Consider the following 144,179-nt stretch of genomic DNA (forward strand, 5'->3'; position numbering starts at 1 on the left):
AAGGTGCAAACTTGAATGTTTTAACTGGAAAAATGATGTACCAGCTGTTGGTAAAGATGGTGAACAAAGCCAAGTTGGGGGGGCGTACTGACACACCATGGAGGTCTCACCTGGGTCTGAGTGCTGAGGTGAGGCCTCAATGGAGAGCACTTTATAAAACCCCGTTAACCAGGAAGGTGGGAGACTTACAGTGGAGGGTTTTACATGGCGTCCTGCCTGTAAATGCTTTTATTTCTGTTTTAAATCCAAGTGTTTCTGAGTGTTGTCCTTTCTGTCCTCAGAGAGAAACTGTTTTTCACTGTTTTTTGGAATGTGTGAGGTTAACTCCTCTGTTTCTGTTCTTGGAGAGGCTCTTTGGTGAGTTTGGGGAATTTTTCTCCAAACAGGTTTTCATCCTGGGTTATAAATATTCGAGGAGGACTCGCGACAAGTGCCAGTTGTTCAACTTTCTGTTGGGCCAAGCTAAGATGGCCATTTATATCAGCAGAAAGAACAAGATAAATGGTTCTTTTGCTTTTGATGTTATCACCGTACTGATCAGAATGATAACCAGCAGACTAAAAATTGATCACAACTATTACAGGTTGATGAATGATCTGGACTGTTTTGTTTCTGTGTGGTGTTATAAAAATGTTCTGTGCTCCATTGATGAGGAGGAGCTCTGCTTTGGACACATGCTGGGCTGAATCTGTTGTTGTTTTTTAATGCTTGTTGATCTGACGACTAGATAAATAAAGGTGTTTTAAAAATTCAATTCTCTCTCTCTCTCTGTCTCTCTCTCTCTCTCTCTATGTCTCTCTATGTCTCTCTCTATGTCTCTCTATGTCTCTCTCTCTATGTCTCTCTCTCTCTATGTCTCTCTCTCTCTGTCTCTCTATGTCTCTCTATGTCTCTCTCTCTATGTCTCTCTCTATGTCTCTCTCTATGTCTCTCTATGTCTCTCTATGTCTCTCTCTATGTCTCTCTATGTCTCTCTCTATGTCTCTCTCTATGTCTCTCTATGTCTCTCTATGTCTCTCTCTATGTCTCTCTCTATGTCTCTCTATGTCTCTCTATGTCTCTCTCTATGTCTCTCTATGTCTCTCTATGTCTCTCTCTATGTCTCTCTATGTCTCTCTATCTCTCTCTCTCTCTCTATGTCTCTCTCTCTATGTCTCTCTATGTCTCTCTCTATGTCTCTCTATGTCTCTCTCTATGTCTCTCTCTATGTCTCTCTATGTCTCTCTATGTCTCTCTCTATGTCTCTCTATGTCTCTCTATCTCTCTCTCTCTCTCTATGTCTCTCTCTCTCTATGTCTCTCTATGTCTCTCTATGTCTCTCTCTCTATGTCTCTCTATGTCTCTCTATGTCTCTCTCTCTATGTCTCTCTCTATGTCTCTCTATGTCTCTCTATGTCTCTCTCTCTATGTCTCTCTATGTCTCTCTCTATGTCTCTCTCTATGTCTCTCTATGTCTCTCTCTATGTCTCTCTATGTCTCTCTCTATGTCTCTCTATGTCTCTCTCTATGTCTCTCTATGTCTCTCTCTATGTCTCTCTATGTCTCTCTATCTCTCTCTCTCTCTCTATGTCTCTCTCTCTCTGTCTCTCTCTCTCTATGTCTCTCTATGTCTCTCTCTATGTCTCTCTATGTCTCTCTCTATGTCTCTCTATGTCTCTCTCTATGTCTCTCTCTATGTCTCTCTATGTCTCTCTATGTCTCTCTCTATGTCTCTCTCTATGTCTCTCTATGTCTCTCTATGTCTCTCTATCTCTCTCTCTCTCTCTATGTCTCTCTCTCTCTGTCTCTCTCTCTCTATGTCTCTCTATGTCTCTCTATGTCTCTCTCTCTATGTCTCTCTCTCTATGTCTCTCTATGTCTCTCTCTATGTCTCTCTCTATGTCTCTCTATGTCTCTCTCTATGTCTCTCTATGTCTCTCTCTATGTCTCTCTCTATGTCTCTCTATGTCTCTCTCTATGTCTCTCTATGTCTCTCTATGTCTCTCTCTCTATGTCTCTCTCTCTATGTCTCTCTCTATGTCTCTCTATGTCTCTCTCTCTATGTCTCTCTCTCTATGTCTCTCTATGTCTCTCTCTCTATGTCTCTCTCTCTATGTCTCTCTATGTCTCTCTATGTCTCTCTCTATGTCTCTCTATGTCTCTCTATGTCTCTCTCTATGTCTCTCTATGTCTCTCTATGTCTCTCTCTCTATGTCTCTCTCTCTATGTCTCTCTCTCTATGTCTCTCTATGTCTCTCTCTCTATGTCTCTCTCTCTCTCTCTATGTCTCTCTCTATGTCTCTCTATGTCTCTCTATGTCTCTCTCTCTATGTCTCTCTCTCTATGTCTCTCTATGTCTCTCTATGTCTCTCTCTCTATGTCTCTCTATGTCTCTCTCTATGTCTCTCTCTATGTCTCTCTATGTCTCTCTCTCTATGTCTCTCTATGTCTCTCTATGTCTCTCTCTCTATGTCTCTCTATGTCTCTCTCTATGTCTCTCTCTATGTCTCTCTCTCTATGTCTCTCTCTATGTCTCTCTCTCTATGTCTCTCTATGTCTCTCTATGTCTCTCTCTATGTCTCTCTATGTCTCTCTATGTCTCTCTATGTCTCTCTCTCTCTCTCTCTCTATGTCTCTCTCTATGTCTCTCTATGTCTCTCTATGTCTCTCTCTATGTCTCTCTATGTCTCTCTCTCTCTCTCTCTCTATGTCTCTCTCTCTCTGTCTCTCTCTCTCTATGTCTCTCTATGTCTCTCTATCTCTCTCTCTATGTCTCTCTATGTCTCTCTCTGTCTCTCTCTCTATGTCTCTCTCTCTCTCTCTCTCTCTCTCTCTGAGTGAATGGCGGAGTGAGTGGTGCGGAGAGCTGCAGATTGTGTTTCAGTGTGAGTGAAGTTTCTACCTTTATTTGCTGTTTTATGTGTCTATATTTCTTTATTTTCTTTTTTCATACAGTTGCTGGCAGGTGTATCTGACTGTTGTTCAGGTGTAGTTTGTGGTAGCGTGGCTACCGGCTCGGTTGTGGTGGAGGGTGGTGCGGAGTTTGAGAAGCTGACACGCCGTCATGCAGTCAAACTTGTGCCGGCAGTGAACTGTTCAGTGGAGGAGGCCACCTTAGCGGTGGGAGAGGTGGTGGGTTGCGGCAGCGTGAAGTCTGCCTCCCGCATGAATGGAGCTATTGTTATCTTCCTTGATAGCACAGCCAAAGTTAGCGATGTGGTGGAAACAGGTGTAGTCATTCAAGACACCTTCACTCCTGTTCTCCCGCTGGTTAGTCCAGCTAGAAAGATAACCATCTCTAATGCTCCCCCGTTCATTAAAAACGAAATGTTAGCTAAAGAACTGGCACGGTACGGACAACTAGTCTCCCCGATAAAGATGGTTTCTCTGGGCTGCAGATCCCCGCTGCTCAAACATGTAGTGTGTCACCGTAGGCAGGTTTTCATTGTCCTGAAAGATAAAACTGACGATCTTAATCTGTCCTTTAACTTTAAAGTAGACGGGTTCAACTACATGGTTTTCACCACGTCGGAGACCATGAAGTGTTTTGGTTGTGGTGTGGAGGGGCATTTAATCCGCTCCTGCCCGGAGAGAATGGGGGAGCAGCGGCGGGCTGCTGCCGGGGAGCCGGCTCCGGTCCCTGCACACACACACACACACACACACACACACACACACACACACACTCACACACACTCACACACATCCATACATGCCTACACTACTGATTACTGACTTCCACATTTTTCCGTTTTCATTTGTTATTTTTGTGAATAAATATACAGAGCTGCCTGAAAGTTTGTGAACGCTTTAGAATTTTCTGTATTTCTGCATAAATATGACCTAAAACATGATCAGATATTTACACAAGTCCTAAAACTAGATAAATTGAACCCAATTAAACACATGAGAAAAAAAATGTTTTCATCTTTTTCTTTTAATGTCACATATTTTTGTGTGGCAAAAGTATGTGAACCTCAAGGATTATCATTTCATTTGAAGGGGAAATTAGAGTCGGGTGTTTCAATCAATGGGATGACAATCCAGTGTGAGTCTGGGAGGCCCTGCCTTATTTAAAGAAGAGAAATCTGGGTCTTCACTGTCAAACTCTGAGCTTCACAACACAGGTTTGTGGAAGTGTGTCATGGCTTAAACAAAGGAGATTTCTGAGGACCTTAGAAGAAGAGTTGTTGATGCTCACCAGGCTGGAAAGGGTTACAAAACCATTTCTAAAGAGTTTGGACTCCACCAGTCGACTGTCAGGCAGATCGTATATAAATTGAAGACATCCAACACCACTGTTTCCCTCCCCAGGAGTGGTAAACCAACAAAGATCACACCAAGAGCAGGCGTGTAATAGTCCAGGAGGCCATAAGGGACCCCAGGGTAACGTCTAGGAAACTAAAGGTCTCTCTTGCAGTGGCTACAGTCGATGTTAATGAGTCCACCATCAGGAGAACATTGAACATCAGTGGTGTTCATGGAGTTGTAAGGAGAAACCCACTACTCTCCAAACAGAACATTGCTGCCGTCTACGGTTCACTGAAGACCACGTGGAGCCAGAAGGTGATTAGAACAATGTTCTGTGGATGGATGAGACCAAAATCAAACTTTTCAGCTTGAATGAGAAGCGTTCTGTTTGGTGATGAGCAAACACTGCGTTCCAGCATAAGAACCTGAACCCATCTGTGAAACATGGTGGTGGTGGTATCATGGTTTCGGCTGCTTTGCTGCCTCTGAACCAGGACAGCTTGCAATCATTGATGGAGCTGTGAGTTCTGAGTCGTACCAGCAAATTCTGCAGGAAAATGTCAAGATATCCGTCTGTGAACTGAAACTCAACAGAAAGTGAGTCATGCAGTAAGACAACAACCCTAAACACACCAGTCGTTCTACCAAAGAATAGTTAAAACAGAAGAAAGATAATGTTTTGGAACAGCTGAGTCAAAGTTCTGACCTTAATCCTAAAGAAATGCTGTGGAAGGACCTGAAGCAGGCAGTTCATGGTGAGAAGCCCACCAACATCCCTGAGTTGAGACTGTTCTGTGAGGAGGAACGAGCTAAAATTCCTCCAAGCTGATGTGCAGAGCTGATAAACAGTTACTGGAAACGTTTGGTTGAAGTTATTGCTGTAAAAGGGGGTCACACCAGTTACTGAAAGCAAGGCTTCACATACTTTTGCCTCCCACACATATGTTAGATTGGATAATTTTCCTCAATAAATAAATGAAAAAGATGAACAAATGTTGTTTTTTTTGTCCTATTTGTTTAATTGGGTTCACTTTATCTAGTTTTAGGACTTGTGTAAATATCTGATCATGTTTTAGGTCATATTTATGCAGAAATACAGAAAATTCTAAAGCGTTCACAAACTTTCAAGCAGCTCTGTACTCGGCCTAACTGGTAAAACTCGTCTGGTCTCCATGTTTGTCGCAGCCTGTGACACTAAACTTGTTTGTCAGAAGGTGTAACAGTTTGTGGAAGTGTCCATTTAGGGACCAGACTGTTTTTAGCTTTGCTTCTGGAGAGGTATAAAGCTGTCTAGTTTAGGTTCACAATCTTTAGGGAAAGGGCCGGCTGAACAACATGCTTTCTCTCCAAAAATACAAGATGATTGTATTTTTGTTTGTGTTTGAACATTTGTATAATTGTTACTGATGGTGTGATGGATTGTACAGCGTCTACAACTGCTTCAACTAGTGACAATGTTTAATGCTTTCTTTATGTCTCTGTGCCTCTTTCCAATGAGGAAAATTTCCACCATCTGATGAGGATTTATACAGTCTGTCAATGTTTGACTTTAGCTGTTCCAGGTTCTTTATTCCAAAGGTCAGCGCTGTGCTGGGATCATATTTCTTTAAAGTCACTTCTGGTTAAAGATGAATTCAGAGTTGAGACTGTTTGTGAAGCAACTGACATTTGAAATCTTCCTGCTGTGAGTTACATGTTTGTTCTTCCTACGTTTGGTTTCCTGGTTGAAGCTGCTGATTAATTTCACCTTCACTCATCAGCTTGATGAAAATGATTTTCAGCATCTAAAGGTAACGTAAGCAACAGGTTTCATCATGTTTGTGTCAGCGGGGGTTAAAATGATGTGACACCAGTAGAGATGGTGCTAGTAGTGATTTATTATGTTGCTTTGTTGAATACTGGTGGAAGGTTTGAAACCTCGTTAATCCTCTTTGACTCTAATTAGCTTTGCTAACAAGATGCTGTTTAGACAACAGAAACATCAGAGGAAACTCTGGAAAAGCTTCATTAGTCAAAATTCAGCCTGTTGACACACTAAGTGACCAGAAAAATAGAAACACCTGAATAATACAATGAAATACAACAGTGATGCAATAAGTGTTAAGTTTTGTTGAGGTTCATTGGTTCTGTGGTTGTTGTTTTGGACTTAATTACTTTGAAAGATGTTTCTGATATTTAGTCGAGCTCATTTTCATATATAGAGGAGAGAAACTTATTACAGACACCTGGACAATATAAGACAATCCAGTACAGTTGTTAAACAGGCCAGCAACACTTGGACTATTCTGCCCCCCCCCCCCCCCCCCCCCCCTCTCAGAGTGGTATGTTCCATCTCTGCAGCTCATAAACATGTTCAGGACAGTTTTTATTTTCAATTAAGGTCAAAATTGTGTGTTACTGTCTTTGGTTTGGACTGTTGTGTGCGTCCATCACATTGTGAATAATCTGAGTCAAATATTAATGTAGTTACACGTATATTTATCCTTCCCTACGATAATTATTTTATTAATATTATTCATTAATTGTAATTAATTATGATTATATTATAATTGTTTTGTTGGCTGCTACTGCTGGTCGTGCTAATTAGGATCAATCAGATCAAATGAGTGTCTGCAGTGTCAGCAGCTTCCTGTGCTGAGCCTTTACTAAATATTACTGCATTCATCCTGCATTTTTCCATCATTTCTCAGTGGAAATCTTGTTGTATTGTTGAGTTTACATTAAATCAAGCATCAGACTAGTAGTTTCCACCAGTTAATGTGAATATCTGTTAATCATTAACCTGATATAATGAGCAGGTTTAATGGTCATGTGAGGACACACAGACACACCTGTATTATACAACCTGTTGACTCACCTTTAACGTTATAAAGTTTTATCAACTGGAACTTTTGGACTATTTATGATCTGATCAGTCATGTCAGAGGTGGTCTGTGATTTCCAGGAAGCCAAGTGTGTGAGAGAAGCTGCTGTTCTCTTTCTTTTAACTGTTCTTCTGTCCTCACTAAGTGTTTAGTTACACAACACACTTCCAGTAAAGGTTGAAGACAGCAGTTTGCCTTTGGAGCTTTAATGGAGGAAAAATGTGAAATCAATATTAAACAAATCCAATAATAGTATAAATCAGAAAAAGATGAGATACAATAAACAAGAGTGAGAACAAAGGTGTTTGTCAGTAGTTAATATAGAAGACAGATACCACAAGATTAAAATTATAAAGATCAAAATACATAACAGTTAACCCAACAGTAAAAATGATTCAGAGGGTTTTATTAGCAGCTCATTAGCCTCAGACAGCTCGTATGCTGCTAGCTTGGAAAGCATCTATGATGTAAAGAGAATCTACAGATGATGCAGCAACAAGAACATTTAGAGGGAGAATAAAAGATGCCTGTCAGTGTTTGCTCTGCTCAGTTTGAATGAAATGCTGGATGTTAGCATGTCAGTTAAACTAGCTGCTATAGAACTGTGTCAGCGTGGGTCGCTGCTAACACACAACACCCAACTGAGACCATGTGCTGGCTGAAGAATAGTGACATCACAAACCTCACAAATTACCTTCAATCAGCTTGTTTCAACAACTGTTGTATTTGACTGCAGTTGAGTTTCCTCCATCACTGGGTGTATTTCACAGCATCAGAGACAATAATGCAGGTCTTAATGAATGTTACCCCTGTGCCACACATTGTTCCACGTCTGCACTATTTTAACACTAATTCCAACAGTCAACCTTTCACTGTCTGTTGTTACTCTGAAAAATTACCTGCATATAACATGTAATATGTGTATCAATAATAATAAATGAGACTCAAATAAATACACAGCTGACACTGAGTGTTAAAGGCTCAATGTATGATGCTGCTGCTTTTCATAAATGAATGAAATAGATTATTAATAATATGCTGTTTAGTTGTGTTTAATGTTGAGCAGTAAAAGTAAACCATGTTTTAATAGATGTTCTGCAGTGAATTTATTGTTCATCAAACAGTAAAATGTGCTGCAGTTATATTAGGAACACTGTCACTAGCTAGCAAGTCAACAACAGCTCACCAACCTGACAGATACACATTTTATCAGCTTTCAACACGTCACTAACTGCACTTAAACACAGTCATGTGATTATGTTCTGACAGTCTGACATCAAATGAACTCAAACGGTTTCAAACAGTCTTGAGTTTGTTTGTGTAAAACATTTTATTAATTGTCAGAGAAGTTTAGTGTCAGTATGAAGGGTCGCCCCATTCAGTCACCTTTAAACTGGTGCATGTTTTAATAACCAGTATCATGCTGGTAGTGAGGGAGACTTTGTTTCACAGGTGGTATGGTTAGTGATTAACAGCTAATAAAAGTCATTAAATAATATTCTCTGGAATCTTTCTAAACTATATCACAGACAAACTGTTGAAAACATCTTTTCATTGATGATATTCAGTATTTTAACCAAGCTAAGAGCTGCAGCAATAGAAACTAAAGTTTATGTTGCTGCTAAACCTTCATTCAGTATCTTTATACTATATCAATGTAAAATCAATGTCACATTATATAAACTACAAAGTGAATCACTGTCATCAAAACACAGTAAACTCTGTTTGTGGAATAATGACGCAGTTTAAACTACAATGTGATGCCTCATCACAGGAAGATCTTTGTTCTGCTGTACAGAGCTGCATTTAGTGTTGAGTCAGACAGATTGTTCTCTCTTATTCTGCCTGTTTTAATCTTTACTGTACATGATGATGATGATGATGATGATGATGATGATGCTCCATTAATTCAACCATAAATCATGGAAACGTCTGTACTTTGATCCTTATAATCTAACACTGATTGACAGACAACATTCCCACAAGATCAAATAGAATATAACACAGCTGTAGCAACTATAACAGAACCATAAATAAAGATGAATGTAAATAAAAATATGATGCATTGATGCTCTGAAATACAAACATTCATGTGATCTTGTGGCTCCTTCTAATTTCCTCGGGGATAAAAGAGAGAGAACACGTTTAGTGTCTGACAAACTTCACAAGTTTTGTCTCCACTGATATTTGTGAAAATTGTTGCATCAGTATCTTTATGTATATTCACTAAATCATCAGTTGAAATACATGTCAGGCCTCTGAGTGTGATATGCTGCTTAACTGTTATTAATCAATAAAGTGTCATTCAGTACAATCTCTAATTAAAACAGCAAGAAGTACAAATGACTCCATAGAAAACCAGAGTCCTCAGACTGATGATGAAGGACTGATGAAGGAGAATCAGCAGCAGTTTCTCTCTCTGTGTTTCCTCTGCAGGTGAAGCTACAAAGACTCTGTGACTGGATGTGGATCTGAATTCACCTGGTGAGTATTTTTATTTCTTCTGCCACACAGCTGACTCCACCAGCAGCTCATCTCCATTAAATGTGCTCTATAGTGGTAAATGAAAAGCCAACAGAGAACTGGAACCTTCTGAAAGTAAAACATTAAACATTAAACCTCAGTGGAAATGAAGAATAATGTCTTACTTTGATGCCATCTGGTGGTTGAATCAAGAATGACGCCGTTGTAACTGCAGTGCTGGTGTGATGTGCAGCTTGTTGTAATGAATGAGCTTGTTGTTGTGTTTGTGTGAAGGTGTTTCTCTGCTATGGATCAGTGTGAGGACAGAGAGGAGGGAGTCCCTCCCTCTAAAAGCTCTCTGTGTGGGGAACATGACAGCCAGACCAAAGCTCAGAGGTGAGATGAGGATCTCTAACTGTCCATCACTGTTCTCCACTCACATCACTCCACCATCATTATTCACACTCAAAGCTCTGTGTGTGTTGTGTTGAAGAACAAAGAAGCAGCACAGACCAGACTCTGCTGGACCTGGACCTGGACCTGGACCTGGACCCAGCTGTGTGTCCATGAAGAGTGACTGGTCCATGGATAAAGATATATATTTTAAACCTGAACAACCTGCTGATGGAAGGTCAGAATGTAAAGCTGCAAAGACTGAACAGACTTTTCATTTCTATCCAACATGCACATTTATCAGAGCTGTTGTTGTTTCAGGATCCAGCAGCAGAGACCAGACTCTCCTGGACCTGAACCCAGCTGTCTGTCCTTTAAGAGCGACTGGTCGAAGGAGGATTTCCTTAATTTTAAAGGAGGACGTCCATCTGCTGATCAGATGTAAGCTGTAACTGACAGTAAATGTCGGGTTATGCTAGAAAAGAACTGGTTTGTACGACGTGTTGTCCGACCACGTCAGTGAAAAGCCGGCCGTCATAGAGAGGGAGGAGACGGGATAATCATTTAAATATGGAGATAACAGATCACATGTTCAGACAGTCTCTCCTGGAAGACATTCATGGTGTTGCACTCGCTTGTTCATATGAAAAGTGACATGATATGATTTATTTATACATTACAGACATAAAAAACATGTTAAAGTGAAAACACTTATTTCCAACATGGACCCAAGATGTTAAAAGACAAAACACAAGACATACAACATAAAACTGAATCACCACAAATTAAATAAAATAATAAACGCCCACATCAAAACACAAAGTACAACAAAGACAATTTGATGGCTGAAGTAAAAATGGAATTGCAGATTTCATTATAAACCTGTGACCATGTTCCATAAATAAGTCCTGACCTGACTTCTATAAGCTCCTCTCATTTTTAACAGCTGGATGTGTAACAGGAGGCTGTTCCACAACACGGCAGCAGCTTAAAAAAGGAACTTCTGGCTACATTATTCACTGGAGGGACTTTATATGAACACACACTGGCCCTGGTGTTATAGCCATGCTGAGTATGTTCCATTGTTATCTGTGAAGTATTGAGGAGCAAACCCATTGATAATGTTGAACATATGATGCAGCTTCTGTTGTTCTACTCTGAGCTGTACTGGCAGCAGTCCTACACTTCTGAATTCATCACCAACATGAGTTAAACAGGATACATTTAATAAATACTGAATAATATTATTTTGCATCATCTGCAGTTTGTTCCTAAATGTAGATGTCAAACCACTGAACCAATCAGAACAGGCAGAATCAAACTGACGCTGTACCAATGAGGACATGAGAAGTTTCTCAACAGAAAAGTCAAAAAGAGTCTTAGTCTGTGAAACAGGAACTGAAGTTTGCTGCCACTCTTAGATAATATTTTATCAACAACAGATTCACAGGACAGTGACTGGTCCAATATTATTCCTCAATACGAGACAAAATATTATAAAATTTCAGTTCCATTACAAAAGATTTTCAGTGTATTTGTTCTTGACGTCTTTGTTCCAAACAGGATTGACTGGGTTTTACCCAAATGTATTGAAAGCTTGTTATCTATGAGCCACTCTCTCACACTTTCTGATTCATTACTAAGAGTTGTGAATTTCACTGACATCATTCCCAGATAGCAGTAATGCAGAATCATCAGCATACAGCAGCAGCTTGCATGTCACAGCAGCTGTCGTATCATTTATATACATAAGAAATAAAAGAGGCCCTAAAATAGAACCGTGCAGCACCACACATGTAATATCCTGAGGTTCTGATAGAACCACTTCAACATCACAGACTTGAGTTCTTCCTGTAATGTAAGAAATAAACCATTTCACAGCATTATGTCCAAACACCATGCACTGTAACTTTGACAACAGTACAGAATGATTCACTGTGCCAACGGCTTTCTACAAGTCAGCATAATTTCCTCCATCAAGGTTTTGTCTAATAAAATCAAACAAATGAATAAGACAGGTGTCAGTAGAGTCTGCTGCTGTAAAGCCAGACTGAAGCTCATACAACATATTGTATCTGACTAAATACTCCTCAACCTGCTCAAACACAAGACGTCCAAAAACCTCAGACATGACACCTGCCGACTTTCTCACTTTCTCACCTGAATGTCATTTTCATACTGGGAGCTGCCCAGTTCAACCAGTCTGATACAAGCAGACACTGAGCAGCTCCACTGGAGCAGCTGGAGGTTGTAGCTGCCTTGCTCAAGGGCACTTCAGCAGTGTACAGTGAGGGAGGGAGAGCTGTATGGAGGGTTGTTCAGAGCTGTTGGTACTAAACCAAACTGACTGATGAAGCAAAACACTGAGCTGAAATCTACAAACAGACTGAGCTGTTGATTCTCAGTGGGATCAGCAGGACTAGTAAAGCTTTACCACTACAGGGAGTCATCTGATTCTCTGTTCACATCCAAATATCACTTGATGGACCTTTAGCTTGTGTTTGTCTCTGTGTGGACAGACATAATGTGAGCTCATTCTTCATGATTCCTCCACAGAGTGGACCAGGAGAGCTCAGAGGTTCCCAGTGGTCAGTCTGCCCAGCAGCATCAAACACACCTGGACTCCATATTTATGGTCTGTACATGTACAACAACTACTTTTACATCTATTCTGTTCACAATCATCTCCATGCTGCACTTTGTAGACCAGTGGATTGTCAGTCTGTCCAACATGGATCTGATGTTTGCTTGATGATGTTAGTTTGATTGTGTGATTCATATAGTATTCTGTTCCAGCTGCTGGAGGAGAACATCTTCACCTTTGTGAAGAACGAGCTGAAGAAGATGCAGAAGGTTCTGAGTCCAGATTACCCAGAATGCTTAGAGAGTCAGAGGGAGGATGAGGAGGTGTTGGACGGTGAGGAGGAAGAGCAGAGGAGGAGCAGCAGAGAGGCATTTCTGAAGATCACACTGCACTTCCTGAGGAGAATGAAGCAGAAGGAGCTGGCTGACCGTCTGCAGAGCAGTAAGAGGATTTCTATAAAGATTTAACATGATGGGTAAATGAGACATTTACTGATGTCCCAAGAGATGGAGGAAAATACATTTTATATACTCATTCTTTGATGGCAATTAAATGTTTAAATCTTTGCTTCATACTTCATTCATTGATCCTGTTTCCTATGTGTTCATTCAGGGACTCCTGCTGGAAGGTGTCAACGTAAACTCAAGTCTAACCTGAAGAAGAGGTTCCAGTGTGTGTTTGAGGGGATTGCTAAAGCAGGAAACCCAACCCTTCTGAATCAGATCTACACAGAGCTCTACATCACAGAGGGAGGGGCTGCAGAGGTCAATGATGAACATGAGGTCAGACAGATTGAAACAGCATCCAGGAAACCAGACAGACCAGAAACAACCATCAGACAAGAAGACATCTTTAAAGCCTCACCTGAAAGAGATGAACCAATCAGAACAGTGATGACAAAGGGAGTGGCTGGCATTGGGAAAACAGTCTTATCACAGAAGTTCACTCTGGACTGGGCTGAAGACAAAGCCAACAAGGACATACAGTTCACATTTCCCTTAACTTTCAGAGAGCTGAATGTGCTGAAAGAGAAAAAGTACAGCTTGGTGGAACTTGTTCATCACTTCTTTACTGAAACCAAAGAAGCAGGAATCTGCAGGTTTGAAGAGTTCCAGGTTGTGTTCATCTTTGACGGTCTGGATGAGTGTCGACTTCCTCTGGACTTCCACAACAATAAGATCCTGACTGATGTTACAAAGTCCACCTCAGTGGATGTGCTGCTGACAAACCTCATCAGGGGGAAACTACTTCCCTCTGCTCGCCTTTGGATAACCACACGACCTGCAGCAGCCAATCAGATCCCTCCTTGGTGTGTTGACATGGTGACAGAGGTCAGAGGGTTCACTGACTCACAGAAGGAGGAGTACTTCAGGAAAAGATTCAGAGATGAGAAGCAGGCCAGCACCATCATCTCCCACATCAAAACATCACGAAGTCTCCACATCATGTGCCACATCCCAGTCTTCTGCTGGATCGCTGCTACAGTTCTGGAGGATGTGTTGAAAAGCAGAGATGGAGGAGTGCTGCCCAAGACCCTGACTGAGATGTACATCCACTTCCTGGTGGTTCAGTCCAAGCTGAAGAATGTCAAGTATGATGGAGGAGCTGAGACAGATCCACACTGGAGTCCAGACAACAGGAAGATGATTGAGTCTCTGGGAAAACTGGCTTTTGAGCAGCTGCAGAAAGGCAACCTGATCTTCTATGAATCAGACCTGACAGAGTGTGGCATCGATATCAGAGCAGCCTCAGTGTACTCAGGAGTGTTCACACAGGTCTTTAAAGAGGAGAGAGGGCTGTACCAGGACAAGGTGTTCTGTTTCGTCCATCTGAGTGTTCAGGAGTTTCTGGCTGCTCTTCATGTCCATCTGACATTCATCAAGTCTGGAGTCAATCTGCTGGCAGAAGACAGAACAACATCCCAGAAGTCTGAAACTAAACAAAAATATACAGAGCCACATTTCTACCAGAGTGCTGTGGACGAGACCTTAAAGAGTCCAAATGGGCACCTGGACTTGTTCCTCCGCTTCCTCCTGGGTCTTTCACTGCAGACCAATCAGACTCTCCTACGAGGTCTGCTGACACAGACAGGAAGTAGCTCACTGACCAGTCAGGAAACAGTCAAGTACATCAAGAAGAAGATCAGTGAGGATCTCTCTGCAGAGAGAAGCATCAATCTGTTCCATTGTCTGAATGAACTGAATGATCATTCTCTAGTGGAGGAGATCCAACAGTTCCTGAGATCAGGAAGTCTCTCCACAGATAAACTGTCTCCTGCTCAGTGGTCAGCTCTGGTCTTCATCTTACTGTCATCAGAAAAAGATCTGGACGTGTTTGACCTGAAGAAATACTCTGCTTCAGAGGAGGCTCTTCTGAGGCTGCTGCCAGTGGTCAAAGCCTCCAACAAAGCTCTGTAAGTACACAGATAGTTATTTATTGATTGATTTATTGATTTATTGAAAAGATATAAAGAAGATATTATAAAGAAATATATCCAAGATGGGAGAAAAATACATTTTTAAGTATGTTTCCACATTTGTTCTCCAGACTAAGTGGTTGTAACCTCTCAGAGAGAAGCTGTGCAGCTCTGTCCTCAGTTCTCAGCTCCCAGTCCTCCAGTCTGAAAGAGCTAGACATGAGTAACAACAACCTGCAGAGTTCAGGAGTGAAGCAGCTGTCTGCTGGACTGGAGAGTCCACATTGTGCACTGGAAACTCTCAGGTCAGAATTCATCAACCTGCACAACTGATCACCATTTAAACTGTGATTTATATGACTTGATAAACACCTGGACATTTTCTCTACTCAAATTATTTCCAGACCAGTTATGTGTTTAGACCCTGTGAATAACTTTCTATTTCTATATTTTCATTAATTTTTTTCTGTCTCCTGAAATACCAGAGAGGAGTTTTAGATTCAAAAACTGAATGAAGAACTGTGTAATTGGCCCAAAGTAACACACATGCAGACAGTAATTCAGTTAACAGTGTTTTGGTAACAGTTATAGTTTCTTTTAATTTCAGAGCAGTATCTGTGCTGGGATGATAGTGATTTTTAGGCACAATGGTGATATGACAGTGCACACCAGCTGTTATGTGGTTAACTACCATTTGATTCTTCATACAACCTTTAAACTCTGGATGATTCCTGAAACTGTGTGAAGTATAGTCAGTGAGTATGAGTGAAGGAGTCAGAAATGTTTTCTTACTGTTCCACAACCTTCAGTCCTTATATGCCACATTAGTTGGGATTCCTGTTCTTTATTCAACTGTGAGCATCTGAGATGGAGTCATTTACCTCTGTGACATGTTGGAGGTTTGAAGTTTTGTACAAACTGTAGTCAGATCTGTCACCTGCAGCTCTTCATCTTAGCAGCTCATTGTGGCTGCTTCTTCTTTCACTATTCTTTATTTAGACTTATTTTTAGCAGTGAAGAGTTAGCAGACGCTAACATCATGTTGACTAAGGTTACAAAAAGCTGGAACTGCCTCACAATACAAACCTTACTGTGGTTGGCCATTTGAATTTAGAAGTAGTGACTGGAAGTATTAAGTTTAACTTTAAAGATTAAAGAAACATATTGGTGATAATCGTAATAAACACACTACCTTCCAGTCCTGCAGTGATCTTAGATCATGTGACATATATGTTGTTTTGTGTGTCTGCAGGCTGTCAGGATGTCTGATCACAGAGGAAGGCTGTGCTTCTCTGGCCTCAGCTCTGAGCTCCAACCCCTCCCATTTGAGAGAGCTTGATATGAGCTACAATCATCCAGGAGACTCAGGAGAGAAGCTGCTGTCTGCTGGACTGGAGGATCCACACTGGAGACTGGAGACTCTCAGGTATGGATAGACAGGTGGACTCTCTCAGGTATGGACCAACTCAGTCTCACAGCAATTCGTGAAATAGTCATGTAATTTAATCTATCTATTTGTGTACATTGACACGATTTTTCCATTTATTTCGTGACAGTCAGCACAACTTTCAAACTAATGTATTTCAATTGGAAGCAGGTTTTGTTCCTGCAGCAGGTTTTTTTGGGACTCAGTTGGGACTCGGGAGCTCAGAGGCTGTATTGTTTGTTCTCGTATGCTATTCATCTTTAAACTATAACTGCTACATCACTCAACATTTAATCACAAGATTTTATCCTTGTTTTTATTTTTTTACTCTAATATTACCAGTCTGGTGGGACCGGGGTATTTTCCTCACTGTCGATTTTAATATCTTTAACATTTCTCAACATTAAACATGAAGGTGTCCTTGATAACTCAACAATATGAAAGGTTATGACCTTTCATAATTATTTCAGCTTTGATTGTGAGAAATCAAGTTTTCTTGTCAGTTTTGGACGATAGTGGAAGCAGTTACGTTAGCCTACCCATGATCCTCAGCGACCGTTACTATGGTGAAGACGCCAGCTAAAGCCGTGACATAAATTATATTCAGTATAACATTATACAGTACTGAAGATTGGTGGTTACAATCAGGAACAACATACTGTACTGTACATTGAAATGTAAAGAATATATTTGAATTTGAAGCTTTGTGATTGGCTGATTTCATGAGGCAATGCAGTTTGGGACTCGTTGTTGACTAAAGCTTTATCATGTAGCTACACAGCCCTCTAGAGTTTTTATTTCAACGCAGTTGTTATTTGTTTGTACCGATGAACTGATCAGCTGGGAGAGTTTCAGGCCCATTAACTGTTGGAAATGTTTAAACAGGATGTCATGAAACAGTTAATCTAGGAAAACAAATGAGATTACTTTTTCTACTTTTTCTACTTTTACTGTTTTTGTGTGACGATTGTTATCACAGCTCTTTGTTGATAAAAAAAAAGCTTTTTTAAGAAAAGAATGAGATTACTTCCCAGTGGCCCAGAGCAACTCCTCCAACTTTGCATATTGAATTTATTTGTAAGCCTACTTTTCAAGTTATTATTATTATTATTATTATTATTATTATTATTATTATTATTATTATTATTTGTGAGCCAATGGGCTATCTATAGGAAGGTGTGAATTTTGTGATGATTAATATATATATATATTCTTGATCAAAAAATTCATACACATAGACACACACACACACACACACACACACACATACATGGATATATATATATGTACACTATGTTGCCAAAAGTATTGGCTCACCTGCCTGGACTCGCATATGAACTTAAGTGACATCCCATTCTTAATCCATAGGGTTTAATACGACGTCGGTCCACCCTTTGCAGCTATAACAGCTTCAACTCTTCTGGGAAGGCTTTCCACAAGGTTTAGGAGTGTGTTTATGGGAATTTTTGATCATTCTTCCAGAAGCGCATTTGTGAGGTCACACACTGATGTTGGACGAGAAGGCCTGGCTCTCAGTCTCCGCTCTAATTCATCCCAAAGGTGTTCTATCGGGTTGAGGTCAGGACTCTGTGCAGGCCAGTCAAGTTCATCCACACCAAACTCAGTCATGTTGGAACAGGAAGGGGCCATCCCCAAACTGTTCCACAAAGTTGGGAGCATGAAATTGTCCAAAATCTCTTGGTATGCTGATATCCTCCTCTGATAATATATATATATATATATATATATATATATATATATTATCAAAGGAAGCTGGTCCGTAGAGGCAGAGGAGGTTGCCCATCTTCTATTTTTTGAGAGGCAACAGGGAGATCAAAATATAAAAAGAATACTTGGTTGAAATAAACCATTACCAAATTTCATTATCATTTATAAAATATTTATTCTCTCTTTGTTGGAAAAAATCCATTATTGAAATTCTGATTAAAATGCTTCAACAGTGACACCTGCAGGGCAGGAGGAGAAAGAGCAGTGTGTGTGAGATGGTGGTGGGGAGCAGTGGGGGAGGGGAGTGGGGGGGCAGAGGAGGACGGGCTCCTGCTGTCCTCCTTAGGGCGGATCTCTTACATCAATTTAAAGTATTTGTTTTTTTATGCTAATCTATGATTGGCCAAGACACGTAAAATGACGTTCCAAGGGAGGACGTCCTCCCTAACCAATCAACAACCAGAATACAATATTGACATCACTTTGGTCCAATGATAGTTTCCAGATTTCATCTTCAGTTCTCTACAACTGTAACGTACATGAGTGTGACGAACTGATAAGAGAAGAAGAGCGGTAAGATATAGATAAATTGATAGAGTAGCATATTAGAAAATAAATTATAACTTGCAAATTACAAACTATTTTTTTAAACACATCAGTAAAACATTACATCTCATTTAGGCCCTTTCAACAACCAAATTACCCTCAGCGGGACTACGGTGACGTGCTGCTGCTCTGAAGTGAACTCCTCCCAACAACAATAGAAAGTTAACAACATCATTTAAATGAAACAACCAGGAGAGTTAGCTTGTTTGTCATTGTTGCTAATGATATCAGACTGGTTAACCAGCAGCCACAAAGTTCTGTTAACTGACAAACAAGATGACCAACAGCCACAAATGGATGTTATGACATGAATACTTCATCTCCATGATAGAAAGAAGAAGACATCAGATAACGTGAGTCAGATACAGCTTCTCTCTCTCTGTCTCTTTGGTTGCTAATTTCATCTCTGATGGTTAAATGTCTCTGTGTGGCTGTTGTGTGAATTTATCTCCTTAATCAGAATGCAGCAGAGATCATATAATGTGCTGTAGGTAGTTTGCGTGTTGAAGTTACAGTGAGCTGTCTGGACTCACTCATTCATGTGGAATTGATCCAGTTTTTAATTGAGTGGTTGTTCAGTCACCTGTTGATGTTGTGTGATTAGTGAATGAGTGTGCAGGAGGTCTGGCTGCTTGTTGTGACAGTTTCTTCAGTTGGTTTTTAAGCTGAGTCGTATATTGAGTAATAAGCTTAAAGTAACTAGAATAACAAGTGTTAACATGTCAGCTTTGTAGACTATATTTTATATGTGATACATATAGATCAGAGTGTGTAAGTCATGTATTTGATACATGCATTAATACTTTCTGATGTGAACCTTCACTTTTAGATCTGTGAATGTTTTTAGTGTTCAGTCTTTCTAGTATTCAGCACTGATCTGTTCCTGTATCACATTATAAGCTTTGTGGTACTTTATATATTTCTGTATACTAAGAAAATACACAGGAAACACGTGTAAATCATGTGATATGTTGTCTGTTTCTGATGAGAACATAAATCTGTTGTCACAATAGAACAATACTATAAATTTGAATTTGACTTTGTTGGTAAAATGACACATTGTGAACCACTGCACGGCTAAAATGAGCTCTTCTTTGTTTAGAAACAATATGTATATGCTAAATGTCTTTAAAGAAGCAGCCTTTCACCACTCAGGGGTTTTTGTTTTTGAAAGCAAATTGTTTTATTGGCATATAAAACTGTCCCCCACCCCTCTGATTTCATCAGCTGGGGAACAATGATATAGTTTGATGTGGTTTGTTGTGAGATTCCATGTTGGTTTTTCTCCTGTCCTCCCCAATATTTTGAGTCACCAGCCGCCACTGATATAACTATATATATATTATATGTGTTCAGACGTGGCGCTAGAGTAAATCAATAGGACGGGCATTTGATTTTCATGAGGGGGCACAATGCATTGTATATTTGTTTAACCTGTTATCAAACAAGTTGAACACAGCTTTGGACGGAGGATACACAGACCCCCGGTCCTTGTGAAAGAAAACTGAATAGTAGGTTATCATTTTATAAATCTTTTGTTTATATGTTGCAAATGTTGTTAAACTAAGAGGTTAGTGGTTGTTGTCAACTGAATGTGATGTAATGTCATTGTCATTTTGGTATACATGCTGGTGAAGAAATCCTGCTCCTAGTCTAGTTGAACTCTTGAACTTGTTTCTATCTGAGGGCTGCTTGCTGACCTCTGGGGTTAGCTAGAGATATCTTTGTCTTAAGCCTGCTGTTTTAGAGACTGTGTGGATCATGAGGTATCTAGACAAGCTAAAGTTGAAGGATGTCCATGTTTGAAGTTATTGATTGACCATGAGGTCTCTGTTAGATCGTATGACCATACTTGTTTGTAAGAAGGTGTAACAGTTTGTGGAAGTGTCTATTAGGGACCAGACTGTTTTAGCTTTCATTCTGGAGAGGTATAAAGCTGTCTGGTTTGGGTTAACAATCTTTAGAGAAAGGGCCGGCTGAACAACATGCTTTCTCTCCAAAAATACAAGATGATTGTATTTTTGTTTGTGTTTGGACATTTGTATAATTGTTACTGATGGTGTGATGGATTGTACAGCGTCTACAACTGCGTCAACAAGTAACAATGTTTAATGCTTTCTTTATGTCTCTGTGTGGTTCTTGAGCAACGATAAAACATTCCCACAACATCCTCCCGCCAGTTAAAAAGAAACACATTTAGTCTTTGCAAACAGAAATGATGTCTGTGTTAATTTGCATATAGAGCGAGGAAGTGAGATCCGAATAACAAGTGGTCACTCAAGACGGATGTTAATACCAGGTGTAAACAGACGTACTTGGAGCTGTCCACTTGTGATCGGATCACCTGAGACGCATGTTAATACCAGGTGTAAACAGACGTACTTGGAGCTGTCCACTTGTGATCGGATCACCTGAGACGGATGTTAATACCAGGTGTAAACAGGGACTAAGATGCAAGGAAAAGAAGCAAGTGAGGGAAACGTGGATGCAATTTAAGAGACTTGAGATGCAACCAAGGAAACAAAGCGAGGAGAGAGGAAACTAGAACATTTGTTTTTAGAGACATGAGACGTCCTTTCCTCTGAAGTGTCACATGAAGCGACGTCCGTTTCTGATGACGGCGGCAGCTGATCACAGCTGATCAGCTGTCAGTCAGTTTTAACAGCTGTAGAAACTTCTGATTAATACTAATAAATGTTCACAGTTATCACTGCAGCAGCTGTTTCCTCTCTGCAGCTGTTACCTGTTTAACAAACATAAATAACAACCTGCATTCTGCATTTATACTGTGTCCTGCTCAGAGGCACAGGAACCATTTCTACTCACAGAATGCGTTTATATTATTTATTGATCATTTGCATTAGATACATTACATTATTTCTATTATAGAGACGTTAGCGTAATGAAAAGCAGCCAAGTATCCCAGAATGCATTTCACACCAACCGGCAGCGATGGCGGAGACTTTGAGTCAGGCTAAAAGCTGTTGTAACTTGAATTGTAGGATTATTAATATGTGACTTTATTAATTTTTAATGTTTTCAGGAGAGAAAGTAACATGTAGATTCCAACATGTGGCCAGTTTATCCCAGTAACTCCAGTCTGTAAACCTGCTGGGATGTGTTGGGAGATGTTTGGACCAGCCGCTCATCTCAGCTGCTAGCAGCCCGACTCCTGAGATGATCGGCCGGTCAACATGTGGTCATCCCGGGGAGAACATGATCCATGAACTGATCTGCAGCTCTTTGCTGATTCACCGCTGGCTCTAATGTCTCCGCAGCATTTAGATATATGATATAATTCCTTCTGGAAGATAAATGTTGGTCTCACACATGAAATCTAACAATTGTAGCTGCAACATTAGTTTGTCTGAATGTAAAATGAAGCTTCATGTTTTTACTGGACAGAACAGCAGCGCTGCCTCTGGAGCTCCACATGTACACATATCACCACATTTACACACATATACATGGATTCAAATGAACAGATTCATTTCATTTATTTTATTAAGCTACATAACAGTTTAGATTTTTATTATAGCTACATTACAGACTGAATAACATCATTTACTGCATCTCTCTGTCAGTCAGGTTTTTGTTTTGTGAGATAAAAAGTGTTAGTGGAGCTTTGAGTTGAGATTATTTTGTCACAGTACAGTCAGGTAGGTGTGTTGAAGCTGAGCTGCTGCTGTTCCAGCTGCAGAATGATCTACTGCGTCCTCTCGTCCTCACAAGTTTGTACTCATTCTGTCCCCTGCGTGCGTGGCTCTACACGAAGTGACAGATAGCTAAACAGGTGCACTAGGCACTGAAAGGTTTAAATGATGACTCAGATGTGGAAGTAAAGTTGAGGTCTGTTTACTTGTATATCTTCATCAACATGCTTGCTTACAATGCTTTTCCAGAAACTCTGTGAAACTGAAAATAAATACACAAGAAAATGTTCTTAATGTAAGTAAAACAGTGTAGAAATATAAATACTTGCTTAGTACTACACAATTAAACCAATGTTTGCACTATATGTGGGGATTTAGGTAATTATCTATAAATCTCCCCAAATATTAAATAAAACAACAAAATATGCATCAATCCTTATCTATAAAGATAAAACATGTAATATAAACTTACAAACAAAGCTTCTCCAAGGTTCAACGCAGGTGGATGCAAAGGATTAAACAGAGAGACTTCTGGAGCACCTTGCTGTGCAAAATTTCAATCAAAATGGCCGGTCTCAGACTACGACCTTACCCATGTGATCACAAATAACCAATAGAGAACAAGTACAACAAGCTGACAATAATCTCCAAAGCAACCACTAGGAGATGCTAAAATGCGCTTTAACTACATGTAACAAAATACTCCCCGCCTGGTATTGAACACAATACCGCTATCAGTTTTTTTTGGAAAAGTCCCACAGACTGAAGAAAATAAGGCAAGGAGCTGTCCATGGGAAAGGCTTAGAGAGACATAAGCACCACTACTTCAGTCACTGGCCTGAGTAAGGTCTTAACAGTTCCCCCTTTGGTGACCTTGAGCTCAAGCTTCCTGACTTTCCCATCGCTGCCAGGGTGAGCCTTGGTGACAAGAGCCATGGGCCACTGATTTCTTTTCACCTGAGCATCTCTTAGCAGCACCAAGTCTCCTTCCTTGACATTGGGCTGACTATCTTGCCACTTGCTTCGGCTTTGAAGAGTAGAGAGATATTCTCTCCTCCATCTCTCCCAAAAGGCATTTGCCAAGTGCTGAACTCGTTTCCACTGCTGGCGATACATATCTGCATTCTCAAAGGATCCCGGAGGGGGAAGAGGGGTGCAGACCTTCTGTGTCAGGATCATCGCTGGAGTCAGAAGAAAGGGTGAGTCTGCATCAGTCGAGATGGGTGTGAGAGGTCTTGCATTTATTATTGCGGTAACCTCGGCCATAAGGGTTGAAAGTACTTCATGAGTGAGGTGCGAGGGGCTGATCTGAGAAAGCATAGAGTCAAGGATCTGTCTCGAAACCCTGATCATTCTTTCCCACACTCCCCCCATGTGGGAAGAGTGGGGTGGGTTAAACAGCCATGTACATCCTTCCTCACTGAGATACTTTGAGACGTTAGTTTCATCTTGAAGGAGGATTTGCAGCTCTTTGCAGGCTCCCTTAAAGTTTGTGCCGCAGTCAGAACGGATCATTTTCGCAGGACCACGCACAGCAAAGAAGCGCCGTAGAGCATTGATAAAGCTCGATGTGTCCATTGACTCTAAGAGCTCAATATGCACAGCACGTACACTTAGGCATGTGAAGAGTACTGCCCACCTTTTACTGTTTGCTGCACCTCCTCGGGTACGACGAGTGGAGATGTTCCAGGGGCCGAACACATCCAGACCTACGTTTGTAAAAGGGGGTTCAGTGCTGAGACGATCAGATGGAAGATCTGCCATCTTCTGTTCTGCTGTCCTACCACGAAGTCTGTTACATGTAACACACTTAAGCAGAATGCTGGAAATGCATTTCTTTGCCCCCACGATCCAGATGCCATCTGTACGGATAGCTCCCTCAGTGAAGAGTCTCCCTTGATGTTTAACTCTCTCGTGATAGTGATTTATGAGTAGAGTAGCAATATGACTGCGGCTGGGAATGATGAGAGGATGTTTCTCTTCCATCTCAAATGGAGCATGTTGGAGTCGACCACCTATTCTCAGAAGTCGATTGCCATCAAGGATAGGGTTGAGCTTCTTCAGGGGACTGTTCTTAGGAATGACGTTTCCTTTCTCCAGACAGTACACCTCAGCTTGGTATGCTTCCTTTTGTACACATCCAATGACGATAGCCTTTGCTTGTGACAGTGTATCAGTTGTGTGAGACTTCGAACAGTGATGCCAACCACAGCAATCTTGTTTGTCGCTACCCTTTTCAGACCTAAAGGACTGAGCGATGTGGATGAGGGAAGCCATAGCTCTGACAAGGGGTTGCCACGTGGAAAACCTGTCAAAGCGATGTGAACCAATGCCTCTGAGGGAGTCTGTGGCTGTAGTGGTGTGGCAGCGAACCTCCATGTCAGACTCTGGATCAATGAGGTCATAGAATGTTTCTTCAGTTGTGTCTGTCTCCACAGAATGTGACAGGAAATCTGGACCAGTAAGCCAGTTGGTGTCCAAGAGTCGAGCTACAGGCACTGACCTGGTGGCAACATCTGCAGGGTTCTGACTGGTGTGGACATAACACCACTGTTCAGGATGCGTGAATTTCCTTATTCGTTCCACCCTGTTGCTGACATACACATAAAACCTCCTAGTTTCATTATAGATGTACCCCAGCACCACCTTGCTGTCAGTATAGAACTTCAAACTGTTGGGGTTGATGTCCAGCTCACTCACAACAAGCTCAGCAATCTCCACTGCCAGGACAGCAGCACCCAACTCAAGCCTGGGAACAGTATGGACTGAAATGGGGGCTAACTTGGCTTTCCCCATGATGAAGCCAACGTGGCATTTTCCTTCAACATCCATCACCTTTAGATATGCCACGGCTGCAATAGCCTTTATGGAAGCATCTGAAAAGATGTGAATTTCTGTGTGCCGAGCAGTGGAGAGGGAGGCTGTGGTGTAGGCTCGGGGGGTTTCAAACTGTTCTAGCTCTCGCAGTGAATCTCTCCAAGCAATCCATTCTGCCTCCTTATCCGCTGGGAGGGGAGCATCCCAATCACTAGTGTCACTGGTGAGCTGTCGTAATAAGATCTTCCCTTGGACGGTAATAGGAGCCACAAGACCAAGTGGGTCGAATAGGCTGTTAATGGTTGCAAGCACTCCTCTTCGAGTGAACGGTTTCTCACTATTGGCGACACGGAATGTGAAAGTGTCATTCACAAGGTTCCAGCTTAATCCAAGACTGCGCTGTAGAGGAGGTAAGTCGATGTCTAGGTCGAGGTCTTTCAAGTCCTTTGCATGGTCTGTTGATGGGAATGCCTGCATGACGACTGGGCAGTTGGATGCTACTTTATGGAGTCTTAAGTTAGAGATGGCAAGCATACCTTGGGCTGCTTTCAGTAGAGTGATGGCTGCAGTTGCAGATGGCAGTGACTTGAGTCCATCATCGACGTAGAAATCCCTGTGTATGAACTGCTTCGCATCTCCACCAAACTCATCCTCTCCATGTAGAGCTGCTCGCCGTAGCCCATAGGTAGCCACTGCTGGAGAGGGGCGATTGCCAAATACATGGACTTTCATCCTATATTCCACAACTTCCTTGGTGATGTCATTGTCTTTGAACCACAGGAATCTGAGGGAGTTCCTGTGGTCCTCCCTGACAACGAAGCTGTGGAACATTTGTTCAATATCCGCTGTGATGGCCACCTGCTCACGCCTGAACCGCATTAGTACACCCAGCAAGCTGTTGTTCAAGTCTGGTCCTGTCAGCAGCACATCGTTCAGTGAGAAGCCAAGGTGTGAAGCGCTGGAGTCAAAAACGACTCGGATTTGACCAGGTTTGCGTGGGTGGTACACGCCAAAACTGGGAAGGTACCAGCATTCTTCTCCATCCTGTAGCGGTGGAGCCAATTCAGCATGATCCTGGTCAAAGATTTTCTGCATGAAGGCCAGAAAATGGCTCTTCATCTCAGGCTTCCTTTCAAGGGTACGGCAGAGGCTGGTGAAGCGAGTCAGAGCTTGTTCTCTGTTGTTGGGGAGGCGTGGCCTTGGTGTGCGAAAAGGAAGGGGGGCCACCCAACTGTTAGCATCATCTATGAACATCTCCTTGTCCATCAGCTGAATGAACTGTCTGTCCTCAATGGACAGGGCGACCTTGTTGTCCTCCTCTGTTTTTTCGAAGATCCTGCTTCCCAGTGAACAATCACCTGTATTCTGAGCCAAGCTGTCAGATAAATAAGAATGCTGCAGGCTTTGAGAGCTGAAAGGCTTTGTAGCTGTCCTTACTATAAGCTTCTCTTTCAAAACGAGGTGGTTGGGACATGGGCTGAAGTAAGAGTGGCGGCCATTCTCCAAAACATTTGTCCGGTATGTGCTGACTCCTTTAGGCTTGTGAGCTGCACCCAGGCAGACTTCTCCAACTATAACCCAGCCAAGGTCAAGTCTTTGAGCATAAGGGGCATTGTTTGGCCCATTATGCTGGTCTCTCACTTTGTGAACTCTTAAGACATCTCGGCCAAGGAGAAGGAGAATCTGTGCTTCAGGGTCAAGTTCAGGAATGAGGTGAGCAATAGGCCTTAGGTGAGAGTGGTGTTTGGCAGCCTCAGGAGTAGGTATTTCCGATCTATCATCCGGCATATGGTTGCACTCTATGAGTGTGGGAAGAAGCACGCTAAGATGTCCATCTAAGGGCTGAGCAATGAAGCCGGCTCCTCTTCTTCCTGACATCTCTGTGACTCCAGCACATGTGCGCAGAGTGTAGGGAGAATCTGCACCCTCGAGGTTGAACAGGTCAAAAAACTCTGACCGAGCGAGAGACCTATTACTCTGGTCATCGAGTACAGCATAGACTCTCATTGATCTATCTGGTTGTCCTTTAGGATGAACCTTTATGAGGCAGATTTTAGAGCAGGAGCGGGAGCTGTTGGCTTCACCACACACTTCTGTGCACTTGGAGATTATGTCAGGAGAAGCCTCCTCCTTTTCCTCCCCGCCGTACTCTAGGTCAGGATCTTTGGCGGTCCATGGAGCTGGTCCTGGATGAAGAACTGTGACATGTCTATTACTGTCACATTCTTTGCACTGAATAGTGATTTTGCAGTCTCTAGCCATATGATCAGTTGAGGAGCAGCATCTAAAACAAATCCCACTCTCCTTGAGAAATGCATTGCGTTCCTCCAATGTCTTTGCCCGGAAGCCTCTGCATCGCTTGAGGGGATGGGGCTTTTTGTGAATTGGGCACTGCCTTTCGACGTCCAATTTACTGCTGGCAGTCTCTATTGACTTGGTGGCAGGTATTGGTGTGATATCTGTTTTGTGAGATGTGATTTGTCCTTTAGAGTGTGTATACCTTTTCGCTGGGTTGTCTGCCTTTACTACTGCCATGCCAGATGAGCTGAGGGTGAAACTTGGATCATTACGAGTATAAGCCTCTCTGCAGACAAAATCGGTGAAGAATGAAAACGGCGGAAACTGGACTTGGTTTTGCAGCTTGTACAAACTGCCTTGTGTCATCCATCTCTCTTGAAGCCCGTATGGCAGTTTCTCCACTATTGGGTTAACACCCCGAGATGTATCCAAGTAGGTGAGCCCAGGCAAATAACCCTCTCGTTTTGCAGACTCCAACTCCCTTAACAGATCACCAAGCTCTCTCAATTTGAGGGGATCTTTGTTGCTAATCTTGGGGAATCTTTCAAGTTTATCCAAAAGAGCCTTCTCGATTGTTTCAGGTGATCCATAACACTCCTCGAGACGCATCCATGCCATCCTGAGCCCAGCAGCAAGGTCGCTAACATGAACAGCTCTGATTCTCCTAACCTGCTCTGATGACTGAGGGCCTAACCACCTAATTAGAAGGTCAAGCTCTTCATTGTAGGTGAGTTTCAGTCCTTGTATGACATTCATGAAGGTAGATTTCCAACTCCAATAATTTTCCGGATGGTCGTCAAACTTGATCATCCCAGAGGTCACAAGCTCACGACGAGCCATATAAGTAGCAAAGTCACTTATGCCTGCGTGGTCAGGGGCAGATGACTGTGTTGCGTGCATCCTAACAGGGGGTGTGTGGGGCTGAGGTCCCTTCATGGATGAGAAACTGTGTGGATGGATTCCAGGATAATATTCAGCAGCTGGCTGAGTCATACTATGCACTCTGGAGTAGCTAGCATTGTGCTTAACATAAGCTGGAGTAGTATTTTGTCTAACCTCAGCTGTGTGAATGGGATATTGTTCGCTGTCTTGGTGTGGCAGAACGTGAAGGACATCATGTGGCCGACTGGATACAGTGTGAGACTCAAGATGGGGTAATGACAGCTGACTAGAGTGGATTTTAGAATGACGTTCAACATAATCACTCGTTCTTTTCTCTCTGGAGTCATGGGGAATTGCTGCGATGTCCATTGCCCTAGAGTCTGCTTTAGATTCCAGCTCTGCTGCAGCTGATTCCAGAACCTCTGCCTCAGCTAAGGCAGCTGCAACCTCTTTCTCTTGCTTCAATGTGGTCAGAGCAGCCTCCATGCGTGCCTCCTCTACTCTCAACTGGGCTTTTTCAACCATGAGCTCGGTTTCTCTTTTAACAAAGGTGGAGCGAGCACGCACTGCCTCAGCTCTGGCACGTGCTTTAGCTGCTGATAGGCTTGCTGAAGATTTGCTAGAGCTGTTAGAAGACTTAGCAACAGATCTGGTCACATATGACTTTACAGATGCATTTTGTGATTGAGCTTCCTGTTGATCTTCTGTGTTTGCCTCGTTGTCCATCTTGTGTATGCCGTAGACCTTTTATTTGGTATGAAGGTGGCAATTAAGATGAAGCAGGGCAGTTAATGAAGAGAAGCTATCTTTGTTTGCATGAATCGCTGTGTTGACCCCGCCGTGATGCTGTTTTTTCACTATTCTGTCCCCTGCGTGCGTGGCTCTACACGAAGTGACAGATAGCTAAACAGGTGCACTAGGCACTGAAAGGTTTAAATGATGACTCAGATGTGGAAGTAAAGTTGAGGTCTGTTTACTTGTATATCTTCATCAACATGCTTGCTTACAATGTTTTTCCAGAAACTCTGTGAAACTGAAAATAAATACACAAGAAAATGTTCTTAATGTAAGTAAAACAGTGTAGAAACATAAATACTTGCTTAGTACTACACAATTAAACCAATGTTTGCACTATATGTGGGGATTTAGGTAATTATCTATAAATCTCCCCAAATATTAACTAAAACAACAAAATATGCATCAATCCTTATCTATAAAGATAAAACATGTAATATAAACTTACAAACAAAGCTTCTCCAAGGTTCAACGCAGGTGGATGCAAAGGATTAAACAGAGAGACTTCTGGAGCACCTTGCTGTGCAAAATTTCAATCAAAATGGCCGGTCTCAGACTACGACCTTACCCATGTGATCACAAATAACCAATAGAGAACAAGTACAACAAGCTGACAATAATCTCCAAAGCAACCACTAGGAGATGCTAAAATGCGCTTTAACTACATGTAACAAAATAGTACTACTGAGTCCAACTTGCCAAGTCTGAACTAGCAAGTACACAAGTCCCAACTTGGTGTATTTGGTATTGAGAATATATCAAGTACGTCATATATAAGATATATGCACATATTTTTTCCAGCTGGCTGAGGAGACTATTATGCATGCAAGCATAGATTGTACTAAATATGATCAATAAAGACAATATATGAAGGAAGAACTCAGGAAGACTGGACTTCAGGAGCTCAGTGTTCAAACTTTAATGAACCTGCCAAGTGGGTGCAGCAGTAGTTTTCTTTGAGTTTATTAGACAGACAGGATTAATGTGTAGGATTTAATCTCTGGTCCACACCCCGGAGCAGAAGGTGGCGGTAATGCACCTAATACGCTGGTTGACAACCGCCGTTATAAACCAAAAAGAAGAAGATTTTTTTTTCCAGACAGAGTGATACCTCCTGTCAGCCGAGGGGTTTCCTATCTGTGCAGTCGAACATAGCAGCTCCTCCGCGGACTGTTTCACCCTGACGGTCCCGGTGTTTCCTCCGCAGGCTGCACTTCACTCAGCTGCACGACAGACCCGCTGCTTCTTCCCGCTTTAACCTGAATAACAAACCGGGGCTCGGTGCTCCGGTTGGATCCACATGGAGAGCCGAGGCTAACGTTAGCTGAGAGGCTAGCGGAGCGTTAGCCGCAGCATGTTAGGAAGCACAGCCAGCTAGCACAGCCAGCTAGCACAGCCAGCTAGCACAGCCAGCTAGCACAGCCAGCTAGCACAGCCAGCTAGCTTCAGAGAAACAGAGAAACAGAGTAGTTGGCAGTTACACGTTTCTTTTGGCATTAAGTGCATTTAGAGGCTAAATGATTTAGCAGCAAGATGGACGGTGGATAAAGAGGAAGGGTGGAGCAGAGAGAGAGAAAGAAAGGTAAATAAACGTGCTAGCTAGCTAACGTAGCTAATGTTACTGATGCGTCATCATCGTCTCGTCAATGCTAAAGCTAATTAGCATATGTAGTCTAGTTAATGTGGTCAATATTATTATAAAATTCATGTTTTTTGGTGAAAGTTTCAGTGAGTGAGTTCATACTTTGAGCTGATAATTTAAAATGATTGAGACAACACAACGTCTTCTGTCACTATTCAGGCTGCTGTCATTTGTTGGAACTTAAAGATGTGTGTTATTTAATGTTTGTGTTGGTTAAAGGACTATTTGAACCTTTGATGGGTAACTGTTAGTGTATATCAGTAAACTGAGGAGGGTGTTGTGCTCTTGCTTGTTTCTTTTTGAAGGTGTAGAGAGCAGCGTTGGTGCCACAGTAGTAGTAGTGTCGTCTCCCTCCTTAATGATATGTACCTTTGGTTTTATTTCAGCTTCATAACACTACATTGTACTAAGCAGCTGTTGGCTCATTAGTTTGTTATTCACATGCACTAAAATTCAGCAGAATGCAGGAAATCAAGTCTTTGTAAGTAAAGTTTTCCTAGTGGGGACCCCCAGACCCCCCGCTGATAAACTGGTCTGACTGGAGCTATATTTCCCAGCCTGATTGATTTTCCCAGTCCGGCCCTGCTGTATAATGTTATACTGAATATAGTTTATGTCACAGCTTTAGCGTCTTCACCATAGTAACGGTGGCTGAGGATCATGGGTAGGCTAATGTAGCCGCTTCCGCTATCGTCCAAAACTGACAAGAAAACTTGGTCACAACCTTTCATATTGTTGAGTTATCAAGGACGCCTTCATGTTTTATGTTGAGAAATGTTAAAGATATTAAAATCAACAGTGAGGAAAATACTCATACGCAGCGCGTCCTCTCCGGTCCCACCAGACTGCTAATATTAGAATAAAAACATGAAAACAAGGATCAAATCTCTTGATTAAATGTTGAGTGATGTAGCGGTTATAGTTTAAAAATGAAGAACAAATGAGAAAAAACAATCCAGCCTCTGAGCTCCCGAGTCCCAACTGACAGAAAAAAACCTGCTGCAGGAACGAAACCTGCTTCCACCTGAAATACATTAGTTTGAAAATCCTGCTGACTGTCACCAAAAAAAAGGAAAAATGGTGTCAATGAACACGAAGAGATTAAATTTAGTGAATATTTCACTGATTACTGTGAGACTGAGACAGACAGGTGGACACTCTCAGGTGAGGACAGACAGGTGGACGCTCTCAGGTGAGGACAGACAGGTGGACGCTCTCAGGTGAAGACAGACAGGTGGACACTCTCAGGTGAAGACAGACAGGTGGACGCTCTCAGATACAGACAGACAGGTGGACACTCTCAGGTGAGGACAGACAGGTGGACACTCTCAGGTGAGGACAGACAGGTGGACGCTCTCAGGTGAGGACAGACAGGTGGACAGTAAATCAGCTCAAACTCTTGAGACTGCAGCTGATTGTCAGCTGTAACCATCATGCAGGAATGTTCCACCTGTGTGAGAGGAAATAACTTGTCAGTCGTCCAAAGATTGTTGAGGAAAGACAAACAGAAACAGGCGGTTTATCATTTTCATGTTAGTGTGAATCAGTTTAAACAGTCCTGTCATCTGTTCACAATACAAACTGCTGAGTCTGACAAGAAAAAGTCTCATTGTTGACATGATTTGACTTTGAGACGCCTGTTTCTGATTGGCTGAATGTAGCTGCTGTCGATAGTCGTCGTGCGACGTGATGTGATGGACGGTTGTGTTGCCTAGCAACAGCAAAGCAGCTCAGTGTGATGAGGATCAGAGCTGCTTTTTCTAGAGTGATGTCATGTCCATGTTTGCATGCTGAAAGAGAACGTGCTGCTCTGACCCCCCTCCTCCTTTCAGGCTGCAGCCTGCTGGAGTCCGATGGTTGACACCAGGTCTGAGGAAGTGTAAGTGTGTTTTTCATTTCATTCATCAAAACAAAGCTCATTCACATCCTACTGAGGATGAAGATGATGTCATCATCAAACAGATGATAGATCAATAACTGCAGCTGTATTGTGTCTCGTTCTCTCCATCAGATTTCTGTCGACTCACACTGGATCCAAACACAGTAAACAGAAACCTCAAACTGTCTGACAACAACAGGAAGGTGACATATGTGGAGGAGGATCAGTCATATCCTGATCATCCAGACAGATTTGATTACTGGCCTCAGCTGCTGTGTAGAAATGATCTGACTGGTCGCTGTTACTGGGAGGTCGAGTGGAGAGGAAGAGTTTATATATCAGTGAGTTACAGAGGAATCAGCAGGAAAGGAAACAGTGAAGACTGTTGGTTTGGAGGGAATGATCAGTCCTGGAGTCTGTACTGCTCTGATGTTGGTGGTTACTCTGTCCATCACAATAACAGATCAACATCCATCTCCTCCTCCTCCTCCTCCTCCTCCTCCTCCTCCTCCTCCTCCTCCTCTGTGTCTAACAGAGTAGCAGTGTATGTGGACTGTCCTGCTGGCACTCTGTCCTTCTACAGAGTCTCCTCTGACACACTGATCCACCTCCACACCTTCAACACCACATTTACTCAGCCTCTGTGTGCTGGGTTTGGGTTCTACTGGTCTGGTTCCTCAGTGTCTCTGTGTGGTCTGCAGGAGGAAGAGTCTCCTCCTGTTAGAGAGACTTTCTCACTGCTGACCAGATAGTTCAGTCTGTACAGGATCACACACAGCTGATGGTATTTAGTACCAACATGATCTCTCACTGCTTGTAAATGTAAACATGGTTTCCACATGATTGACAGTTTGTTTGTAAAATGAATCAAATGATAAACTGAGTCCAGTTGTTGTTGTTTTCTGTTGTTAGTGTATTAGAAAGGCTTGAACTGTAATGGGATAATGGGAATGGGATCTTCACAATGTTTAGTTGTAGTTCTTCTAGTAGTTTCATAGTAACTGTGTTACCTGATTCCTTCACTTATTTAGAGATCACATGACAAATGATGGTCAGAACAACAGGCCTCCTATTGGCTGGTTAAATGAACACCTCTAATGGTGAAGGCTGAGGCTCAGCAGCTGGAGTGTGGCTGCTTTTATGCTGCGTTCATATCATATTGGAATGATGCTAATTATGAGATTCTGATTCTTATTATCTAATATTAGCTAGTTATAGCCATTGTTAATACCAAGCTTTTACATGTTAATTAGCATTATTACTAGCTGGTTATTATCAAATATTACCCACTATTACCTTGTTATTACCCAGCTGGAAGGTAAAGTGCTGCCACAAATCCTTCCAGCAGACACCAACAAAACTGCTTCTACGGTTCAACCTCAGTTTAGTCTCACTGGTGAAGTTTCTTACTGGATTTAAACCAGTTCATTTGTTAAATCTTTATGGTTTTAATTGATACATTTGTCAGTTGATACATATATATGTGGTTCTTGAGAAATAATAATCAATCTGTCCGTTCTGAACAGACACGTTTTGAACGGGCTCTGCACTAGTTCTAATAAAAAAAGAACTGTTAACTATTATTATTCTTCATTTCTTAAACTGTGCTGGTGTGTTTTTGTATTTCAGGATTGTATTGATTAGTTTTTATGTTGAATGTGTTTCTTTATGTTTCTTTGTCTTTTAACATCTTGGGACCATGTTGGAAATACGTGTTTTCACTGTAACATGTTATCACTTGGATTTCTGTTTTGTGTCTGTAATCCATAAATAAATAAATCATATCACAAACATAACTTTGCTCCAGCAAATGTTTCTATATACAGGTGAGAGTGTTGAAGGTTACAGCATTTATAAATGACTTTAAATTAGATGAGAAATCATCCAAAACAAAGAAAACTGTTTTCTCTGCACTTTATTGTTGTAACAAAGACTTTTTCTTTTAACCTTCAGTTGGTTTTTAAATAAATAAGATAAATCCAGATAAAATAACTTCATTTATTATTTATTTTCATATTTCAAACCAGGCAGCAGGTGTTTGCTGCTTCTTCTTTCTGTACTCGAGGCCATTTTCAGGAAGGTTTCCCCAAACTGAGCGTGTGCAGAAGTTTTCCTGTCTGTTGAACAAGTTGAGCTTTTAGCTTTGATATTAAATGAAACTTCAGTCAGAAAGTTTTACAGCTGCAGGAGTTTAACAGTCTGCTGATGTTCAGAACAGATTCTGTGGGCAGAGAAAGAAAACTAGTATCTAGTGGGACTCTACTGAGAGAGGAGACAAATGTCATATTTCCATCATGTTTTCCATTGTGTGGTTTTATTCCAGCCCATTAACAAGCATCAGGAGGGCAAAATATTAGGAACACTTTTCAATATAACACAGTCCAGTACAGCAGCCCCACTACCACCTCAATAATAAATATAAAATACAATTATCACCTTTCTGACAACGTCAACAACAACTGAGAATGTAGAAGCTTTGTAAATGTAGAATTGATGGCAGAGCTGTTGTGTTGGATCGCATCAGACTGCACAGGTGTTCCTAATAAAGTGATCTCCAGTCATTGTACATTTAGAGTCTGGAGGGTTGTGAGGTCACAGGTCACGTTAGAAAAAGCCTTCAGGACTGGAACATGGGCTGTGTGGGAGTCGGTCCTGATGAGATGTGATATATCAGAGTTGAGGCTAACATTAGCAGCTCTGGAAGGTTTACCTGAGATCAGCTGCTCGTCATCTTGTAAAAGTGAAACATGTTGAAAATACAAACAGTTAAGTATCAGTCTGATAATTCAGCAGTTTTTCTGTATGAAGTGTCTGAATGGTTTTTGGGTTGTGAGGAATTTAATGAGATTATTCAGTTTGATTTCAGTGTTCGTTCACTTGACATGTTAAGAGTGTCGAGTCATTACTGGTGTAAATATAACGAGAATTAAATGAAGCTGCAACTTAAAGCAGCTTCTGTCTGTTTGTCTCCATCTAGCAGCAGAAACCTGAATCACAGTCTGGTGATTGAAACATCACAGCTCAAATAACAATAATAATAATAATAATAATAACAATAATAATAATAATAATAATAATAATAATAATCAACAGATGTCGACAGTCTGATCTTCTCTGGTCACAGAACTGAACTGGGATCAGCGAGCAGAAACTGGTTTGATGGTCTGAGACCACGTTCAGGCTCACAGGCTGTTAGAGGTCTGTTATATATTCTGGAGTCAGTCAGTCCCAGTTAGAGATGTGGCGGGAAACCTTTTTACAATAAACTGTGGTGAAACATTGTTTCTGACTGTGATTATTGTTGTTTTCAGAGACACTGTGAACACAGAGCAGCTGTTCTGTCTTCATCAGCAGTTTGATTCTGTTCAGACACGACGAAGCAGCTTTCTGCTGCTCACAGGCAGAATAACCAGAGAAGCAGGTCAGATCAGTCCAGATCCAACATCTCTGCTCAGGACTTTCTATATTAACCTGAGCTGCCAACACACTGAAGAGCAGCAGCTTACAGGTCTGAATGTTCTCTGCTGCTGTTTGTTACTGATGTGCCTTTTATAAATGAATTGAACTGTTAACACTTCATACAAAGTTCAACACTCCAGTATTTGAATTAGTTAAATAAGCTCCGACCTTCAAATCCATCCATTTCATCAGGAAAAATTCATGAATTTCAGACTATGAATGTGTTTCTATAAGAAACTCTGAGCTGCATTTAAAGTGATTTCCAGTCAACAAGCTGCTTTTCTTTACTGTTTAAACTGTATTTAATCAACTGTTTTCAAAGCTGCAACACACAGAATAATATTCAGTCAATAAAACACAAGCTGATCTTTGTGTCATTTATCTGTGTTTTAGCACTAATAGCAGGATTTCAGGAACTTGAATGATTATCATGATAATACTGTTAATCATGATATTTTGACCTGTGATAGTCATAGTGTGATATCAGCACATCCTCAGTCCAAGTCCTGCTTTAAAGGTAAGTAATACAATTTTAAAATCAGCTGTAAAATGTAAATGAAACCAGTGAAATGATGCTGACGGCTGAAACGTGTTTTCTGAAGACATTAAAACAGAAACACAGTTTTAAAAAGTCCAGGTTCAGGTTTGGATTTGAGGTTTCATTTAGAGACAATAAGTAAAAGTTCTTCTCTGTGGCGTCGATAACAAACTGTCTGAGTGTTCGGAGCCTCCAAACAACAACAAAATGTTATCAGGAGTAAAAAATGAACCGATTACATCAATAGAACACACAGTTAGTTCAAAAATGTCAAAATATCAATCTGTATACTTTTTCTTTTAACCTTCAATTCATTTTTAAATAAATATAAATAAAGATAATAATATTTACAGAAAGATAATTCAAGATAAAATAACTTCAGATGCTTTATTTCATTTGTTATAAATGATTAAATGTTTGTGAAATATGGAATAATTAGAAGAGTAAACCAAATGAAGTTTTAATTGAAAAGTATAAAACTTTATATTTCTTTTTACTCTACTAAGAAGTTTTGACTGTTTTTCAGGTTTCAGGTCTCTGTAGTTTAAAGTGATTTATATATAATATATATAATATAATATATATAAAGTATAAATACAGTATAAACTGTATATGACAACATTTCAGAAAAAATCAAACTTTGTCTCCTCCAGGCTGTGAAAACAAAAAGACAATAAAGACTAAATCTATTGAGAAAGAAAAGTGAATATAAATCTATTGTAGATGTGTGACACATGTTTTTAAACTAAGGGGTCAGTGTTTGTTATCAACTGGATGTGATGTCATGTCGTTGTCATTTTGGGCATACATGTTGGTGAAGAGATCCTGCTCCTAGTTCAGGGTTGCCAACTCTCACGCTTCACGCTGCCCAAACTATTCTCACACCAAAACATCGCCACAGCAACAGAGATGAACAGTCACAGTCTTTTTGCTAAAGAGTGATGCTTAAACTACGCGGATTATTTTTGTACAGTTATACACAGGGCTGTAACGGAGACTAAACGCACATAAACGCCGTTTAACCACCTCCTAAACTCTGAAACAGCGTTTACACAGAAAGCTGTTAAAGGCTCAGAGCGGCTTTCTACCGCAGCTTCTGTTGTATCTTCTGGGAGCGCTCGTTTTGTTTTCCGTTTGAACTTTGTATCCTTGTATGAGACACGGAGACAGCTGTTACTGTTAACGAGGGGTGACCAACAATCCACCGCCCGCTCCTGCTGCGCGGGTCTTTTAATCAAACAAACCCTCCGTGCTGAAGCCAGCAGGCAGACGAATGAATCAGAGTTCAGAGGATCATATATGACATTAACTGACGCGCAGCATCAAATAATAATGTCAGAAAAAGCAGCACAAAGTAAGAAGCTAGAAAAACTCTTCAGCAAAAAGTGGAGCTAAAGTTCTTTTAAACTGACATCAGTGATTTAAGCGTCCAGTTTATCTATCTGTTGCTGCTTTAGCCTGACTGTTACTTTACAGTAACGTTAATGTTAATGTAACGTTAGCTTGATAGTTTAGATAGATGGGCTGATGATGCATCCCCGCTGTGTGTTTTGTCCACAATGTCTGTAATTAACATCATACAAGTTAAAGTTCTGCTTCATGCTCACTCAGATTTTGAAAGGAAGGCTTTTTATATTTTCAGAGTGAGTGAAGGAATCAGGAGAGAGGAGACAGAAGTGAGGAAGAGTTGCAGGATGTAATAATGTTGAAAGGAAAACAAGCAGAAAGTAAAGAACTTTCAAAAAGATTGAAAGAAAAAGTTTAAGGATGAAAGAGAAACACAGAGGCCACGCAGGCGTCATCTGATAGACACCAACACATTCAAAGCAGGAAAACTGGTGAGGAAATTACAGCTGTATCTAGATGAATTACTGTTCTGGTAAATATTTTAAAGGCACAATCTGTTATTGGAATGTAGAGACATCCCACTAACAGAAGTCAAAGAACAAGATTGAAACCTGCTATAAAATGACTTTTCATTCAGGCTGAATGAAATGATTGGACGGGATTATTACAGGCCTGCAACCGTCACACATACTGGATTTTCATTTGATTTATTGATGGCTGTCGGGATGTACAGAGAATTTCAACAACTATAACAAAAATGCTTCTAAAATACATTAGATACCCTAGCTTTAAGGTAAGCCTATAATTCAGATTGTATTGGCTGCGTTACATATTGTATGTCGTGATATGACAAATTAGTTGGCAGATTTACTTCATCTAAGTGTCCTGCCATGAAAAAAATAGTGAAGAACACTGATGTACATATTTGGCTGAGTGACTGTGTGTGTGTGTAAACCCTTGTTATTGCCTTTTAACTTGTGAACATTCAAATAAACGTTGTAGTTTTGATATCGGGAACAACACATCTTTGACTTTCATTAGTGAATGAACCTGTGTGCCCTTTATTGGATTAGTGTTTGTCTACTACTGTGGTGTAGTCAGGCTGTATCCTGAAATCTGAGACCTCCCGCTCCCACCACATGTGTAAACTGCATACTGTTTTACACCCTGATGCTCAACTGAGTCCAAATACGTGCACGTGATTAAGTGTGTGCACGTAGTCCTGATTAAGCCCATGGCACCAGGACCTGAAGCAGGCAGTTCATGGTGAGAAGCCCACCACCATCCCTGAGTTGAGACTGTTCTGTGAGGAGGAACGAGCTAAAATTCCTCCAAGCTGATGTGCAGAGCTGATAAACAGTTACTGGAAACGTTTGGTTGAAGTTATTGCTGTAAAAGGGGGTCACACCAGTTACTGAAAGCAAGGCTTCACATACTTTTGCCTCCCACACATATGTTAGATTGGATAATTTTCCTCAATAAATTAATGAAAAAGATGAAAAAAATGTTTTTTTTGTCCTATTTGTTTAATTGGGTTCACTTTATCTAGTTTTAGGACTTGTGTAAATATCTGATCATGTTTTAGGTCGTATTTATGCAGAAATACAGAAAATTCTAAAGTGTTCACAAACGTTCAAGCAGTTCTGTACTCGGCCTAACTGGTAAAACTCGTCTGGTCTCCCATGTTTGTCGCAGCCTGTGACACTAAACTTGTTTGTCAGAAGGTGTAACAGTTTGTGGAAGTGTCCATTTAGGGACCAGACTGTTTTTAGCTTTGCTTCTGGAGAGGTATAAAGCTGTCTAGTTTAGGTTCACAATCTTTAGGGAAAGGGCCGGCTGAACAACATGCTTTCTCTCCAAAAATACAAGATGATTGTATTTTTGTTTGTGTTTGAACATTTGTATAATTGTTACTGATGGTGTGATGGATTGTACAGCGTCTACAACTGCTTCAACTAGTGACAATGTTTAATGCTTTCTTTATGTCTCTGTGCCTCTTTCCAATGAGGAACATTTCCACTATCTGATAAGGATTTATACAGTCTGTCAATGTTTGACTTTAGCTGTTCCAGGTTCTTTATTCCAAAGGTCAGCGCTGTGCTGGGATCATATTTCTTTACAGTCACTTCTGGTTAAAGATGAATTCAGAGTTGAGACTGTTTGTGAAGCAACTGACATTTGAAATCTTCCTGCTGTGAGTTACATGTTTGTTCTTCCTACGTTTGGTTTCCTGGTTGAAGCTGCTGATTAATTTCACCTTCACTCATCAGCTTGATGAAAATGATTTTCAGCATCTAAAGGTAACGTAAGCAACAGGTTTCATCATGTTTGTGTCAGCGGGGGTTAAAATGATGTGACACCAGTAGAGATGGTGCTAGTAGTGATTTATTATGTTGCTTTGTTGAATACTGGTGGAAGGTTTGAAACCTCGTTAATCCTCTTTGACTCTAATTAGCTTTGCTAACAAGATGCTGTTTAGACAACAGAAACATCAGAGGAAACTCTGGAAAAGCTTCATTAGTCAAAATTCAGCCTGTTGACACACTAAGTGACCAGAAAAATAGAAACACCTGAATAATACAATGAAATACAACAGTGATGCAATAAGTGTTAAGTTTTGTTGAGGTTCATTGGTTCTGTGGTTGTTGTTTTGGACTTAATTACTTTGAAAGATGTTTCCAATATTTAGTCGACCTCATTTTCATATATAGAGGAGAGAAACTTATTACAAACACCTGGACAATATAAGACAATCCAGAACAGTTGTTAAACAGGCCAGCAGCACTTGGACTATTCTGCCCCCCCCCCCCCCCCCCCCCCCTCTCAGAGTGGTATGTTCCATCTCTGCAGCTCATAAACATGTTCAGGACAGTTTTTATTTTCAATTAAGGTCAAAATTGTGTGTTACTGTCTTTGGTTTGGACTGTTGTGTGCGTCCATCACATTGTGAATAATCTGAGTCAAATATTAATGTAGTTACACGTATATTTATCCTTCCCTACGATAATTATTTTATTAATATTATTCATTAATTGTAATTAATTATGATTATATTATAATTGTTTTGTTGGCTGCTGCTGCTGGTCGTGCTAATTAGGATCAATCAGATCAAATGAGTGTCTGCAGTGTCAGCAGCTTCCTGTGCTGAGCCTTTACTAAATATTACTGCATTCATCCTGCATTTTTCCATCATTTCTCAGTGGAAATCTTGTTGTATTGTTGAGTTTACATTAAATCAAGCATCAGACTAGTAGTTTCCACCAGTTAATGTGAATATCTGTTAATCATTAACCTGATATAATGAGCAGGTTTAATGCTCATGTAAGGACACACAGACACACCTGTATTATACAACCTGTTGACTCACCTTTAACGTTATAAAGTTTTATCAACTGGAACTTTTGGACTATTTATGATCTGATCAGTCATGTCAGAGGTGGTCTGTGATTTCCAGGAAGCCAAGTGTGTGAGAGAAGCTGCTGTTCTCTTTCTTTTAACTGTTCTTCTGTCCTCACTAAGTGTGTAGTTACACAACACACTTCCAGTAAAGGTTGAAGACAGCAGTTTGTCTTTGGAGCTTTAATGGAGGAAAAATGTGAAATCAATATTAAACAAATCCAATAATAGTATAAATCAGAAAAAGATGAGATACAATAAACAAGAGTGAGAACAAAGGTGTTTGTCAGTAGTTAATATAGAAGACAGATACCACAAGATTAAAATTATAAAGATCAAAATACATAACAGTTAACCCAACGGTAAAAAATGACTCAGAGGGTTTAATTAGCAGCTCATTAGCCTCAGACAGCTCGTATGCTGCTAGCTTGGAAAGCATCTATGATGGAAAGAGAATCTACAGATGATGCAGCAACAAGAACATTTAGAGGGAGAATAAAAGATGCCTGTCAGTGTTTGCTCTGCTCAGTTTGAATGAAATGCTGGATGTTAGCATGTCAGTTAAACTAGCTGCTATAGAACTGTGTCAGCGTGGGTCGCTGCTAACACATAACACCCAACTGAGACCATGTGCTGGCTGAAGAATAGTGACATCACAAACCCAACAAATGACCTTCAATCAGCTTTGAGTTTCCTCCATCACTGCGTGTATTTCACAGCATCAGAGACAATAATGCAGGTCTTAATGAATGTTACCCCTGTGCCACACATTGTTCCACGTCTGCACTATTTTAACACTAATTCCAACAGTCAACCTTTCACTGTCTGTTGTTACTCTGAAAAATTACCTGCATATAACATGTAATATGTGCATCAATAATAATAAATGAGACTCAAATAAATACACAGCTGACACTGAGTGTTAAAGGCTCAATGTATGATGCTGCTGCTTTTCATAAATGAATGAAATAGATTATTAATAATATGCTGTTTAGTTGTGTTTAATGTTGAGCAGTAAAGGTAAACCATGTTTTAATAGATGTTCTGCAGTGAATTTATTGTTCATCAAACAGTAAAATGTGCTGCAGTTATATTAGGAACACTGTCACTAGCTAGCAAGTCAACAACAGCTCACCAACCTGACAGATACACATTTTATCAGCTTTCAACACGTCACTAACTGCACTTAAACACAGTCATGTGATTATGTTCTGACAGTTTGACATCAAATGAACTCAAACGGTTTCAAACAGTCTTGAGTTTGTTTGTGTAAAACATTTTATTAATTGTCAGAGAAGTTTAGTGTCAGTATGAAGGGTCGCCCCATTCAGTCACCTTTAAACTGGTGCATGTTTTAATAACCAGTATCATGCTGGTAGTGAGGGAGACTTTGTTTCACAGGTGGTATGGTTAGTGATTAACAGCTAATAGAAGTCATTACATTATATTCTCTGGAATCTTTCTAAACTATATCACAGACAAACTGTTGAAAACATCTTTTCATTGATGATATTCAGTATTTTAACCAAGCTAAGAGCTGCAGCAATAGAAACTAAAGTTTATGTTGCTGCCAAACCTTCATTCAGTATCTTTATACTATATCAATATAAAATCAATGTCACATTATATAAACTACAAAGTGAATCACTGTCATCAAAACACAGTAAACTCTGTTTGTGGAATAATGACGGAGTTTAAACTACAATGTGATGCCTCATCACAGGAAGATCTTTGTTCTGCTGTACAGAACTGCATTTAGTGTTGAGTCAGACAGATTGTTCTCTCTTATTCTGCCTGTTTTAATCTTTACTGTACATGATGATGATGATGATGATGATGATGATGATGCTCCATAGAGCAATAGAATATAACACAGCTGTAGCAACTATAACAGAACCATAAATAAAGATGAATGTAAATAAAAATATGATGCATTGATGCTCTGAAATACAAACATTCATGTGATCTTGTGGCTCCTTCTAATCTCCTCGGGGATAAAAGAGAGAGAACATGTTTAGTGTCTGACAAACTTCACAAGTTTTGTCTCCACTGATATTTGTGAAAATTGTTGCATCAGTATCTTTATGTATATTCACTAAATCATCAGTTGAAATACATGTCAGGCCTCTGAGTGTGATATGCTGCTTAACTGTTATTAATCAATAAAGTGTCATTCAGTACAATCTCTAATTAAAAAAGCAAGAAGTACAAATGACTCTATAGAAAACCAGAGTCCTCAGACTGATGATGAAGGACTGATGAAGGAGAATCAGCAGCAGTTTCTCTCTCTGTGTTTCCTCTGCAGGTGAAGCTACAAAGACTCTGTGACTGGATGTGGATCTGAATTCACTTGGTGAGTATTTTTATTTCTTCTGCCACACAGCTGACTCCACCAGCAGCTCATCTCCGTTGAATGTGCTCTATAGTGGTAAATGAAAAGCCAACAGAGAACTGGAACCTTCTGAAAGTAAAACATTAAACATTAAACCTCAGTGGAAATGAAGAATAATGTCTTACTTTGCTGCCATCTGGTGGTTGAATCAAGAATGACGCCGTTGTAACTGCAGTGCTGGTGTGATGTGCAGCTTGTTGTAATGAATGAGCTTGTTGTTGTGTTTGTGTGAAGGTGTTTCTCTGCTATGGATCAGTGTGAGGACAGAGAGGAGGGAGTCCCTCCCTCTAAAAGGCGGAGGGAACATGACAGCCAGACCAAAGCTCAGAGGTGAGATGAGGATCTCTAACTGTCCATCACTGTTCTCCACTCACATCACTCCACCATCATTATTCACACTCAGAGCTCTGTGTGTGTTGTGTTGAAGAACAAAGAAGCAGCACAGACCAGACGCTGCTGGACCTGGACCTGGACCTGGACCTGGACCTGGACCTGGACCTGGACCTGGACCCAGCTGTGTGTCCACGGAGAGTGACGAGTCCATTGAGGAACCTATATATTTTAAACCTGGACAACCTGCTGATGGAAGGTCAGAATGTAAAGCTGCAAAGACTGAACAGACTTTTCATTTCTATCCAACATGCACATTTATCAGAGCTGTTGTTGTTTCAGGATCCAACAGCAGAGACCAGACTCTCCTGGACCTGAACCCAGCTGTCTGTCCTTTAAGAGTGACCGGTCGGAGCAACGTTTCATTAATTTTAAAGGAGGACGTCCATCTGCTGATCAGATGTAAGCTGTAACTGACAGTAAACGTCGGGTTATGCTAGAAAAGAACTGGTTTGTATGACGTGTTGTCCGACCACGTCAGTGAAAAGCCGGCCGTCATAGAGAGGGAGGAGACGGGATAATCATTTAAATATGGAGATAACAGATCACATGTTCAGACAGTCTCTCCTGGAAGACATTCATGGTGTTGCACTCGCTTGTTCATATGAAAAGTGAAATGATATGATTTATTTATACATTACAGACATAAAAAAACATGTTAAAGTGAAAACACTTATTTCCAACATGGACCCAAGATGTTAAAAGACAAAACACAAGACATACAACATAAAACTGAATCACCACAAATTAAATAAAATAATAAACGCCCACATCAAAACACAAAGTACAACAAAGACAATTTGATGGCTGAAGTAAAAATGGAATTGCAGATTTCATTATAAACCTGTGACCATGTTCCATAAATAAGTCCTGACCTGACTTCTATAAACTCCTCTCATTTTTAACAGCTGGATGTGTAACAGGAGGCTGTTCCACAACACGGCAGCAGCTTAAAAAAAGGAACTTCTGGCTACATTATTCACTGGAGGGACTTTATATGAACACACACTGGCTCTGGTGTTATAGTCATGCTGAGTATGTTCCATTGTTATCTGTGAAGTATTGAGGAGCAAACCCACTGATAATGTTGAACATATGATGCAGCTTCTGTTGTTCTACTCTGAGCTGTACTGGCAGCAGTCCTACACTTCTGAATTCATCACCAACATGAGTTAAACAGGATACATTTAATAAATACTGAATAATATTATTTTGCATCACCTGCAGTTTGTTCCTAAATGTAGATGTCAAACCACTGAACCAATCAGAACAGGCAGAATCAAACTGACGCTGTACCAATGAGGACATGAGAAGTTTCTCAACAGAAAAGTCAAAAAGAGTCTTAGTCTGTGAAACAGGAACTGAAGTTTGCTGCCACTCTTAGATAATATTTTATCAACAACAGATTCACAGGACAGTGACTGGTCCAATATTATTCCTAAATATGAGACAAAATATTATAAAATTTCAGTTCCATTACAAAAGATTTTCAGTGTATTTGTTCTTGACGTCTTTGTTCCAAACAGGATTGACTGGGTTTTACCCAAATGTATTGAAAGCTTGTTATCTATGAGCCACTCTCTCACACTTTCTGATTCATTACTAAGAGTTGTGAATTTCACTGACATCATTCCCAGATAGCAGTAATGCAGAATCATCAGCATACAGCAGCAGCTTGCATGTCACAGCAGCTGTCGTATCATTTATATACATAAGAAATAAAAGAGGTCCTAAAATAGAACCGTGCAGCACCACACATGTAATATCCTGAGGTTCTGATAGAACCACTTCAACATCACAGACTTGAGTTCTTCCTGTAATGTAAGAAATAAACCATTTTACAGCAGTATGTCCAAACACCATGCACTGTAACTCTGACAACAGTACAGAATGATTCACTGTGTCAAAAGCTTTCTGCAAGTCAGCATAATTTCCTCCATCAAGGTTTTGTCTAATAAAATCAAACAAATGAATAAGACAGGTGTCAGTAGAGTCTGCTGCTGTAAAGCCAGACTGAAGCTCATACAACATATTGTATCTGACTAAATACTCCTCAACCTGCTCAAACACAAGATGTCCAAAAACCTCAGACATGACACCTGCCGACTTTCTCACTTTCTCACCTAAATGTCATTTTCATACTGGGAGCTGCCCAGTTCAACCAGTCTGATACAAGCAGACACTGAGCAGCTCCACTGGAGCAGCTGGAGGTTGTAGCTGCCTTGCTCTAGGGCACTTCAACAGTGTACAGTGAGGGAGGGAGAGCTGTATGGAGGGTTGATCAGAGCTGTTGGGACTAAACCAAACTGACTGATGAAGCAAAACACTGAGCTGAAAGCTACAAACAGACTGAGCTGCTGATTCTCAGTGAGATCAGCAGGACTAGTAAAGCTTTACCACTACAGGGAGTCATCTGATTCTCTGTTCACATCCAAATATCACTTGATGGACCTTTAGCTTGTGTTTGTCTCTGTGTGGACAGACATAATATGAACTCATTCTTTATGATTCCTCCACAGAGTGGACCAGGAGAGCTCAGAGGTTCCCAGTGGTCAGTCTGCCCAGCAGCATCAAACACACCTGGACTCCATATTTATGGTCTGTACATGTACAACAACTACTTTTATATCTATTCTGTTCACAATCATCTCCATGCTGCACTTTGTAGACCAGTGGATTGTCAGTCTGTCCAACATGGATCTGATGTTTGCTTCATAATTTCAGTTTGATTGTGTCATTCATATAGTATTCTGTTCCAGCTGCTGGAGGAGAACATCTTCACCTTTGTGAAGAATGAGCTGAAGAAGATGCAGAAGGTTCTGAGTCCAGATTACCCAGAATGCTTAGAGGGTCAGAGGGAGGATGAGGAGGTGTTGGACGGTGAGGAGGAAGAGCAGAGGAGGAGCAGCAAAGAGGCATTTCTGAAGATCACACTGCACTTCCTGAGGAGAATGAAGCAGGAGGAGCTGGCTGACTGTCTGCAGAGCAGTAAGAGGATTTCTATAAAGATTTAACATGATGGATAAATGAGACATTTACTGATGTCTCAACAGATGGAGGAAAATATGTTTTATTCACTCATTCTTTGAGGGAATTAAATGTTTAAATCTTTGCTTCATACTTCATTCATTGATCCTATTTCTTGTGTGTTCATTCAGGGACTCCTGCTGGCAAGTGTCAACGTAAACTCAAGTCTAACCTGAAGAAGAGGTTCCAGTGTGTGTTTGAGGGGATTCCTAAAGCAGGAAACCCAACCCTTCTGAATCAGATCTACACAGAGCTCTACATCACAGAGGGAGGGACTGCAGAGGTCAATGATGAACATGAGGTCAGACAGATTGAAACAGCATCCAGGAAACCAGACAGACCAGAAACAACCATCAGACAAGAAGACATCTTTAAAGCCTCACCTGGAAGAGATGAACCAATCAGAACAGTGATGACAAAGGGAGTGGCTGGCATTGGGAAAACAGTCTTAACACAGAAGTTCACTCTGGACTGGGCTGAAGACAAAGCCAACAAGGACATACACTTCACATTTCCGATCACGTTCAGAGAGCTGAATGTGCTGAAAGAGAAAAAGTACAGCTTGGTGGAACTTGTTCATCACTTCTTTACTGAAACCAAAGAAGCAGGAATCTGCAGGTTTGAAGAGTTCCAGGTTGTGTTCATCTTTGACGGTCTGGATGAGTGTCGACTTCCTCTGGACTTCCACAACACTAAGATCCTGACTGATGTTACAAAGTCCACCTCAGTGGATGTGCTGCTGACAAACCTCATCAGGGGGAAACTGCTTCCCTCTGCTCGCCTCTGGATAACCACAAGACCTGCAGCAGCCAATCAGATCCCTCCTTGGTGTGTTGACATGGTGACAGAGGTCAGAGGGTTCACTGATCCACAGAAGGAGGAGTACTTCAGGAAGAGGTTCAGAGATGAGGAGCAGGCCAGCACCATCATCTCCCACATCAAAACATCACGAAGCCTCCACATCATGTGCCACATCCCAGTCTTCTGCTGGATCACTGCTACAGTTCTGGAGGATCTGTTGAAAAGCAGAGAGGGAGGAAAGCTGCCCATGACCCTGACTGAGATGTACATCCACTTCCTGGTGGTTCAGTCCAAGCTGAAGAATGTCAAGTATGATGAAGGAGCTGAGACAGATCCACACTGGAATGAAAAGAGCAGGAAGATGATTGAGTCTCTGGGAAAACTGGCTTTTGAGCAGCTGCAGAAAGGCAACCTGATCTTCTATGAATCAGACCTGAGAGAGTGTGGCATCGATATCACAGCAGCGTCAGTGTACTCAGGAGTGTTCACACAGGTCTTTAAAGAGGAGAGAGGGCTGTACCAGGACAAGGTGTTCTGCTTCATCCATCTGAGTGTTCAGGAGTTTCTGGCTGCTCTTCATGTCCATCTGACATTCACCATCTCTGGAGTCAATCTGCTGGCAGAACAACAAACAACATCCCAGAAGTCTGAAACTAAACAAAAATATACAGTGCCACATTTCTACCAGAGTGCTGTGGACGAGGCCTTAAAGAGTCCAAATGGGCACCTGGACTTGTTCCTCCGCTTTCTCCTGGGTCTTTCACTGCAGACCAATCAGACTCTCCTACGAGGTCTTCTGACACAGACAGGAAGTGGCTCACTGACCAGTCAGGAAACAGTCAAGTACATCAAGAAGAAGATCAGTGAGGATCTCTCTGCAGAGAGAAGCATCAATCTGTTCCACTGTCTGAATGAACTTAATGATCATTCCTTGGTGGAGGAGATCCAACAGTCCCTGAGATCAGGAAGTCTCTCCAAAGATGAACTGTCTCCTGCTCAGTGGTCAGCTCTGGTCTTCATCTTACTGTCATCAGAAAAAGATCTGGATGTGTTTGACCTAAAGAAATACTCTGCTTCAGAGGAGGCTCTTCTGAGGCTGCTGCCAGTGGTCAAAGCCTCCAACAAAGCTCTGTAAGTGCACAGATAGTTATTTATTGATTGATTTATTGATTTATTGAAAAGATATAAAGAAGATATTATAAAGAAATATATTCAAGATGGGAGAAAAATACGTTTTTAAGTATGTTTCCACATTTGTTCTCCAGACTAAGTGGTTGTAACCTCTCAGAGAGAAGCTGTGCAGCTCTGTCCTCAGTTCTCAGCTCCCAGTCCTCCAGTCTGAAAGGGCTAGACCTGAGCAACAACAACCTGCAGAGTTCAGGAGTGAAGCAGCTGTCTGATGGACTGGAGAGTCCACATTGTGCACTGGAAACTCTCAGGTCAGAATTCATCAACCTGCACAACTGATCACCATACCTTCCAGTCCTGCAGTGATCTTAGATCATGTGACATGTATGTTGTTTTGTGTGTCTGCAGGCTGTCAGGATGTCTGATCACAGAGGAAGGCTGTGCTTCTCTGGCCTCAGCCCTGAGCTCCAACCCCTCCCATCTGAGAGAGCTAGACCTGAGTAACAACAACTTGCAAAGTTCAGGAGTGAAGCAGCTGTCTGCTGGACTGGAGAGTCCACACTGTGCACTGGAAACTCTCAGGTCAGAATTCATCAACCTGCATAACTGATCACCATTTAAACTGTGATTTATATGAGTTGATAAACACTTGGACATTTTCTCTACTCAAATTATTTCCAGACCAGTTGTATATTTAGACCCTGTGAATAACTTTCTACTAATATATTTTCATTAATTTATCTCTGTCTCCTGAAATACCAGAGAGGAGTTTTAGATTCAAAAACTGAATGAAGAACTGTGTAATTGGCCCAAAGTAACACACATACAGACAGTAATTCAGTTAACAGTGTTTTGGTAACAGTTATAGTTTCTTTTAATTTCAGAGCAGTATCTGTGCTGGGATGATAGTGATTTTTAGGCACAATGGTGATATGACAGTGCACACCAGCTGTTATGTGGTTAACTACCATTTGATTCTTCTTTTGTTTCATACAACCTTTAAACTCTGGATGATTCCTGAAACTGTGTGAAGTATAGTCAGTGAGTATGAGTGAAGGAGTCAGAAATGTTTTCTTACTGTTCCACAACCTTCAATCCTTATATGCCACATTAGTTGGGATTCCTGTTCTGTATTCAACTGTGAGCATCTGAGACGGAGTAATTTACCTCTGTGACATGTTGGAGGTTTGAAGTTTTTACAAACTGTAGTCATATCTGTCGCCTCCAGCTCTTCATCTTATCAGCTCATTGTGGCTGCTTCCTCTTTCACTATTCTTTATTTAGACCTATTTTTAGCAGTGAAGAGTTAGCAGACGCTAACATCATGTTGACTAAGGTTACAAAAAGCTGGAACTGCCTCACAATACAAACCTTACTGTGGTTGGCCATTTGAATTTAGAAGTAGTGAATGGAAGTATTAAGTTTAACTCTAATGATTACAGAAACATATTGGTGATGAAAGTAATAAACACACTACCTTCCAGTCCTGCAGTGATCTTAGATCATGTGACATGTATGTTGTTTTGTGTGTCTGCAGGCTGTCAGGATGTCTGATCACAGAGGAAGGCTGTACTTCTCTGGCCTCAGCTCTGAGGTCCAACCCCTCCCATCTGAGAGAGCTTGACCTGAGCTACAATCATCCAGGAGACTCAGGAGAGAAGTTGCTGTCTGCTGAACTGGAGGATCCACACTGGAGACTGGACACTCTCAGGTATGGATAGACAGGTGGACTCTCTCAGGTATGGACCAACTCAGTCTCACAGCAATTCGTGAAATAGTCATGTAATTTAATCTATCTATTCATGTACATTGACACGATTTTTCCATTTATTTCGTGACAGTCAGCACAACTTTCAAACGAATGTATTTCAATTGGAAGCAGGTTTTGTTCCTGCAGCAGGTTTTTTTCTGTCAGTTGGGACTCGGGAGCTCAGAGGCTGTATTGTTTGTTCTCGTATGCTATTCATTTTTAAACTATAACTGCTACATCACTCAACATTTAATCACAAGATTTTATCCTTGTTTTTATTTTTTTACTCTTATATTACCAGTCTGGTGGGACCGGGGTATTTTCCTCACTGTCGATTTTAATATCTTTAATATTTCTCAACATTAAACATGAAGGTGTCCTTGATAACCCAACAATATGAAAGGTTATGACCTTTTATAATTATTTCAGCTTTGATTGTGAGAAATCAAGTTTTCTTGTCAGTTTTGGATGATAGTGGAAGCAGTTACATTAGCCTACCCATGATCCTCAGCGACCGTTACTATGGTGAAGACGCCAGCTAAAGCCGTGACATAAATTATATTCAGTTTAACATTATACAGTACTGAAGATTGGTGGTTACAATCAGGAACAACATACTGTACTGTACATTGAAATGTAAAGAATATATTTGAATTTGAAGCTTTGTGATTGGCTGATTTCATGAGGCAATGCAGTTTGGGACTCGTTGTTGACTAAAGCTTTGTCATGTAGCTACACAGTCCTCTAGAGTTTTTATTTCATCGCAGTTGTTATTTGTTTGTACCGATGAACTGATCAGCCGGAAGAGTTTCAGGCCCATTAATTGTTGGAAATGTTTAAACAGGACGTCATGAAACAGTTCATCTAGGAAAATAAATGAGATTACTTTTTCTACTTTTTCTACTTTTACTGTTTTTGTGTGACGATTGTTATCACAGCTCTTTGTTGATAAAAAAAAAAGCTTTTTTAAGAAAAGAATGAGATTACTTCCCAGTGGCCCAGAGTAACTCCTCCAACTTTGCATATTGAATTTATTTGTAAGCCTACTTTTCAAGTTATTATTATTATTATTATTATTATTATTATTTGTGAGCCAATGGGCTATCTATAGGAAGGTGTGAATTTTGTGATGATTAATATATATATATTCTTGATCAAAAAATTCATACACATAGACACACACACACACACACACACACACACATACATGGATATATATATATGTACACTATGTTGCCAAAAGTATTGGCTCACCTGCCTGGACTCGCATATGAACTTAAGTGACATCCCATTCTTAATCCATAGGGTTTAATACGACGTCGGTCCACCCTTTGCAGCTATAACAGCTTCAACTCTTCTGGGAAGGCTTTCCACAAGGTTTAGGAGTGTGTTTATGGGAATTTTTGATCATTCTTCCAGAAGCGCATTTGTGAGGTCACACACTGATGTTGGACGAGAAGGCCTGGCTCTCAGTCTCCGCTCTAATTCATCCCAAAGGTGTTCTATCGGGTTGAGGTCAGGACTCTGTGCAGGCCAGTCAAGTTCATCCACACCAAACTCAGTCATGTTGGAACAGGAAGGGGCCATCCCCAAACTGTTCCACAAAGGTGGGAGCATGGAATTATCCAAAATCTCTTGGTATGCTGATATCCTCCTCTGATAATATATATATTATATATATATAATATATATATTATCAGAGGAGGCTGGTCCATAGAGGCAGAGGAGGTTGCTCATCTTCTATTTTTGAGAGGCAACAGGGAGATCAAAATATAAAAAGAATACTTGGTTGAAATAAACCATTACCAAATTTCATTATCATTTAAAAAATATTTATTCTCTCTTCGTTGGAAGAAATCCATGATTGAAATTCTGATTAAAATGCTTCAACAGTGACACCTGCAGGGCAGGAGGAGAAAGAGCAGTGTGTGTGAGGTGGTGGTGGGGAGCAGTGGGGGGGGGGGGGGGGGGGGGGGGCAGAGGAGGACTGGCTCCTGCTGTTCTCCTCAGGGTGGATCTCTTACATCAATTTAAAGTACTTCATTTTTTTCATGCTAATCTATGATTGGCCAAGACATGTAAAATGACGTTCCAAGGGAGGACGTCCTCCCTAACCAATCAACAACCAGAATACAATATTGACATCACTTTGGTCCAATGATAGTTTCCAGATTTCATCTTCAGTTCTCTACAACTGTAACGTACATGAGTGTGACGAACTGATAAGAGAAGAAGAGCAGTAAGATATAGATAAATTGATAGAGTAGCATTTTAGAAAATAAATGATAACTTGCAAATTACGAACTATATTTTTAAACACATCAGTAAAACATTACATCTCATTTAGGCCCTTTCAACAACCAAATTACCCTCAGCGGGACTACGGTGACGTGCTGCTGCTCTGAAGTGAACTCCTCCCAACAACAATAGAAAGTTAACAACATCATTTAAATGAAACAACCAGGAGAGTTAGCTTGTTTGTCATTGTTGCTAATGATATCAGACTGGTTAACCAGCAGCCACAAAGTTCTGTTAACTAACAAACAAGATGACCAACAGCCACAAATGGATGTTATGACATGAATACTTCATCTCCATGATAGAAAGAAGAAGACGTCAGATAACATGAGTCAGATACAGCTTCTCTCTCTCTGTCTCTTTGGTTGCTAATTTCATCTCTGATGGTTAAATGTCTCTGTGTGGCTGTTGTGTGAATTTATCTCCTTAACCAGAATGCAGCAGAGATCATATAATGTGCTGTAGGTAGTTTGCTTGTTGAAGTTACAGTGAGCTGTCTGGACTCACTCATTCATGTGGAATTGATCCAGTTTTTAATTGAGTGGTTGTTCAGTCACCTGTTGATGTTGTGTGATCAGTGAATGAGTGTGCAGCAGGTCTGGCTGCTTGTTGTGACAGTTTCTTCAGTTGGTTTTTAAGCTGAGTCGTATATTGAGTAATAAGCTTAAAGTAACTAGAATAACAAGTGTTAATATGTCAGCTTTGTAGACTATATTTTATATGTGATGCATATAGATCAGAGTGTGTAAGTCATGTATTTGATACATGCATTAATACTTTCTGATGTGAACCTTCACTTTTAGATCTGTGAATGTTTTTAGTGTTCAGTCTTTCTAGTATTCAGCACTGATCTGTTCCTGTATCACATTATAAGCTTTGTGGTACTTTATATATTTCTGTATACTAAGAAAATACACAGGAAACACGTGTAAATCATGTGATATGTTGTCTGTTTCTGATGAGAACATAAATCTGTTGTCACAATAGAACAATACTATAAATTTAAATTGAACTTTGTTGGTAAAATGACACATTGTGAACCACTGCACGGCTAAAATGAGCTCTTCTTTGTTTAGGAACAATATGTATATGCTAAATGTCTTTAAAGAAGCAGCCTTTTCACCACTCAGGGGTTTTTGTTTTTGAAAGCAAATTGTTTTATTGGCATATAAAACTGTCCCCCACCCCTCTGATTTCATCAGCTGGGGAACAATGATATAGTTTGATGTGGTTTGTTGTGAGATTCCATGTTGGTTTTTCTCCTGTCCTCCCCAATATTTTGAGTCACCAGCCGCCACTGATATAACTATATACATATTATATATGTTCAGATGCGGCGCTAGAGTAAATCAATAGGACGGGCATTTGATTTTCATGAGGGGGCACAATGCATTGTATATTTGTTTAACCTGTTATCAAACAAGTTGAACACAGCTTTGGACGGAGGATACACAGACCCCCGGTCCTTGTGAAAGAAAACTGAATAGTAGGTTATCATTTTATAAATCTTTTGTTTATATGTTGCAAATGTTGTTAAACTAAGAGGTCAGTGGTTGTTGTCAACTGAATGTGATGTAATGTCATTGTCATTTTGGTATACATGCTGGTGAAGAAATCCTGCTCCTAGTCTAGTTGAACTCTTGAACTTGTTTCTATCTGAGGGCTGCTTGCTGACCTCTGGGGTTAGCTAGAGATATCTTTGTCTTAAGCCTGCTGTTTTAGAGACTGTGTGGATCATGAGGTATCTAGACAAGCTAAAGTTGAAGGATGTCCATGTTTGAAGTTATTGATTGACCATGAGGTCTGTGTTAGATCGTATGACCATACTTGTTTGTAAGAAGGTGTAACAGTTTGTGGAAGTGTCTATTAGGGACCAGACTGTTTTAGCTTTCATTCTGGAGAGGTATAAAGCTGTCTGGTTTGGGTTGACAATCTTTAGAGAAAGGGCCGGCTGAACAACATGCTTTCTCTCCAAAAATACAAGATGATTGTATTTTTGTTTGTGTTTGGACATTTGTATAATTGTTACTGATGGTGTGATGGATTGTACAGCATCTACAACTGCGTCAACAAGTAACAATGTTTAATGCTTTCTTTATGTCTCTGTGTGGTTCTTGAGCAACGATAAAACATTTCCACAACATCCTCCCGCCAGTTAAAAAGGAACAAATTTAGTCTTTGCAAACAGAAATGATGTCTGTGTTAATTTGCATATAGAGCGAGGAAGTGAGATCCGAATAACAAGTGGTCACTCAAGACGCATGTTAATACCAGGTGTAAACAGACGTACTTGGAGCTGTCCACTTGTGATCGGATCACCTGAGATGGATGTTAATACCAGGTGTAAACAGACGTACTTGGAGCTGTCCACTTGTGATCGGATCACCTGAGACGGATGTTAATACCAGGTGTAAACAGACGTACTTGGAGCTGTCCACTTGTGATCGGATCACCTGAGACGGATGTTAATACCAGGTGTAAACAGGGACTAAGATGCAAGGAAAAGAAGCAAGTGAGGGAAACGTGGATGCAATTTAAGAGACTTGAGATGCAACCAAGGAAACAAAGCGAGGAGAGAGGAAATGAGAACATTTGTTTTTAGAGACATGAGACGTCCTTTCCTCTGAAGTGTCACATGAAGCGACGTCCGTTTCTGATGACGGCGGCAGCTGATCACAGCTGATCAGCTGTCAGTCAGTTTTAACAGCTGTAGAAACTTCTGATTAATACTAATAAATGTTCACAGTTATCACTGCAGCAGCTGTTTCCTCTCTGCAGCTGTTACCTGTTTAACAAACATAAATAACAACCTGCATTCTGCATTTATACTGTGTCCTGCTCAGAGGCACAGGAACCATTTCTACTCACAGAATGCATTTATATTATTTATTGATTATTTGCATCTGTATTGTTTGATATTCTGATAGTGAATTCATTATTTAATAACCCAGAATATGATCAGAGTGTCTTTTGAACACTGGAAAATATGTATTTGGCTAAATGTTTCAGGGAAAATGGAAATGATGTAACTCATATCAAACCCGACGCTCAGGAATTTTCAGCCTCACATGTGACTGAATGTAAATGAGGATAAATGATGTAAAATATAAATGTGTTGAACTGTTATTATGGATCAAATTAAAGTCAGGGAGAGTCTGTCTGTCAGCAAGAAACAGTTTAATGGAGGAAATAACATCATGAAAAGACAAATCTTTCTAATAAGAGACTTGAGATGTATGTGGGTGCTTTTCATTAAGCTAACTCTATGCTTCCTCGCGTCCTCTCTCCTCCGTGACCCGGAAATCGATCTCTCTCCGCCATCATGGAGGATCTTCCGATCCCTTAAATGCACCTGGAGGAGACGAGGAGCGAGGAGAGAGGAGGCTCCTGGAGGAGCTTAGAGCCAGGAAACACAGGTGTATCCTAGTGGAAGTGTTTTAACGGACGGCAACACCCCTTTGATCCAAAGTGTGTATTGATTGGTCAGCTGATCTGACGGGACAGTAAACAGTCGGCTGTTGTTGTAATACAGCAGATCAGGAAACTACCTGTGGAGAAGGAATGAAAGCACAACAGCAGCTGATCATAGCCTATTTATTTATAAAATAAAGATGACTGAATCATGAATCAATCATTAAAACTTTCTACTATTTCTCTTCATGAGGCAAAAGGCTTCTCCTTTCTTCTTCTGTGTTTCAGAGCGTCTCAGCTCCTTCAGGAAAACATGACGTCACAAAGCTGCGTCTCCTATAAAACCATCCTGAGCCTGAAAAGCACGTCAGACTTTCACAAACTAAATAAGCAACATTTTATTTAAACATATTCTGCAGGCTGCAGCTGTTTCTATTGTTCCTTTATGTGGGTTCTGTTCTTTCGGTAATTAACAGGTTTAAATTGTCTGTTTGTGTCTCATTCTGTGACAGACAGAAGCTGCTATAGATCTATAATCAAATGATTAAACACTGGAGCAGTTATCAGCTGTTTTCCTTCCAGCTATCAATATGTAGAAATGATTAAGTAACAGTGTAAAGTCTTCATTCATTGTACATGAATTTTAAATGCAAACTTTAGAGTTTAAACTGTTACTTAGTCATTTCTATTGCTGACTTATTCATATTTGACATTTAGGGTGAAGTGCGTCATGACAACTTGTCTCCTCAAAATGATGCTGGAGTGAGCGACGACGTCCCGTTTGATAAATGAAATTCCTCCGTCCTCACGTCTCTCTCTCATCCTCGCTGGGAGAAGAGACGCGAGTGAGAGAAACCAGGAGACACGTTAGCGTAATGAAAAGCATCCAAGTATCCCAGAATGCATTTCACACCAACCGGCAGCGATGGCGGAGACTTTGAGTCAGGCTAAAAGCTGTTGTAACTTGAATTGTAGGATTATTAATATGTGACTTTATTAATTTTTAATGTTTTCAGGAGAGAAAGTAACATGTAGATTCCAACATGTGGCCAGTTTATCCCAGTAACTCCAGTCTGTAAACCTGCTGGGATGTGTTGGGAGATGTTTGGACCAGCCGCTCATCTCAGCTGCTAGCAGCCCGACTCCTGAGATGATCGGCCGGTCAACATGTGGTCATCCCGGGGAGAACATGATCCATGAACTGATCTGCAGCTCTTTGCTGATTCACCGCTGGCTCTAATGTCTCCGCAGCATTTAGATATATGATATAATTCCTTCTGGAAGATAAATGTTGGTCTCACACATGAAATCTAACAATTGTAGCTGCAACATTAGTTTGTCTGAATGTAAAGTGAAGCTTCATGTTTTTACTGGACAGAACAGCAGCGCTGCCTCTGGAGCTCCACATGTACACATATCACCACATTTACACTCATATACATGGATTCAAATGAACAGATTCATTTCATTTATTTTATTAAGCTACATAACAGTTTAGATTTTTATTATAGCTACATTACAGACTGAATAACATCATTTACTGCATCTCTCTGTCAGTGAGGTTTTTGTTTTGTGAGATAAAAAGTGTTAGTGGAGCTTTGAGTTGAGATTATTTTGTCACAGTACAGTCAGGTAAGTGTGTTGAAGCTGAGCTGCTGCTGTTCCAGCTGCAGAATGATCTACTGCGTCCTCTCGTCCTCACAAGTTTGTACTACTGAGTCCAACTTGCCAAGTCTGAACTAGCAAGTACACAAGTCCCAACTTGGTGTATTTGGTATTGAGAATATATCAAGTACGTCATATATAAGATATATGCACATATTTTTTCCAGCTGGCTGAGGAGACTATTATGCATGCAAGCATAGATTGCACTAAATATGATCAATAAAGACAATATATGAAGGAAGAACTCAGGAAGACTGGACTTCAGGAGCTCAGTGTTAAAACTTTAATGAACCTGCCAAGTGGGTGCAGCAGTAGTTTTCTTTGAGTTTATTAGACAGACAGGATTAATGTGTAGGATTTAATCTCTGGTCCACATCCCGGAGCAGAAGGTGGCGGTAATGCACCTAATACGCTGGTTGACAACCGCCGTTATAAACCAAAAAGAAGTTTTTTTTTTCCCCCCAAACAGAGTGATACCTCCTGTCAGCCGAGGGGTTTCCTATCTGTGCAGCCGAACATAGCAGCTCCTCCGCGGACTGTTTCACCCTGACGGTCCCGGTGTTTCCTCCGCAGGCTGCACTTCACTCAGCTGCCCGACAGACCCGCTGCTTCTTCCCGCTTTAACCTGAATAACAAACCGGGGCTCGGTGCTCCGGTTGGATCCACATGGAGAGCCGAGGCTAACGTTAGCTGAGAGGCTAGCGGAGCGTTAGCCGCAGCATGTTAGCTAGCACAGCCAGCTAGCACAGCCAGCTAGCACAGCCAGCTAGCCTCAGAGAAACAGAGAAACAGAGAGAGTAGTTGGCAGTTACACGTTTCTTTTGGCATTAAGTGCATTTAGAGGCTAAATGATTTAGCAGCAAGATGGACGGTGGATAAAGAGGAAGGGTGGAGCAGAGAGAGAGAGAGAAAGGTAAATAAACGTGCTAGCTAGCTAACGTAGCTAATGTTACTGATGCGTCATCATCGTCTCGTCAATGCTAAAGCTAATTAGCATATGTAGTCTAGTTAATTTGGTCAATATTATTATAAAATTCATGTGTTTTGGTGAAAGTTTCAGTGAGTGAGTTCATACTTTGAGCTGATAATTTAAAATGATTGAGACAACACAACGTCTTCTGTCACTATTCAGGCTGCTGTCATTTGTTGGAACTTAAAGATGTGTGTTATTTAATGTTTGTGTTGGTTAAAGGACTATTTGAACCTTTGATGGGTAACTGTTAGTGTATATCAGTAAACTGAGGAGGGTGTTGTGCTCTTGCTTGTTTCTTTTTGAAGGTGTAGAGAGCAGCGTTGGTGCCACAGTAGTAGTAGTGTCGTCTCCCTCCTTAATGATATGTACCTTTGGTTTTATTCCAGCTTCATAACACTACATTGTACTAAGCAGCTGTTGGCTCATTAGTTTGTTATTCGCATGCACTAAAATTCAGCAGAATGCAGGAAATCAAGTCTTTGTAAGTAAAGTTTTCCTAGTGGGGACCCCCAGACCCCCCGCTGATAAACTGGTCTGACTGGAGCTATATTTCCCAGCCTGAATGATTTTCCCAGTCCGGCCCTGCTGTATAATGTTATACTGAATATAGTTTATGTCACAGCTTTAGCGTCTTCACCATAGTAACGGTGGCTGAGGATCATGGGTAGGCTAATGTAGCCGCTTCCGCTATCGTCCAAAACTGACAAGAAAACTTGGTCACAACCTTTCATATTGTTGAGTTATCAAGGACGCCTTCATGTTTTATGTTGAGAAATGTTAAAGATATTAAAATCAACAGTGAGGAAAATACTCATACGCAGCGCGTCCTCTCCGGTCCCACCAGACTGCTAATATTAGAATAAAAACATGAAAACAAGGATCAAATCTCTTGATTAAATGTTGAGTGATGTAGCGGTTATAGTTTAAAAATGAAGAACAAATGAGAAAAAAACAATCCAGCCTCTGAGCTCCCGAGTCCCAACTGACAGAAAAAAACCTGCTGCAGGAACGAAACCTGCTTCCACCTGAAATACATTAGTTTGAAAATCCTGATGACTGTCACCAAAAAAAAGGAAAAATGGTGTCGATGAACACGAAGAGATTAAATTTAGTGAATATTTCACTGATTACTGTGAGACTGAGACAGACAGGTGGACACTCTCAGGTGAGGACAGACAGGTGGACGCTCTCAGGTGAGGACAGACAGGTGGATGCTCTCAGGTGAGGACAGACAGGTGGACACTGTCAGGTGAGGACAGACAGGTGGACACTCTCAGGTGAGGACAGACAGGTGGACTCTCTCAGGTGAGGACAGACAGGTGGACACTGTCAGGTGAGGACAGACAGGTGGACACTCTCAGGTGTGGACAGACAGGTGGACACTCTCAGGTATAGACAGACAGGTGGACACTCTCAGGTGAGGACAGACAGGTGGACACTCTCAGGTGTGGACAGACAGGTGGACACTCTCAGGTATAGACAGACAGGTGGACACTCTCAGGTGTGGACAGACAGGTGGACACTCTCAGGTGTGGACAGACAGGTGGACGCTCTCAGGTGAGGACAGACAGGTGGACACTCTCAGGTACAGACAGACAGGTGGACACTCTCAGGTATAGACAGACAGGTGGACACTCTCAGGTGAGGACAGACAGGTGGACACTCTCAGGTGTGGACAGACAGGTGGACACTCTCAGGTATAGACAGACAGGTGGACGCTCTCAGGTGAGGACAGACAGGTGGACACTCTCAGGTGTGGACAGACAGGTGGACACTCTCAGGTATAGACAGACAGGTGGACGCTCTCAGGTGAGGACAGACAGGTGGACACTCTCAGGTACAGACAGACAGGTGGACACTCTCAGGTGAGGACAGACAGGTGGACACTCTCAGGTATAGACAGACAGGTGGACTCTCAGGTGAGGACAGACAGGTGGACTCTCTCAGGTGAGGACAGACAGGTGGACACTCTCAGGTGAGGACAGACAGGTGGACACTCTCAGGTGAGGACAGACAGGTGGACAGTAAATCAGCTCAAACTCTTGAGACTGCAGCTGATTGTCAGCTGTAACCATCATGCAGGAATGTTCCACCTGTGTGAGAGGAAATAACTTGTCAGTCGTCCAAAGATTGTTGAGGAAAGACAAACAGAAACAGGCGGTTTATCATTTTCATGTTAGTGTGAATCAGTTTAAACAGTCCTGTCATCTGTTCACAATACAAACTGCTGAGTCTGACAAGAAAAAGTCTCATTGTTGACATGATTTGACTTTGAGACGCCTGTTTCTGATTGGCTGAATGTAGCTGCTGTCGATAGTCGTCGTGCGACGTGATGTGATGGACGGTTGTGTTGCCTAGCAACAGCAAAGCAGCTCAGTGTGATGAGGATCAGAGCTGCTTTTTCTAGAGTGATGTCATGTCCATGTTTGCATGCTGAAAGAGAACGTGCTGCTCTGACCCCCCTCCTCCTTTCAGGCTGCAGCCTGCTGGAGTCCGATGGTTGACACCAGGTCTGAGGAAGTGTAAGTGTGTTTTTCATTTCATTCATCAAAACAAAGCTCATTCACATCCTACTGAGGATGAAGATGATGTCATCATCAAACAGATGATAGATCAATAACTGCAGCTGTATTGTGTCTCGTTCTCTCCATCAGATTTCTGTCAACTCACACTGGATCCAAACACAGTAAACAGAAAACTCAAACTGTCTGACAACAACAGGAAGGTGACACGTGTGGAGGAGGATCAGTCATATCCTGATCATCCAGACAGATTTGATGTCTGGCCTCAGCTGCTGTGTAGAAATGATCTGACTGGTCGCTGTTACTGGGAGGTCGAGTGGAGAAGAAACGTTTATATATCAGTGAGTTACAGAGGAATCAACAGGAAAGGAAACAGTGATGACTGTTTCTTTGGATGGAATGATCAGTCCTGGAGTCTGTACTGCTCTGATGATGGTCGTGACTCTGTCCGTCACAATAAGAGAGAAACATCCATCTCCTCCTCCTCCTCCTCCTCCTCTGTCTCTAACAGAGTAGCAGTGTATGTGGACTGTCCTGCTGGCACTCTGTCCTTCTACAGAGTCTCCTCTGACACACTGATCCACCTCCACACCTTCAACACCACATTCACTCAGCCTCTGTGTGCTGGGTTTGGGTTTGGGTTTGGGTTTGGGTTTGGGTTCTACTGGTCTGATTCCTCAGTGTCTCTGTGTGGTCTGGAGGAGGAAGAGTCTCCTCCTGTTAGAGAAACTTTCTCACTGCTGACCAGATAGTTCAGTCTGTACAGGATCACACACAGCTGATGGTATTTAGTACCAACATGATCTCTCACTGCTTGTAAATGTAAACATGGTTTCCACATGATTGACAGTTTGTTTGTAAAATGAATCAAATGATAAACTGAGTCCAGTTGTTGTTGTTTTCTGTTGTTAGTGTATTAGAAAGGCTTGAACTGTAATGGGATAATGGGAATGGGATCTTCACAATGTTTAGTTGTAGTTCTTCTAGTAGTTTCATAGTAACTGTGTTACCTGATTCCTTCACTTATTTAGAGATCACATGACAAATGATGGTCAGAACAACAGGCCTCCTATTGGCTGGTTAAATGAACACCTCTAATGGTGAAGGCTGAGGCTCAGCAGCTGGAGTGTGGCTGCTTTTATGCTGCGTTCATATCATATTGGAATGATGCTAATTATGAGATTCTGACTTGTAAATAGAATTCAGGTCAACATTCAAGTGGTAATTATGAAGTGGAAAAGCTGAAAGCTCTGATATTTACTGGATATGCTGGATTATTGTCAATAACAGTATTTTTGAGCCTCATTCCACCAACTTTGTAATCATGCAGCCGTCTTGATTTGTTGTGTGACATGAACGCTGGCGAGTTGTAAACATGGGAATCTTTCCCGCCTCTACCATCCATCCCATATGATGTGAACACAGCATTAGAGATGAGAAGTCCAGGAGCTGTTGTGTGTTTCTGACATAAAGGAAGTATTTAGTTTTTCTCTGGAGTGTTTATTTAGTTCCTGTGTAGAGAATAAAGTTCATGATGATCAGTAGCTGATGTTAGTTTTCTCCATTTATTTTTGTGTGTGTGCATGTTAATTCATATCTAATTTCATATAGTAGATTGAAGGTATTTGACAGTTTCAGGACTGTTTAAAGTGTCAGTTTAATGTGTTTAGCTCACATTCAGTCTGACAGCTGTTGTTCAACATCAGACACACATTATTATTCCAAGCAGAGTATTTTTATATTCTTAAAACATGTGCGGAGGATCTTTAAAGTTCAGACAGTCTGTGACGACACAACTGACGTCAGTTAAAGTCCGTTTTGATTTTTTACATCCACTGTCAAACTTTTTTGGCTTTTTTTGGTCAGAGCGACTCAAAAACAATGAGTTCTGATGGTGTTTATTGATCAGATTGATGGATTGGATTCATGTTCTACAGACACACTGTGAGATACATAATCAAAGTCTAAAAATACATCAAAGGAACTTTACAACATATCTGATATACTGTGTAAACTTTGTAAATGTGCATCACATAAGATAGATGATGTGGTTCAGTCAAACTGCTGATGTGAGAGTGGAAGAACAAACTGGTTTTAATGGTTTTAATGGTGACACGCTGTAAAGAGACAGTTTGATTTCTGATGGTGAATGAAAAGACTTCATATAAATATGTTTAATAAGTATGTATTTGAACACTGGTGGAGTTTATTGATCCACTGGATGTGATTATTTCAAACATCTTCATTTCTTTTTAAAGCCTAAATGTTCCTGTTTTCATGTTTTAAAGTGTGAGTGAAGCAAACAGCTCCTCCTCTGACAGGATGTGATGCTGTGAGTGAACAGCAGGTGGCAGCAGACGCTCATGTTTCTGTTCCTCCAACACTTGAGTTTCACACAGTTTATATGTTCAGAGGTGGAAGAAATAAAACGCATCCTTTACTTTAGTAAAAGTAGTAAAACTACCATCAAATACTCCTTTACAAGTAAAAGTCCTGCATTCAACAATATATTGAAGCTCTGAGAAATAAAATGTAGTGAATCATGAAACAGTTGAGTGTTTCTCTCTGACATGTGGAGGAAAAGTAGAAGGTGTGTCCACCAGTCCTCCCATAACACAGTCTAACTGGTCCCAGTATGAATCTAACAGTGGGCAGACTGGTTTGATGATGGTGTGTGTATATTCAGTATCTATATGTTGTACATTATTCTATGAAGGATGATATTAAAATATATTTAGATTTCATTATCTGCTGTTTTTAACCGTCTTGCCAAGTTGTGACTGTTGGCATCGACCTGAACAGGAAACAGTCACAACCTGGAAAAATGTTCAAAACCTTTTTAATGGTGGAACCAGCAGAATATATTTTCATCCAGATGTTTCAAAGAGTCTTTGGCTATAGAGCTTGGTTAGAACAATGTAAAAGTGGGCTGATATTTAGATAATAAAGAGGTAATAATAATGTCATATAATGGTAGTTAATAAGTAATAGCTTGGTATTAACAGTGGGTGTAACCACGGTAACAAAGGGCCAAGAAGAAAGGGGATATTTAGTGGAAATAAACCTAAAGAACAATGAGGCAGAACTAATTACAAACATCACAGTAACATTTCAGTAACTATACAGTAACCTGCTAATAATAAGGTTATATCATGTTTTTATTTAAAACAGTAATATGGTGACATTAATGGGGTAATAGCCTGATAATAATGATGTAATATGGTTCATATTTTCTAAATATTATGGGCTACTATCAGCGTCATACCTTCAAATGACATCACAGTTCTTGGACGTCTAAATCAGTGATTATCAGATTAACCTGCTGAAATTCTTCGTCTCTCATGTTCCAAACATTAACTTTTGTTTTGAGGTAAAAGTGTAAAAATTCTTCTTTTAATGCTGTGATTTGTTACCTGGAAACACGTCTGCTAGTTTCTGTGTAATAGCCGTGAATCAGTGCTGCAAAATGCATAACTACATATTTCTACTTCATTTCACGGTGATATTAGATTAAACCAACAGCAACAACCCAAACCAAGAGGCACAGTGATCACCTGGAAACACACCTGGTAGGCCTAACCCTTCCACTGTTAACTCAACACAACATGTGCTACTGTTGATGAAAAGTTCCAGAAATATATGCTGCCTATGGACATATTTCACTCATCAAACTTCAGCTTCAAACAAGCCTTTTAAAAACATGTTTTTTATTATTATGGTATTTTGAAGTTAAAGAAAATACATCATTTTTTATCTTGGGTAACATGAAAGGAAGCATTTAGCAGCTGATTCATGGCTGTTACACAGAAACTACCAGGTGTGTTTCCAGGTAATCAACATGTCTCTTGGTGTTGGTTTCAACTCATCACAATCACCAAACATCACCGTCAAATGAAGTAGAAACTGGTAGTTTTGCATTTTGCATCTTTAGATGTGTTTCACATTATTATCTCTTTATTTTTGGCCCCTTATTATCTAATATTACCTAGTTATAGCCATTGTTAATACCAAGCTTTTACATGTTAATTAGCATTATTACTAGCTGGTTATTATCAAATATTACCCACTATTACCTTGTTATTACCCAGCTGGAAGGTAAAGTGCTGCCACAAATCCTTCCAGCAGACACCAACAAAACTGCGTCTACGGTTCAACCTCAGTTTAGTCTCACTGGTGAAGTTTCTTACTGGATTTAAACCAGTTCATTTGTTAAATCTTTCTGGTTTTAACTGATACGTTTGTCAGTTGATACATATATATGTGGTTCTTGAGAAATAATAATCAATCTGTCCGTTCTGAACAGAAACATTTTGAACGGGCTCTGCACTAGTTATAATAAAAAAAGAACTGTTAACTATTATTATTCTTCATTTCTTAAACTGTGCTGGTGTGTTTTTGTATTTCAGGATTGTATTGATTAGTTTTTATGTTGAATGTGTTTCTTTATGTTTCTTTGTCTTTTAACATCTTGGGACCATACTGGAAATACGTGTTTTTACTGTAACATGTTATCACTTGGATTTCTGTTTTGTGTCTGTAATCCATAAATAAATAAATCATATCACAAACATAACTTTGCTCCAACAAATGTTTCTATATACAGGTGAGAGTGTTGAAGGTTACAGCATTTATAAATGACTTTAAATTAGATGAGAAATCATCCGAAACAAAGAAAACAGTTTTCTCTGCACTTTATTGTTGTAAAAAAGACTTTTTCTTTTAACCTTCAGTTGGTTTTTAAATAAATAAGATAAATCCAGATAAAATAACTTCATTTATTATTTATTTTCATATTTCAAACCAGGCAGCAGGTGTTGCTTTGTGTGTCTGCAGCCTGTCCGGATGTCTGATCACAGAGGAAGGCTGTGCAGCTCTGTCCTCAGTTCTCAGCTCCCAGTCCTGTAGTCCGAGAGGGCTGGAGGTGAGTAACAACAACCTGCAAAGTTCAGGAGTGAAGCTGCTGTCTGTTGGACTGGAGAGTCCACACTGTACATTGGAAACTCTCAGGTCAGGATTCATCAACCTGATCAACTGATCACCATTTAAACTGTGATTTATATGAATTGATAAACACCCGGACATTTTCTCTAATCAAATTATTTTCAGACCAGTTGTGTGTTTAGACCCTGTGAATAACTTTCTACTAACATATTTTCATTAGTTTTGTTCTTTCTCCGCTGTTGGAACCTGAAATACCAGAGAGGAGTTTTAGATTCAATAACTGAATGAAGAACTGTGTAACTGGCCCAAAGTAAAACACATACAGATAAGTTATTGAGTGAACAGTGTTTTGGTAACAGTTGTAGTTTCTTTTCATTTCAGAGCAGTATCTGTGCTGGGATGATAGTGATTTTTAGTCACAATGGTGATATGATAGTGCACCCCAGCTGTTATGTGGTTAACCACCATTTAATTCATCTTTTGTTTCAAACAACCTTAAAACTCATGATTACTGAAACTGTGTGAAGTACAGTCTGTGACTGAGAGTGAAGGAGTCAGAAATGTTTGTTTGTTTTTACAAATATTTCCACAACGTTCAGTCCTTATATGCCACATTAGTTGGGATTCCTGTTCTGTATTCAACTGTGAGCATCTGAGACAGAGTCATTTACCTCTGTGATGTGACGAGAAGGCCTGGCTTTCAGTCTCTGCTCTAATTCATCCCAAAGGTGTTCTATTGGGTTGAGGTCAGGACTCTGTGCAGGCCAGTCAAGTTCATCTACACCAAACTCTCTCATCCATGTCTTTATGGACCTTGCTTTGTGCACTGGTGCACAGTCATGTTGGAACAGGAAGGGGCCATCCCCAAACTGTTCCCACAAAGTTGGGAGCATGGAATTGTCCAAAATCTCTTGGTATGCTGAAGCATTCAGAGTTCCTTTCACTGACTCCGTCCTCACGTCTCTCTCTCATCCTCGCTGGGAGAAGATACGCGAGTGAGAGAAACCAGGAGACACGTTAGCGTACTAAAAAGTATCCCAAAATGCATTTCACACCAACCGGCAGCGATGGCCGAGACTTTGAGTCAGGCTAAAAGCTGTTGTAACTTTAAAAAGGGCCAAGAAGAAAGGGGATATTTAGTGGAAATAAACCTAAAGAACAATGAGGCAGAACTAATTACAAACATCACAGTAACATTTCAGTAACTATACAGTAACCTGCTAATAATGAGGTTATATCATGTTTTTATTTAAAACAGTAATATGGTGACATTAATGGGGTAATAGCCTGATAATAATGATGTAATATGGTTCATATTTTCTAAATATTATGGGCTACTATCAGCGTCATACCTTCAAATGACATCACAGTTCTTGGACGTCTAAATCAGTGATTATCAGATTAACCTGCTGAAATTCTTCGTCTCTCATGTTCCAAACATTAACTTTTGTTTTGAGGTAAAAGTGTAAAAATTCTTCTTTTAATGCTGTGATTTGTTACCTGGAAACACGTCCGCTAGTTTCTGTGTAATAGCCATGAATCAGTGCTGCAAAATGCATAACTACATATTTCTACTTCATTTCACGGTGATATTAGATTAAACTAACAGCAACAACCCAAACCAAGAGGCACAGTGATCACCTGGAAACACACCTGGTAGGCCTAACCCTTCCACTGTTAACTCAACACAACATGTGCTACTGTTGATGAAAAGTTCCAGAAATATATGCTGCCTATGGACATATTTCACTCATCAAACTTCAGCTTCAAACAAGCCTTTTAAAAACATGTTTTTTATTATTATGGTATTTTGAAGTTAAAGAAAATACATCATTTTTTATCTTAGGTAACATGAAAGGAAGCATTTAGCAGCTGATTCATGGCTGTTACACAGAAACTACCAGGTGTGTTTCCAGGTAATCAATATGTCTCTTGGTGTTGGTTTCAACTCATCACAATCACCAAACATCACCGTCAAATGAAGTAGAAACTGGTAGTTTTGCATTTCGCGTCTTTAGATGTGTTTCACATTATTATCTCTTTATTTTTGGCCCCTTATTATCTAATATTACCTAGTTATAGCCATTGTTAATACCAAGCTTTTACATGTTAATTAGCATTATTACTAGCTGGTTATTATCAAATATTACCCACTATTACCTTGTTATTACCCAGCTGGAAGGTAAAGTGCTGCCACAAATCCTTCCAGCAGACACCAACAAAACTGCTTCTACGGTTCAACCTCAGTTTAGTCTCACTGGTGAAGTTTCTTACTGGATTTAAACCAGTTAATTTGTTAAATCTTTCTGGTTTTAATTGATACGTTTGTCAGTTGATACATATATATGTGGTTGTTGAGAAATAATAATCAATCTGTCCGTTCTGAACAGACACGTTTTGAACGGGCTCTGCACTAGTTCTAATAAAAAAAGAACTGTTAACTATTATTATTCTTCATTTCTTAAACTGTGCTGGTGTGTTTTTGTATTTCAGGATTGTATTGATTAGTTTTTATGTTGAATGTGTTTCTTTATGTTTCTTTGTCTTTTAACATCTTGGGACCATGTTGGAAATACGTGTTTTCACTGTAACATGTTATCACTTGGATTTCTGTTTTGTGTCTGTAATCCATAAATAAATAAATCATATCACAAACATAACTTTGCTCCAACAAATGTTTCTATATACAGGTGAGAGTGTTGAAGGTTACAGCATTTATAAATGACTTTAAATTAGATGAGAAATCATCCAAAACAAAGAAAACTGTTTTCTCTGCACTTTATTGTTGTAACAAAGACTTTTTCTTTTAACCTACAGTTGGTTTTTAAATAAATAAGATAAATCAAGATAAAATAACTTCATTTATTATTTATTTTCATATTTCAAACCAGGCAGCAGGTGTTTGCTGCTTCTTCTTTCTGTACTCGAGGCCATTTTCAGGAAGGTTTCCCCAAACTGAGCGTGTGCAGAAGTTTTCCTGTCTGTTGAACAAGTTGAGCTTTTAGCTTTGATTGTAAATGAAACTTCAGTCAGAAAGTTTTACAGCTGCAGGAGTTTAACAGTCTGCTGATGTTCAGAACAGATTCTGTGGGCAGAGAAAGAAAACTAGTATCTAGTGGGACTCTACTGAGAGAGGAGACAAATGTCATATTTCCATCATGTTTTCCATTGTGTGGTTTTATTCCAGCCCATTAAGAAGCATCAGGAGGGCAAAATATTAGGAACACTTTTCAATATAACACAGTCCAGTACAGCAGCCCCACTACCACCTCAATAATGAATATAAAATACAATTATCACCTTTCTGACAACGTCAACAACAACTGAGAATGTAGAAGCTTTGTAAATGTAGAATTGATGGCAGAGCTGTTGTGTTGGATCGCATCAGACTGCACAGGTGTTCCTAATAAAGTGATCTCCAGTCATTGTACATTTAGAGTCTGGAGGGTTGTGAGGTCACAGGTCACGTTAGAAAAAGCCTTCAGGACTGGAACATGGGCTGTGTGGGAGTCGGTCCTGATGAGATGTGATATATCAGAGTTGAGGCTAACATTAGCAGCTCTGGAAGGTTTACCTGAGATCAGCTGCTCGTCATCTTGTAAAAGTGAAACATGTTGAAAATACAAACAGTTAAGTATCAGTCTGATAATTCAGCAGTTTTTCTGTATGAAGTGTCTGAATGGTTTTTGGGTTGTGAGGAATTTAATGAGATTATTCAGTTTGATTTCAGTGTTCCTTCACTTGACATGTTAAGAGTGTCGAGTCATTACTGGTGTAAATATAACGAGAATTAAATGAAGCTGCAACTTAAAGCAGCTTCTGTCTGTTTGTCTCCATCTAGCAGCAGAAACCTGAATCACAGTCTGGTGATTTAAACATCACAGCTCAAATAACAACAATAATAATAATAATAATAATAGTAATAATCAACAGATGTCGACAGTCTGATCTTCTCTGGTCACAGAACTGAACTGGGATCAGCGAGCAGAAACTGGTTTGATGGTCTGAGACCACGTTCAGGCTCACAGGCTGTTAGAGGTCTGTTATATATTCTGGAGTCAGTCAGTCCCAGTTAGAGATGTGGCGGGAAACCTTTTTACAATAAACTGTGGTGAAATATTGTTTCTGACTGTGATTATTGTTGTTTTCAGAGACACTGTGAACACAGAGCAGCTGTTCTGTCTTCATCAGCAGTTTGATTCTGTTCAGACACGACGAAGCAGCTTTCTGCTGCTCACAGGCAGAATAACCAGAGAAGCAGGTCAGATCAGTCCAGATCCAACATCTCTGCTCAGGACTTTCTATATTAACCTGAGCTGCCAACACACTGAAGAGCAGCAGCTTACAGGTCTGAATGTTCTCTGCTGCTGTTTGTTACTGATGTGCCTTTTATAAATGAATTGAACTGTTAACACTTCATACAAAGTTCAACACTCCAGTATTTGAATTAGTTAAATAAGCTCCGACCTTCAAATCCATCCATTTCATCAGGAAAAATTCATGAATTTCAGACTATGAATGTGTTTCTATAAGAAACTCTGAGCTGCATTTAAAGTGATTTCCAGTCAACAAGCTGCTTTTCTTTACTGTTTAAACTGTATTTAATCAACTGTTTTCAAAGCTGCAACACACAGAATAATATTCAGTCAATAAAACACAAGCTGATCTTTGTGTCATTTATCTGTGTTTTAGCACTAATAGCAGGATTTCAGGAACTTGAATGATTATCATGATAATACTGTTAATCATGATATTTTGACCTGTGATAGTCATAGTGTGATATCAGCACATCCTCAGTTCAAGTCCTGCTTTAAAGGTAAGTAATACAATTTTAAAATCAGCTGTAAAATGTAAATGAAACCAGTGAAATGATGCTGACGGCTGAAACGTGTTTTCTGAAGACATTAAAACAGAAACACAGTTTTAAAAAGTCCAGGTTCAGGTTTGGATTTGAGGTTTAATTTAGAGACAATAAGTAAAAGTTCTTCTCTGTGGCGTCGATAACAAACTGTCTGAGTGTTCGGAGCCTCCAAACAACAACAAAATGTTATCAGGATTAAAAAATGAAGCGATTACATCAATAGAACACACAGTTAGTTCAAAAATGTCAAAATATCAATCTGTATACTTTTTCTTTTAACCTTCAATTCATTTTTAAATAAATATAAATAAAGATAATAATATTTACATAAAGATAATTCAAGATAAAATAACTTCAGATGCTTTATTTCATTTGTTATAAATGATTAAATGTTTGTGAAATATGGAATAATTAGAAGAGTAAACCAAATGAAGTTTTAATTGAAAAGTATAAAACTTTATATTTCTTTTTACTCTACTAAGAAGTTTTGACTGTTTTTCAGGTTTCAGGTCTCTGTAGTTTAAAGTGATTTATATATAATATATATAATATAATATATATAAAGTATAAATACAGTATAAACTGTATATGACAACATTTCAGAAAAAATCAAACTTTGTCTCCTCCAGGCTGTGAAAACAAAAAGACAATAAAGACTAAATCTATTGAGAAAGAGAGGTGAATATAAATCTATTGTAGATGTGTGACACATGTTTTTAAACTAAGGGGTCAGTGTTTGTTATCAACTGGATGTGATGTAATGTCGTTGTCATTTTGGGCATACATGTTGGTGAAGAGATCCTGCTCCTAGTTCAGGGTTGCCAACTCTCACGCTTCACGCTGCCCAAACTATTCTCACACCAAAACATCGCCACAGCAACAGAGATGAACAGTCACAGTCTTTTTGCTAAAGAGTGATGCTTAAACTACGCGGATTATTTTTGTACAGTTATACACAGGGCTGTAACGGAGACTAAACGCACATAAACGCCGTTTAACCACCTCCTAAACTCTGAAACAGCGTTTACACAGAAAGCTGTTAAAGGCTCAGAGCGGCTTTCTACCGCAGCTTCTGTTGTATCTTCTGGGAGCGCTCGTTTTGTTTTCCGTTTGAACTTTGTATCCTTGTATGAGACACGGAGACAGCTGTTACTGTTAACGAGGGGTGACCAACAACCCACCGCCCGCTCCTGCTGCGCGGGTCTTTTAATCAAACAAACCCTCCGTGCTGAAGCCAGCAGGCAGACGAATGAATCAGAGTTCAGAGGATCATATATGACATTAACTGACGCGCAGCATCAAATAATAATGTCAGAAAAAGCAGCACAAAGTAAGAAGCTAGAAAAACTCTTCAGCAAAAAGTGGAGCTAAAGTTCTTTTAAATTGACATCAGTGATTTAAGCGTCCAGTTTATCTATCTGTTGCTGCTTTAGCCTGACTGTTACTTTACAGTAACGTTAATGTTAATGTAACGTTAGCTTGATAGTTTAGATAGATGGGCTGATGATGCATCCCCGCTGTGTGTTTTGTCCACAATGTCTGTAATTAACATCATACAAGTTAAAGTTCTGCTTCATGCTCACTCAGATTTTGAAAGGAAGGCTTTTTATATTTTCAGAGTGAGTGAAGGAATCAGGAGAGAGGAGACAGAAGTGAGGAAGAGTTGCAGGATGTAATAATGTTGAAAGGAAAACAAGCAGAAAGTAAAGAACTTTCAAAAAGATTGAAAGAAAAAGTTTAAGGATGAAAGAGAAACACAGAGGCCACGCAGGCGTCATCTGATAGACACCAACACATTCAAAGCAGGAAAACTGGTGAGGAAATTACAGCTGTATCTAGATGAATTACTGTTCTGGTAAATATTTTAAAGGCACAATCTGTTATTGGAATGTAGAGACATCCCACTAACAGAAGTCAAAGAACAAGATTGAAACCTGCTATAAAATGACTTTTCATTCAGGCTGAATGAAATGATTGGACGGGATTATTACAGGCCTGCAACCGTCACACATACTGGATTTTCATTTGATTTATTGATGGCTGTCGGGATGTACAGAGAATTTCAACAACTATAACAAAAATGCTTCTAAAATGCATTAGATACCCTAGCTTTAAGGTAAGCCTATAATTCAGATTGTATTGGCTGCGTTACATATTGTATGTCGTGATATGACAAATTAGTTGGCAGATTTACTTCATCTAAGTGTCCTGCCATGAAAAAAATAGTGAAGAACACTGATGTACATATTTGGCTGAGTGACTGTGTGTGTGTGTAAACCCTTGTTATTGCCTTTTAACTTGTGAACATTCAAATAAACGTTGTAGTTTTGATATCGGGAACAACACATCTTTGACTTTCATTAGTGAATGAACCTGTGTGCCCTTTATTGGATTAGTGTTTGTCTACTACTGTGGTGTAGTCAGGCTGTATCCTTAAATCTGAGACCTCCCGCTCCCACCACATGTGTAAACTGCATACTGTTTTACACCCTGATGCTCAACTGAGTCCAAATACGTGCACGTGATTAAGTGTGTGCACGTAGTCCTGATTAAGCCCATGGCACCAGGACCTGAAGCAGGCAGTTCATGGTGAGAAGCCCACCAACATCCCTGAGTTGAGACTGTTCTGTGAGGAGGAACGAGCTAAAATTCCTCCAAGCTGATGTGCAGAGCTGATAAACAGTTACTGGAAACGTTTGGTTGAAGTTATTGCTGCAAAAGGGGGTCACACCAGTTACTGAAAGCAAGGCTTCACATACTTTTGCCTCCCACACATATGTTAGATTGGATAATTTTCCTCAATAAATTAATGAAAAAGATGAAAAAATGTTGTTTTTTTTTGTCCTATTTGTTTAATTGGGTTCACTTTATCTAGTTTTAGGACTTGTGTAAATATCTGATCATGTTTTAGGTCATATTTATGCAGAAATACAGACAATTCTAAAGCGTTCACAAACGTTCAAGCAGCTCTGTACTCGGCCTAACTGGTAAAACTCGTCTGGTCTCCATGTTTGTCGCAGCCTGTGACACTAAACTTGTTTGTCAGAAGGTGTAACAGTTTGTGGAAGTGTCCATTTAGGGACCAGACTGTTTTTAGCTTTGCTTCTGGAGAGGTATAAAGCTGTCTAGTTTAGGTTCACAATCTTTAGGGAAAGGGCCGGCTGAACAACATGCTTTCTCTCCAAAAATACAAGATGATTGTATTTTTGTTTGTGTTTGAACATTTGTATAATTGTTACTGATGGTGTGATGGATTGTACAGCGTCTACAACTGCTTCAACTAGTGACAATGTTTAATGCTTTCTTTATGTCTCTGTGCTTCTTTCCAATGAGGAAAATTTCCACCATCTGATGAGGATTTATACTGTCTGTCAATGTTTGACTTTAGCTGTTCCAGGTTCTTTATTCCAAAGGTCAGCGCTGTGCTGGGATCATATTTCTTTACAGTCACTTCAAGTTAAAGATGAATTCAGAGTTGAGACTGTTTGTGAAGCAACTGACATTTGAAATCTTCCTGCTGTGAGTTACATGTTTGTTCTTCCTACGTTTGGTTTCCTGGTTGAAGCTGCTGATTAATTTCACCTTCACTCATCAGCTTGATGAAAATGATTTTCAGCATCTAAAGGTAACGTAAGCAACAGGTTTCATCATGTTTGTGTCAGCGGGGGTTAAAATGATGTGACACCAGTAGAGATGGTGCTAGTAGTGATTTATTATGTTGCTTTGTTGAATACTGGTGGAAGGTTTGAAACCTCGTTAATCCTCTTTGACTCTAATTAGCTTTGCTAACAAGATGCTGTTTAGACAACAGAAACATCAGAGGAAACTCTGGAAAAGCTTCATTAGTCAAAATTCAGCCTGTTGACACACTAAGTGACCAGAAAAATAGAAACACCTGAATAATACAATGAAATACAACAGTGATGCAATAAGTGTTAAGTTTTGTTGAGGTTCATTGGTTCTGTGGTTGTTGTTTTGGACTTAATTACTTTGAAAGATGTTTCTGATATTTAGTCGAGCTCATTTTCATATATAGAGGAGAGAAACTTATTACAAACACAAATATAACAGAGTCTGGTGACTGTAGTTTATTATTATTGATGACTGTGACAGTTTATTGATTATTGATCAAACACCAGCTGGTCCTGAGGAACCGTCTGCAGCCACTCGTCTGACCTGCAGGTGGCAGCAGAACTGCAGCTTCATCAGCCTGAAAACCTGCATTTAATCAGAAGATACATCACATTAAATACATTCACTTCTCTGTCAGATTATATTTAGTTATAACATGATTCATCACAGTTATTTAACACGTTTTTACAACAAGTTCAACTAATTATTATTATCAACTTATTTCCACAGTGATCCTGACTTTAAATAAATAATAATACACTTTTATTACACTTTTCCACAGTTACAAAGTGATTCACAAATATAAGTAAAACATTTTAAATGCATTAAAGAAGTCGTGATCACACACAGAATCCAGTGAATCCAGTGAATCCAGTGAATCCAGTGAATCCAGTGAATCCAGTGAATCCAGTGAAAGGACTGAGCCTGAGCTCAGTAACACACTGCTTCTGTCAGGTGACTCAGACATCCAGCAAAAAGAGAGCATGCTCTTCTCCATGTTCTTCCTCTTGTTTTCCATTTGCCACCTGATGCTGTGTTTGCTCCATCTGATGGACCAGAGATTATTTCAGTGGAGAAATCAGAGCGGTTCATTTCTTATTTACTGAATGTCTCTTAGTTATGAGAAGATTGTTTTATCCAAACAGTCCAAAGATTTAACTGTAAGATGAATCAAGCCATCTTCCTAAATGTCGTCGTGTACCAGTCATACACTCTCTTCACATAGAAAAATTATTTGTAGGTCAAAAATGTCACAAAATTGTGTGAAAGTGTTCCTTCTCTGAACTGACGCCATTAAAGTTCAGCACAAACATCATTCTGTCATCAGATAAATCCTCTAATCAACTCAGACATTCCACAGATGAAGCTGTTTTAGTGTAATACAATAAAACTAAATAAATGCTACATTTACAAGTATGTGTTTACTGAGTTTAAAGTGCAAAGTGTTGCTTTCACTTTCACTGACAAACAAAATGGAGACACTGACGTCTGTCAAATGCAGCCTGAAAGAATCAATAAGTTACTAACATGAGATATACTCAACCATACAGAAAATATAAACATCATAAAACAAATAACACTGAGAAGAAACAATGGGTTTCTAATTACTGATTGACAGAAACTGATTTAAAAATGTTGGAAAGATTAAATGATTCATCAAAGTTATTGAAGCACCTTCGTGACGCTTTATTCTGGATAAATGAAGGTGAATTTGTGAAATAAAAGAGAACTTTTTTCATTCCAAAGGGAACTTTTATTCCCAAAATGCTCAAGATACAAAAACATATATATATATAGTATATACATATAGAAATATTCCACATATACATACATAAAAAAATAAAAAGTATTCATAAATATTAACATCAAACAATAAAGATGGAGTAAATGTATAAAACAATTAAATAAGAGAGGATAAAAGAACAAAACAGGGTGCAACACACATGAAAGTGAAGGATGAATGAAAACTAAATTATTATTATTATGAGCAAATAATAATCATCTGTGTTACAAATATTACACAGTACAATCACAAAAATACAGAGAAAAGAAAGAAACGAACAGTATGAACTTAAGAATGAAACAGAAAGAAAAGAATATTTCAGAAACAGGAAATGAAGAGAAAGAAAATGTTCCAACAGTTTCTTCTTCTGGTAAAAAGGATCGACTCATTGTCTAACTGTGGTTACACATTTAGACAGTAAGTGAAAGAGTTGTGGAGTCTCTGTCTTTAGTTTTTATATGTCTCCTACTGGCCACATGTCAGAAACTCTCTTCTTGTCTTACTGTGTAAACTGGTTTAAGTCTCTGTCTGTCATCAGTCAGTTATTCAGTTATTCAGTCAACATTCAGGGTCCAGGTACAGTTGTGCACCACAGTGACTTGGTACTTTACAAGCTGTGAGGCTATGAATGAGGAAATAAACCCTGAAGTGACAGAGATCGATCAGTTAACAGTATTTAGCAAGAACCAGCCTGCTCTTATGATGATGAGATGCCACCGTCACTCCACTATCAGTCAAAATATAACAGACAGGAAGTGGCTCAGAGACAGATGGGATCACACATGAATAAAGGTTCTAAAAGGACATTTATAGAGAAAAACGCCTCTAAAGATGCTCTCTATGTGAATTTACCGTATAAAATAATGTAATAATGTTCGTCAGTAATGAATGCAGTGTGTGATGCAGGTAGTTTCCTGACATCCTCTCTGACTCTGCTTATTGGCTCCTGAGCCAGGAAGCCAAACCAATCACACGAGCTGGAGGCAGAGAGAGGGACGTCACATGATACAGACATACAAAGGCTGATTCAGCAGCTCTTCTGTGGCTCAACACTGAAATTGTTTCCATGACAGTGAGAATATGTGAGTTATTGAATGAGATGCAGTTTTAATTCGGTCCTTAAGTTAATGCTTAGTGAATACATGAAGAGCAGAAAAACACTCAACACATGAAATTTACTTCCTTTTTCCAAAGTTTAATTGCATTAGAAGAGTTCCTCACTAACCAACAGAGTCCAGCCTGTGGTGAGTAAAGGAGCCTGCCTGACGATAATCTGACCTCTCTGTTGTACATGATGTGTCAAGAACAATTTCATTTCTACAGTGATGTAGATGATACACATACCTGGATATGGACCTGTTAATATTATTTCTTATTATTTCTGGGCCTTTAAAGCCTTTCTCAGTGAGATTTAGGACGATATGCAAGAAAGGACCCCAGCAAGACTTAAACCGGAGATGCTGTGCTTCATGGTCAGCGCCTTAAATCACTAGACCTCCACTACATCTCACATTTAAAACGTTCACATTCAAAATAAGCTCTGTCCCCCTAAAACCTGATGGTATAGTTGCAAAATATCAATTATTACCTGAAAGTATCCAAAAATTGTTTAAAATGAGAGAAAGTCGATGTGATCTGAGAGGAATTTACATGTTTAAGTAAAGATGAGTGAGGACTGATGTAATAAATCATTGTATTTCAGTCAAAGGTGTGAATTTATGAACAGTGTTTCTGACAGGAAGGGAGGTTAGAGATGGGTCGAGTCCAAGAGTTGAGTCCAGATTATGATACATAATTCATTGAACCTGGAGCTCTACAGCCTCTCCATCACTGCCCTCATGTTCTTCACTTAGTCTGGTATACCTGGTTCTACTGCGATTTGTATCCATTTCCTGGAGCTTCTGTTTGAACCATTCCAGGAATTCATCCCATTTTATGGAAACTTTCACTGGAAACATCTGAACCTTCTAGAACCTGTCAGTGGTGTAGGGCCCTGTTGCACTAGCTGTGATCATCTCATCTATTTTACTCAGCAGGTCTTTTCTCATTGAAAACATTATACACATATTTTGGTGTATAATGTAATAATTCAAAAAATTCTGGCACATTCAGGCACAGTTATTTTCTGCTTCAAACACTGGAAAGGAAAATACCACATTTAAAACATGTTCTGCAAAAGGTGCTATAAAATCTACATATTATGCATATGCATTATATGCATAATATAATGTACCTGATGCCTTCAGTATTTGAAGAGCCAGCTTTTTCATCTCATGTGCCATTTCCTTTTTTTCAATCATTTTTTGAATATATTTTGTTGTATATTTTCAATGGTCCTTTATTGTGAAATTCACCGGTGAAATGTTCTGGAAGTTGTTGTGCAGCTAGCTGGGGTCCTGTAGGATGTAGAGAAGTGGAATCATTGATTGGAAACAGACAGTTTCCTTTTTTTTGAAATTTTGAATATATTTTTGTGTATAATACAATCAAAATCTCTCTCTCTCTCTCTATGTCTCTCTCTATGTCTCTCTCTCTCTCTCTCTGTCTCTCTCTCTGTCTCTCTATGTCTCTCTCTCTATGTCTCTCTCTCTCTCTCTCTCTCTCTCTGTCTCTCTCTCTATGTCTCTCTCTCTCTCTCTCTCTCTCTCTATGTCTCTCTCTATGTCTCTCTCTCTCTCTATGTCTCTCTCTCTATGTCTCTCTCTATGTCTCTCTATGTCTCTCTCTATGTCTCTCTCTCTATGTCTCTCTCTCTCTCTCTCTCTCTCTCTGTCTCTCTCTCTATGTCTCTCTCTCTCTCTCTCTCTCTCTCTATGTCTCTCTCTATGTCTCTCTCTCTCTCTATGTCTCTCTCTCTATGTCTCTCTCTATGTCTCTCTATGTCTCTCTATGTCTCTCTATGTCTCTCTCTCTCTCTCTCTGTTATTTCCTGTTGAAGTTTAGTTTCTCTTTCTGTGCTCGTCGTGTCGCAGCTTCTTTTCTTCTTCTAAAGGTATTTATTGTGACTTTATTGTGTTTATATTGTGACAGTTTTCACTATTTGACTCTTGAATGACTCTTTGTTCATCTTGTTAGTTTAGTTCCAGTAGAAACAGCAGAAATCTGTAGTTCAGAACTCTACTAACAGTCAACACAAATCAACATGCTGGAAGTTTTCCTCCATTTTAGGTTCACTGTTCAAAGTAGTGATGGGCGGACCGATTCTTTTCACAGTATCGGTTCCTTCCAGTTGATACATGTAAATATATCGAACCTTTGGAGTTTTGATACTTTTTGCAAAATGTGCCGTCAGTTTCTCTGTGACACTCAGTTATAGTACAGACACATTCGACAACTGCAGTCAAGTCAGCCGCCACTCCGGAAATTACAGTCCAACTAGCCGCCACGTACTTTCCTACTGGTCCTTTATTGTTTAATTCCACAGTGAAATGTTCTGGAAGTTGTTGTGTTGTTGCTGTTTCAATCAAACTGTAATATTATCGGTCGACTGTACAGGAAATGACAGCGATGTTAAACCACATTTAGTCGACGGACCATCCTTGTCTTCCAAGTAGAAAAACTCATTACCGTAATAACGGAAGTGTGCGCGCAGTAGGAAATTACGTGGCGGCTGACTTGACTGCAGTCATTCGACAGCTCGTGCTGCCTGCCCCACAAAATTTCTCTTCAGTGCATTACCAGTCATCATGTATAAGTTTACATTAATAAAGATAAAATATTAATTTCAATGCATTGATTCAGCATCCCACTTGTATGTAGGTAGGCTATATAAGCTCAATACGATGTGACAGAAATGTGATGTGTCACTGACCAATGATCAGTCGGTGTTTTTGAGGGGCGGGTAGCAGAGAGAGCAGCAGGTGGTTCAGTCTCGTTCAGTGAGTAGCTGCCAGGCTGTCTGGACTCGAGTCACTCACCGACGTCCCCGTTGGAGACGGTGATTCCCGCTCATTCATCGGTGCTCATTCATGTTTAGAGCGACTGCACCACCGTAGCAGGCAGGCAGTGTGAGCAGGACCCTACGATAACAGTGATGGGTGTGGGCGGTATGAGTGGGAAAAGTCCGGGATTCATGAGCACTCGCTACGTTTGACACTAAAAAGATTCGTTTGTTCATTTTTGCTCATCACTAGTTCAAAGTGTCCAATAACAGCTGACAGTACTGAGTCAGTGTTCACAGATCAATAACTTACATCATTTGTCCAACAACCTGCTCTGTCTGTATTAGTAACAGCTTCAAGTTTAAATAACTTGATTTATTTACAAGAAGAAGAAACACAGAGAACATGTGGGTCACATGCTGAGTAAAAATAGAGTTACAGTCCATAAAAAGTACAAACATAGAAGTAAAAACAGGTAAAAATATCTTAATCTACAACATACAGAGTGTGTGTGGCAGTGGTGGAGGAAGGGGTTAAATCTGGCCGGAGCTTTCAGACTCTGTGTGACGCTGATAGATGTGTAATGTAGCTCCTTTCCTCTGACTTTAATGAACAGCTGTGGCTGTCACACAGCAGCAGCATCCATACCTGTGTCTCCAGACTGGGAGACAGTGGTAACTTCATCAACTATTTAAATCTTCTGATGAGACGTTGAGATCTCACGATAGAATTATTAACTTGAAGGCTTTTCTGTACAGAAAACAGGTGACCTGTTACACACAGATTCAGAGTTTATACAGTGAAATCATTGGGAGCAAAGCGGCCGTGCTCAGGATGAGTCCAGATGTGACACCAGTAGAGATTTATGTTGCTTTGTTGAATACTGGTGGAAGTGTCTCCCCTGGGTTGACTGGTTTGGTCTGGCGAGGTGAAGAACATTTCTCTGTTCTCTGTTTCTGTGTTCAGTGTCTTCAGGTTAGGCTAACCCATTGTTGCTAACTGTGGAGCTAACCCCCTTCACGTTTCCAGCAGTTGGGGAAATAACAGACGTGAGTTTTCTTGGTCTTGACAAGCTGCAGCATTTATTAACTGACACACTGTAGTCTGTTCTGTACATTTACTGACACACTGACAACTTCCTGCTCACTCTGATGAAGCTTCACTCAGTCGCTGCACAAACATTACGCACTGCCCTGTTGCCCTGCGTGTATTTCACAGCATCAGAGACAATAATGCAGGTCTTAATGAATGTTACCCCTGTGCCACACATTGTTCCACGTCTGCACTATTTTAACACTAATTCCAACAGTCAACCTTTCACTGTCTGTTGTTACTCTGAAAAATTACCTGCATATAACATGTAATATGTGCATCAATAATAATAAATGAGACTCAAATAAATACACAGCTGACACTGAGTGTTAAAGGCTCAATGTATGATGCTGCTGCTTTTCATAAATGAATGAAATAGATTATTAATAATATGCTGTTTAGTTGTGTTTAATGTTGAGCAGTAAAGGTAAACCATGTTTTAATAGATGTTCTGCAGTGAATTTATTGTTCATCAAACAGTAAAATGTGCTGCAGTTATATTAGGAACACTGTCACTAGCTAGCAAGTCAACAACAGCTCACCAACCTGACAGATACACATTTTATCAGCTTTCAACACGTCACTAACTGCACTTAAACACAGTCATGTGATTATGTTCTGACAGTTTGACATCAAATGAACTCAAACGGTTTCAAACAGTCTTGAGTTTGTTTGTGTAAAACATTTTATTCATTGTCAGAGAAGTTTAGTGTCAGTATGAAGGGTCGCCCCATTCAGTCACCTTTAAACTGGTGCATGTTTTAATAACCAGTATCATGCTGGTAGTGAGGGAGACTTTGTTTCACAGGTGGTATGGTTAGTGATTAACAGCTAATAAAAGTCATTAAATAATATTCTCTGGAATCTTTCTAAACTATATCACAGACAAACTGTTGAAAACATCTTTTCATTGATGATACTCAGTATTTTAACCAAGCTAAGAGCTGCAGCAATAGAAACTAAAGTTTATGTTGCTGCCAAACCTTCATTCAGTATCTTTATACTATATCAATATAAAATCAATGTCACATTATATAAACTACAAAGTGAATCACTGTCATCAAAACACAGTAAACTCTGTTTGTGGAATAATGACGGAGTTTAAACTACAATGTGATGCCTCATCACAGGAAGATCTTTGTTCTGCTGTACAGAACTGCATTTAGTGTTGAGTCAGACAGATTGTTCTCTCTTATTCTGCCTGTTTTAATCTTTACTGTACATGATGATGATGATGATGATGATGATGAAGATGCTCCATTAATTCAACCATAAATCATGGAAACGTCTGTACTTTGATCCTTATAATCTAACACTGATTGACAGACACCATTCCCACAAGATCAAATAGAATATAACACAGCTGTAGCAACTATAACAGAACCATAAATAAAGATGAATGTAAATAAAAATATGATGCATTGATGCTCTGAAATACAAACATTCATGTGATCTTGTGGCTCCTTCTAATCTCCTCGGGGATAAAAGAGAGAGAACACGTTTAGTGTCTGACAAACTTCACAAGTTTTAACTGTTATTAATCAATAAAGTGTCATTCAGTACAATCTCTAATTAAAACAGCAAGAAGTACAAATGACTCCATAGAAAACCAGTCCTCAGACTGATGATGAAGGACTGATGAAGGAGAATCAGCAGCAGTTTCTCTCTCTGTGTTTCCTCTGCAGGTGAAGCTACAAAGACTCTGTGACTGGATGTGGATCTGAATTCACCTGGTGAGTATTTTTATTTCTTCTGCCACACAGCTGACTCCACCAGCAGCTCATCTCCATTAAATGTGCTCTTTAGTGGTAAATGAAAAGCCAACAGAGAACTGGAACCTTCTGAAAGTAAAACATTAAACATTAAACCTCAGTGGAAATGAAGAATAATGTCTCACTTTGCTGCCATCTGGTGGTTGAATCAAGAATGACGCCGTTGTAACTGCAGTGCTGGTGTGATGTGCAGCTTGTTGTAATGAATGAGCTTGTTGTTGTGTTTGTGTGAAGGTGTTTCTCTGCTATGGATCAGTGTGAGGACAGAGAGGAGGGAGTCCCTCCCTCTAAAAGCTCTCTGTGTGGGGAACATGACAGCCAGACCAAAGCTCAGAGGTGAGATGAGGATCTCTAACTGTCCATCACTGTTCTCCACTCACATCACTCCACCATCATTATTCACACTCAAAGCTCTGTGTGTGTTGTGTTGAAGAACAAAGAAGCAGCACAGACCAGACTCTGCTGGACCTGGACCTGGACCTGGACCTGGACCCGGACCTGGACCCGGACCCAGCTGTGTGTCCGTGAAGAGTGACTGGTCCATGGGGATACCTGTACATTTTAAACCTGGACAACCTGCTGATGGAAGGTCAGAATGTGAAACTGCAAAAACTGAACAGACTTTTCATTTCTATCCAACATGCACATTTATCAGAGCTGTTGTTGTTCCAGGATTCAGCAGGAGAGACCAGACTCTCCTGGACCTGAACCCAGCTGTCTGTCCTTTAAGAGTGACTGGTCCATGGGGATACCTGTACATTTTAAATCTGGACAACCTGCTGATGGAAGGTCAGAATGTAAAGCTACAAAGACTGAACAGACTTCATTTCTGTCCAACATGCACATTTATCAGAGCTGTTGTTGTTTCAGGATCTGGCAGCAGAGACCAGACTCTCCTGGACCTGGACCCAGCTGTCTGTCCTTTAAGAGCGACTGGTCGGAGCAACGTTTCATTGATTTTAAAGGAGGATGTCCATCTGCTGATCAGATGTAAGCTGTAACTGACAGTAAACGTCGGGTTATGCTAGAAAAGAACTGGTTTGTACGACGTGTTGTCCGACCACGTCAGTGAAAAGCCGGCCGTCATAGAGAGGGAGGAGACGTGATAATCATTTAAATATGGAGATAACAGATCACATGTTCAGACAGTCTCTCCTGGAAGACATTCATGGTGTTGCACTCGCTTGTTCATATGAAAAGTGACATGATATGATTTATTTATACATTACAGACATAAAAAACATGTTAAAGTGAAAACACTTATTTCCAACATGGACCCAAGATGTTAAAAGACAAAACACAAGACATACAACATAAAACTGAATCACCACAAATTAAATAAAATAATAAACGCCCACATCAAAACACAAAGTACAACAAAGACAATTTGATGGCTGAAGTAAAAATGGAATTGCAGATTTCATTATAAACCTGTGACCATGTTCCATAAATAAGTCCTGACCTGACTTCTATAAGCTCCTCTCATTTTTAACAGCTGGATGTGTAACAGGAGGCTGTTCCACAACACGGCAGCAGCTTAAAAAAGGAACTTCTGGCTACATTATTCACTGGAGGGACTTTATATGAACACACACTGGCCCTGGTGTTATAGCCATGCTGAGTATGTTCCATTGTTATCTGTGAATTATTGAGGAGCAAACCCATTGATAATGTTGAACATATGATGCAGCTTCAGTTGTTCTACTCTGAGCTGTACTGGCAGCAGTCCTACACTTCTGAATTCATCACCAACATGAGTTAAACAGGATACATTTAATAAATACTGAATAATATTATTTTGCATCACCTGCAGTTTGTTCCTAAATGTAGATGTCAAACCACTGAACCAATCAGAACAGGCAGAATCAAACTGACGCTGTACCAATGAGGACATGAGAAGTTTCTCAACAGAAAAGTCAAAAAGAGTCTTAGTCTGTGAAACAGGAACTGAAGTTTGCTGCCACTCTTAGATAATATTTTATCAACAACTGATTCACAGGACAGTGACTGGTCCAATATTATTCCTAAATATGAGACAAAATATTATAAAATTTCAGTTCCATTACAAAAGATTTTCAGTGTATTTGTTCTTGACGTCTTTGTTCCAAACAGGATTGACTGGGTTTTACCCAAATGCATTGAAAGCTTGTTATCTATGAGCCACTCTCTCACACTTTCTGATTCATTACTAAGAGTTGTGAATTTCACTGACATCATTCCCAGATAGCAGTAATGCAGAATCATCAGCATACAGCAGCAGCTTGCATGTCACAGCAGCTGTCGTATCATTTATATACATAAGAAATAAAAGAGGCCCTAAAATAGAACCTTGCAGCACCACACATGTAATATCCTGAGGTTCTGATAGAACCACTTCAACATCACAGACTTGAGTTCTTCCCGTAATGTAAGAAATAAACCATTTTACAGCAGTATGTCCAAACACCATGCACTGTAACTTTGACAACAGTACAGAATGATTCACTGTGTCAAAAGCTTTCTGCAAGTCAGCATAATTTCCTCCATCAAGGTTTTGTCTAATAAAATCAAACAAATGAATAAGACAGGTGTCAGTAGAGTCTGCTGCTGTAAAGCCAGACTGAAGCTCATACAACATATTGTATCTGACTAAATACTCCTCAACCTGCTCAAACACAAGACGTCCAAAAACCTCAGACATGACACCTACTTACTTTCTCACTTTCTCACATCTGAATGTCATTTTCATACTGGGAACTGCCCAGTTCAACCAGGCTGATACAAGCAGACACTGAGCAGCTCCACTGGAGCAGCTGGAGGTTGTAGCTGCCTTGCTCCAGGGCACTTCAGCAGTGTACAGTGAGGGAGGGAGAGCTGTATGGAGGGTTGTTCAGAGCTGTTGGGACTAAACCAAACTGACTGATGAAGCAAAACACTGAGCTGAAAGCTACAAACAGACTGAGCTGTTGATTCTCAGTGGGATCAGCAGGACTAGTAAAGCTTTACCACTACAGGGAGTCATCTGATTCTCTGTTCACATCCAAATATCACTTGATGGACCTTTAGCTTGTGTTTGTCTCTGTGTGGACAGACATAATGTGAGCTCATTCTTCATGATTCCTCCACAGAGGGGACCAGGAGAGCTCAGAGGTTCCCAGTGGTCAGTCTGCCCAGCAGCATCAAACACACCTGGACTCCATATTTATGGTCTGTACATGTACAACAACTACTTTTATATCTATTCTGTTCACAATCATCTCCATGCTGCACTTTGTAGACCAGTGGATTGTCAGTCTGTCCAACATGCATCTGATGTTTGTTTCATAATTTCAGTTTGATTGTGTCATTCATATAGTATTCTGTTCCAGCTGCTGGAGGAGAACATCGTCACCTTTGTGAAGAACGAGCTGAAGAAGATGCAGAAGGTTCTGAGTCCAGATTACCAAGAATGCCTAGAGGGTCAGAGGGAGGATGAGGAGGTGTTGGACGGTGAGGAGGAAGAGCAGAGGAGGAGCAGCAGAGACGCATTTCTGAAGATCACACTGCACTTCCTGAGGAGAATGAAGAAGGAGGAGCTGGCTGACTGTCTGCAGAGCAGTAAGAGCATTTCTATAAAGATTTAACATGCTGAATAAATGAGAAATTTACTGATGTCTCAACAGATGGAGGAAAATACATTTTATTCACTCATTCTTTGAGGGAATTAAATGTTTAAATATTTGCTTCATTCATTGATCCTATTTCCTGTGTGTTCATTCAGGATCTCCTGCTGGCAGGTGTCAACGTAAACTCAAGTCTAACTTGAAGAAGAGGTTCCAGTGTGTGTTTGAGGGGATTGCTAAAGCAGGAAACCCAACCCTTCTGAATCAGATCTACACAGAGCTCTACATCACAGAAGGAGGGACTGCAGAGGTCAATGATGAAAATGAGGTCAGACAGATTGAAACAGCATCCAGGAAACCAGACAGACCAGAAACAACAATCAGACAAGAAGACATCTTTAAAGCCTCACCTGGAAGAGATGAACCAATCAGAACAGTGATGACAAAGGGAGTGGCTGGCATTGGGAAAACAGTCTTAACACAGAAGTTCACTCTAGACTGGGCTGAAGACAAAGCCAACCAGGACATACAGTTCATATTTCCATTCACTTTCAGAGAGCTGAATGTGCTGAAAGAGGAAAAGTACAGCTTGGTGGAACTTGTTCATCACTTCTTTACTGAAACCAAAGAAGCAGGAATCTGCAGGTTTGAAGAGTTCCAGGTTGTGTTCCTCTTTGACGGTCTGGATGAGTGTCGACTTCCTCTGGACTTCCACAACACTAAGATCCTGACTGATGTTACAAAGTCCACCTCAGTGGATGTGCTGCTGACAAACCTCATCAGGGGGAAACTGCTTCCCTCTGCTCGACTCTGGATAACCACACGACCTGCAGCAGCCAATCAGATCCCTCCTGAGTGTGTCGGCATGGTGACAGAGGTCAGAGGGTTCACTGACCCACAGAAGGAGGAGTACTTCAAGAAGAGATTCAGAGATGAGGAGCAGGCCAGCACCATCATCTCCCACATCAAGTCATCACGAAGCCTCCACATCATGTGCCACATCCCAGTCTTCTGCTGGATCACTGCTACAGTTCTGGAGGATGTGTTGAAGAGCAGAGAGGGAGGAAAGCTGCCCAAGACCCTGACTGAGATGTACATCCACTTCCTGGTGGTTCAGTCCAAGCTGAAGAATGTCAAGTATGATGGAGGAGCTGAGACAGATCCACACTGGAGTCCAGACAGCAGGAAGATGATTGAGTCTCTGGGTAAACTGGCTTTTGAGCAGCTGCAGAAAGGCAACCTGATCTTCTATGAATCAGACCTGAGAGGGTGTGGCATCGATATCAGAGCAGCGTCAGTGTACTCAGGAGTGTTCACACAGGTCTTTAAAGAGGAGAGAGGGCTGTACCAGGACAAGGTGTTCTGCTTCGTCCATCTGAGTGTTCAGGAGTTTCTGGCTGCTCTTCATGTCCATCTAACATTTATCAAGTCTGGCGTCAATCTGCTGGCAGAAGACAGAACAACATCCCAGAAGTCTAAAACTAAACAAAAATATACAGAGCCACGTTTCTACCAGAGTGCTGTGAACAAGGCCTTAAAGAGTCCAAATGGGCACCTGGACTTGTTCCTCCGCTTCCTCCTGGGTCTTTCACTGCAGACCAATCAGACTCTCCTACGAGGTCTGCTGACACAGACAGGAAGTAGCTCACTGACCAGTCAGGAAACAGTCGAGTACATCAAGAAGAAGATCAGTGAGGATCTCTCTGCAGAGAGAAGCATCAATCTGTTCCACTGTCTGAATGAACTGAATGCTCGTTCTCTAGTGGAGGAGATCCAACAGTCCCTGAGATCAGGAAGTCTCTCCACAGATAAACTGTCTCCTGCTCAGTGGTCAGCTCTGGTCTTCATCTTACTGTCATCAGAAAAAGATCTGGACGTGTTTGACCTGAAGAAATACTCTGCTTCAGAGGAGGCTCTTCTGAGGCTGCTGCCAGTGGTCAAAGCCTCCAACAAAGCTCTGTAAGTGCACAGATAGTTATTTATTGATTGATTTATTGATTTATTGAAAAGATATTCAAAGAAATATATTCAAGATGGGAGAAAAATACATTTTTAAGTATTTTTCCACATTTGTTTTCCAGATTGAGTGATTGTAACCTCTCAGAGAGAAGCTGTGCAGCTCTGTCCTCAGTTCTCAGCTCCCAGTCCTCCAGTCTGAGAGAGCTTGACATGAGTAACAACAACCTGCAGAGTTCAGGAGTGAAGCAGCTGTCTACTGGACTGGAGAGTCCACACTGCAGACTGGAAACTCTCAGGTCAGAATTCATCAACATGCTCAACTGATCGCCATTTAAACTATGATTTATATGAGTTGATAAACACCTGGACATTTTCTCTACTATTTTTTTAGACCAGTTGTGTGTTTAGACCCTGTGAATAACTTTCTACTAATATATTTTCATTTGTTTTGTTCTGTCTCCTGAAATACCAGAGAGGAGTTTTAGATTCAAAAACTGAATGAAGAACTGTGTAGCTGGCCCAAAATAAAACACATACAGTTATTCAGTGAACAGTGTTTTGGTAACAGTTATAGTTTTAGTTTATTTTAATTTCAGAGCAGCATCTATGCTGGGATGATAGTGCTTTTTCAACACCATGGTGATATGACACTGCACCCCAGCTGTTATGTGGTTAACCACAATTTAATGCTCCTTTTGTTTCAAACAACCTTAAAACTCTGGATGATTACTGAAACTGTGTGAAATAGAGTGAGTGAGTGTGAGTGAAGGAATCAGAAATGTTTGCTTGTTTTTACATTTATTTCCACAACCTTCAGTCCTTATATGCCACATTAGTTAGGATTCCTGTTCTGTATTCAACTGTGAGCATCTGAGATGGAGTCATATACTCTGTGACGTGTTGGAGGTTTAATATTCTTACAAGCTGGAGTCAGAGTTTGTCACCTGCAGCTGTTCATCTAATCAGCTCACTGTGGCTGCTTCTTCTTTTACTATTCTTTTATTTAGACCTATTTTTAGCAGTGATGAGTTAGCAGACGCTAACATCATGTTGACTAAGGTTACAAAAAGCTGGAACTGCCTCACAATACAAACCTTACTGTGGTTGGCCATTTGATTTGAGAATTAGTGACTGGAAGCATGAAGTTTAACTCTAAAGATTACAGAAACATATTGGTGATGAAAGTAATAACCACACTACCTTCCAGTCCTGCAGTGATCTCAGATCATGTGACACGTGTTTTGTTTTGTGTGTCTGCAGCCTGTCAGGATGTCTGATCACAGAGGAAGGCTGTGCTTCTCTGGCCTCAGCCCTGAGCTCCAACCCCTCCCATTTGAGAGAGCTTGACCTGAGTTACAATCATCCAGGAGACTCGGGAGAGAAGCTGCTCTCTGCTGGACTGGAGGATCCACACTGGAGACTGGACACTCTCAGGTATGGACAGACAGGTTCACACTCTCAGATACGGACCAACTCACTCTCATGGCAATTCGTGCAACAGTCATGTAATTTAATCTATCTATTTGTGTACATTGACACACTTTTTCCATTTATTTCGTGACAGTCAGCACAACTTTCAAACTAATGTATTTCAATTGGAAGTAGGTTTTGTTCCTGCAGCACATTTTTTTCTGTCAGTTGGGACTCGGGAGCTCAGAGGCTGGATTGTTTGTTCTCATATGCTATTCATCTTTAAACTATAACTGCTACATCACTCAACATTTAATCACAAGATTTTATCCCTCTTTTCATTTTTTTATTCTAATATTAGCAGTCTGGTGGTCGGACCGGAGAGGACGCGCTGCATATGAGTATTTTCCTCACTGTTGATTTTAATATCTTTAACATTTCTCAACACTAAACAAGAAGGTGTCCTTGATAACTCAACAATATGAAAGGTTGTGACCATCCGTTTTAATTATTTCAGCTTTGATTCTGAGAAATCAAGTTTTCTTGTCAGTTTTGGACGATAGTGGAAGCAGTTACGTTAGCCTACTCATGATCCTCAGCGACCGTTACTATGGTGAAGACGCCAGCTAAAGCCATGACATAAATTATATTCAGTATAACATTATAGAGCACTGAAGATTGGTGGTTACAATCAGGAACAACATACTGTACTGTACATTGAAATGTAAAGAATATAATGTGTGTATGTATAGTAAACTCGATCAGCCATAAACTGTGCAATAATCAGAATCTGAAGCTTTGTGATTGGCTGATTTCATGAGGCAATGCAGTTTGGGACTCGTTGTTGACTAAAGCTTTGTCATGTAGCTACACAGTCCTCTAGAGTTTTTATTTCAACGCAGCTGTTATTTGTTTGTACCGATGAACTGATCAGCCGGGAGAGTTTCAGCCCATTAACTGTTGGAAATGTTTAAACAGGACGTCATGAAACAGTTCATCTAGGAAAATCAATGAATTACTTTTTCTACTTTTTCTTTACTGTTTTTGTGTGACGATTGTTATCACAGCTCTTTGTTGATTAAAAAAAGCTTTTTTAAGAAAAGAATGAGATTACTTCCCAGTGGCCCAGAGTAACTCCTCCAACTTTCCATATTGAATTTATTTGTAGGCCTACTTTTAAAGTTATTATTATTTATTTATTTATTTTTTTTTTTTTGTGAGCCAATGGGCTATCTATAGGAAGGTGTGAATTCTGTGATGATGAATATATATATATATTTATATATATATATATATATATATATTTATATATATATATATATATATATATATATATATATATATATATATATATATATATATATGTGTGTATGTGTGTGTATATATATATATATATATATACACACACACACACACACACACACACACACATATATAATATATAATATATATATATATATATTATCAGAGGAGGCTGGTCCATAGAGGCAGTTAGCTTGTTTGTCATTGTTGCTAATGATATCAGACTGGTTAACCAGCAGCCACAAAGTTCTGTTAACTAACAAACAAGATGACCAACAGCCACAAATGGACGTTATGACATGAATACTTCATCTCCATGATAGAAAGAAGAAGACATCAGATAACGTGAGTCAGATACAGCTTCTCTCTTTCTGTCTCTTTGGTTGCTAATTTCATCTCTGATGGTTAAATGTCTCTGTGTGACTGTTGTGTGAATTTATCTCCTTAACCAGAATGCAGCAGAGATCATATAATGTGCTGTAGGTAGTTTGCTTGTTGAAGTTACAGTGAGCTGTCTGGACTCACTCATTCATGTGGAATTGATCCAGTTTTTAATTGAGTGGTTGTTCAGTCACCTGTTGATGTTGTGTGATTAGTGAATGAGTGTGCAGGAGGTCTGGCTGCTTGTTGTGACAGTTTCTTCAGTTGGTTTTTAAGCTGAGTCGTATATTGAGTAATAAGCTTAAAGTAACTAGAATAACAAGTGTTAACATGTCAGCTTTGTAGACTATATTTTATATGTGATGCACATAGATCAGAGTGTGTAAGTCATGTATTTGATACATGCATTAATACTTTCTGATGTGAACCTTCACTTTTAGATCTGAATGTTTTTAGTGTTCAGTCTTTCTAGTATTCAGCACTGATCTGTTCCTGTATCACATTATAAGCTTTGTGGTACTTTATATATTTCTGTATACTAAGAAAATACACAGGAAACACATGTAAATCATGTGATATGTTGTCTGTTTCTGATGAGAACATAAATCTGTTGTCACAATAGAACAATACTATACATTTGAATTTAACTTTGTTGGTAAAATGACACATTGTGAACCACTGCACGGCTAAAATGAACTCTTCTTTGTTTAGAAACAATATGTATATGCTAAATGTCTTTAAAGAAGCAGCCTTTTCACCACTCAGGGGTTTTGTTTTTGAAAGCAAATTGTTTTATTGGCATATAAAACTGTCCCCCACCCCTCTGATTTCATCAGCTGGGGAACAATGATATAGTTTGATGTGGTTTGTTGTGAGATTCCATGTTGGTTTTTCTCCTGTCCTCCCCAATATTTTGAGTCACCAGCCGCCACTGATATAACTATATATATATTATATATGTTCAGACGCGGCGCTAGAGTAAATCAATAGGACGGGCATTTGATTTTCATGAGGGGGCACAATGCATTGTATATTTGTTTAACCTGTTATCAAACAAGTTGAACACAGCTTTGGACAGAGGATACACAGACCCCCGGTCCTTGTGAAAGAAAACTGAATAGTAGGTTATCATTTTATAAATCTTTTGTTTATATGTTGCAAATGTTGTTAAACTAAGGGGTCAGTGGTTGTTGTCAACTGAATGTGATGTAATGTCATTGTCATTTTGGTATACATGCTGGTGAGGAAATCCTGCTCCTAGTCTAGTTGAACTCTTGAACTTGTTTCTATCTGAGGGCTGCTTGCTGACCTCTGGGGTTAGCTAGAGATATCTTTGTCTTAAGCCTGCTGTTTTAGAGACTGTGTGGATCATGAGGTATCTAGACAAGCTAAAGTTGAAGGATGTCCATGTTTGAAGTTATTGATTGACCATGAGGTCTCTGTTAGATCGTATGACCATACTTGTTTGTCAGAAGGTGTAACAGTTTGTGGAAGTGTCTATTAGGGACCAGACTGTTTTAGCTTTCATTCTGGAGAGGTATAAAGCTGTCTGGTTTGGGTTAACCATCTTTACAGAAAGGGCCGGCTGAACAACATGCTTTCTCTCCAAAAATACAAGATGATTGTATTTTTGTTTGTGTTTGGACATTTGTATAATTGTTACTGATGGTGTGATGGATTGTACAGCGTCTACAACTGCGTCAACAAGTAACAATGTTTAATGCTTTCTTTATGTCTCTGTGTGGTTCTTGAGCAACGATAAAACATTCCCACAACATCCTCCCGCCAGTTAAAAAGGAACAAATTTAGTCTTTGCAAACAAAAATGATGTCTGTGTTAATTTGCATATAGAGCGAGGAAGTGAGATCCGAATAACAAGTGGTCACTCAAGACGCCTGTTAATACCAGGTGTAAACAGACGTACTTGGAGCTGTCCACTTGTGATCAGATCACCTGAGACGGATGTTAATACCAGGTGTAAACAGACGTACTTGGAGCTGTCCACTTGTGATCAGATCACCTGAGACGGATGTTAATACCAGGTGTAAACAGACGTACTTGGAGCTGTCCACTTGTGATCGGATCACCTGAGACGGATGTTAATACCAGGTGTAAACAGGGACTAAGATGCAAGGAAAAGAAGCAAGTGAGGGAAACGTGGATGCAATTTAAGAGACTTGAGATGCAACCAAGGAAACAAAGCGAGGAGAGAGGAAACGAGAACATTTGTTTTTAGAGACATGAGACGTCCTTTCCTCTGAAGTGTCACATGAAGCGACGTCCGTTTCTGATGACGGCGGCAGCTGATCACAGCTGATCAGCTGTCAGTCAGTTTTAACAGCTGTAGAAACTTGTGATTAATACTAATAAATGTTCACAGTTATCGCTGCAGCAGCTGTTTCCTCTCTGCAGCTGTTACCTGTTTAACAAACATAAATAACAACCTGCATTCTGCATTTATACTGTGTCCTGCTCAGAGGCACAGGAACCATTTCTACTCACAGAATGCATTTATATTATTTATTGATTATTTGCATCTGTATTGTTTGATATTCTGATAGTGAATTCATTATTTAATAACCCAGAATATGATCAGAGTGTCTTTTGAACACTGGAAAATATGTATTTGGCTAAATGTTTCAGGGAAAATGGAAATGATGTAACTCATATCAAACCCGACGCTCAGGAATTTTCAGCCTCACATGTGACTGAATGTAAATGAGGATAAATGATGTAAAATATAAATGTGTTGAACTGTTATTATGGATCAAATTAAAGTCAGGGAGAGTCTGTCTGTCAGCAAGAAACAGTTTAATGGAGGAAATAACATCATGAAAAGACAAATCTTTCTAATAAGAGACTTGAGATGTATGTGGGTGCTTTTCATTAAGCTAACTCTATGCTTCCTCGCGTCCTCTCTCCTCCGTGACCCGGAAATCGATCTCTCTCCGCCATCATGGAGGATCTTCCGATCCCTTAAATGCACCTGGAGGAGACGAGGAGCGAGGAGAGAGGAGGCTCCTGGAGGAGCTTAGAGCCAGGAAACACAGGTGTATCCTAGTGGAAGTGTTTTAACGGACGGCAACACCCCTTTGATCCAAAGTGTGTATTGATTGATCAGCTGATCTGACGGGACAGTAAACAGTCGGCTGTTGTTGTAATACAGCAGATCAGGAAACTACCTGTGGAGAAGGAATGAAAGCACAACAGCAGCTGATCATAGCCTATTTATTTATAAAATAAAGATGACTGAATCATGAATCAATCATTAAAACTTTCTACTATTTCTCTTCATGAGGCAAAAGGCTTCTCCTTTCTTCTTCTGTGTTTCAGAGCGTCTCAGCTCCTTCAGGAAAACATGACGTCACACAGCTGCGTCTCCTATAAAACCATCCTGAGCCTGAAAAGCACGTCAGACTTTCACAAACTAAATAAGCAACATTTTATTTCAACATATTCTGCAGGCTGCAGCTGTTTCTATTGTTCCTTTATGTGGGTTCTGTTCTTTCAGTAATTAACAGGTTTAAATTGTCTGTTTGTGTCTCATTCTGTGACAGACAGAAGCTGCTATAGATCTATAATCAAATGATTAAACACTGGAGCAGTTATCAGCTGTTTTCCTTCCAGCTATCAATATGTAGAAATTATTAAGTAACAGTGTAAAGTCTTCATTCATTGTACATGAATTTTAAATGCAAACTTTAGAGTTTAAACTGTTACTTAGTCATTTCTATTGCTGACTTATTCATATTTGACATTTAGGGTGAAGTGCGTCATGACAACTTGTCTCCTCAAAATGATGCTGGAGTGAGCGACGACGTCCCGTTTGATAAATTAAATTCCTCCGTCCTCACGTCTCTCTCTCATCCTCGCTGGGAGAAGAGACGCGAGTGAGAGAAACCAGGAGACACGTTAGCGTAATGAAAAGCATCCAAGTATCCCAGAATGCATTTCACACCAACCGGCAGCGATGGTGGAGACTTTGAGTCAGGCTAAAAGCTGTTGTAACTTGAATTGTAGGATTATTAATATGTGACTTTATTAATTTTTAATGTTTTCAGGAGAGAAAGTAACATGTAGATTCCAACATGTGGCCAGTTTATCCCAGTAACTCCAGTCTGTAAACCTGCTGGGATGTGTTGGGAGATGTTTGGACCAGCCGCTCATCTCAGCTGCTAGCAGCCCGACTCCTGAGATGATCGGCCGGTCAACATGTGGTCATCCCGGAGAGAACATGATCCATGAACTGATCTGCAGCTCTTTGCTGATTCACCGCTGGCTCTAATGTCTCCGCAGCATTTAGATATATGATATAATTCCTTCTGGAAGATAAATGTTGGTCTCACACATGAAATCTAACAATTGTAGCTGCAACATTAGTTTGTCTGAATGTAAAATGAAGCTTCATGTTTTTACTGGACAGAACAGCAGCGCTGCCTCTGGAGCTCCACATGTACACATATCACCACATTTACACACATATACATGGATTCAAATGAACAGATTCATTTCATTTATTTTATTAAGCTACATAACAGTTTAGATTTTTATTATAGCTACATTACAGACTGAATAACATCATTTACTGCATCTCTCTGTCAGTCAGGTTTTTGTTTTGTGAGATAAAAAGTGTTAGTGGAGCTTTGAGTTGAGATTATTTTGTCACAGTACAGTCAGGTAGGTGTGTTGAAGCTGAGCTGCTGCTGTTCCAGCTGCAGAATGATCTACTGCGTCCTCTCGTCCTCACAAGTTTGTACTACTGAGTCCAACTTGCCAAGTCTGAACTAGCAAGTACACAAGTCCCAACTTGGTGTATTTGGTATTGAGAATATATCAAGTACGTCATATATAAGATATATGCACATATTTTTTCCAGCTGGCTGAGGAGACTATTATGCATGCAAGCATAGATTGTACTAAATATGATCAATAAAGACAATATATGAAGGAAGAACTCAGGAAGACTGGACTTCAGGAGCTCAGTGTTAAAACTTTAATGAACCTGCCAAGTGGGTGCAGCAGTAGTTTTCTTTGAGTTTATTAGACAGACAGGATTAATGTGTAGGATTTAATCTCTGGTCCACACCCCGGAGCAGAAGGTGGCGGTAATGCACCTAATACGCTGGTTGACAACCGCCGTTATAAACCAAAAAGAAGAAGATTTTTTTTTTCCAGACAGAGTGATACCTCCTGTCAGCCGAGGGGTTTCCTATCTGTGCAGCCGAACATAGCGGCTCCTCTGCGGACTGTTTCACCCTGACGGTCCCGGTGTTTCCTCCGCAGGCTGCACTTCACTCAGCTGCCCGACAGACCCGCTGCTTCTTCCCGCTTTAACCTGAATAACAAACCGGGGCTCGGTGCTCCGGTTGGATCCACATGGAGAGCCGAGGCTAACGTTAGCTGAGAGGCTAGCGGAGCGTTAGCCGCAGCATGTTAGGAAGCACAGCCAGCTAGCACAGCCAGCTAGCACAGCCAGCTAGCACAGCCAGCTAGCACAGCCAGCTAGCACAGCCAGCTAGCACAGCCAGCTAGCACAGCCAGCTAGCACAGCCAGCTAGCACAGCCAGCTAGCCTCAGAGAAACAGAGAAACAGAGAGAGTAGTTGGCAGTTACACGTTTCTTTTGGCATTAAGTGCATTTAGAGGCTAAATGATTTAGCAGCAAGATGGACGGTGGATAAAGAGGAAGGGTGGAGCAGAGAGAGAGAAAGAAAGGTAAATAAACGTGCTAGCTAGCTAACGTAGCTAATGTTACTGATGCGTCATCATCCTCTCGTCAATGCTAAAGCTAATTAGCATATATAGTCTAGTTAATGTGGTCAATATTATTATAAAATTCATGTGTTTTGGTGAAAGTGTCAGTGAGTGAGTTCATACTTTGAGCTGATAATTTAAAATGATTGAGACAACACAACGTCTTCTGTCACTATTCAGGCTGCTGTCATTTGTTGGAACTTAAAGATGTGTGTTATTTAATGTTTGTGTTGGTTAAAGGACTATTTGAACCTTTGATGGGTAACTGTTAGTGTATATCAGTAAACTGAGGAGGGTGTTGTGCTCTTGCTTGTTTCTTTTTGAAGGTGTAGAGAGCAGCGTTGGTGCCACAGTAGTAGTAGTGTCGTCTCCCTCCTTAATGATATGTACCTTTGGTTTTATTTCAGCTTCATAACACTACATTGTACTAAGCAGCTGTTGGCTCATTAGTTTGTTATTCACATGCACTAAAATTCAGCAGAATGCAGGAAATCAAGTCTTTGTAAGTAAAGTTTTCCTAGTGGGGACCCCCAGACCCCCCGCTGATAAACTGGTCTGACTGGAGCTATATTTCCCAGCCTGAATGATTTTCCCAGTCCGGCCCTGCTGTATAATGTTATACTGAATATAGTTTATGTCACAGCTTTAGCGTCTTCACCATAGTAACGGTGGCTGAGGATCATGGGTAGGCTAATGTAGCCGCTTCCGCTATCGTCCAAAACTGACAAGAAAACTTGGTCACAACCTTTCATATTGTTGAGTTATCAAGGACGCCTTCATGTTTTATGTTGAGAAATGTTAAAGATATTAAAATCAACAGTGAGGAAAATACTCATACGCAGCGCGTCCTCTCCGGTCCCACCAGACTGCTAATATTAGAATAAAAACATGAAAACAAGGATCAAATCTCTTGATTAAATGTTGAGTGATGTAGCGGTTATAGTTTAAAAATGAAGAACAAATGAGAAAAAACAATCCAGCCTCTGAGCTCCCGAGTCCCAACTGACAGAAAAAAACCTGCTGCAGGAACGAAACCTGCTTCCACCTGAAATACATTAGTTTGAAAATCCTGCTGACTGTCACCAAAAAAAAGGAAAAATGGTGTCAATGAACACGAAGAGATTAAATTTAGTGAATATTTCACTGATTACTGTGAGACTGAGACAGACAGGTGGACACTCTCAGGTGAGGACAGACAGGTGGACACTCTCAGGTGAGGACAGACAGGTGGACACTCTCAGGTGAGGACAGACAGGTGGACACTCTCAGGTGAGGACAGACAGGTGGACACACTCAGGTGAGGACAGACAGGTGGACACTCTCAGGTGTGGACAGACAGGTGGACACTCTCAGGTGAGGACAGACAGGTGGACGCTCTCAGGTGAGGACAGACAGGTGGACACTCTCAGGTGAGGACAGACAGGTGGACACTCTCAGGTAAGGACAGACAGGTGGACACTCTCAGGTGAGGACAGACAGGTGGACACTCTCAGGTACAGACAGACAGGTGGACACTCTCAGGTGAGGACAGACAGGTGGACACTCTCAGGTGAGGACAGACAGGTGGACACTCTCAGGTGAAGACAGACAGGTGGACACTCTCAGGTGAGGACAGACAGGTGGACACTCTCAGGTGAAGACAGACAGGTGGACTCTCTCAGGTGAGGACAGACAGGTGGACAGTAAATCAGCTCAAACTCTTGAGACTGCAGCTGATTGTCAGCTGTAACCATCATGCAGGAATGTTCCACCTGTGTGAGAGGAAATAACTTGTCAGTCGTCCAAAGATTGTTGAGGAAAGACAAACAGAAACAGGCGGTTTATCATTTTCATGTTAGTGTGAATCAGTTTAAACAGTCCTGTCATCTGTTCACAATACAAACTGCTGAGTCTGACAAGAAAAAGTCTCATTGTTGACATGATTTGACTTTGAGACGCCTGTTTCTGATTGGCTGAATGTAGCTGCTGTCGATAGTCGTCGTGCGACGTGATGTGATGGACGGTTGTGTTGCCTAGCAACAGCAAAGCAGCTCAGTGTGATGAGGATCAGAGCTGCTTTTTCTAGAGTGATGTCATGTCCATGTTTGCATGCTGAAAGAGAACGTGCTGCTCTGACCCCCCTCCTCCTTTCAGGCTGCAGCCTGCTGGAGTCCGATGGTTGACACCAGGTCTGAGGAAGTGTAAGTGTGTTTTTCATTTCATTCATCAAAACAAAGCTCATTCACATCCTACTGAGGATGAAGATGATGTCATCATCAAACAGATGATCGATCAATAACTGCAGCTGTATTGTGTCTCGTTCTCTCCATCAGATTTCTGTCGACTCACACTGGATCCAAACACAGTAAACAGAAACCTCAAACTGTCTGACAACAACAGGAAGGTGACACGTGTGGAGGAGGATCAGTCATATCCTGATCATCCAGACAGATTTGATCACTGGAAACAGCTGCTCTGTAGAAATGATCTGACTGGTCGCTGTTACTGGGAGGTCGAGTGGAGAGGAAGAGTTAATATATCAGTGAGTTACAGAGGAATCAACAGGAAAGGAGACAGTAATGACTGTTGGTTTGGATGGAATGATCAGTCCTGGAGTCTGATCTGCTCTGCTGGTGGTCGTTACTATGTCCGTCACAATAAGAGAGAAACATCCATCTCCTCCTCCTCCTCCTCCTCCTCCTCCTCCTCCTCCTCCTCTGTCTCTAACAGAGTAGCAGTGTATGTGGACTGTCCTGCTGGCACTCTGTCCTTCTACAGAGTCTCCTCTGACACACTGATCCACCTCCACACCTTCAACACCACATTCACTCAGCCTCTGTGTGCTGGGTTTGGGTTTGGGTTCTCCTGGTCTAACTGGTCTGGTTCCTCAGCGTCTCTGTGTGGTCTGGAGGAGGAAGAGTCTCCTCCTGTTAGAGAAACTTTCTCACTGCTGACCAGATAGTTCAGTCTGTACAGGATCACACACAGCTGATGGTATTTAGTACCAACATGATCTCTCACTGCTTGTAAATGTAAACATGGTTTCCACATGATTGACAGTTTGTTTGTAAAATGAATCAAATGATAAACTGAGTCCAGTTGTTGTTGTTTTCTGTTGTTAGTGTATTAGAAAGGCTTGAACTGTAATGGGATAATGGGAATGGGATCTTCACAATGTTTAGTTGTAGTTCTTCTAGTAGTTTCATAGTAACTGTGTTACCTGATTCCTTCACTTATTTAGAGATCACATGACAAATGATGGTCAGAACAACAGGCCTCCTATTGGCTGGTTAAATGAACACCTCTAATGGTGAAGGCTGAGGCTCAGCAGCTGGAGTGTGGCTGCTTTTATGCTGCGTTCATATCATATTGGAATGATGCTAATTATGAGATTCTGATTCTTATTATCTAATATTAGCTAGTTATAGCCATTGTTAATACCAAGCTTTTACATGTTAATGAGCATTATTACTAGCTGGTTATTATCAAATATTACCCACTATTACCTTGTTATTACCCAGCTGGAAGGTAAAGTGCTGCCACAAATCCTTCCAGCAGACACCAACAAAACTGCTTCTACGGTTCAACCTCAGTTTAGTCTCACTGGTGAAGTTTCTTACTGGATTTAAACCAGTTCATTTGTTAAATCTTTCTGGTTTTAATTGATACGTTTGTCAGTTGATACATATATATGTGGTTGATGAGAAATAATAATCAATCTGTCCGTTCTGAACAGACACGTTTTGAACGGGCTCTGCACTAGTTCTAATAAAAAAAGAACTGTTAACTATTATTATTCTTCATTTCTTAAACTGTGCTGGTGTGTTTTTGTATTTCAGGATTGTATTGATTAGTTTTTATGTTGAATGTGTTTCTTTATGTTTCTTTGTCTTTTAACATCTTGGGACCATGTTGGAAATACGTGTTTTCACTGTAACATGTTATCACTTGGATTTCTGTTTTGTGTCTGTAATCCATAAATAAATAAATCATATCACAAACATAACTTTGCTCCAACAAATGTTTCTATATACAGGTGAGAGTGTTGAAGGTTACAGCATTTATAAATGACTTTAAATTAGATGAGAAATCATCCAAAACAAAGAAAACTTTGTTTTCTCTGCACTTTATTGTTGTAACAAAGACTTTTTCTTTTAACCTTCAGTTGGTTTTTAAATAAATAAGATAAATCAAGATAAAATAACTTCATTTATTATTTATTTTCATATTTCAAACCAGGCAGCAGGTGTTTGCTGCTTCTTCTTTCTGTACTCGAGGCCATTTTCAGGAAGGTTTCCCCAAACTGAGCGTGTGCAGAAGTTTTCCTGTCTGTTGAACAAGTTGAGCTTTTAGCTTTGATTGTAAATGAAACTTCAGTCAGAAAGTTTTACAGCTGCAGGAGTTTAACAGTCTGCTGATGTTCAGAACAGATTCTGTGGGCAGAGAAAGAAAACTAGTATCTAGTGGGACTCTACTGAGAGAGGAGACAAATGTCATATTTCCATCATGTTTTCCATTGTGTGGTTTTATTCCAGCCCATTAACAAGCATCAGGAGGGCAAAATATTAGGAACACTTTTCAATATAACACAGTCCAGTACAGCAGCCCCACTACCACCTCAATAATAAATATAAAATACAATTATCACCCTTCTGACAACGTCAACAACAACTGAGAATGTAGAAGCTTTGTAAATGTAGAATCGATGGCAGAGCTGTTGTGTTGGATCGCATCAGACTGCACAGGTGTTCCTAATAAAGTGATCTCCAGTCATTGTACATTTAGAGTCTGGAGGGTTGTGAGGTCACAGGTCACGTTAGAAAAAGCCTTCAGGACTGGAACATGGGCTGTGTGGGAGTCGGTCCTGATGAGATGTGATATATCAGAGTTGAGGCTAACATTAGCAGCTCTGGAAGGTTTACCTGAGATCAGCTGCTCGTCATCTTGTAAAAGTGAAACATGTTGAAAATACAAACAGTTAAGTATCAGTCTGATAATTCAGCAGTTTTTCTGTATGAAGTGTCTGAATGGTTTTTGGGTTGTGAGGAATTTAATGAGATTATTCAGTTTGATTTCAGTGTTCGTTCACTTGACATGTTAAGAGTGTCGAGTCATTACTGGTGTAAATATAACGAGAATTAAATGAAGCTGCAACTTAAAGCAGCTTCTGTCTGTTTGTCTCCATCTAGCAGCAGAAACCTGAATCACAGTCTGGTGATTTAAACATCACAGCTCAAATAACAACAATAATAATAATAATAATAATAGTAATAATCAACAGATGTCGACAGTCTGATCTTCTCTGGTCACAGAACTGAACTGGGATCAGCGAGCAGAAACTGGTTTGATGGTCTGAGACCACGTTCAGGCTCACAGGCTGTTAGAGGTCTGTTATATATTCTGGAGTCAGTCAGTCCCAGTTAGAGATGTGGCGGGAAACCTTTTTACAATAAACTGTGGTGAAACATTGTTTCTGACTGTGATTATTGTTGTTTTCAGAGACACTGTGAACACAGAGCAGCTGTTCTGTCTTCATCAGCAGTTTGATTCTGTTCAGACACGACGAAGCAGCTTTCTGCTGCTCACAGGCAGAATAACCAGAGAAGCAGGTCAGATCAGTCCAGATCCAACATCTCTGCTCAGGACTTTCTATATTAACCTGAGCTGCCAACACACTGAAGAGCAGCAGCTTACAGGTCTGAATGTTCTCTGCTGCTGTTTGTTACTGATGTGCCTTTTATAAATGAATTGAACTGTTAACACTTCATACAAAGTTCAACACTCCAGTATTTGAATTAGTTAAATAAGCTCCGACCTTCAAATCCATCCATTTCATCAGGAAAAATTCATGAATTTCAGACTATGAATGTGTTTCTATAAGAAACTCTGAGCTGCATTTAAAGTGATTTCCAGTCAACAAGCTGCTTTTCTTTACTGTTTAAACTGTATTTAATCAACTGTTTTCAAAGCTGCAACACACAGAATAATATTCAGTCAATAAAACACAAGCTGATCTTTGTGTCATTTATCTGTGTTTTAGCACTAATAGCAGGATTTCAGGAACTTGAATGATTATCATGATAATACTGTTAATCATGATATTTTGACCTGTGATAGTCATAGTGTGATATCAGCACATCCTCAGTCCAAGTCCTGCTTTAAAGGTAAGTAATACAATTTTAAAATCAGCTGTAAAATGTAAATGAAACCAGTGAAATGATGCTGACGGCTGAAACGTGTTTTCTGAAGACATTAAAACAGAAACACAGTTTTAAAAAGTCCAGGTTCAGGTTTGGATTTGAGGTTTAATTTAGAGACAATAAGTAAAAGTTCTTCTCTGTGGCGTCGATAACAAACTGTCTGAGTGTTCGGAGCCTCCAAACAACAACAAAATGTTATCAGGAGTAAAAAATGAACCGATTACATCAATAAAACACACAGTTAGTTCAAAAATGTCAAAATATCAATCTGTATACTTTTTCTTTTAACCTTCAATTCATTTTTAAATAAATATAAATAAAGATAATAATATTTACATAAAGATAATTCAAGATAAAATAACTTCAGATGCTTTATTTCATTTGTTATAAATGATTAAATGTTTGTGAAATATGGAATAATTAGAAGAGTAAACCAAATGAAGTTTTAATTGAAAAGTATAAAACTTTATATTTCTTTTTACTCTACTAAGAAGTTTTGACTGTTTTTCAGGTTTCAGGTCTCTGTAGTTTAAAGTGATTTATATATAATATATATAATATAATATATATAAAGTATAAATACAGTATAAACTGTATATGACAACATTTCAGAAAAAATCAAACTTTGTCTCCTCCAGGCTGTGAAAACAAAAAGACAATAAAGACTAAATCTATTGAGAAAGAAAAGTGAATATAAATCTATTGTAGATGTGTGACACATGTTTTTAAACTAAGGGGTCAGTGTTTGTTATCAACTGGATGTGATGTCATGTCGTTGTCATTTTGGGCATACATGTTGGTGAAGAGATCCTGCTCCTAGTTCAGGGTTGCCAACTCTCACGCTTCACGCTGCCCAAACTATTCTCACACCAAAACATCGCCACAGCAACAGAGATGAACAGTCACAGTCTTTTTGCTAAAGAGTGATGCTTAAACTACGCGGATTATTTTTGTACAGTTATACACAGGGCTGTAACGGAGACTAAACGCACATAAACGCCGTTTAACCACCTCCTAAACTCTGAAACAGCGTTTACACAGAAAGCTGTTAAAGGCTCAGAGCGGCTTTCTACCGCAGCTTCTGTTGTATCTTCTGGGAGCGCTCGTTTTGTTTTCCGTTTGAACTTTGTATCCTTGTATGAGACACGGAGACAGCTGTTACTGTTAACGAGGGGTGACCAACAATCCACCGCCCGCTCCTGCTGCGCGGGTCTTTTAATCAAACAAACCCTCCGTGCTGAAGCCAGCAGGCAGACGAATGAATCAGAGTTCAGAGGATCATATATGACATTAACTGACGCGCAGCATCAAATAATAATGTCAGAAAAAGCAGCACAAAGTAAGAAGCTAGAAAAACTCTTCAGCAAAAAGTGGAACTAAAGTTCTTTTAAATTGACATCAGTGATTTAAGCGTCCAGTTTATCTATCTGTTGCTGCTTTAGCCTGACTGTTACTTTACAGTAACGTTAATGTTAATGTAACGTTAGCTTGGTAGTTTAGATAGATGGGCTGATGATGCATCCCCGCTGTGTGTTTTGTCCACAATGTCTGTAATTAACATCATACAAGTTAAAGTTCTGCTTCATGCTCACTCAGATTTTGAAAGGAAGGCTTTTTATATTTTCAGAGTGAGTGAAGGAATCAGGAGAGAGGAGACAGAAGTGAGGAAGAGTTGCAGGATGTAATAATGTTGAAAGGAAAACAAGCAGAAAGTAAAGAACTTTCAAAAAGATTGAAAGAAAAAGTTTAAGGATGAAAGAGAAACACAGAGGCCACGCAGGCGTCATCTGATAGACACCAACACATTCAAAGCAGGAAAACTGGTGAGGAAATTACAGCTGTATCTAGATGAATTACTGTTCTGGTAAATATTTTAAAGGCACAATCTGTTATTGGAATGTAGAGACATCCCACTAACACAAGTCAAAGAACAAGATTGAAACCTGCTATAAAATGACTTTTCATTCAGGCTGAATGAAATGATTGGACGGGATTATTACAGGCCTGCAACCGTCACACATACTGGATTTTCATTTGATTTATTGATGGCTGTCGGGATGTACAGAGAATTTCAACAACTATAACAAAAATGCTTCTAAATACATTAGATACCCTAGCTTTAAGGTAAGCCTATAATTCAGATTGTAATGGCTGCGTTACATATTGTATGTCGTGATATGACAAATTAGTTGGCAGATTTACTTCATCTAAGTGTCCTGCCATGAAAACAATAGTGAAGAACACTGATGTACATATTTGGCTGAGTGACTGTGTGTGTGTGTAAACCCTTGTTATTGCCTTTTAACTTGTGAACATTCAAATAAACGTTGTAGTTTTGATATCGGGAACAACACATCTTTGACTTTCATTAGTGAATGAACCTGTGTGCCCTTTATTGGATTAGTGTTTGTCTACTACTGTGGTGTAGTCAGGCTGTATCCTTAAATCTGAGACCTCCCGCTCCCACCACATGTGTAAACTGCATACTGTTTTACACCCTGATGGTCAACTGAGTCCAAATACGTGCACGTGATTAAGTGTGTGCACGTAGTCCTGATTAAGCCCATGGCACCAGGACCTGAAGCAGGCAGTTCATGGTGAGAAGCCCACCAACAACCCTGAGTTGAGACTGTTCTGTGAGGAGGAACGAGCTAAAATTCCTCCAAGCTGATGTGCAGAGCTGATAAACAGTTACTGGAAACGTTTGGTTGAAGTTATTGCTGCAAAAGGGGGTCACACCAGTTACTGAAAGCAAGGGTTCACATACTTTTGCCTCCCACACATATGTTAGATTGGATAATTTTCCTCAATAAATAAATGAAAAAGATGAAAAAAATGTTTTTTTCTGTCCTATTTGTTTAATTGGGTTCACTTTATCTAGTTTTAGGACTTGTGTAAATATCTGATCATGTTTTAGGTCATATTTATGCAGAAATACAGAAAATTCTAAAGCGTCCACAAACGTTCAAGCAGTTCTGTACTCGGCCTAACTGGTAAAACTCGTCTGGTCTCCATGTTTGTCGCAGCCTGTGACACTAAACTTGTTTGTCAGAAGGTGTAACAGTTTGTGGAAGTGTCCATTTAGGGACCAGACTGTTTTTAGCTTTGCTTCTGGAGAGGTATAAAGCTGTCTAGTTTAGGTTAACAATCTTTAGGGAAAGGGCCGGCTGAACAACATGCTTTCTCTCCAAACATACAAGATGATTGTATTTTTGTTTGTGTTTGAACATTTGTATAATTGTTACTGATGGTGTGATGGATTGTACAGCGTCTACAACGGCTTCAACTAGTGACAATGTTTAATGCTTTCTTTATGTCTCTGTGCCTCTTTCCAATGAGGAAAATTTCCACTATCTGATGAGGATTTATACAGTCTGTCAATGTTTGACTTTAGCTGTTCCAGGTTCTTTATTCCAAAGGTCAGCGCTGTGTTGGGATCATATTTCTTTACAGTCACTTCTGGTTAAAGATGAATTCAGAGTTGAGACTGTTTGTGAAGCAACTGACATTTGAAATCTTCCTGCTGTGAGTTACATGTTTGTTCTTCCTACATTTGGTTTCCTGGTTGAAGCTGCTGATTAATTTCACCTTCACTCATCAGCTTGATGAAAATGATTTTCAGCATCTAAAGGTAACGTAAGCAACAGGTTTCATCATGTTTGTGTCAGCGGGGGTTAAAATGATGTGACACCAGTAGAGATGGTGCTAGTAGTGATTTATTATGTTGCTTTGTTGAATACTGGTGGAAGGTTTGAAACCTCGTTAATCCTCTTTGACTCTAATTAGCTTTGCTAACAAGATGCTGTTTAGACAACAGAAACATCAGAGGAAACTCTGGAAAAGCTTCATTAGTCAAAATTCAGCCTGTTGACACACTAAGTGACCAGAAAAATAGAAACACCTGAATAATACAATGAAATACAACAGTGATGCAATAAGTGTTAAGTTTTGTTGAGGTTCATTGGTTCTGTGGTTGTTTTGGACTTAATTACTTTGAAAGATGTTTCTGATATTTAGTCGAGCTCATTTTCATATATAGAGGAGAGAAACTTATTACAAACACCTGGACAATATAAGACAATCCAGTACAGTTGTTAAACAGGCCAGCAGCACTTGGACTATTGTAATGAATTATAATTATATTATAATTGTTTTGTTGGCTGCTACTGCTGGTCGTGTTAATTAGGATCAATCAGATCAAATGAGTGTCTGCAGTGTCAGCAGCTTCCTGTGCTGAGCCTTTACTAAATATTACTGCATTCATCCTGCATTTTTCCATCATTTCTCAGTGGAAATCTTGTTGTATTGTTGAGTTTACATTTAATCAAGAATCAGATCAGTAGTTTCCACCAGTTAATGTGAATATCTGTTAATCATTAACCTGATATAATGAGCAGGTTTAATGGTCATGTAAGGACACGCAGACACACCTGTATTATACAACCTGTTGACTCACCTTTAATGTTATAAAGTTTTATCAACTGGAACTTTTGGACTATTTATGATCTTATCAGTCACGTCAGAGGTGGTCTGTGATTTCCAGGAAGCCAAGTGTGTGAGAGAAGCTGCTGTTCTCTTTCTTTTAACTGTTCTTCTGTCCTCACTAAGTGTTTAGTTACACAACACACTTCCAGTAAAGGTTGAAGACAGCAGTTTGCCTTTGGAGCTTTAATGGAGGAAAAATGTGAAATCAATATGAAACAAATCCAATAATATTATAAATCAGAAAAAGATGAGATACAATAAACAAGAGTGAGAACAAAGGTGTTTGTCAGTAGTTAATATAGAAGACAGATACCAGAAGATTCAAATTAAAAAGATCAAAACACATAACAGTTAACCCAACAGTAAAAAATGACTCAGAGGGTTTAATTAGCAGCTCATTAGCCTCAGACAGCTCGTATGCTGCTAGCTTGGAAAGCATCTATGATGTAAAGAGAATCTACAGATGATGCAGCAACAAGAACATTTAGAGGGAGAATAAAAGATGCCTGTCAGTGTTTGCTCTGCTCAGTTTGAATGAAATGCTGGATGTTAGCATGTCAGTTAAACTAGCTGCTATAGAACTGTGTCAGCGTGGGTCGCTGCTAACACACAACACCCAACTGAGACCATGTGCTGGCTGAAGAATAGTGACATCACAAACCTCACAAATGACCTTCAATCAGCTTGTTTCAACAACTGTTGTATTTGACTGCAGTTGAGTTTCCTCCATCACTGGGTGTATTTCACAGCATCAGAGACAATAATGCAGGTCTTAATGAATGTTACCCCTGTGCCACACATTGTTCCACATCTGCACTATTTTAACACTAATTCCAACAGTCAACCTTTCAATGTCTGTTGTTACTCTGAAAAATTACCTGCATATAACATGTAATATGTGCAGCAATAATAATAAATTAGACTCAAATAGTTATATTAGGAACACTGTCACTAGCTAGCAAGTCAACAACAGCTCACCAACCTGACAGATACACATTTTATCAGCTTTCAACACGTCACTAACTGCACTTAAACACAGTCATGTGATTATGTTCTGACAGTTTGACATCAAATGAACTCAAACGGTTTCAAACAGTCTTGAGTTTGTTTGTGTAAAACATTTTATTCATTGTCAGAGAAGTTTAGTGTCAGTATGAAGGGTCGCCCCATTCAGTCACCTTTAAACTGGTGCATGTTTTAATAACCAGTATCATGCTGGTAGTGAGGGAGACTTTGTTTCACAGGTGGTATGGTTAGTGATTAACAGCTAATAAAAGTCATTAAATAATATTCTCTGGAATCTTTCTAAACTATATCACAGACAAACTGTTGAAAACATCTTTTCATTGATGATATTCAGTATTTTAACCAAGCTAAGAGCTGCAGCAATAGAAACTAAAGTTTATGTTGCTGCCAAACCTTCATTCAGTATCTTTATACTATATCAATATAAAATCAATGTCACATTATATAAACTACAAAGTGAATCACTGTCATCAAAACACAGTAAACTCTGTTTGTGGAATAATGACGGAGTTTAAACTACAATGTGATGCCTCCTCACAGGAAGATCTTTGTTCTGCTGTACAGAACTGCATTTAGTGTTGAGTCAGACAGATTGGTCTCTCTTATTCTGCATGTTTTAATCTTTACTGTACATGATGATGATGATGATGATGAAGATGCTCCATTAATTCAACCATAAATCATGGAAACGTCTGTACTTTGATCCTTATAATCTAACACTGATTGACAGACAACATTCCCACAAGATCAAATAGAATATAACACAGCTGTAGCAACTATAACAGAACCATAAATAAAGATGAATGTAAATAAAAATATGATGCATTGATGCTCTGAAATACAAACATTCATGTGATGTTGTGGCTCCTTCTAATCTCCTCGGGGATAAAAGAGAGAGAACACGTTTAGTGTCTGACAAACTTCACAAGTTTTGTCTCCACTGATATTTGTGAAAATTGTTGCATCAGTATCTTTATGTATATTCACTAAATCATCAGTTGAAATACATGTCAGGCCTCTGAGTGTGATATGCTGCTTAACTGTTATTAATCAATAAAGTGTCATTCAGTACAATCTCTAATTAAAACAGCAAGAAGTACAAATGATTCCATAGAAAACCAGAGTCCTCAGACTGATGATGAAGGACTGATGAAGGAGAATCAGCAGCAGTTTCTCTCTCTGTGTTTCCTCTGCAGGTGAAGCTACAAAGACTCTGTGACTGGATGTGGATCTGAATTCACCTGGTGAGTATTTTTATTTCTTCTGCCACACAGCTGACTCCACCAGCAGCTCATCTCCATTTAATGTGCTCTATAGTGGTAAATGAAAAGCCAACAGAGAACTGGAACCTTCTGAAAGTAAAACATTAAACATTAAACCTCAGTGGAAATGAAGAATAATGTCTCACTTTGCTGCCATCTGGTGGTTGAATCAAGAATGACGCCGTTGTAACTGCAGTGCTGGTGTGATGTGCAGCTTGTTGTAATGAATGAGCTTGTTGTTGTGTTTGTGTGAAGGTGTTTCTCTGCTATGGATCAGTGTGAGGACAGAGAGGAGGGAGTCCCTCCCTCTAAAAGCTCTCTGTGTGGGGAACATGACAGCCAGACCAAAGCTCAGAGGTGAGATGAGGATCTCTAACTGTCCATCACTGTTCTCCACTCACATCACTCCACCATCATTATTCACACTCAAAGCTCTGTGTGTGTTGTGTTGAAGAACAAAGAAGCAGCACAGACCAGACTCTGCTGGACCTGGACCTGGACCTGGACCTGGACCTGGACCTGGACCCGGACCCGGACCCAGCTGTGTGTCCGTGAAGAGTGACTGGTCCATGGGGATACCTGTACATTTTAAACCTGGACAACCTGCTGATGGAAGGTCAGAATGTGAAACTGCAAAAACTGAACAGACTTTTCATTTCTATCCAACATGCACATTTATCAGAGCTGTTGTTGTTCCAGGATTCAGCAGGAGAGACCAGACTCTCCTGGACCTGAACCCAGCTGTCTGTCCATGAAGAGTGACTGGTCCATGGGGATACCTGTACATTTTAAATCTGGACAACCTGCTGATGGAAGGTCAGAATGTAAAGCTACAAAGACTGAACAGACTTCATTTCTGTCCAACATGCACATTTTATATTTTATTTTTTTAACAATTCTTTTTTATCTGATATCAGTGATTTTTTTATCCTCCATCATGAGGTTGGAAAAAGTTATTATGGTCGGTGATTTTAATAATTATATGGATGATGCCACTTGCAGCTTTGCTGCTGATTTTCTTAACGTTGCTGAGTCTTGTAATTTTATTCAACATGTGTCTGAGCCCACACACATTAGTGAGAATACTCTGGACCTTGTTTTTACACATGGTTCATCTATTGACTCCATTTGTTCTGAGGTGCTGCCTGTTATTGACCATAGTTGTGTTTTGTTTAACCTGTCTTTTAATCTAGATTCTCTGCCTAGTGAAAGTTTAAAATGCTTTTGTATCTTAAATCATCTCACAGCTGAAAAGTTTTCTGCAGCTTTTAACCAAAGATTGTCTAGTCCAGTCTTTTAACATTCATTGCTCCACCATCTTGGACAAAGTGGCTCCTTGTAAATTGCGATCTGTTCCCTCCATAAATTCATCTTGCTGGTTAAATAACACCATTCGTTGTTTCTGGCGTAGAGGTTGGAGGGCAGAGCAACTGTGGAAATCCACTAAGCTCAATGTTCACCGTCTTCACTTTAAAGACCTGTTAACCGAGCTAAACAACTTGATTAAAGATGCGAGGGCTTCTTATTGCTCCAACCTCATCTCCACCAGTAAACACACATCGTCACTCCGGCACCTCCGGATGTACCTGTTTGGTCAAATAAGAACTGCAGCAATTTTCTTTCCTTCTTTGTTGGTAAGATTAGAGATGTCAGAGCTAGCATCATCCCCTCATTTATTCCCCTCTCCACTTATGCTTTTTGACCATCAATTTTGGACTGTTCTTCTCCAATTTCCATGCAAAACCTCACTGTTCTGGTGGGTAGTATGAGATCCTCCTCCTCTCCCATTGACATTTTACCCACTTCCCTGCTCAAAAATGCACTTGAGTGTATTATGCACTTGAGTGTACTATTATAAACAGCTCCCTGCAATCTGGTTGTGTCCCAGCTTACTTCAAACATGCAGTTGTTCAGCCCCTCCTGAAAAAAACAAACCTTGACCCATACAGTCTCCATAACTACAGGCCTATATCCAAGCTGCCTTTTATTTCTAAAATTTTAGAGAAGGTTGTTGCCAAACAGCTCACTGCTGTTTGACTGCACACAACATTTTTGATAAATTCCAATCAGGTTTCCGTCAGAAGCATTCCACCAAAACTGCTCTTCTCAGAGTCTCCAGGGGCATAATGATGTCTTCTGATGTGGGTGAGTGCTCCATTTTAGTGCTGCTGGATCATAGCACAGCTTTTGACACTGTGGATCACAGAATAATGATAGAAAGGCTTAGACAGGGTGTGGTTGTCTCAGGGAGTGACCTGGACTGGTTCTCCTCCTACCTCTCAGATAGAAGTTTTTCTGTGTCTCTTGGTCCTTAGATGTCCCAAACTGCTGCTCTTTCCTGTGGTGTGCCTCATGGTTCCGTTTTGGGTCCTATTCTCTTTGCTTTATATATGCTCCCCCGAGGTCAAGTTACCAGCAAATTTAGTGATATTTCCATTCCATGATCACTGTTACGCTGAAGATATTCAGCTCTATGTCTCTTTTATGGCCGATAAGCCCAACAAACTGTCTGTGCTGCACAACTGTCTGACGGCCATAAAGGACTGGATGTCAAACAGCTTCTCACAGCTTAATACTGACAAGACAGAGGTTCTCATCATTGCTTCTGACAGTATAGCTCCCAGGGTTGCTCAGTTAACTAAGTCCAGCAGGATGACTCACATCACACCTATTTTAAGTTTTAGGATTAATTTTAAGGTTTTTGTTATCACGTATAAAGCCCTGCATGGACAGGCACCTGAGTGCATCAGTGATCTAATCAATCCCCATATTGACAATAGGTCACTTAGGTCTCTCGCTCTCGGCTGAAAACTAAAGGTGATCGTGTCTTTGCAAATGTGGCTCCAACACTATGTCTTCGTTTACATATACAGTCTGCATTTTCCATTGATGCTTTTAAAAAACAATTGAAGACCCATCTTTTTTAATGACTTGTGTGTCATCTTGAGCTGTGTGTGATGTGAAGTGATCATTCATTCGTTTGTTTCTTCTTGAGCTACCCTGCTGCCTGTGTTTTGTTTTTATGTTAACTTTAACTTGTGGGGCATATGTTCTCATTGTTTGTATGTTTTTATGTACTTAATTTTAACTTTTATTCCTGTGAAGCACTTTGTGAATTTTATTATTATTATTATTATTATTATTATTGTTAGTAGTAGTGGTAGTATCATTACTATTATAATTTATCAGAGCTGTTGTTGTTTCAGGATCCAGCAGCACAGACTAGACTCTGCTGGACCTGGACCTGGACCTGGACCTGGACCTGGACCTGAACCCAGCTGTCTGTCCATGAAAAGTGACTGGTCCATGGGGAAACCTGTACATTTTAAGCCTGGACAACCTGCTGATGGAAGGTCAGAATGTAAAGCTGCAAAGACTAAACAGACGTTATATTTCATCAGGTTATGCTAGAAAAGAACTGGTTTGTACGACGTGTTGTCCGACCACATCAGTGAAAAGCCGGCCGTCATAGAGAGGGAGGAGACGTGATAATCATTTAAATATGGAGATAACAGATCACATGTTCAGACAGTCTCTCCTGGAAGACATTCATGGTGTTGCACTCGCTTGTTCATATGAAAAGTGACATGATATGATTTATTTATACATTACAGACATAAAAAACATGTTAAAGTGAAAACACTTATTTCCAACATGGACTCAAGATGTTAAAAGACAAAACACAAGACATACAACATAAAACTGAATCACCACAAATTAAATAAAATAATAAACGCCCACATCAAAACACAAAGTACAACAAAGACAATTTGATGGCTGAAGTAAAAATGGAATTGCAGATTTCATTATAAACCTGTGACCATGTTCCATAAATAAGTCCTGACCTGACTTCTATAAGCTCCTCTCATTTTTAACAGCTGGATGTGTAACAGGAGGCTGTTCCACAACACGGCAGCAGCTTAAAAAAAGGAACTTCTGGCTACATTATTCACTGGAGGGACTTTATATGAACACACACTGGCCCTGGTGTTATAGCAATGCTGAGTATGTTCCATTGTTATCTGTGAAGTATTGAGGAGCAAACCCATTGATAATGTTGAACATATGATGCAGCTTCTGTTGTTCTACTCTGAGCTGTACTGGCAGCAGTCCTACACTTCTGAATTCATCACCAACATGAGTTAAACAGGATACATTTAATAAATACTGAATAATATTATTTTGCATCACCTGCAGTTTGTTCCTAAATGTAGATGTCAAACCACTGAACCAATCAGAACAGGCAGAATCAAACTGACGCTGTACCAATGAGGACATGAGAAGTTTCTCAACAGAAAAGTCAAAAAGAGTCTTAGTCTGTGAAACAGGAACTGAAGTTTGCTGCCACTCTTAGATAATATTTTATCAACAACTGATTCACAGGACAGTGACTGGTCCAATATTATTCCTAAATATGAGACAAAATATTATAAAATTTCAGTTCCATTACAAAAGATTTTCAGTGTATTTGTTCTTGATGTCTTTGTTCCAAACAGGATTGACTGGGTTTTACCCAAATGTATTGAAAGCTTGTTATCTATGAGCCACTCTCTCACACTTTCTGATTAATTACTAAGAGTTGTGAATTTCACTGACATCATTCCCAGATAGCAGTAATGCAGAATCATCAGCATACAGCAGCAGCTTGCATGTCACAGCAGCTGTCGTATCATTTATATACATAAGAAATAAAAGAGGCCCTAAAATAGAAGAGTGCAGCACCACACATGTAATATCCTGAGGTTCTGATAGAACCACTTCAACATCACAGACTTGAGTTCTTCCTGTAATGTAAGAAACAAACCATTTTACAGCAGTATGTCCAAACACCATGCACTGTAACTTTGACAACATTACAGAATGATTCACTGTGTCAAAAGCTTTCTGCAAGTCAACATAATTTCCTCCATCAAGGTTTTGTCTGATAAAATCAAACAAATGAATAAGACAGGTGTCAGTAGAGTCTGCTGCTGTAAAGCCAGACTGAAGCTCATACAACAAAACAAAAATACTCAACCTGCTCAAACACAAGACGTCCAAAAACCTCAGACATGACACCTGCCTACTTTCTCACTTTCTCACCTAAATGTCATTTTCATACTGGGAGCTGCCCAGTTCAACCAGTCTGATACAAGCAGACGCTGAGCAGCTCCACTGGAGCAGCTGGAGGTTGTAGCTGCCTTGCTCCAGGGCACTTCAGCAGTGTACAGTGAGGGAGGGAGAGCTGTATGGAGGGTTGTTCAGAGCTGTTGAGACTAAACCAAACTGACTGATGAAGCAAAACACTGAGCTGAAAGCTACAAACAGACTGAGCTGTTGATTCTCAGTGGGATCAGCAGGACTAGTAAAGCTTTACCACTACAGGGAGTCATCTGATTCTCTGTTCACATCCAAATATCACTTGATGGACCTTTAGCTTGTGATTGTCTCTGTGTGGACAGACATAATGTGAGCTCATTCTTCATGATTCCTCCACAGAGTGGACCAGGAGAGCTCAGAGGTTCCCAGTGGTCAGTCTGCCCAGCAGCATCAAACACACCTGGACTCCATATTTATGGTCTGTACATGTACAACAACTACTTTTACATCTATTCTGTTCACAATCATCTCCATGCTGCACTTTGTAGACCAGTGGATTGTCAGTCTGTCCAACATGGATCTGATGTTTGCTTCATGATTTCAGTTTGATTGTGTCATTCATATAGTATTCTGTTCCAGCTGCTGGAGGAGAACATCGTCACCTTTGTGAAGAATGAGCTGAAGAAGATGCAGAAGGTTCTGAGTTCAGATCACCCAGAATGCCTAGAGAGTCAGAGGGAGGATGAGGAGGTGTTGGACGGTGAGGAGGAAGAGCAGAGGAGGAGCAGCAGAGAGGCATTTCTGAAGATCACACTGCACTTCCTGAGGAGAATGAAGCAGGAGGAGCTGGCTGACCGTCTGCAGAGCAGTAACAGGATTTCTATAAAGATTTAACATGATGGATAAATGAGACATTTACTGATGTCTCAACAGATGGAGGAAAATACGTTTTATATACTCATTCTTTGATGGAAATTAAATGTTGAAATATTTGCTTCATTCATTGATCCTATTTCTTGTGTGTTCATTCAGAAACTCCTGCTGGCAAGTGTCAACGTGAACTCAAGTCTAACCTGCAGAAGAAGTTCCAGTGTGTGTTTGAGGGGATTGCTAAAGCAGGAAACCCAACCCTTCTGAATCAGATCTACACAGAGCTCTACATCACAGAGGGAGGGACTGCAGAGGTCAATGATGAACATGAGGTCAGACAGATTGAAACAGCATCCAGGAAACCAGACAGACCAGAAACAACCATCAGACAAGAAGACATCTTTAAAGCCTCACCTGGAAGAGATGAACCAATCAGAACAGTGATGACAAAGGGAGTGGCTGGCATTGGGAAAACAGTCTTAACACAGAAGTTCACTCTGGACTGGGCTGAAGACGAAGCCAACAAGGACATACACTTCACATTTCCGATCACGTTCAGAGAGTTGAATGTGCTGAAAGAGAAAAAGTACAGCTTGGTGGAACTTGTTCATCACTTCTTTACTGAAACCAAAGAAGCAGGAATCTGCAGGTTTGAAGAGTTCCAGGTTCTGTTCATCTTTGACGGTCTGGATGAGTGTCGACTTCCTCTGGACTTCCACAACACTAAGATCCTGACTGATGTTACAAAGTCCACCTCAGTGGATGTGCTGCTGACAAACCTCATCAGGGGGAAACTGCTTCCCTCTGCTCGCCTCTGGATAACCACACGACCTGCAGCAGCCAATCAGATCCCTCCTTGGTGTGTTGACATGGTGACAGAGGTCAGAGGGTTCACTGATCCACAGAAGGAGGAGTACTTCAGGAAGAGGTTCAGAGATGAGGAGCAGGCCAGCACCATCATCTCCCACATCAAAACATCACGAAGCCTCCACATCATGTGCCACATCCCAGTCTTCTGCTGGATCACTGCTACAGTTCTGGAGGATGTGTTGAAAAGCAGAGAGGGAGGAAAGCTGCCCATGACCCTGACTGAGATGTACATCCACTTCCTGGTGGTTCAGTCCAAGCTGAAGAATGTCAAGTATGATGAAGGAGCTGAGACAGATCCACACTGGAATGAAAAGAGCAGGAAGATGATTGAGTCTCTGGGAAAACTGGCTTTTGAGCAGCTGCAGAAAGGCAACCTGATCTTCTATGAATCAGACCTGACAGAGTGTTGCATCGATATCACAGCAGCGTCAGTGTACTCAGGAGTGTTCACACAGGTCTTTAAAGAGGAGAGAGGGCTGTACCAGGACAAGGTGTTCTGCTTCATCCATCTGAGTGTTCAGGAGTTTCTGGCTGCTCTTCATGTCCATCTGACATTCATCAACTCTGGAGTCAATCTGCTGGCAGAACAACAAACAACATCCCAGAAGTCTGAAACTAAACAAAAATATACAGAGCCACATTTCTACCAGAGTGCTGTGAATGAGACCTTAAAGAGTCCAAATGGACACCTGGACTTGTTCCTCCGCTTTCTCCTGGGTCTTTCACTGCAGACCAATCAGACTCTCCTACGAGGTCTGCTGACACAGACAGGAAGTGGCTCACTGACCAGTCAGGAAACAGTCAAGTACATCAAGAAGAAGATCAGTGAGGATCTCTCTGCAGAGAGAAGCATCAATTTGTTCCACTGTCTGAATGAACTTAATGATCATTCCTTGGTGGAGGAGATCCAACAGTCCCTGAGATCAGGAAGTCTCTCCAAAGATGAACTGTCTCCTGCTCAGTGGTCAGCTCTGGTCTTCATCTTACTGTCATCAGAAAAAGATCTGGATGTGTTTGACCTAAAGAAATACTCTGCTTCAGAGGAGGCTCTTCTGAGGCTGCTGCCAGTGGTCAAAGCCTCCAACAAAGCTCTGTAAGTGCACAGATAGTTATTTATTGATTGATTTATTGATTTATTGAAAAGATATAAAGAAGATATTATAAAGAAATATATTCAAGATGGGAGAAAAATACGTTTTTAAGTATGTTTCCACATTTGTTCTCCAGACTAAGTGGTTGTAACCTCTCAGAGAGAAGCTGTGCAGCTCTGTCCTCAGTTCTCAGCTCCCAGTCCTCCAGTCTGAAAGGGCTAGACATGAGTAACAACAACCTGCAGAGTTCAGGAGTGAAGCAGCTGTCTGATGGACTGGAGAGTCCACATTGTGCACTGGAAACTCTCAGGTCAGAATTCATCAACCTGCACAACTGATCACCATACCTTCCAGTCCTGCAGTGATCTTAGATCATGTGACATGTATGTTGTTTTGTGTGTCTGCAGGCTGTCAGGATGTCTGATCACAGAGGAAGGCTGTGCTTCTCTGGCCTCAGCCCTGAGCTCCAACCCCTCCCATCTGAGAGAGCTAGATCTGAGTAACAACAACTTGCAAAGTTCAGGAGTGAAGCAGCTGTCTGCTGGACTGGAGAGTCCACACTGTGCACTGGAAACTCTCAGGTCAGAATTCATCAACCTGCATAACTGATCACCATTTAAACTGTGATTTATATGAGTTGATAAACACTTGGACATTTTCTCTACTCAAATTATTTCCAGACCAGTTTTATATTTAGACCCTGTGAATAACTTTCTACTAATATATTTTCATTAATTTTTCTCTGTCTCCTGAAATACCAGAGAGGAGTTTTAGATTCAAAAACTGAATGAAGAACTGTGTAATTGGCCCAAAGTAACACACATACAGACAGTAATTCAGTTAACAGTGTTTTGGTAACAGTTATAGTTTCTTTTAATTTCAGAGCAGTATCTGTGCTGGGATGATAGTGATTTTTAGGCACAATGGTGATATGACAGGGCACACCAGCTGTTATGTGGTTAACTACCATTTGATTCTTCTTTTGTTTCATACAACCTTCATACTCTGGATGATTCCTGAAACTGTGTGAAGTATAGTCAGTGAGTATGAGTGAAGGAGTCAGAAATGTTTTCTTACTGTTCCACAACCTTCAGTCCTTATATGCCACATTAGTTAGGATTCCTGTTCTGTATTCAACTGTGAGCATCTGAGATGGAGTCATTTACCTCTGTGACGTGTTGGAGGTTTGAAGTTTTTACAAACTGTAGTCATATCTGTCACCTTCAGCTCTTCATCTTAGCAGCTCATTGTGGCTGCTTCCTCTTTCACTATTCTTTATTTAGACCTATTTTTAGCAGTGAAGAGTTAGCAGACACTAACATCATGTTGACTAAGGTTACAAAAAGCTGGAACTGCCTCACAATACAAACCTTACTGTGGTTGGCCATTTGAATTTAGAAGTAGTGAATGGAAGTATTAAGTTTAACTCTAATGATTACAGAAACATATTGGTGATGAAAGTAATAAACACACTACCTTCCAGTCCTGCAGTGATCTCAGATCATGTGACATATATGTTGTTTTGTGTGTCTGCAGGCTGTCAGGATGTCTGATCACAGAAGAAGGCTGTGCTTCTCTGGCCTCAGCTCTGAGCTCCAACCCCTCCCATCTGAGAGAGCTGGACCTGAGCTACAATCATCCAGGAGACTCAGGAGAGAAGTTGCTGTCTGCTGAACTGGAGGATCCACACTGGAGACTGGACACTCTCAGGTATGGATAGACAGGTGGACTCTCTCAGGTATGGACCAACTCAGTCTCACAGCAATTCGTGAAATAGTCATGTAATTTAATCTATCTATTCATGTACATTGACACGATTTTTCCATTTATTTCGTGACAGTCAGCACAACTTTCAAACGAATATATTTCAATTGGAAGCAGGTTTTGTTCCTGCAGCAGGTTTTTTTCTGTCAGTTGGGACTCGGGAGCTCAGAGGCTGTATTGTTTGTTCTCGTATGCTATTCATTTTTAAACTATAACTGCTACATCACTCAACATTTAATCACAAGATTTTATCCTTGTTTTTATTTTTTTACTCTTATATTACCAGTCTGGTGGGACCGGGGTATTTTCCTCACTGTTGATTTTAATATCTTTAACATTTCTCAACATTAAACATGAAGGTGTCCTTGTCCCAACAATATGAAAGGTTATGACCTTTTATAATTATTTCAGCTTTGATTGTGAGAAATCAAGTTTTCTTGTCAGTTTTGGATGATAGTGGAAGCAGTTACATTAGCCTACCCATGATCCTCAGCGACCGTTACTATGGTGAAGACGCCAGCTAAAGCCATGACATAAATTATATTCAGTTTAACATTATACAGTACTGAAGATTGGTGGTTACAATCAGGAACAACATACTGTACTGTACATTGAAATGTAAAGAATATGTTTGAATTTGAAGCTTTGTGATTGGCTGATTTCTTGAGGCAATGCAGTTTGGGACTCGTTGTTGACTAAAGCTTTGTCATGTAGCTACACAGTCCTTTAGAGTTTTTATTTCATCGCAGTTGTTATTTGTTTGTACCGATGAACTGATCAGCCGGAAGAGTTTCAGGCCCATTAATTGTTGGAAATGTTTAAACAGGACGTCATGAAACAGTTCATCTAGGAAAATAAATGAGATTACTTTTTCTACTTTTTCTACTTTTACTGTTTTTGTGTGACGATTATTATCACAGCTCTTTGTTGATAAAAAAAAAAGCTTTTTTAAGAAAAGAATGAGATTACTTCCCAGTGGCCCAGAGTAACTCCTCCAACTTTGCATATTGAATTTATTTGTAAGCCTACTTTTCAAGTTATTATTATTATTATTATAATTATTATTATTATTATTATTATTATTATTTTTGTGAGCCAATAGGCTATCTATAGGAAGGTGTGAATTTTGTGATGATTAATATATATATATTCTTGATCAAAAAATTCATACACATAGACACACACACACACACACACACACACAGATATATATATATGTACACTATGTTGCCAAAAGTATTGGCTCACCTGCCTGGACTCGCATATGAACTTAAGTGACATCCCATTCTTAATCCATAGGGTTTAATACGACGTTGGTCCACCCTTTGCAGCTATAACAGCTTCAACTCTTCTGGGAAGGCTTTCCACAAGGTTTAGGAGTGTGTTTATGGGAATTTTTGATCATTCTTCCAGAAGCGCATTTGTGAGGTCACACACTGATGTTGGACGAGAAGGCCTGGCTCTCAGTCTCCGCTCTAATTCATCCCAAAGGTGTTCTATCGGGTTGAGGTCAGGACTCTGTGCAGGCCAGTCAAGTTCATCCACACCAAACTCAGTCATGTTGGAACAGGAAGGGGCCATCCTCAAACTGTTCCACAAAGTTGGGAGCATGGAATTATCCAAAATCTGTTGGTATGCTGATATCCTCCTCTGATGATATATATATATATATATATATATATATATTATCAGAAGAGGCTGGTCCATAGAGGCAGAGGAGGTTGCTCATCTTCTATTTTTGAGAGGCAACAGGGAGATCAAAATATAAAAAGAATACTTGGTTGAAATAAACCATTACCAAATTTCATTATCATTTAAAAAATATTTATTCTCTCTTCGTTGGAAGAAATCCATTATTGAAATTCTGATTAAAATGCTTCAACAGTGACACCTGCAGGGCAGGAGGAGAAAGAGCAGTGTGTGTGAGGTGGTGGTGGGGAGCAGTGGGAGGGGAGTGGGGGGGCAGAGGAGGACGAGCTCCTGCTGTCCTCCTCAGGGCGGATCTCTTACATCAATTTAAAGTACTTCATTTTTTTCATGCTAATCTATGATTGGCCAAGACATGTAAAATGACGTTCCAAGGGAGGACGTCCTCCCTAACCAATCAACAACCAGAATACAATATTGACATCACTTTGGTCCAATGATAGTTTCCAGATTTCATCTTCAGTTCTCTACAACTGTAACGTACATGAGTGTGACGAACTGATAAGAGAAGAAGAGCAGTAAGATATAGATAAATTGATAGAGTAGCATATTAGAAAATAAATTATAACTTGCAAATTACGAACTATATTTTTAAACACATCAGTAAAACATTACATCTCATTTAGGCCCTTTCAACAACCAAATTACCCTCAGCGGGACTACGGTGACGTGCTGCTGCTCTGAAGTGAACTCCTCCCAACAACAATAGAAAGTTAACAACATCATTTAAATGAAACAACCAGGAGAGTTAGCTTGTTTGTCATTGTTGCTAATGATATCAGACTGGTTAACCAGCAGCCACAAAGTTCTGTTAACTAACAAACAAGATGACCAACAGCCACAAATGGATGTTATGACATGAATACTTCATCTCCATGATAGAAAGAAGAAGACATCAGATAACGTGAGTCAGATACAGCTTCTCTCTCTCTGTCTCTTTGGTTGCTAATTTCATCTCTGATGGTTAAATGTCTCTGTGTGGCTGTTGTGTGAATTTATCTCCTTAACCAGAATGCAGCAGAGATCATATAATGTGCTGTAGGTAGTTTGCTTGTTGAAGTTACAGTGAGCTGTCTGGACTCACTCATTCATGTGGAATTGATCCAGTTTTTAATTGAGTGGTTGTTCAGTCACCTGTTGATGTTGTGTGATTAGTGAATGAGTGTGCAGGAGGTCTGGCTGCTTGTTGTGACAGTTTGTTCAGTTGATTTTTAAGCTGAGTCGTATATTGAGTAATAAGCTTAAAGTAACTAGAATAACAAGTGTTAACATGTCAGCTTTGTAGACTATATTTTATATATGATGCATATAGATCAGAGTGTGTAAGTCATGTATTTGATACATGCATTAATACTTTCTGATGTGAACCTTCACTTTTAGATCTGTGAATGTTTTTATTGTTCAGTCTTTCTAGTATTCAGCACTGATCTGTTCCTGTATCACATTATAAGCTTTGTGGTACTTTATATATTTCTGTATACTAAGAAAATACACAGGAAACACGTGTAAATCATGTGATATGTTGTCTGTTTCTGATGAGAACATAAATCTGTTGTCACAATAGAACAATACTATAAATTTGAAATTAACTTTGTTGGTAAAATGACACATTGTGAACCACTGCACGACTAAAATGAACTCTTCTTTGTTTAGAAACAATATGTATATGCTAAATGTCTTTAAAGAAGCAGCCTTTTCACCACTCAGGGCTTTTTGTTTTTGAAAGCAAATTGTTTTATTGGCATATAAAACTGTCCCCCACCCCTCTGATTTCATCAGCTGGGGAACAATGATATAGTTTGATGTGGTTTGTTGTGAGATTCCATGTTGGTTTTTCTCCTGTCCTCCCCAATATTTTGAGTCACCAGCTGCCACTGATATAACTATATATATATTATATATGTTCAGATGCGGCGCTAGAGTAAATCAATAGGACGGGCATTTGATTTTCATGAGGGGGCACAATGCATTGTATATTTGTTTAACCTGTTATCAAACAAGTTGAACACAGCTTTGCACGGAGGATACACAGACCCCCGGTCCTTGTGAAAGAAAACTGAATAGTAGGTTATCATTTTATAAATCTTTTGTTTATATGTTGCAAATGTTGTTAAACTAAGGGGTCAGTGGTTGTTGTCAACTGAATGTGATGTAATGTCATTGTCATTTTGGTATACATGCTGGTGAAGAAATCCTGCTCCTAGTCTAGTTGAACTCTTGAACTTGTTTCTATCTGAGGGCTGCTTGCTGACCTCTCGGGTTAGCTAGAGATATCTTTGTCTTAAGCCTGCTGTTTTAGAGACTGAGTGGATCATGAGGTATCTAGACAAGCTAAAGTTGAAGGATGTCCATGTTTGAAGTTATTGATTGACCATGAGGTCTCTGTTAGATCGTATGACCATACTTGTTTGTAAGAAGGTGTAACAGTTTGTGGAAGTGTCTATTAGGGACCAGACTGTTTTAGCTTTCATTCTGGAGAGGTATAAAGCTGTCTGGTTTGGGTTAACAATCTTTAGAGAAAGGGCCGGCTGAACAACATGCTTTCTCTCCAAAAATACAAGATGATTGTATTTTTGTTTGTGTTTGGACATTTGTATAATTGTTACTGATGGTGTGATGGATTGTACAGCGTCTACAACTGCGTCAACAAGTAACAATGTTTAATGCTTTCTTTATGTCTCTGTGTGGTTCTTGAGCAACGATAAAACATTTCCACAACATCCTCCCGCCAGTTAAAAAGGAACAAATTTAGTCTTTGCAAACAGAAATGATGTCTGTGTTAATTTGCATATAGAGCGAGGAAGTGAGATCCGAATAACAAGTGGTCACTCAAGATGCCTGTTAATACCAGGTGTAAACAGACGTACTTGGAGCTGTCCACTTGTGATCGGATCACCTGAGACGCATGTTAATACCAGGTGTAAACAGACGTACTTGGAGCTGTCCACTTGTGATCGGATCACCTGAGACGCATGTTAATACCAGGTGTAAACAGACGTACTTGGAGCTGTCCACTTGTGATCGGATCACCTGAGACGGATGTTAATACCAGGTGTAAACAGACGTACTTGGAGCTGTCCACTTGTGATCGGATCACCTGAGACGGATGTTAATACCAGGTGTAAACAGACGTACTTGGAGCTGTCCACTTGTGATCGGATCACCTGAGACGGATGTTAATACCAGGTGTAAACAGGGACTAAGATGCAAGGAAAAGAAGCAAGTGAGGGAAACGTGGATGCAATTTAAGAGACTTGAGATGCAACCAAGGAAACAAAGCGAGGAGAGAGGAAACGAGAACATTTGTTTTTAGAGACATGAGACGTCCTTTCCTCTGAAGTGTCACATGAAGCGACGTCCGTTTCTGATGACGGCGGCAGCTGATCACAGCTGATCAGCTGTCAGTCAGTTTTAACAGCTGTAGAAACTTCTGATTAATACTAATAAATGTTCACAGTTATCACTGCAGCAGCTGTTTCCTCTCTGCAGCTGTTACCTGTTTAACAAACATAAATAACAACCTGCATTCTGCATTTATACTGTGTCCTGCTCAGAGGCACAGGAACCATTTCTACTCACAGAATGCGTTTATATTATTTAATTGATTATTTGCATCTGTATTGTTTGATATTCTGATAGTGAATTCATTATTTAATAACCCAGAATATGATCAGAGTGTCTTTTGAACACTGGAAAATATGTATTTGGCTAAATGTTTCAGGGAAAATGGAAATGATGTAACTCATATCAAACCCGACGCTCAGGAATTTTCAGCCTCACATGTGACTGAATGTAAATGAGGATAAATGATGTAAAATATAAATGTGTTGAACTGTTATTATGGATCAAATTAAAGTCAGGGAGAGTCTGTCTGTCAGCAAGAAACAGTTTAATGGAGGAAATAACATCATGAAAAGATAAATCTTTCTAATAAGAGACTTGAGATGTATGTGGCTGCTTTTCATTAAGCTAACTCTATGCTTCCTCGCGTCCTCTCTCCTCCGTGACCCGGAAATCGATCTCTCTTCCCCATCATGGAGGATCTTCCGATCCCTTAAATGCACCCGGAGGAGACGAGGAGCGAGGAGAGAGGAGGCTCCTGGAGGAGCTTAGAGCCAGGAAACACAGGTGTATCCTAGTGGAAGTGTTTTAACGGACGGCAACACCCCTTTGATCCAAAGTGTGTATTGATTGGTCAGCTGATCTGACGGGACAGTAAACAGTCGGCTGTTGTTGTAATACAGCAGATCAGGAAACTACCTGTGGAGAAGGAATGAAAGCACAACAGCAGCTGATCATAGCCTATTTATTTATAAAATAAAGATGACTGAATCATGAATCAATCATTAAAACTTTCTACTATTTCTCTTCATGAGGCAAAAGGCTTCTCCTTTCTTCTTCTGTGTTTCAGAGCGTCTCAGCTCCTTCAGGAAAACATGACGTCACACAGCTGCGTCTCCTATAAAACCATCCTGAGCCTGAAAAGCACGTCAGACTTTCACAAACTAAATAAGCAACATTTTATTTAAACATATTCTGCAGGCTGCAGCTGTTTCTATTGTTCTTTTATGTGGGTTCTGTTCTTTCAGTAATTAACAGGTTTAAATTGTCTGTTTGTGTCTCATTCTGTGACAGACAGACGCTGCTATAGATCTATAATCAAATGATTAAACACTGGAGCAGTTATCAGCTGTTTTCCTTCCAGCTATCAATATGTAGAAATGATTAAGTAACAGTGTAAAGTCTTCATTCATTGTACATGAATTTTAAATGCAAACTTTAGAGTTTAAACTGTTACTTAGTCATTTCTATTGCTGACTTATTCATATTTGACATTTAGGGTGAAGTGCGTCATGACAACTTGTCTCCTCAAAATGATGCTGGAGTGAGCGACGACGTCCCGTTTGATAAATTAAATTCCTCCGTCCTCACGTCTCTCTCTCATCCTCGCTGGGAGAAGAGACGCGAGTGAGAGAAACCAGGAGACACGTTAGCGTAATGAAAAGCATCCAAGTATCCCAGAATGCATTTCACACCAACCGGCAGCGATGGCGGAGACTTTGAGTCAGGCTAAAAGCTGTTGTAACTTTAATCGTAGGATTATTAATATGTGACTTTATTAATTTTTAATGTTTTCAGGAGAGAAAGTAACATGTAGATTCCAACATGTGGCCAGTTTATCCCAGTAACTCCAGTCTGTAAACCTGCTGGGATGTGTTGGGAGATGTTTGGACCAGCCGCTCATCTCAGCTGCTAGCAGCCCGACTCCTGAGATGATCGGCCGGTCAACATGTGGTCATCCCGGGGAGAACATGATCCATGAACTGATCTGCAGCTCTTTGCTGATTCACCGCTGGCTCTAATGTCTCCGCAGCATTTAGATATATGATATAATTCCTTCTGGAAGATAAATGTTGGTCTCACACATGAAATCTAACAATTGTAGCTGCAACATTAGTTTGTCTGAATGTAAAATGAAGCTTCATGTTTTTACTGGACAGAACAGCAGCGCTGCCTCTGGAGCTCCACATGTACACATATCACCACATTTACACACATATACATGGATTCAAATGAACAGATTCATTTCATTTATTTTATTAAGCTACATAACAGTTTAGATTTTTATTATAGCTACATTACAGACTGAATAACATCATTTACTGCATCTCTCTGTCAGTGAGGTTTTTGTTTTGTGAGATAAAAAGTGTTAGTGGAGCTTTGAGTTGAGATTATTTTGTCACAGTACAGTCAGGTAGGTGTGTTGAAGCTGAGCTGCTGCTGTTCCAGCTGCAGAATGATCTACTGCGTCCTCTCGTCCTCACAAGTTTGTACTACTGAGTCCAACTTGCCAAGTCTGAACTAGCAAGTACACAAGTCCCAACTTGGTGTATTTGGTATTGAGAATATATCAAGTACGTCATATATAAGATATATGCACATATTTTTTCCAGCTGGCTGAGGAGACTATTATGCATGCAAGCATAGATTGTACTAAATATGATCAATAAAGACAATATATGAAGGAAGAACTCAGGAAGACTGGACTTCAGGAGCTCAGTGTTCAAACTTTAATGAACCTGCCAAGTGGGTGCAGCAGTAGTTTTCTTTGAGTTTATTAGACAGACAGGATTAATGTGTAGGATTTAATCTCTGGTCCACACCCCGGAGCAGAAGGTGGCGGTAATGCACCTAATACGCTGGTTGACAACCGCCGTTATAAACCAGAAAGAAGAAGATTTTTTTTTCCAGACAGAGTGATACCTCCTGTCAGCCGAGGGGTTTCCTATCTGTGCAGCCGAACATAGCAGCTCCTCCGCGGACTGTTTCACCCTGACGGTCCCGGTGTTTCCTCCGCAGGCTGCACTTCACTCAGCTGCCCGACAGACCCGCTGCTTCTTCCCGCTTTAACCTGAATAACAAACCGGGGCTCGGTGCTCCGGTTGGATCCACATGGAGAGCCGAGGCTAACGTTAGCTGAGAGGCTAGCGGAGCGTTAGCCGCAGCATGTTAGGAAGCACAGCCAGCTAGCACAGCCAGCTAGCACAGCCAGCTAGCACAGCCAGCTAGCACAGCCAGCTAGCACAGCCAGCTAGCACAGCCAGCTAGCACAGCCAGCTAGCACAGCCAGCTAGCACAGCCAGCTAGCACAGCCAGCTAGCCTCAGAGAAACAGAGAGAGTAGTTGGCAGTTACACGTTTCTTTTGGCATTAAGTGCATTTAGAGGCTAAATGATTTAGCAGCAAGATGGACGGTGGATAAAGAGGAAGGGTGGAGCAGAGAGAGAGAAAGAAAGGTAAATAAACGTGCTAGCTAGCTAACGTAGCTAATGTTACTGATGCGTCATCATCGTCTCGTCAATGCTAAAGCTAATTAGCATATGTAGTCTAGTTAATGTGGTCAATATTATTATAAAATTCATGTGTTTTGGTGAAAGTTTCAGTGAGTGAGTTCATACTTTGAGCTGATAATTTAAAATGATTGAGACAACACAACGTCTTCTGTCACTATTCAGGCTGCTGTCATTTGTTGGAACTTAAAGATGTGTGTTATTTAATGTTTGTGTTGGTTAAAGGACTATTTGAACCTTTGATGGGTAACTGTTAGTGTATATCAGTAAACTGAGGAGGGTGTTGTGCTCTTGCTTGTTTCTTTTTGAAGGTGTAGAGAGCAGCGTTGGTGCCACAGTAGTAGTAGTGTCGTCTCCCTCCTTAATGATATGTACCTTTGGTTTTATTTCAGCTTCATAACACTACATTGTACTAAGCAGCTGTTGGCTCATTAGTTTGTTATTCACATGCACTAAAATTCAGCAGAATGCAGGAAATCAAGTCTTTGTAAGTAAAGTTTTCCTAGTGGGGACCCCCAGACCCCCCGCTGATAAACTGGTCTGACTGGAGCTATATTTCCCAGCCTGAATGATTTTCCCAGTCCGGCCCTGCTGTATAATGTTATACTGAATATAGTTTATGTCACAGCTTTAGCGTCTTCACCATAGTAACGGTGGCTGAGGATCATGGGTAGGCTAATGTAGCCGCTTCCGCTATCGTCCAAAACTGACAAGAAAACTTGGTCACAACCTTTCATATTGTTGAGTTATCAAGGACGCCTTCATGTTTTATGTTGAGAAATGTTAAAGATATTAAAATCAACAGTGAGGAAAATACTCATACGCAGCGCGTCCTCTCCGGTCCCACCAGACTGCTAATATTAGAATAAAAACATGAAAACAAGGATCAAATCTCTTGATTAAATGTTGAGTGATGTAGCGGTTATAGTTTAAAAATGAAGAACAAATGAGAAAAAACAATCCAGCCTCTGAGCTCCCGAGTCCCAACTGACAGAAAAAAACCTGCTGCAGGAACGAAACCTGCTTCCACCTGAAATACATTAGTTTGAAAATCCTGCTGACTGTCACCAAAAAAAAGGAAAAATGGTGTCAATGAACACGAAGAGATTAAATTTAGTGAATATTTCACTGATTACTGTGAGACTGAGACAGACAGGTGGACACTCTCAGGTGAGGACAGACAGGTGGACACTCTCAGGTGAGGACAGACAGGTGGACACTCTCAGGTGAGGACAGACAGGTGGACGCTCTCAGGTGAGGACAGACAGGTGGACGCTCTCAGGTGAGGACAGACAGGTGGACACTCTCAGGTGAAGACAGACAGGTGGACACTCTCAGGTGAGGACAGACAGGTGGACGCTCTCAGGTGATGACAGACAGGTGGACACTCTCAGGTGTGGACAGACAGGTGGACACTCTCAGGTACAGACAGACAGGTGGACACTCTCAGGTAAGGACAGACAGGTGGACGCTCTCAGGTGAGGACAGACAGGTGGACACACTCAGGTACAGACAGACAGGTGGACACTCAGGTGAGGACAGACAGGTGGACACTCAGATACAGACAGACAGGTGGACGCTCTCAGGTGAGGACAGACAGGTGGACGCTCTCAGGTGAGGACAGACAGGTGGACACTCTCAGGTACAGACAGACAGGTGGACACTCTCAGGTACAGACAGACAGGTGGACACTCAGGTGAGGACAGACAGGTGGACACTCTCAGGTGTGGACAGACAGGTTGACTCTCTCAGGTGAGGACAGACAGGTGGACGCTCTCAGGTGAGGACAGACAGGTGGACACTCAGGTGAAGACAGACAGGTGGACGCTCTCAGGTGAGGACAGACAGGTGGACACTCTCAGGTGAGGACAGACAGGTGGACACTCTCAGGTACAGACAGACAGGTGGACACTCTCAGGTGAGGACAGACAGGTGGACACTCTCAGGTGAGGACAGACAGGTGGACGCTCTCAGGTGAAGACAGACAGGTGGACGCTCTCAGGTGAGGACAGACAGGTGGACGCTCTCAGGTGAGGACAGACAGGTGGACACTCTCAGGTACAGACAGACAGGTGGACACTCTCAGGTACAGACAGACAGGTGGACGCTCTCAGGTGATGACAGACAGGTGGACACTCTCAGGTGTGGACAGACAGGTGGACACTCTCAGATACAGACAGACAGGTGGACACTCTCAGATACAGACAGACAGGTGGACACTCTCAGGTGAGGACAGAGAGGTGGACACTCAGGTGAGGACAGACAGGTGGACGCTCAGATACAGACAGACAGGTGGACGCTCTCAGGTGAGGACAGACAGGTGGACACTCTCAGGTACAGACAGACAGGTGGACACTCAGGTGAGGACAGACAGGTGGACACTCTCAGGTGTGGACAGACAGGTTGACTCTCTCAGGTGAGGACAGACAGGTGGACGCTCTCAGGTGAGGACAGACAGGTGGACACTCAGGTGAAGACAGACAGGTGGACGCTCTCAGGTGAGGACAGACAGGTGGACACTCTCAGGTACAGACAGACAGGTGGACACTCTCAGGTGAGGACAGACAGGTGGACACTCAGGTGAGGACAGACAGGTGGACACTCTCAGGTGAGGACAGACAGGTGGACACTCTCAGGTACAGACAGACAGGTGGACACTCTCAGGTGAGGACAGACAGGTGGACACTCTCAGGTGAGGACAGACAGGTGGACACTCAGGTGAGGACAGACAGGTGGACACTCAGGTGAGGACAGACAGGTGGACGCTCTCAGGTGAGGACAGACAGGTGGACACTCTCAGGTACAGACAGACAGGTGGACACTCTCAGGTGAGGACAGACAGGTGGACACTCAGGTGAGGACAGACAGGTGGACACTCTCAGGTACAGACAGACAGGTGGACACTCTCAGGTGAAGACAGACAGGTGGACACTCTCAGGTGAGGACAGACAGGTGGACACTCTCAGGTACAGACAGACAGGTGGACACTCTCAGGTGAGGACAGACAGGTGGACACTCAGGTGAGGACAGACAGGTGGACACTCAGGTGAGGACAGACAGGTGGACACTCTCAGGTACAGACAGACAGGTTGACTCTCTCAGGTGAGGACAGACAGGTGGACGCTCTCAGGTGAGGACAGACAGGTGGACGCTCTCAGGTGAGGACAGACAGGTGGACACTCAGGTGAGGACAGACAGGTGGACACTCTCAGGTACAGACAGACAGGTTGACTCTCTCAGGTGAGGACAGACAGGTGGACGCTCTCAGGTGAGGACAGACAGGTGGACACTCAGGTGAGGACAGACAGGTGGACACTCTCAGGTACAGACAGACAGGTTGACTCTCTCAGGTGAGGACAGACAGGTGGACGCTCTCAGGTGAGGACAGACAGGTGGACACTCTCAGGTACAGACAGACAGGTGGACACTCTCAGGTGAGGACAGACAGGTGGACACTCAGGTGAGGACAGACAGGTGGATGCTCTCAGGTGAGGACAGACAGGTGGACACTCTCAGGTACAGACAGACAGGTGGACGCTCTCAGGTGATGACAGACAGGTGGACACTCTCAGGTGTGGACAGACAGGTGGACGCTCTCAGGTGAGGACAGACAGGTGGACACTCAGGTGAGGACAGACAGGTGGACACTCTCAGGTGAGGAGAGACAGGTGGACACTCAGGTGAGGACAGACAGGTGGACACTCTCAGGTGAGGACAGACAGGTGGACACTCAGGTGAGGACAGACAGGTGGACACTCAGGTACAGACAGACAGGTTGACTCTCTCAGGTGAGGACAGACAGGTGGACACTCTCAGGTGAGGACAGACAGGTGGACACTCAGGTGAGGACAGACAGGTGGACACTCTCAGGTGAGGACAGACAGGTGGACAGTAAATCAGCTCAAACTCTTGAGACTGCAGCTGATTGTCAGCTGTAACCATCATGCAGGAATGTTCCACCTGTGTGAGAGGAAATAACTTGTCAGTCGTCCAAAGATTGTTGAGGAAAGACAAACAGAAACAGGCGGTTTATCATTTTCATGTTAGTGTGAATCAGTTTAAACAGTCCTGTCATCTGTTCACAATACAAACTGCTGAGTCTGACAAGAAAAAGTCTCATTGTTGACATGATTTGACTTTGAGACGCCTGTTTCTGATTGGCTGAATGTAGCTGCTGTCGATAGTCGTCGTGCGATGTGATGTGATGGACGGTTGTGTTGCCTAGCAACAGCAAAGCAGCTCAGTGTGATGAGGATCAGAGCTGCTTTTTCTAGAGTGATGTCATGTCCATGTTTGCATGCTGAAAGAGAACGTGCTGCTCTGACCCCCCTCCTCCTTTCAGGCTGCAGCCTGCTGGAGTCCGATACTTGACACCAGGTCTGAGGAAGTGTAAGTGTGTTTTTCATTTCATTCATCAAAACAAAGCTCATTCACATCCTACTGAGGATGAAGATGATGTCATCATCAAACAGATGATAGATCAATAACTGCAGCTGTATTGTGTCTCGTTCTCTCCATCAGATTTCTGTCGACTCACACTGGATCCAAACACAGCAAAGAGATTCCTCAAACTGTCTGACAACAACAGGAAGGTGACATATGTGGAGGAGGATCAGTCATATCCTGATCATCCAGACAGATTTGATGTCTGGCAGCTGCTGTGTAGAAATGATCTGACTGGTCGCTGTTACTGGGAGGTCGAGTGGAGCGGATGGGTTAATATATCAGTGAGTTACAGAGGAATCAGCAGGAAAGGAAACAGTAAAGACTGTGTGTTTGGATGGAATGATCAGTCCTGGTGTCTGATCTGCTCTTATGATGGTTACTCTGTCCGTCACAAAAACAGATCAACATCCATCTCCTCCTCCTCCTCCTCCTCCTCCTCTGTCTCTGGCAGAGTAGCAGTGTATGTGGACTGTCCTGCTGGCACTCTGTCCTTCTACAGAGTCTCCTCTGACACACTGATCCACCTCCACACCTTCAACACCACATTCACTCAGCCTCTGTATGCTGGGTTTGGGCTCCACTCGTCTGGTTCCTCAGCGTCTCTGTGTGGTCTGGAGGAGGAAGAGTCTCCTCCTGTTAGAGAAACTTTCTCACTGCTGACCAGATAGTTCAGTCTGTACAGGATCACACACAGCTGATGGTATTTAGTACCAACATGATCTCTCACTGCTTGTAAATGTAAACATGGTTTCCACATGATTGACAGTTTGTTTGTAAAATGAATCAAATGATAAACTGAGTCCAGTTGTTGTTGTTTTCTGTTGTTAGTGTATTAGAAAGGCTTGAACTGTAATGGGATAATGGGAATGGGATCTTCACAATGTTTAGTTGTAGTTCTTCTAGTAGTTTCATAGTAACTGTGTTACCTGATTCCTTCACTTATTTAGAGATCACATGACAAATGATGGTCAGAACAACAGGCCTCCTATTGGCTGGTTAAATGAACACCTCTAATGGTGAAGGCTGAGGCTCAGCAGCTGGAGTGTGGCTGCTTTTATGCTGCGTTCATATCATATTGGAATGATGCTAATTATGAGATTCTGACTTGTAAATAGAATTCAGGTCAACATTCAAGTGGTAATTATGAAGTGGAAAAGCTGAAAGCTCTGATATTTACTGGATATGGTGGATTATTGTCAATAACAGTATTTTTGAGCCTCATTCCACCAACTTTGTAATCATGCAGCCGTCTTGATTTGTTGTGTGACATGAACGCTGGCGAGTTGTAAACATGGGAATCTTTCCCGCCTCTACCATCCATCCCATATGATGTGAACACAGCATTAGAGATGAGAAGTCCAGGAGCTGTTGTGTGTTTCTGACATACAGGAAGTATTTAGTTTTTCTCTGGAGTGTTTATTTAGTTCCTGTGTAGAGAATAAAGTTCATGATGATCAGTAGCTGATGTTAGTTTTCTCCATTTATTTTTGTGTGTGTGCATGTTAATTCATATCTAATTTCATACAGTAGATTGAAGGTATTTGACAGTTTCAGGACTGTTTAAAGTGTCAGTTTAATGTGTTTAGCTCACATTCAGTCTGACAGCTGTTGTTCAACATCAGACACACATTATTATTCCAAGCAGAGTATTTTTATATTCTTAAAACATGTGCGGAGGATCTTTAAAGTTCAGACAGTCTGTGACGACACAACTGACGTCAGTTAAAGTCTGTTTTGATTTTTTACATCCACTGTCAAACTTTTTTGGCTTTTTTTGGTCAGAGCGACTCAAAATGATGAGTTCTGATGGTGTTTATTGATCAGATTGATGGATTGGATTCATGTTCTACAGACACACTGTGAGATACATAATCAAAGTCTAAAAATACATCAAAGGAACTTTACAACATATCTGATATACTGTGTAAACTTTGTAAATGTGCATCACATAAGATAGATGATGTGGTTCAGTCAAACTGCTGATGTGAGAGTGGAAGAACAAAGTGGTTTTAATGGTTTTAATGGTGACACGCTGTAAAGAGACAGTCTGATTTCTGATGGTGAATGAAAAGACTTCATATAAATATGTTTAATAAGTATGTATTTGAACACTGGTGGAGTTTATTGATCCACTGGATGTGATTATTTCAAACATCTTCATTTCTTTTTAAAGCCTAAATGTTCCTGTTTTCATGTTTTAAAGTGTGAGTGAAGCAAACAGCTCCTCCTCTGACAGGATGTGATGCTGTGAGTGAACAGCAGGTGGCAGCAGACGCTCATGTTTCTGTTCCTCCAACACTTGAGTTTCACACAGTTTATATGTTCAGAGGTGGAAGAAATAAAACGCATCCTTTACTTTAGTAAAAGTAGTAAAACTACCATCAAATACTCCTTTACAAGTAAAAGTCCTGCATTCAACAATATATTGAAGCTCTGAGAAATAAAATGTAATGGCTAGGTGTAGAGTAGGATGAAGATTTTTAACTAATAAACTCATCTTTTTTCACGGAAAACCAACATCAGACACACATTATTATTTCAAGCAGCCTGCTTGTAGAAACTTTATCATTTTGAAATGTTGATACATGTTTTGGCTTCTTACAGAGTTGAAGTTAGAGCAGCTGTTAGATGTTGTTTCAGTAGACGTTGGTCAGTGTTACAGACAATCTGCAACTAACATTTAATGTGTTTTTCATTAACAAACTAATCTGCCAGTTATTTTCTCAGTACATAAATTATCCATTTGGTCTACAGAAGGTCAGAAAATAGTGTAAAATGTCCATCACAGTTTCCTGCAACCCAAAAGTATTCAGTTAATAATAAACTGAGAAATGGAGGAGCAGCAAATTCTTACTTAATTGATAATCAAAATATTTTCTGGTTAGTTTTCTATCGATTTAATCAATTCCATGATTAATAGTTTCAGTCTTTCTGTTGATGTTGTAGCTGATGTCACAGTCCAGTTACAGAGCAGCTTGGTCTGTCAGTCTGTTGCTTTTCAGGGGTCGTTGAAGGTTCGAGAGGCTCCACCATCACTGATGCTCAGTTGTGCAGGTACAGCAGCCTGAACTCCATCTTACGCTCCTCGAACATTGTCTGAAGGCCTCACACTGCGCTCGACATCAAACATGTTCTGTTGTCCCACGAACAATAAAAATATCTGGTGATGATCATTGTTTTTCATGCAGGACTTTTAATTGTAATGGAGTATTTTTACTTTGATGTATTAGTACTTTTACTGATCTAAAGGATCTGAATACTTCTTCCACCGCTAGTTAATAGTATGATAGTATGTAATAATAACAATAACAACAACAACAATCATAATCATAATGTTATATTTATTTATGTATTTATTGGGACCATGTACAGTGCTAAACATAAATGTTACCACGTGATGTACTGCTCCAGAGTTAGCTTATAGCTAATTTTCATCTGCAGTCTCTTACAATTAAAACACATAACAGGACAATAAAAATCAGTACAAACCAAAAAACACACTGAAAAAAACATAATACAACAGCACATCACACACACCCACAATGTCAACTAGAGATGAATAGTGTGAGCTTGTCTCCAGTGATGGACCATACAGTGATGGAAATGCGTTGGCTGTTTATCTTCTATGTCTTTAGAGTGTGTTTGATGTTCTTCCGGCATCTTACCGCGTGCTGTTCTACGCTTTAATGTATCATGTGACGTAACCATGGACGTATAATAAGAGCTTATAATACATCCATGGACGTAACTGAGTGAATGTTGTACGATGAAAACACGACGCAGCGCTGCGTCATGGCGTCACACCTCAAACAGGAAGTGACCCCGATCAACACAACACAGCGAAGACCTGCTGAAGAAGCTAACCTGCTAACCGGCTAACTGCGCAGATAAAACAAACACCGGGAGGTTTCCCGTTTCTCAGCGGGCAGCAGAGCACCGAGCAGAGCACCGACTCTCCGCCGAGATGCCTGAAAGTAAGCTGCAGCTCCGGAAGTCTGTTAGCCGGAGATTTATTAGCACGCTAACACACCGTTAGCCTGCTAGCCTGAGCTAGCTGTTAGCTAAAGTCAGCAGAGATACAGATCTGTTTCTTCCTGATATAAAATGTATATAATCCTGATCAAAGTCTGCCTAAACCTACAAATAAAGACGTGTCCGCGGTGTTTAATTAATTAAACCGTGTGAAAGTTGAATCGCTCAGTTATATTAGTTTAAATTAGCTCGACTCTGATGCATCGAAACAGACTCCGTTAGATTTCTGCAGGTTTTAAACTCTTCATGCTCATCGACACATTTACTGAACTGAAACAACCAATTAATATAATCATAATATAAAATATAAATCGTTGTTCTAATCGGCTCAGCTGGTGTGTCCCAGCTAACAACAGCTAGTATCTTATCAGCCGTTTATCTTTATTAATGGTTCACTTTATTCATGTAAAAGCTTCTCTCAGTACACATGAAATATCTTTAAATTTACTGATAAAAGTTGTTTCATAATGAAGTGAATCTCTTATATATATATATACATATAACTCATATATGTGCACATATAGAGTCATATATATGTTTACATTTAAACCTGCTGACACTCATCTGATCCTCTACAACTGTGTCTGCATGTAAAAATCTATTCAGGGAAAGAGAAACATAAATAATATGAAAGCTGAATAAAGGTAGAAAGATCAATAACAAAATAGAGCTGTAAATAAATAAATAGAGAGGCTGTTTTCTACAGCGTTATGAACAAACAGTAAAGGAGGATTCATGTGTGAATCTGATGTCTTTGAATCTTTCCAGAGATGGAAAATTATTTATTTATTTAAAGTGATTAATGTGCAGCTGGAACACATTCCTGTACGGAAAAGGTGTTTTGTGATCCGAATTTATTCAGAAAAATGTAAACAATGACCAGTCAGAAATGCTGTTTAATAATAAAAGCCTGTTAAAGTCATTATACTGGCACAAAAGTTGGTATTTTTTGTATTTATGTGTGTTTTTATATGCTTAAATATTAATCAACTGGGGGAAAATAGTGAGTGTTTTCTTTTTTTAGATTTACAAAGTGAGCAGAAAGGTAGAAATATGACCTTCACTAGATTAATTATCTGTTGTTTTAACAGTTTTCTGGTTCCAGCTGCTCTAATGTGAATATTTTAACAATATTAAACCTATAAAGTATAACTAACATCCTGTCTGTGTCTGCAGCTGAGAGTTACTCCAACCCGCTGGCTCCTGATGGACACGAGGTGGACGACCACCGCGCTGCAGCTCAGTGAGTATCACCTGACGCCAGTGACGGCAGAATATTCCATATCTGTCATGAAAACATGAGGATATAGATCACATGATCTTCTGCCATGATGGAAGCACAACAGTAGTGTAAGTGTGCAGGTGTTTCCATACTGTGTCCTGCAGAGGGCGCTCCTTTATAATGACTGCAGCTGCTCTCCTGTCACCGGGGCCTCATAAACATTTGTATGAATCCGTTACTGTAAGTTACCAGCAAGTCATTTATTTCATTTTTTCAGCACAGCATTGGCTATTTGAATATGTTTATTGCAGTGACATCACATGACTTAAAACAAAGTTATAAGACCAAGAAGTTCATCCATGTGCAGATGATGTCTCTACATTTGTAGGCTGAGACCTAAAAAACAAACAAAGATGAATAAAATCTCTTCATAAAGTCTCTATTACACAGAAAAATTTAAATATTTACATTTTTATTTAAAAAAACAGTCGTTTCTTGGTGTTTTTATGATATTTTTTTAAAATATGGATACCAGCAGTTTTTCCGGCGTCACGCAAACAATATAAAACAGACTTTTCACTCTGCGTAGTGCTGCAGTGGTCACAGTGGAGGTAGCAACACGTCTTCACGCAGCTCAGTACACTTCAGGAAACTGTCCTTGTTTACTCTGAAGGTCACGTCCAGTCACAGCTTGTGATTGGACGAGACAGACTCGACATGGCTGCCAGCGATCTCATTCACCAAAACACTCAGTAGTTGTGTGCACAGTCGATACTACATAAAACATTATTATTTCCAAAGTGTCCAAAAACAACACAGTGGTTCCTGGATGGATTATAAGAAACGTGACGGCTTGTTGTAGCAGCTGGACGCTGCGCTGCAGAGCACTTTATAAAGTCCATCAGTGCAGAGATATCATTAACGTTAAATGTGAGAGCTTCTGCCATCGTAGCCAACCAATGTGACCCCAGAGGGTTAAAGATGGCGGCAGCAGGGGGTGAACAACGTGAACCCAGAGGGTTAAAGAGTCTGTATCTCACCTGTGTCTGTCTGTGTGTGTGTGTGTGTGTGTGTGTGTGTGTGTGTGTGTGTGTGTGTGTGTCTGTGTGTGTGTGTCTGTGTGTGTGTGTCTGTGTGTGTGTGTGTGTCTGTGTGTGTGTGTGTGTGTCTGTGTGTGTGTGTGTGTGTGTGTGTGTCTGTGTGTGTGTGTGTGTGTGTCTGCAGGTCCAAGCTGACCAACGATGACTTCAGGAAGCTGCTGATGACGCCGCGGGCGACGCCCTCGTCGGCTCCGCCCTCCAAGTCCAGACACCATGAGTGAGTGACGGAGGTTCACTCCGGTGCTTTTTTAAAAAACAAAAACCCTAAAAACAGTTTCAGCTTCTTAAATGTGAAGATTTAAACAGTTTATTCAGCAGTTCGTCACTGACACACTGAACTCTTCTGTCTGCTCGGTTTGTCCATCCAGCTGCACTCAGCTGTAGTGCAGATGTGTCAGCGGATAATAATATGCCTGATCAATAATCTATAATCAATAAACATGAAACAGAGTGATACAAGCACATTTCTCAGGGACTGATGTGACTGTTTCAGGTTTCTGTTCTGGATGTTTTAAGATCATCAACATTAGATCCACATCTGTCCAACAGTTACATTGATGATGATGATGATGATGAAGGTAGTCACTGTGTCACTATTTTCCCAGAATGCCAAGGGACTACAATGAGGATGAGGATCCTGCAGCGCGGAGGAGGAAGAAGAAGAGGTGAGATAATGATTGTGTAATAAACCTTCTTATTGATCATTCAGGTAAAACTGATACTGATCACTGATTGGTTCTCTACAAACAGGTGATTCCAGGTGTTTGGCAGACAGGTGTCCTCTCTGTAACACAAACTGTTCACCTGCAGAATGAGCAGTGCTACACGTTACAATCAGCACGTTTTCTAATCAATGATTTAACAGCTGATAACATTCATTAGTGAGTGTCTTCTTCGTTGGTATCATCATATAGTCCTTCCTGTGCAGCGGCCGTGTGTGACGCTGCTGTCTGTCTCACTGTCAGTCCATCGTTAGCGTCACAAAACAACAACGAGTCCATCAACAGAAACTGGATACCTACTGGCATCGTATTATTTGTAATATTTGTTATGAATTATTGATCTTCTCTTCCAGTTACTATGCAAAGCTACGTCAGCAGGAGATGGAGCGAGAGAGAGAGCTGGCCGAGAAATACCGAGACCGAGCGAGAGAGCGCCGAGACGGCGTCAACAAAGACTACGAAGAGACAGAACTGATCAGCACCACAGCTAACTACCGAGCTGTAGGACCCACCGCAGAGGCGTGAGTAATGCTAAGCTAATGCTAACACTACAGATAACTACCGAGCTGTAGGACCCACCGCAGAGGCGTGAGTCATGCTAAGCTAATGCTAACACTACAGCTAACTACCGAGCTGTAGGACCCACCGCAGAGGCGTGAGTAATGCTAAGCTAATGCTAACACTACAGCTAACTACCGAGCTGTAGGACCCACCGCAGAGGCGTGAGTAATGCTAAGCTAATGCTAACACTACAGCTAACTACCGAGCTGTAGGACCCACCGCAGAGGCGTGAGTAATGCTAAGCTAATGCTAACACTACAGCTAACTACCGAGCTGTAGGACCCACCGCAGAGGCGTGAGTAATGCTAAGCTAATGCTAACACTACAGATAACTACCGAGCTGTAGGACCCACCGCAGAGGCGTGAGTAATGCTAAGCTAATGCTAACACTACAGATAACTACCGAGCTGTAGGACCCACCGCAGAGGCGTGAGTAATGCTAAGCTAATGCTAACACTACAGATAACTACCGAGCTGTAGGACCCACCGCAGAGGCGTGAGTAATGCTAAGCTAATGCTAACACCACAGCTAACTACCGAGCTGTAGGACCCACCGCAGAGGCGTGAGTCATGCTAAGCTAACAGTGCTAATGTTAACAGTGCTGCTAATCAGGATTTTTATTTTCTGTTCCCGACGCTTTCTCTGATGTCCTCTGTGTATTTGTTGATTTGTTTTTATTTGTGTTTTTGTTTATTTATGTGTTTTTAGAGATAAGTCTGCGGCAGAGAAGCGTCGGCAGCTGATCCAGGAGTCTAAGTTTTTGGGTGGTGACATGGAGCACACTCACTTGGTGAAAGGTCTGGACTTCGCTCTGCTGCAGAAGGTCAGTTTAGTAACGGCTGAGTTTCTGTGTGACGCCACAACATACATACTACATGCTACATGCTACGTACTACATACCACATGCTACATGCTACATATTACATACTACATGCTACATGCTACATATTACATACTACATGCTACACACTACATGCTACATATTACATACAACATGCTACATATTACACACTTCGTACTACATATTATATGCTACATGTTACATACTACATGCTATATGCTACATATTACATGTTACATACTACATGCTACATGCTACATATTACATATTACATACTGCATGTTACATACTACATACTATATGCTACATATTACACTCTACATGCTTCATATTACATACTATATGCTACATATTACACTCTACATGCTTCATATTACATACTATATGCTACATATTACACTCTACATGCTTCATATTACATACTATATGCTACATATTACATGCTACATGCTATAACGTCAGTGTATTTCATGTTGCAGGTGAGAGCTGAAATCACCAGCAAGGAGAAGGAAGAAGAAGACATGATGGAGAAAGTCCAGAAAGAGGCCAAGTACGAAACCATCAGAGCAGAGACTGGTTCGGTTTTAGGTCTACAGAAAGAACTTCAGCTTCTGTTTCTAACTAAACATCAGTCCTCCAACATAACCTGACTCAGCAGGATGTTAGTTTCTCTCCAGATGCTCAAAGACGAGACATTAAAAATGAACCTGTTACTGTTGTTAATGTGATATTTCAGTTTTAGCTTCTGTTAACTTTTCATAACACAGTTTGTTATTCTTACAGTAATCATGACGGTTTCAGCCTAGTTAATGGACCACAGCTCTGAGAGTGTCTCCGTCCACCTGTCGTTATGCACATTTTCAATTTGTGCATTAAGACCTGAGTGCAAATTTTAAGAAAAAGTCGAAATATCTCTAACCTTTGACCTGTCTGTCTGACCTTTGACCTGTCTGTCTGACCTTTGACCTGTCTGTCAGGAAAGACATGGAGCCGGAGGAGAAGATCGAGTTTAAGACGCGTCTCGGTGAGTTTGGTCATCAGACTGTTGAAATGATCACAGTCAGACTCGTTAGAACACAGTTACATGTTAAACTCATCATGATGATTCTGCAAACACGGTGTGTGGTGGTGAACAGATGTTATTAAATGAGGTCTGCTCACCTGTCGTCTCTCAGGTCGGAACATCTACCGCGTGGTGTTCAGGACGGGTCAGGTGGAGAGGAACGAGCTCTTCCTGCCCGGCAGGATGGCGTACGTGGTCGATCTGGATGACGAGTTCACCGACACCGACATCCCCACCACACTGATCCGCAGCAAAGCAGACTGTCCCAGTATGGAGGTACAGATCCGTCTCACAGCTTTATGTCCTTATAGTTTATATTATTCTCTTCGTCTTTATATCATCGTCTTCATCTTCTGTCTGTTTGTCTCTCAGGCTCAGACGACTCTGACCACCAACGACATCGTGATCTCTAAGCTGACTCAGATCCTGTCGTACCTCCGACAGGGAACACGCCACAAGAAGATGAAGAAGAAGGAGAAAGGTAACTGCAGACACACCTGCTGCTGACATCATCATCATCATCATCCTCATCATCATCATCATCATGGTGATGCTGAGCTTGTTGTTGTGTGTTTGTGTTTCAGGTAAACTGGACGATAAAAGAGCTCCTGAAGCTGATCTCAGGTCAGTTCACTGAACGCAGCCGCCGCTCTGCTCTCCGCTGCTGCAGCTCATCTAACTGTTCGACTCTCACTGTTTCAGTATCTTTGAGGACATCGGAGACTACATCCCGTCCAACCCGGCGTCCTCCAAACCCCCCAAAGACAAAGACCGCCACCGGGACCGAGAGAGAGACCGGGAGAGAGACAGAGACCGGGAGAGAGAGGAAGACAGCAAGAGCCGCAGACACAGTTACTTCGAGAAGCCACGAGGAGACGAGCACCAG

The 144,179-nt window shown here is 40.6% G+C and overlaps 4 protein-coding genes across 4 annotated transcripts in view; all 4 read left to right on the forward strand.

Annotated features, from left to right (window-relative positions):
• The first annotated feature begins 12,870 nt into the window (after window positions 1-12,870).
• Window positions 12,871-61,896, forward strand: LOC121910575 (NLR family CARD domain-containing protein 3-like). The gene is made up of 6 exons (XM_042431817.1): window positions 12,871-12,975; window positions 47,357-49,157; window positions 49,292-49,465; window positions 49,563-49,736; window positions 50,692-50,865; window positions 61,727-61,896. The coding sequence occupies exons 1-6, from the start codon at window positions 12,939-12,941 to the stop codon at window positions 61,869-61,871; spliced, it is 2,505 nt and encodes an 834-aa protein (XP_042287751.1). The 5' UTR covers window positions 12,871-12,938; the 3' UTR covers window positions 61,872-61,896.
• On the forward strand, window positions 32,592-34,307 carry LOC121909799 (stonustoxin subunit beta-like; the record flags this gene model as incomplete). The annotated part of the gene is made up of 2 exons (XM_042430521.1): window positions 32,592-32,676; window positions 32,809-34,307. Coding segments are annotated over 2 exons (705 nt in total), but the record flags the coding sequence as incomplete, so codon positions are not given.
• A 22,291-nt stretch (window positions 61,897-84,187) lies between the features above and the next one.
• LOC121910431 (NLR family CARD domain-containing protein 3-like) lies at window positions 84,188-135,211 on the forward strand. Its single transcript, XM_042431656.1, has 12 exons — window positions 84,188-84,325; window positions 84,409-84,525; window positions 84,607-84,726; window positions 86,844-86,922; window positions 87,084-87,312; window positions 87,476-89,276; window positions 89,399-89,572; window positions 119,121-119,294; window positions 119,392-119,565; window positions 120,521-120,694; window positions 133,648-133,786; window positions 133,844-135,211. Exons 1-12 carry the CDS (start codon window positions 84,279-84,281, stop codon window positions 134,417-134,419), a joined length of 3,804 nt encoding a protein of 1,267 aa, XP_042287590.1. The 5' UTR covers window positions 84,188-84,278; the 3' UTR covers window positions 134,420-135,211.
• Window positions 135,212-137,518: 2,307 nt separating this feature from the next.
• The window catches only part of ik (IK cytokine), a 13,844-nt gene continuing 7,183 nt past the window's right edge, over window positions 137,519-144,179 (forward strand). Inside the window, exons 1-12 of the mRNA XM_042431822.1 lie at window positions 137,519-137,725; window positions 138,960-139,026; window positions 140,230-140,322; window positions 140,711-140,770; window positions 141,181-141,348; window positions 142,098-142,212; window positions 142,710-142,780; window positions 143,208-143,254; window positions 143,406-143,569; window positions 143,666-143,774; window positions 143,878-143,917; window positions 143,996-144,179. Of these exons, the coding sequence (XP_042287756.1) occupies window positions 137,716-137,725; window positions 138,960-139,026; window positions 140,230-140,322; window positions 140,711-140,770; window positions 141,181-141,348; window positions 142,098-142,212; window positions 142,710-142,780; window positions 143,208-143,254; window positions 143,406-143,569; window positions 143,666-143,774; window positions 143,878-143,917; window positions 143,996-144,179 (1,128 nt within the window). The 5' untranslated portion in view covers window positions 137,519-137,715. The remainder of the gene's footprint in view (window positions 137,726-138,959; window positions 139,027-140,229; window positions 140,323-140,710; window positions 140,771-141,180; window positions 141,349-142,097; window positions 142,213-142,709; window positions 142,781-143,207; window positions 143,255-143,405; window positions 143,570-143,665; window positions 143,775-143,877; window positions 143,918-143,995) is intronic.

Source organism: Thunnus maccoyii, chromosome 13, assembly GCF_910596095.1.
Source record: "Thunnus maccoyii chromosome 13, fThuMac1.1, whole genome shotgun sequence".
Lineage (NCBI taxonomy): Eukaryota > Metazoa > Chordata > Actinopteri > Scombriformes > Scombridae > Thunnus > Thunnus maccoyii.

Excerpts from the sequence above, each read along its gene's own strand:
- LOC121910575 (XM_042431817.1), top strand. The coding sequence starts at position 12,939 with ATGAAGCAGAAGGAGCTGGCTGACCGTCTGCAGAGCA. Across the intron at positions 49,466-49,562 it reads TGTGCACTGGAAACTCTCAG|GCTGTCAGGATGTCTGATCA; the intron begins GTCAGAATTCAT and ends GTGTGTCTGCAG. Across the intron at positions 50,866-61,726 it reads TGGAGACTGGACACTCTCAG|GCTGCAGCCTGCTGGAGTCC; the intron begins GTATGGATAGAC and ends TCCTCCTTTCAG.
- LOC121910431 (XM_042431656.1), top strand. The coding sequence starts at position 84,279 with ATGGGGATACCTGTACATTTTAAACCTGGACAACCTGCTGATGGAAG. Across the intron at positions 86,923-87,083 it reads ACCTGGACTCCATATTTATG|CTGCTGGAGGAGAACATCGT; the intron begins GTCTGTACATGT and ends ATTCTGTTCCAG. Across the intron at positions 87,313-87,475 it reads GGCTGACTGTCTGCAGAGCA|GATCTCCTGCTGGCAGGTGT; the intron begins GTAAGAGCATTT and ends GTGTTCATTCAG.